Raw genomic sequence first — 144,179 nt, 5'->3', positions numbered from 1 at the left:
ATTTAGGTTGTTTCTATGTCCTGGCTATTGTGAATAGTGCTTCTGTGAACATAGGGGTGCATATATTTTTTTAAAATAATTTTTATTTATTTAATTAGTTATTTTTTGGCTGTGTTGGGTCTTTGTTGCTGTGTGGGCTTTTCTCTAGTTGTGGAGGCTACTCTCTAGTTGTGGTGCTTGGGCTTCTCATTGCCATGGCTTCTCTTGATGCAGAGCATGGGCTCTAGGGCTTGTGGGCTCAGTAGTTACAGTTCCCAGGCTCTAGAGCACAGGCTCAATTGTGGCCCTTGGGCTTAGTTGCTCTGCAGAATGTGGAATCTTCCCGGATCAGGGATCAAACCCATGTCTCCTGCATTGGCAGGTGGATTCTTCACCACTGAGGCACCAGAGAATCCCCATATATGTTTCTGAATTAGAGTTTTATCTGGGATATATGCCCAGGAGTGAGATTGCTGGATCATATTGCAACTCGATTCTTAGTTTTTTAAGGAACTGCCATACTGTTTCCACAATGGCTGTACCAATTTACATTCCCACCAACAGTGTGAGAGGAGGTCCCTTTTTGTCCACATTAAGGGCTGTAGTTTTAATAACTTTGCAAAGTTATGGAACCCCCAGTCACAGTAAAAAAAAAAAAAAAAACAACTGATTTTCATCAAATACTGATTCTGTTTTGATTGCAAATATCTTCACAAATAAGACAACCTTAAATGTTCTGTAACGTGGTGTGACACCGTTATTCTGGTGCTTACCAGGAAGTGGAGTCGACTCTTCAAATTGTGCTTTATTCACTGGAAATAAAGACTTCTTTTTGCATCCTGTGAGGAGCTGTGACATGATGACAAGACACCCTAGCGCTGGCCAAAACCACAAAGCTCCATATTTTTGGATCTGTGTGGATATTTTAAAAGTAAACCCCAGCCTTAACAGCCTTCCCTCCTTGGGACCCAGCTCCTGGGTCCTCTGTGCCCTCCAGGTCCCCTTACTGTCCAGTCCTCAGGTCCTTTGCTCTAGTTCCACTTTGGTGTCTTTTTTGTCCCTGAGACCCAGCATTGTGGGGGGGAACGGGTGCTTGCAGAGGTATGTTTCCTGACACCCCTTTAAACATTCTGTGTCCCCAGCCCGTATTTCCCTTTGGCTGCAAATAAGACTATTGTTGAATGCTCCTGAAACCAGAAAGATAAGTATTGTTTATATAAAAAAACAAGGCAGCGGGCAGCACAGGGATTGGTTGGCACCTCAGTAATGTCATGGAGGACTGGCCCCTTCTGCCGTCCTTGGGGTGCAGTGTGCTTCATGGACACAAGTATCGGCTTCTTATTATAACATCCAAGAAAGAAGGAAGGGAGTCAAAAAAGCTCTCTCTCTCTCCCCCTTCATCTCTCTTTCTTATAGAAGCCCCCCACCTCCGTGTTTCTCCATGTACCTCACTGTCCATCTTGGGCCAGGTGTCCCACCTTAGTTTAAATGACGTCAAGGAGAAGAGCAGATGAGCAAGGCTCTTAGACCAGTGGACAGAGCTCACCATTGACCAGACCACATGGTTCTGTGCATAAGAAAAGGGAACTAGTTATCTGGGAGGAAGGTCATCTCCCATCAGCTGTGAGTCACTTTTTTTCTTGCCTTTTCCTTGCGGGTAGACCATACTTCCCGAGGGGGGCAAAGGTCCTGCCTTCTGTGTCTTTGTTGTCCTGTCTTTGAGTGGCTTGTCCAAAGGGAGGCTAAATAGATATTTTGAAAATCATAAGTTCTGGGGCTTCCCTGCTGGCTCAGTGGTAAAGAATCCGTCTGCAAATGCAGGAGATTCGAGTTCGATTTCTGGTCCAGGAAGATCCCAAATACCATGGAGCAGCTAAGTCCATGCAATATGACTGCTGAGCCTATGCTCTAGAGCCCAGGAGCCACTCCTACTGAAGCCACTACTACTTTGCCCTAGAGCCTGTGCTCTACAACCAGAAAAGCCACCGCAATGAGGAGTCCACACACTGCAACTAGAGAAAAGCCCGAGCAGCAACAAGGACCCAGCACAGCCAAAAATAAATAAGTAAATAGATAAATGAAATGATTAAAACTATATGTGTTCTGATATCATACTCAGCAGTAGAAAGACACAATTATTGATAGATGGAATGACGGATGGATGTCACAGAGGATCTTATGTTGAGCGAAAGAAGCCAGACACTAAAGAGTGCATCCTGCATGGCTCCCCTCACACGTAGATCTAGAACAAGCGAAAGTACTTTTAGGGGGAAAAACTCAGAACAGTGGTGACCTCGCAGAAGCGTGAGGATTTCCCGGGAAGGGATACAAGGAAGTTTTCTGGGAGAAGGCAGTGTTCTGTTTTGTGACGCAGGTGTGCTTCCCAGGCGGCTTAGTGATGAAAAATCTGCCTGAAGGAGATGCAAGAGATGTGGGTTCGACCCCTGGATCGGGAAGATCCCCTGGAGGAGGAAATGGCAGCCCACTCCAGTGTTCTTGCCTGGAAAGTTCCATGGACAGAAGAGCCTGGTGGGCTACAGTCCATACTGTTGCAAAGAGTCAGACACGACTGAGGACGCACACATACCTGAATTACAAGCTGTGTGCATTTCGACGGACATACATTTCGCAATAGCCTTTGAGGTGGGCGTGGGGGGAAGCGCGTGGGTGAAACTAGAATGAAAGGATGTTGCTGGATGATGGGAACCTTCGTCATTTGTTTTTTATGTGTTGAGTTTTTCAAAATTAAAAAAAAAAATAAGTATTTTCTCCTATTTCTTTCATTCCACTCGGGTCTTTAGTGTGAATTCCTCTCACTGAGGCCCTTCTCTGCGCACATCTGGGTCACTAGGCAGAGGATGGGGTGTGGACTCTGCCTCCAACACACCCTGAACCTTTGCAACTTGCAGCCTGTGGACACCTTGAAGCTGAGATGGTGACTCCTCTGTGTGTCCAGCCCAACGCACAGAGCCCTGCCAGAGGGGGCGCTCAAAAAATAAATATTTGAATAAATGAATAAGTTAACAGGAGAGTTAAGCCAATCTGGCTGTCAGCCTCTTAAATGCCCTGGAGAGACTGAGACTGAAAGCACTGGAAACTGGCCCCAGAGAGCTGAGCGGCACATCAAAGGAATCATTTCAACAATCCCAGACTCTTGTATCTTCCCATAGAAAAGAGGTAAATTCCTTACCTTGAGATGTCTGGTTTTCTTTAGTTAGCAGGAATCTTTTGATGTTCTGACTATTTGCTCTCTGTTGCGAAAACTCTCATCTGTCCTGAGCAGTCCCTCAGAGCTACCCAAGACGCTGTGTCCTGGGCTTAAGTCTTCAGTTTTATCCACTGAATAAAACACCATTCTCAATTTTTAGGTTGTGCATCTTTTTTCTCAGCTGACATTTCCCTTTTTTTTTTTTTTTAACTTTTTTATTGAAGTGTAGTTGATTTACAACGTGTGAATTTCTGATGTACAGCTGAGTGACTCAGTTATACATATATATATTCTTTTTAAATTATTTCATTATTTTATTTACTTATTTATATTTTGGCTATCCTGGGTCTTCATTGCTGTGCAGGCTTTCTCTAGTTGCAGCGAGCTGGAGCCACTCTCCGGTTGTGGTGCTTGGGCTTCTCATTGAGGTGGCTTCTCTTGTTTCAGAGCACAAGCTCTAGGATGCTTGAGCTCAGTAGTCGGGGTGTGTGGGCTCTAGAATGCAGGCTCAGTAGTTGTGGTGAATGGGCTTATTTGCTCCGCAGCATGTGGGATCTTCTCCGGACCAGGGATTGAGTCTGTGTTGCCTGCACTGGCAGACAGATTCTTTACCACTGGACCACCGATACTTCAATGGGAAGCTTGGGAAATATGTCTAATCCTTCCTCACTCTTCACGATCTCTGCTTTCTGCTGGATGAGAAGGGCCTGTCGGACCACCTGGATGGTGGGAAAGAGGAGATCAGAGGAAGCCATGAACGGAAGCTTGGCTGTTCCATCCTAAGTTTATTTCCTAACTCATCCCAGCCCCACAGCTGAGCTACTAGACAGCAGTGTTGGCTGGACGCTCCATCCTCTCTTCACTGGAAGTATTTCCTGCTGAAATAACAGCTGTCTGGGCCTCCCACGGAGAAGGACAAGACCGCCAGCCTGAAAGCGGCCTGAACGTTGATTCAGTTCCAGCATCCAAGGGTTCTTCTGACTCTGCTGTTTTCTCTTTTTAAATCCTGTAAAGCTAAGGCAGGATCAAATCTTACTGTAATAGGAAAAAATGAAAACAACCCACCACAACCCAGCCCTTGGGCCTGTGGTTTCAGTAATTAGCTCAATGTGTTAATGAGAGTCTTCAGGGAGAACGGCATTAATTAATGGGTGAATCTCACTGTAATAAATGTATAGGCAATTTTCTAAATGCAGATGGCAGAGTCCGTCCTGATGGTCTACCTAGAGCCACTCAATACGGTAAGTGTCGGAGGAAAGTGGTCCATTTGTGAAATGCTTCATGATCCTGATTAGGAGTGAAATCATGCTGGTGTTCGCTCTCCTCTGTATTATTCATCTCTCTGGGCTGAGGACCCGTCCTGCCCCCACCTCCATCACGTCCTAAGGCTTTTTATTGCTCCCCTTGTCCTGAATGGGGAGACTCCTCTCTCCTTCCTGGGGGGCTGAGCTGGACCTCCCCGCTTTGTAGGCTTTCTTTCTTGGTTTCTCACCCCCAAGCTGGCTGGGGGTCTTTATCTCTTCTTTCTGTGAATACCATAAATGGCTAGGATGTGGTCCAGATGGGGATCAAGACAGCATTTTAGAAAAGGTGCCTTCCAGGATATGTGACACTCCAAAGCCACCATTTCTTTAAGAAAACATTTGCTAGTAGTTGGTTACAGACACTTAAAAGAGACCAGTAAGGGGACTTTCCTGGTGGCGAGTGGATAGGAATCCACATGCCAGTGCAGGGGACACGGGTTCGACCCCTGGTCCGAGAAGATTCCACATGCCGTGGAGCAGCTAAGCCCGTGTGTGCCACAGCCATTGAACCTGTGCTCGAGAGTCTGGAGCTGTAAGAACTGAGCCCGTGCTCCCCAACAAGAGAAGACACTGCACTGAGAAGGCCACACACTGCAGTGAACAGTAGCCCCAACTCGCCCCAACGAGAGAAAGCCGATGGGCAGCAATGAAGACCCATCGCAGCCAAAAATAAATAAATACATAAATTAATTTAAAAAATTTAAAACACCAGTAAGGACAGGGCACTAAGAAATGAATTCCTCTCTCCTTTTCACTAACCCCCTGGGTCACGTTTGCCTTCTGGCTTCACAGATGGACCTGGGCTCGGATTTAAGAGTGTGTTTCCAGGCCTTCCTTTGGAACTGGCTGTCTCCTCAGGCTTCTCTTGGGCACACCACTGGGACGTCACAGCCACATTCCAATTCAACTGCTGTGGATCAATAAACTTGAAAAACGACAAGAAGTCAGAATTCATCGCCACCATTATCTAGACGATAAATCTGTTTAACAAATCTCTATGCGCGAGATTCAAATTAACTGGAAAACCTAGTTAAATAGAAATGGCTTGGCTTGTGACTCGGTATTTTAAGAATCAAAATGGGAAACTGCTGGATGGTCACTGTCGTTGCTTAGGACAAAGACCGCCTGTTTGCCCCTGGACCAACTCCTTCTTCACTGGGCATTTCCCACACTCACTGCAGACGCTGAGTCACCATCCTGTGCTCGGTGAACCCGGGAGGATGTTCAGGAGATGATGGAGTGATGGTGGTGGAGGATGGAGGATGTTCTGAGGCTCTTGCACCTGCCCGTCTCTGTCTGTCGCCCCCTGGAGAGGAGTTGAAGCAGCATATTCCAGGGACACCTGTTTGTACATGAGGTGGGATTCCCACTCCCCCCACCCACAATGAGGAATAAACTAAGTCAATCAGACCTTGTCTTCTGATAAAAGGATTCTGAATCCAGCACAAAAATCCAGGACAGTCACAGAATCTGTATGGTCCTGGAATCAACAGTTTGTTTTTTTTTTAACTTTTTATTTCGTATTGTGGTATAGCTGATGAACAATGTTGTGATAGTGTCAGAAGAACAACAGAGGAACTCAGCTGTGCATATCCATGTCTCCATTCTCCTGCAGACTCCTCCTCCCATCCGGCCTGCCACAGAACTCAGAGCAGAGTTGCATGTGCTATGCAGTAGGTCCTGGTTGGTTATCAATGAATTTTTTTTTAAGCACCGAAATAGAATTTGGGATTATGGAGTGCTCACAGCCCAGATGAGAAGAGGTTGCCTGAAGGGGTTGGGATACTTGGTTCAAGCCAACTGGACAGAGTGGAAGGAGGCCCAGACCCAGCTCCCAGCCTCCAGAGGAGCACACAGGCCTCCTTGACCCAAGAGGGGGCTGAGGCTCCTTGCTTACTGTTTTCTTGCCAGCCCTGAGGTGTGCACCCTTCTGGGGCCTGGCCACTGATGCACTAGCCTCGCGGTGCTGGACCTGGCCCAAGCCTCGTCTTTGGAGTCAACAGGTTGCTAAATTTAGACACGAGCAGCAGATTTAGCAAAGTGAAGAAACCAGCAAGGCCAAGCCAGGCCCTCAGCGACCTAAGCAGATGTAGTTCATGTGTCTGCCACAGCCACCCACCCAGTGCCTGGATCCTCGGGAGGCCGGGAGGCAGTGATCCACGTAGCAGTTCCTGTGGGCTCAGAAGAAAGATGCAAGTCTGACTCCCTCCTGTGCCGGTGGTTACTGGCATCCAAACGCAGGAAAAACCTAAGAAAACCCTTGCTGAGAGTTTGAAGAGACACTGTGTGCAGGACAAGGAGACAATCACCCCTCCTCCCTCCCCGCTCCCTGGACCCTCCAACCAGAACCAGGTGTGCCCCATCTCCTCTGCTATGAGAGAGCAAGGACCACGGACACTCAGCCTCCAGGCTGTGTCACACATGCTTGGTGATGTGTTCTAAAAAGTCCCGTGACCTGCGTGAGCATGGAGAAGGAAATCATTGCCAGTCCACTCCTGGACCACGTTCAAGTACCACAGAAACAGCGTGGACCTGTGCTGGGAGCCCAGCTGGAGAGCTTCATCTTTTACCATAATTCTTTCATTTATTCAACGAATCTGTAACCGTCCACTTTCTTATCCCCCCAGGTACCAGTGCTGGAGATAAGACGGTGGGGAACGTGGATGCTCTTCCTGACCTCACGGAGCACATGGTCCAGTGGCGGAGAGCAGGTAAAACGATTAAGTCACAAGGTCCCCTTTGCTTGTCCAATGAATACACCCAGTGATGTGTTACAGGGGCTTTTGGGTGCTAAGGGGACAGGTCCATCTTGCTGAGGCCAGGACCAGGAATCCAGCCAGGCTGCAGGCTCTAGATGGCAGAGGGATCAAGGGTAATTTACGGAGTCAGACTGCCTAGGTTAGTCTCATCCCTGTCCCTCACCAGCTGTGTGACCCCTGGCAAGTCTACCGTGCACATCTGAGCCTGTGTCCTCCGTGTAGAAGTGGGCCCAGCGCCTGGCCTCTGATGGGGCCATGTCTGTGCTGGTATCCAGTGCCATCTGGGTGTCTGGCACACAGGAAGTATTAACTGTTGGCTTGCCAAGAGATCTTGGCCTGGAGTTTACTTTACTGAGGGCAGTTCAGTTTATTCGCTTAACAGTAACAACAATCTTCGCAGCTTGGGGGCCTGGGAGGTGATCAGGGAATATGATTGCAGAGTTCAGGCTGGAAGGGCAGGCAGGTCAATGGCTGCAGCATAGAGAGGGGTGGCCCTGGACCTCAGGGCTGCCCAGAGACTCTATTCGGTGATTCCTGAGGCTGCAGACTGGGGGTACCTGGGGCAGCAAGAGAGAGGAGTGCTGGAAGCTTCTGTGATTATGAAATCAGAGAGCTTTCCTGACTTTTCCATCTTGTTCACCTTTAGGCAGAAAAACTGAACCAGAGCCGGGCTCAATCCTGTGTCTGAGCCTGGCTTCTCAGAGGAAGACAGGGCAGGATGTTTTCCTCTCATTTTCACAGGAAGCATGAGGAGTGAGGACGCCTGTCCCGAGCATGTCCTGAGGAGAGTTTAAGTTCCTAGTTTAAGTTCTAAAACTGCAATCTGAGCCCATTAAAGAGAGCCTGGGCTGCTGACTCGCACGGGAAAACAGTGCATTAGCCTATTTCCTTCCCGTAAAGACCTGTGAAAGCCAGTGTGATTTTTGCAGAATGAGGTTATTGCAGCCAGTAATCGGCTCGGGCAGCAGCAGCAGGCCTGAAATCAAGCAGATGGGGTCAAGGCAGGGCTATGTGCCAGAAAGGAGGAGCGGAGAATGAGGCTGTCTGCCTGGTGTGGGATGTGAGCAAATTTATCTGCATAGTCACAGTCACCCGAGGGTGTCGGGATCAGCCCCATTTTACAGATGGGGAAGCTGAGGCTCAACCCTCTTGGATTCTGGTCCGTGGCATTGGGAGTGGAGCGGCCTGAGGGAGGAAAAGCCTCTTTCCAAATGAGATGGCCCAGGCTCAAATCCCACCTCCGTAACCACTGGCCAGGTGATCCGGGGTTGCATGTTCTTGATTTGTGGGAACCTCAGTTTCCTCAGGGGCAGAAGGGAAGAGAGAATGGAGGTTGACAGTGGAGACTGGGGTGTGAGTTTGAACGGGGTGCAGAGACACATGTCCCAAGTAACGTGGTTGGCTGGGCACGCTGCCCCTCTGCTTGGGGTCCTCTTTGCGTCTTCTTAGCCGTTCTGTTGTTGCGTGAACATCTCACATGATCCGAGTTCTTTAGAGACCTGGCATATGTATTGGTATCTCATGCGTTAGAATCCCGAACGCCTGCACCCTCGTCTCAGATGGAAGAGGGGAAAGATGGTGAGTCTGGCCAATGGGCAGTTATTGAGTGATATCCACAGAGCAGCCCACCCCCTCCCTCCCTCCCTCCTGGGTCATCACAGAGCACCGAGATAAGCTCCCTGTATTGTATAGCAGCTTCCTACGAGCTGTCTATCTATATGATAGTGTATACGTGTCAGTGCTACTCTCCCAGTTCGTCCCACCCTCTCCTTCTCCCGCTGTGTTCACGAGTCTGTTCTCTATGTCTGTGCCTCTATCCCTGCCCTGCAAATAGGTTCATCATACCATTTTTCTAGATTCCATATATGTGTTACTATACAATCTTCGTTTTCCTTTTTCTGATTTACTTCACTCTGAGTGACAGACTCTATGTCCATCCACATCTCTACAGATGACCCAATTTCATTCCTTTTTATGGCTGAGTAATATTTCATTGTATATATGTACCACAACTTCTTTATCCATTCATCAGTTGATGGACATTTAGGTTGCTTCCATGTCCTGGCTATTGAAAATAGTGCCGCTGAGAACATTGGGGTACATTTGTCTTTTTGAATTATGGTTTTCTTAGGGCATATGACCAGTAGTGGGATTACTGGGCCATATGATAGTTCTACGTTTATTTTTTTTTTAGGACCGTCCAATCTGTTCTCCATAGTGGCTATATCAATTTGCATTCCCACCAACAGTGCAAGAGGGTTTTCTTTTCTCCACCTCCTCTCCAGCACTTATTGTTTGCAGATTTTTTAATGATGACCACTCTGACCAGTGTGAGGTGATACTTTTTGTAGTTTTGATTTGCATTTCTCTAATAATGAGGGACATTTTGCATCTTTTCATGTGTTTGTTGGCCATCTGTATGTCTTCTTTGGAGAAATGTCTATTTAGGTCTTAAACCCAATTTTGGATTGGATTGCTTGTTTTTTTTTAATATTGATCTGCATTAGCTGCTAGTGCGTTTTTGAGATTAATCCTTTGTCAGTTCAACAAGGTATTCTCAGCTCCTCTGAGTGGCATTCCTCTGGGCCCAAGGAAGCAACCGCAGAAGGCTTAGCAGGCCGACAAGCCTGGGAACGGGGTATGGGGGTGCACTCCCACGCCGTCCAGTTGGTGGTTGCCCCACTCATTCGAGGGTGTTCTCTGCAGAGCTTTTCACCCATGTGGTTCACTGTCCTGTCTGGAGCTCCTTGAAATGAAGACCATCCATGCTGGCATGGTCCTCTCATTGTTGTCTCTGGTCTGTTTACTCCTGACTCTCTTTAGGGAGGAAAATGCTGGAAACCACATCGTAATGGGCCAATTAGTCCTAGTGCTGTGTGGTGTTGACTGTTTAGTTACCACCATATTGTGTACAGAACTAATTGTGGTGAAAGCAAATGAATGGTCAGGAAACAAACAGGCTACTAGAAAATAATTACTTGGAGTGTTTCTCTTTAGTACCTGTGCAGGGAATTCATTATAGTCAACAGCCTCTAAGCTGCTCGAAATAGTGGTATTTGTCATTTTCATAGAAACTTGATAATGACATTAATTTATCTTAATGGCCTGTTCTATTGTTATAAATAGTAAAATTAGCTCAAATTGTCTTGCTTCTGCTGGTTTTGGATGGCTGCGGAGGGCCCCACAGCCGCCGACGAGTAGATAATTTGGTGTACTTGACAGATTTCCAATAATTTGTTATGTGGAACATGAGTAATGCTAGTACCATTAATGTTCATTTTCCTCTAAATTCATTACTGCCCTTTTTCCTTTTATCTTTTTTAATGTCTGGGCCATTTTTCTGTATTTCAAGTGGAGCCACAGAGCCTATTCGTATTCAGCCAGCTATTAACATTCTGCACATAGCGAGCATCCCATAGAAAACAACTCTTTATGAAATGATGAGCCCGGTCGCTCTTTATGACAGAAAAACAGGCAGAAATGGGGTGCTTGCTGGTATCAGGGCCTGGGTGTAATTAAGTCAAATGTAATTTTAAAGAAATTTAAATGTTTTCATTTTATGGCAAAGGTAAAATATACTCAAGGGAGAATCTAAGAAGGTGTAAATGCATTAACCACACTTATACCTCCCTTCCACATCACTCTTGTCTCAACTTCCCCGGGGCATTTATCAAAGGTGAGCAGGCAGTGTTTCCTAACAAATTCCATTGTAATTAACCCCTAAGAAATAGGATGACTCATTTCATTTCTGTAAGCAGATATGTTGACATAGTATCTGAAACAAATGTGAAAGCTCTTTATCATCAGGAAAACTCCTACAATTTGGTTTGTTCGCTCTTGTTCCAGATCTTTGTCTGTATTTCTCCCATTAACTGGGAGAGATCAGAAAATAAGTTGCTTCTGTCCCTCAGCGTTTTCTAAGTATGCATCCTCTTCTTTTGTGTCATCATGTGAAGGCTCTCAAATAATAGTCTGATTAGAGCTTTTTATCATTTTAATAATTATATGTTATGGTTCAGTTCAGTTCAGTCACTCAGTTGTGTCCAACTCTTTATGACCCCATGGACTGCAACACACCAGGCCTCCCTGTCCATCACCACCTCCTGGAGCTTGTTCAAACTCATGTCCATCGAGTCGGTGATGCCATCCAACCATCTCATCCTCTGTTGTCCCCTTCTCCTCCTGCCTTCAATCTTTCCCAGCATCAGGGTCTTTTCCAGTGAGTCAGTTCTTTACATCAGGTGGCCAAAGTTTTGGAGTTTCAGCTTCAGCATCAGTCCTTCCAACAAATATTTAGGACTGATTTCCTTGAGGATTGACTGGCTGAATCTTCTTGCTGTCCAAGGGACTCTCAAGAGTCTTATCCAACACCATAGATCACAAGCATCAATTCTTTGGCACTCAGCTTTCTTTATGGTCCAACCCTCAAATCCATACATGACCGCTGGAAAAACCATAGCTTTGACTAGTTGGACCTTAGCATGAAAAAAAAAAGTGTGCACTGTTTACTCTGGACAAGAGAAAGGCCACTGCAATTCCAAGTGGGTTTCTTTTTACAACCTGGGCAAGATACGTGCTAATTCCTAGCCTGAGTGCCTTGACCCACCCCAGGTTGAAACGCCCATGTGGGTACAGTGAGAACATCAGCATGTTTGGTGAGAAACAGGCTTTGTATTAAAGCTGCATCTTTTTTTTTAAAAAAAGGAACCTGACCAAAAAGAAAGATTGACTTTCTCAGGATGCTTTGTTCTCAAGACAAGGGGAATGCTCTTTGTTGTGTCTGTGCAGAGCTCACCCCAGGCTTGCACGGTTCTACGGGGGATGCCGAGGAAAGAAGATACACTGAGTTTTTAAAATGAGACGAAGGACACATCTGTCAAACCCACATCCCCAAAATGATGACTTTCTTGCTGAAATAGCAAATCAACATTTAAAGAACCTTTCCTGTTCATGGGACAAGATGATTTCTCTTCTCCACGGATACAAACAGATTTTAAAATCGGCTTATTCAATAAAATCACCCAGATGCACTCCTGAGTGTATGTAGGCCCAGGCCCTGGAGAGGAATGACAGATAATGTACTAATAATGTGATGTATCGGGGGTGGGGGGGGCGATTCATAAAATATTTATCCTAAAGCAGAAAATGTGTCTGTCTGCCTTGTTCATTTATCAAATAATAGTTTAGGGGAATTAGGTACCAGCTGAATCCCTTAGTCAGTGTGGTTGGTCTCACCCAGAGTCCATTAGACCAGGTTATGTATCTGCTGGGGACGAGGCATCCTGTCAGCAGTGGTGCATAATGGATCATGAAAGATAAATGGGATTAGGCAATTGAATAATTAGAGGAGCGCCCACCAGTGCGGTTCTAAGTAAAGGGCCGCAGGGATTTCCATTAGAAACCTCCATTTCACTGGTTAGAAATCCATCTGGGAAAATTTGGCCAGTGCTGAAAGTTGGAGCCCACTGCAGAACTAAGGGAAAAGAATCTTCCCCAGGGAGCATCCTGGTACCCAAATGCCAAAGTAGGGGTGATTTAGGAGATAAGATGCTGGCAGGCCTTGAGCCTTGCCCCCTTCCTCCACCTGAGTAAGTCTCCCAAGCACCTGATTTGATGGAATTAAGCATTTCCCTGGAGAAGGGGAGGTCTGATCCACTCCTCGGTCCTCAGCCTTGGAGCCCTCGGCTACGCCTTAGGGAAGGGCTGTGCTGTGAAGGCTGTAGCCTGGGATTGTGCAGTAGACAACCTATACAACTGTATTCTGTCACCCTCCAAGGGCGAGACCTCCAACACTGAGCATGGTGCCTGGCACATAGAGTCTGCTCAAAATATCTAATGTGTGGGCTTCCCTGGTGGTCCAGTGGTTAAGAATCCACCTGCTGGTGCCAGGGACACAGGTTCCATCCCTAGTCTGTAAAGATCCTACATGCCATGGGGCAACTTAGCTATGCATTGCAACTACTGAAGCCCGTGCGCCTAGAGCCCATGCTGTGCTTAGTCGCTCAGTCCTGTTGGACCCTCTGTGACCCCCAGGGACTGTAGCCTGCCAGGCTGGCTCTGTCCCTAGGGATGCTCCAGGCAAGAATACTGGAGTGGGTTGCCAGACCCTTCTCCAGGGAATCTTCCCAACCCAGGGATTGAACTCAGGTCTCCCACATTGCAGGTGGATTCTTTACTATCTGAGCCAGCAGAGAGCCTGTACTCCACCACCAGAGAGGCCATCGTGATGAGAAGCCCTCACACTTCAACTGTAGGGTAGCCCCAGCTCACTGCAACTAGAGAAAGCCTGCACACAGCTACAAACACCCAGCCCAACCAAAAGTAAAAACAAACAAATATTTTAAAATATATATCTCATGAAACAGCAGATGATTATGACCTTTGCTGAATCCACTGAGACACAAGAGAAGACAAACTGCAAACAAAGATGGCCCCAGGCTTGACAGACAAATGGGTGAACGTCACTCAGTCGTGTCTGACTCCTTGAGACCCCATGGACTATACAGTTCATGGAATTCTCCAGGCTGAAATACTGGAGTGGGTAGCCTTTCCCTTCTCCAGGGGATCTTCCCAACCCAGGGGTTGAACCCAGGTCTCCCGCATTGCAGGCGGATTCTTTACCAGCTGAGCCACAGGGGAAGCCCTAGAATACTGAAGTGGGTAGCCTATCCCTTCTCCAGTGGATCTTTCCAACCCAGGAATCGAACCAGGGTCTCCTGCATTGCAGGCAGATTCTTTACCAACTGTGCTATCAAGGAAGATCAGAAGCTTTTCTGCAGATGCAGGCTGAGAAGAGAATAAAGTCTTGGGGCTTTTTTAAAAAGAAATGCAGAATGTGTTTCCTCACTCAGGATTTATGGAACAGCTACAATGTGCTGGGATACCAGACGAAACGCAGGCTCCCATCTAAGGAGCATTGTGTCCACTGGGAGGACGCCATGCCAGGAGAGAGGACTGTCCCCCATGCAGGGAGCCTGGGCAGGAGCCCTGCTGGTCTGGAGGACCCCAGGCATACAAGCCCACCTGTGTGCTGTGATGCCCACACAAACATTCCAACGTCTTTTTAGTCCAACGGGGTCGAGCTCTATTCCAAAAGCCACTGCTGGAAGGAGAGAAGGTGTTTATTAAAGCTGCCACTACATACAGAGGGAAAGGCAAACTCCCCTGGCCCAGCGTGGCCTCTGCTTGGTTGGGGGGCCTGGGCCAAGGCGCAGACCTTAGTCTTTAAGCCCAGTCTCCCCAGCATCTGGGGAGTTGACCTCAGTCAGCCTTCAGGTTCCTGGGATCTAGTGAAGGGCAGGGGCCCGCATGTGCAGTGAACGTGGACTTTGAGCAGACATGCTCTGCTTTGCCCATCCCCTGGACACTCACCCCGACCCTGCAGCTCTCATTCGTCAAACACACACATCTTATTGTCCACCACACGTGTTTGAATTTGGTCACGCTGGTTCTGTTTTATATTATAGAGGATGAGACTTAAGAAGGTGCAGCAATTTGCTGTCATCTGACAGCTAGTAAGTAATGATACGAGTGGGACTGGAACTCAGATCTGCCCAGCACAGGGGCCTTTGGGCCTCGGGATTTGTTTGGCCTGCATGGAGGGGAATTCCTGTGCGACTGGGGACGTGCTGGCCACATGCATATGACAGTCTCTGCGTGCCACGCTCTGCCCGGTGGGGACATTCCCAGGCACAGGTGTTCCCAGGAGATGCCGCTGGAGATGTTCTCAGTGTGTGCGACCCACCTCCTGGACCCTTTTCATCCTGCAACCCAAACCCTGCAACTCCCCATTCCATTCCCCCCAGACCCTGGCACCTGCCATTCTTTCTGCCTCTATGAACTTGACTACTCTAGGGACCTCATGTGAGCAGGCTCACACAATATTTGTCCTTATGTGTCTGGCTTACTTCACTGAGCATCATGTCCTCAGGGTTCATCCACTGTGTAGCCTGTGTCCAAATTTCCTTCCTTTTTTTCTTAAGGCTGAGTAATATTCCATTGTGTTCACACCACAGTTTGCTAATCCATTCATCTGTTGATGGACACTTGGGTAGCTTCTACCTCTTGATTACTGTGAACAATGCTGCTACACACACACACACACACACACACACACACACTGTGAACAATGCTGCTACACACACACACACACACACACACACTGTGAACAATGCTGCTACACACACACACACACACACACACACACTGTGAACAATGCTGCTACACACACACACGCTTTCTCAGATTCTTTTCCCTTAAAGGTTAGTACAAAATAACCTTGTTTATCTATTTTATATATAGTCATGTGTATGTGTTAATTCCATCCTCTTAATTTATCCCTTCCTCCACCCTTCCCCTTTGGCAATCATGAGCTTGTTTTCCATGTCTTGGTTTTAGCAGGGCTTTCAAAGCTTAACTGTTTGAACAACTGGGTTGAAGTTCTGTCCTCACTGTGGGGTGAGTGGAGGAGCAATGTGGGGTCAAGAGCCTGGGTATGGACTGATGCTGTGGGGGTGAATCCCACCTCTGCTGCCAGAGCTGCTATGTGACTTTGGGCAAAAGTTCATACACCCTCTTGGTGACTCAGTTTCTTCATCCATAAAATGGGAAAGCAGTAGAACATGCCTCTTGAAGTTGTTAATAGGATTAAATAAGTTATTGCACTTTTAGAATAACCCCTGACAATAAGTACATTAATACTTACTAAATATTAGCTATTATTTTCACTCCGTTTCTGCAATGAATTTTATTAAAAATTGCTTCCTCCTCCTTTGTTTTCTTTTTCCAGCTGATCCTAGTAGTTCAGGGCATGTATCTGGAATCTATGCTTTATTTGGTTGGTTATTTTTTCTGATCTTAAGCCAATGTCACTGTCCTATTGATTATCATTTGGTTATATATTTTATAATTATCTGGGAAGTGAGTTCTCCTGATTCTGCTTTTATTTTCCTTCCCCAATGGAATGTTCTTAGCTACTTAATTTTCCAGTTGGATTCTTAGTAAAATTCCTGTGAAATTTTTAAATTAGTTTTTGAACTGTATACTTTTAAATTAATTTTAATGCAATGTAAAGGTTACTCTCCATTTACAGTTATTACAAAGTATTGGCTACTCCCCATTGTGTGTAATACATCCTTGAGCCTATCTTACACCCAGGAGTTTGAACTTTATCTATAACTAATTGTTTTTTTAAATCTTTACTGTGTTGTATCTTCGTAGCTTGAAATAGAACCCAACACCCAACTTTTTAAAACTTTCTTTATTTCTCTTGCAAGAATGTTGTATTTTTCTTTCAACAGATCTTGAAATTGCCACAGTATGTTAATTTCTAAGCATATTCTTTTTTTTTCTTTGGCCGTACCACACAGCAGGTGGGATCTTAGTTCCCCAACCAGGGATTGAACCTGTGCCCCCTGTGTTGGAAGCAGAGTCTTAACCCCTGGACCACCAGGAAAATCCCCTTCCAAGCATATTCTTAAAGGTTCTGTGAAGGGGATCGCCTCATTCACTGTGTTTTCTGTTTATCTCTTGTATATTAGAAAGCCGCTGATTGTCGTGGATTTCTGTCAATGTGTCAATTCTGGGAACCTGAATTGCTTCCAGTAGTTTTCTGTTTGGTGGTGGAGACAGCAAATTACAGTGTGTAGAACATGGGCTTTGGAGCAAACTAGTCAGACTGTACATATATCTCTTCTTGTGACCTCTGTGAGACAGTTAGGGCAAATAGCATCTTCCCTGAGTGATGGGGGCAGTAATAGCTAGGAGGACTTGTGCTGGAACTATGGAACTTCTTTCTTTCTTAAAAAACATGTAAGCTACTGGGTAGACACCGAAAAGAATCAAAAGTAGCGTCTCAAAGAGCTTTTTGTACCTGGTGTCCATAGCAGCATTTTCCATGGTAACCAAGAGGTAGAAGAACTCAAGTGTCCCTGGATAACGGATAAACAAGATGTGGTCTGTCCATATAGTGGAATATTGTTCAGCTTTAAAAAGGAAGGAAATTCTGACACATGCAAGAACATGGATGAACTCCGAGGACATTGTGCTCAGTGAAACAAGCCAGTCATAAAAGATGGATGCTGTATAACTCCACATACACGAGGCACCTAGAGTCATCAGATTCATAGAGACAGAAAGTAATAGAGACAGAAAGTAGAGTTGTGACTGCCAGGGGCTGGAGGAGTGGGGATATGGAGTTGTGTTTAATGGGGACAGAGTTTCACTTCTGCAAGATGAAAAGCATTCTGGAGATAGATGGTGGTGATGATGGTTGCCCAACAACATGACTGTACTTAAGGCCACTGAACTGTACGCTTAAAAATGGTCAAAACGGGGAATTTCGTTATGTGTATTTTATCAAAATTAGAAAATAATTCTTCAACATTGTAAATCAACTATACTCCGATAAAAATTTTTTTTTAAGTAATTCTTTTAAAAATATCATAGGGCTTCTCTGGTGGCTCAGTGGTAAAGAATCCACCTGCCAGTACAGGAGACACGGGTTCGGTCCCTGGTCCGGGAAGATCCCACATGCTTCAGAGCAACTAAGCTCGTGCACCAAGCTACTGGGCCTGTATTCTAGAGCCCATGTTCTGCAACAAGAGAAACCACTGCAATGAGAAGCCTGTGCACCACAACTAGAGAGGAGCCCCCACTCGCTTCAACTAAAAAAAAAGCCTGCACGGCAACGAAGACCTAACAGTCAAAAATGAATAAGTAAAATTTTTAAATAAGTAAATAATTTTTAAAAATATCATAGAAGCTGGAATTCATTCTGGAAACACATCCTTAGCAGATGGGAGTTAGTGCAATGAAACACACACTGTGCCTTAAAAGAATGTAGAGCTCAAGTCCTCAAACAAACATGCAGTTGTGCAGTTTCCTGTCTGCTGGTATGTCAGAAAAGGAATCATGTTTGCCCCTTCCTTAGGTTAGCAGGCTGAATCTAAAACTTTACGTAGGCGTAAAGAATCAAGAATAGACAAAGAATTCTCGAAGAAGGAAAAAACAGGGACTTTCAGATCAAATATAAAGTCTCATTATATAGCTATGACCATAGGGAAAGAACGACATCACCGCCCCCCCCACCATGTGACACCATGCCCAGAGGTAACTTCTGATGAAGAAAGACTTAAACATGAGAGGCAAAACTTAAATAAATGCATGAGGCAGTGTAACCTAGGCATACGGAAGAATCCCTTCAAAAGTCCCCCAAAGTACTAATTATAAATGAAAAGATTATAAATGCAACAACATTAAAATTAAGATCTCCATGCATCAAAAGACCACATAAAGGAACTTTATATGAAATTCACAGTGTCATCCTGGCTTGGCTCTTGAAATGGCAAAAGGACATTGCTGGGGAGAGTGGTGAAGTCTGAGTGAAGTCAGGAGGACTTTGGGAGAGGGAGTGGGGAGGAAGAGGGAGGAGGGAGGAGACAGACCCTACCAGCAAGCGACCCCACGTCCTCCCAGAGCTGGGGCGGCCACTTGCAGGAAGGGGATCCCGTTTGGGAAACTCCTGAAGCCAGATGAGAGCCTGGAGCCCCAGGCATAGCAACCAAGGGGGCTGGAGTGCCAGGTACAGGAACACCGCCTCTGTCACCATGTCTGCCGCAGAGCAGGGTGGTGGACAAGGGTCTGCTGAAACAGTGGGAAAGGAGATTCCAAAGTTTCCAGCACAGCATCCGTGCCCCAGAGGGGATTCTTAACCAAATACCTCTGGCAACACCGGGCCACAATCTTCCCTGTGACTTTATTCTGCTCGGAAGGACTCAAAGCGGGCTCCACAGCTAACAATGGATTAATGGGAGTGATAAATAAACAATGCTAAATCATGTCAGTTGTGTCTGACTCTTTGCGACTCCATGAACTGTAGTCCACCAGGCTCCCCTGTCCATGGGATTCTCCAGGCAAGAATACTGGAGTAGGTAGCCATTTTCTCCTCCAGGGGATCTTCCCAACCTGAGGATCAAACCCACGTCCCTCACATCTCCTGCACTCGCAAGCAAGTTCTTGACTACTAGTGCCACATGGGAAGCCCATGTATATGTGTGTGTGTGTTTGCCACAATTTCTTTACCCATGCATCCATTAATGGAGACATAATTGGTTGCACCAATTTACATTCCCACCAACAGTTCACAAGGGTTCCCTTTTCTCCATATCTTCACCAACACTGATTTCTTGTTTTTTGAGATATTAGCCTTCTGACAGATGTGAGGTAAGATCTAATTGCAATTAGGATTTGCATTTCCCAATGATTAGTGGTCTTGGGCATATTTTCATGTACCTCTTGGCTAAGAGACTCTCAAAAGTCTTCTCCAACACCACAGTTCAAAAGCATCAATTCTTCACCTCTCAGCTTTCTTTTATGGTCCATCTCTCACATCCATACATGACTACTGGAAAAACCATAGCTTTGACTAGACGGACTTTTGTCGGCAAAGTGATGTCTCTGCTTTTTAATATACTGTCTAGGTTGGTCATAACTTTTCTTCCAAGGAGCAAGTGTCTTTTAATTTCATGGCTGCAGTCACCATCTGCAGTGATTCTGGAGCCCCCCAAAATAAAGTCTGAACTTGAGCCTCTTCATTTTCAGAGGAGGTCCATCTATTTGCAGGGCTCCATGCCACGTGCTCAGTGACTTACCCTCCTTGTCTGGCAGACCCAGGCGTGGTTACTCATCTGTTAAATAGTTCAATTTTTATTTTGAAGGAACACTGAGTGTACATGAGAAAGGTTTGCATAGCATGAATTATTTTCCCATTGGAGACTCAGCAACTCACTCAAATGGCTTCCCAACCCGCATTGTACTGAAGTATCCTGTTTGTTCCATTAAACTATTCACGGGGAGTCAACTGGGGAGCTGCTGTTATTAATTTCAATGGAAAGCTAAAAGGCGGTTCATTTTCTGTAATTGCAGGCCCACGGCCTAAAGAGCCAGCAGAAGCTTTTAATCTGAGGCATTTTCCGAGGAGGATGATCAGAATTACATGGAACGTCTTTTGAAGGTACATAATTATGAAAACCTCAATCACATTGCCATTCAAAGAGCCCCAGCTATAGATGCGGGGAACTCGCATGCCGGGAACAAGACAAATTGTGGTCCTAGAGACTCAGGACGGAGACGCACCCACGGGGAAGGTCGGCTGTGTTTGCACACCTTGCTGTCTCTTGCACTGTGAGGATGCGCGCTCTCGGTACCGCTTCGGAGGAGGATGGAGCGCGGCGGTCCCGTCTGGAAGATCTCCGCCGCCGAGGCGCGCGCACGCGGTCCCTCCACTGCCTCCCGGTCCCCGCGACGCCGGAGTCGCAGGCGCTCGGGGCCGGGCTGCCCTCCGTTGGCTGCCATGCCAGGAGCACAGACCTCTCCCCGCCCCAAAGGAGGAAGGACTCTAAGATCGCAGGGGGGCGCTCCGCTGCAGCCACCTCGCCGCCTCCACTCCTGTGGGGAGGAGGAACCACGTGCAGGAGAGACGTCCGCGCTCATTCGGAACTGAAATTCGATTTACACACACCACACACACACGCGCGCGCGCACGCGGGCGCGCACACACACACCTGCCACAGGAGCGGCCCAGCAAGGGGGCCGCAGACATGGGGTGTGCCCCTAACTCCCGCCGCAGGCTTGCCAGCCCCGCTCCCCAGTTCAGCCTTCCCTTCCTGCGTCCTGAGGCGGGTGATGCCTAGGCCTTGGGCGGTGCAAAGGCTAGCAAGTCATGAAGGGTCACTGAACCAGCTGCGATCCAGGGTGGAGGGAGGCAGAGGAACCAACAGGAGAAAACGCGCAGGGTCGGCAGAGAGCAGGTCTCCCAGGAGAGCAGGGGTCAAGCCCCACGGCAGCTGCAGACCAGCAGGTGATGGGTCCGCAGCCTTAACTTAAGTTAGGCTAAGTAAAAGTGAAAAAAAAAGTGAAGGCGTGAGTTGCTCGGTTGTGTCCAACTCTTTGTGACCCGGTGGACTGTAACCCACCAGGCTCCTCTGTCCATGGAATTCTCCAGGCAAGAATACTGGAGTGGGTTGCCGCACCCTCCTCCAAGGGATCTTCCCCACCCAGGGATTGAACCCGCATCTCTCACTGTCTCTTGCATTGGCAGGCGGGTTCTTTACCATCTGAGCCACTAGGGAAGCCCTGCTGACTCCTCAGGTCACTGAATAAAGTCCAGATTCCTTAGCCTGGTGGCTCAGACCATAAAGAATCTGCCTGCCATGCGAAAGACCTGGGTTGGATCCCTGGGTCGGGAAGATCCCCTGGAGGAGGGCATGGCAGCCCACTCCAATATTCTTGCCTGGAGAATTTCATGGACGGAAGAGCCTGTTGGGTTACAGCCTATGGGGTCACAAAGAGTCAGACACGACTAAGACTAACACTGAGGAGCCAGCAGCAGCTTTCGAGCTGGGGAGCGATTGATCAGGTCCGGCCTGGGCTTGGGTGTCACCACAGCAGGACCCACGGAAGGGGCAGTTTCCCCACCATGGAGCTGGGGAAATACGAGGCAAACACACCCATGGTGCTCAGTGGAAAATGTGTTTCAGGTGGAGATGGCTATATTTCTGCAGTTCTCCAGGTCTTGTACTGAATTTCAGTGTCAGGTTCTTCACTTGTGCAGTCTCGGAGTTCTGAAGTACACTCGAGGCTTTCCAAGACATGGAAGGTCAGCGCCAAGAGCAGGGGTTGAGAAGAGGCCTCCAAGGACATTCTGTTTAGAAATTCAAATGAGACATTTTGACAGCAAAGAGCTCCGATACGCAGGATGGGCTGAACTCTTTAGGTTGGACACCATAACCAAGAAAGCCAATCTTTTTCAGAATCAAGGACAAGAGGCAGTTACAACATAGATTTAGCATAGTTTGCAACCTTGCAGCTCTCCTTCTCAGCAGAGCTTTAACTCCTGGCTTCTCCGAGCTCCAGCAGAAGAGGATCATCTTTTCTTCTGAACTGTTCTGTATTTTTCCATTTGCCAGTTTAGGGCAAATAAGCCATTGGACCTCAGTTTTCTTCAGCTGTGAAATGGGAATAATCTATACTGAACAGATCCCATAAGGTGACTCTGAGAATCAAATGGAAAATGTGTGATGCATGCAGAAAGTATGAAAGTGAAGCTGTCATGTATTTGGAAAATTATTAGACAGATGTGTGGGCTTCATTGGTGTCTTGCACTTGAACGTGTAGAGAGACAAAAACCAGTGAATTTGCCTAGAAATGATGTCCGAATGCGTAAGCGAAAATAGACACACCATACTCCTGTGTTTCCTGTGCAGACTCACAGTTCCAGTTTCAAATGGCAAGGGTCCGGCCAATGACAGCTGTTTTTAAATTTTTTCTCACTTTCAAACTTTTCTGTTGGTTGGTTTGTTGCTGTTAAAATGTCAAACATCCTTTACTCCCTTCTGTTCCCTTATTTCCACACGTTGTTCCTTGTTTGCTGGATGGTTTGAAAGCAGATCCTAGATGTCATGTCATTTTGTCCACAGATACCTGTATGTCCGCCAAATGTCTTGCCAGTGCAGCTTGCATCTTCCTTGGGGGGCTCCTTCCCCTCCCTCGCCCTCAGCCCTGGGTCTTCCCAGCCTCAGCCCGCTGTGGAGAGTGTTCTCATAAAAGTCACCGAGGATGTGACCCAGAGATGGTGTCAGAGTCTCATCCTCCACTTCCCACCCTGGTGAGTGGAGGCGGGTGAGCCAGGCCCTGTCGGGTGTGGCAACCAACCCCCACTCCTGCAGGAGCTCACAGCCCCCGGGGGCGCCGCCTGAGGGACCAAGGGGGCCAGAGAGACAAGCAGGAACATTGAGGGGCAGATGGGGCTGCAGGCGAGGGGTCAGCACTGGACAAGCTGTGCTGCAAGGCTGGCATTGCAGCTGTGCTGGAAGGATCCGCAGAGCTTGAGGGGCTGGGCTGGGGCGTCCATGGAGGGGTCAGTGTGAGCAGAGCCCAGCCGTGGGAGAGCTTGGTGACACGTAGGGAAGGGGATGCAGGTCTGCGATTCCAGGCTCGTGAGCGAGCCTGCCGATCAGTGCATCGTGTTTAGGAAACAGGAGCTATTTGGGGGAGTAGACGAAAGCTTGAGTTCAGAGGAATCTCTACAGTAGAGAACTCACTTGAAGCACAATTCCTGCTCATCCTGTCGATGTCGGCAGGTCAGGGCAGCGTCACCTCCCTGCACCACCCATCACTGCTCTACATGCACCATCTCTAGAGTGGGCAGCCATCTAGCAAGGTGAGTGGTGTTCTCCTTTGACACACGAGAAGCTGAGGTCAGAGGTTAAGAGAACTGCCCCCTCTTCTCGGGGAGGCCGTGGCCGCAGCAGATCTAGGGCTTTGGCTCCATCCCCTGTGAGGAGTAGGTAGCCTCGCCCTAGGTTAGTGTTGTGTGTGGACCGGCCTCTGTCGGTGCTCCTGCTGCAGAGCCTGAGCCTGTGTGTGTGTGTGTGTGTGCTGGGGGGGGGGTTGGTCCACGAGCGTGCCCCGAGCTGGAGCCCACTATGTTGGCACTGTTGTCCTGGAGTGAGGTCACCTGTGAATGGGATGGAAGCTTCCAGTAGTCGGTGCACAGTCAACACACAAAACACCCAACCTGCAACAGCAACCCTGTGTGTCTCCTTAGAGAGACCTCCCCTGACCCCCTCTCCCACCCAGTTCATTTCCGTCTCATGTTCTCCAGGTACCTGGCTTAACCGCCTTCATAGCATTTATCACCATCTAAAATTACTTTATCCCTTCATTTGATTGTTTATTATTCCCCTCTGTAGAGTATAAGCCCAGGAGGTAGCTTTGTGTTGGCAACTGGTAGATTCTGAGCATAGTACCTGGCATACCATAGATGCTCAATAAATATTTGCTGGGTGAAAAGAGGAATCAGTATTTTGGGTATTGTATATTGTGATATACATTTAGATATTAAAAGTATATTGTGATATTCATTTAGATATTAAAAGTAACAAATGAAGAGACTCAACCCCCACATAGACCCAAATTTCCACACTCTACCTGGGAAGAGGGATAGGGACAAACTCTACTAAAAAAGCCACTTACACTTAGAAATGAAGAAGTAAGGTCCCTGTCATGGGAACATTCAAGCAGGTGTTAGACAACCATTTTATAGATGTGCTTCCCATACCAGAAACAATTTTAAGGTTCTATGATTTGGGGATCATCTATCCCGACTTTAGTATGTAGGGGATAGACTTTAGTATGTAGGGTGTGGGGACTTGATAGACACAAGGACATAATATTCTTTGAAATGACTTTATGGATGACAGTGGACCATGGGTCAGTTCAGTTCAGTCACTCAGTTGTGTCCAACTCCTTGCAACCCCACGGACTATAGCACACCAGGCTTCCCTGTCCATCACCAACTCCTGGAGCTTGTTCAGACTCATCTCCATTGAGTCAGTGATGGCATTCAACCATCTCATCCTCTGTCATCCCCTCCTCCTCCCGCCTTCAATCTTTCCCAGCATCAGGGTCTTTTCCACTGAGTCAGTTCTTCACATCAGGTGGCCAAAGTATTGGAGTTTCAGCTTCAGCATTGGTCCTTCCAATGAATATTCAGGACTGATTTCCTTTAGGATGGTCTGGCTGGATCTCCTTGCAGTCCAAGGGACTCTCAAGAGTCTTCTCCAACACCACAGTTCCAAAGCATCAATTCTTTGGCACTCAGATTTCTTTATATTCTTTCCATCATACTCTTTAGAATGACTTTATGGATGTGAGTGAAACTGTGGGCAGCCACTAGTAAGGTCCATTTCACCTGTAACCTGACTTCACACATTAAGGTCATTTTAATAGCTGAAAAAGAAAGACTTGCATGTCTTCATGGTGGCCTATAGTCGAAAAATATTTGCCTGAGTTGTTTTCTAGGACCTTATAGTCAGCTTGTCTAGTTGAAGCTGAGCCTATTCAAACTGGATAGGAGGACAGGGCATGAGGAGTGTCTGCTGGGGAAAACACCCTCAGCTGCGGCCAGGTGCCTCCAGTTTTGATCTTGAGGCCTGGAGCCTCCTTCAGCTCAGTCGCTCAGTTGAGTCCAACTCTTTGCTACCCCATGGACTGCAGCACACCAGGCCTCCCTGTCCATCACCAACTCCCAGAGTTTACTCAAACTCATGTCTATTGAGTCGGTGATGCCATCCAACCATCTCATCCTCTGTCGTCCCCTTCTCTTCCCGCCTTCAATCGTTCCCAGCATCAGGGTCTTTTCAAATGAGTCGGTTCGTCACATCAGGTGCCAAAGTATTGAAGTTTCAGCTTCAACATCAGTCCTTCCAATGAATATTCAGGACTGATTTCCTTTAGGATGGACTGGTTGGATCTCCTTGCAGTCCAAGGGACTCTCTAGAGTCTTCTCCAACACCACAGTTCAAAAGCATCAATTCTTTGGCACTCAGCTTTCTTTATAGTCCAACTCTCACATCCACACATGACTACTGGAAAAACCATAGCCTTGACTAGATGGACCTTTGTTGGCAAAGTAATGTCTCTGCTTTTTAATATGCTGTCTAGGTTGGTCGTAACTTTCCTTCCAAGGAGCAAGTGTCTTTCAATTTCATGGCTGCAATCACCATCTGCAGTGATTTTGGAGCCCCCAAAATAAAGTCAGTCACTGTTTCCACTGTTTCCGCATCTATTTGCCATGAAGTGATGGGACCAGATGCCATGATCTTAGTTTTCTGAATGTTGAGCTTTAAGCCAACTTTTTCACTCTCCTCTTTCACTTTCATCAAGAGGCTCTAGTTCTTCGCATTCTGCCATAAGGGTGGTGTTATCTGCATATCTGAAGTTACTGATATTTCTTCTGGCAATCTTGATTCCAGCTTGTGCTTCATCCAGCCCAGCATTTCTCATGATGTACTCTGCATGTAAGTTAAATAAGCAGGGTGACAGCCTTGACGTACTCCTTTTCCTATTTGGAACCAGTTTGTTGTTCCATGTCCAGTTCTAACTGTTGCTTCCTCACCTGCATACAGATTTCTCAAGAGGCAGGTCAGGTGGTCTGGTATTCCCATCTCTTGAAGAATTTTCCACAGTTTGTTGTGATCCACACGGTCAAAGGCTTTGGCATAGTCAATAAAGCAGAAATAGATGTTTTTCTGGAATTCTCTAGCTTTTTCAATGATCCAGCGGATGTTGGCAATTTGATCTCTGGTTCCTGTGACTTTTCTAAATCCAGCTTGAACATCTGGAAGTTCACAGATCCCGTACTGTTGAAGCCTGGCCTGGAGAATTTTGAGCATTACTTTGCTAGCGTGTGAGATGACTGCAATTGTGCAGTAGTTTGAACATTCTTTGGCATTGCCTTTCTTTGGGATTGGAATAAAAACTGACCTTTTCCAGTCCTGTGGCCCCTGCTGAGTTTTCCAAATTTGCTGGCATATTGAGTGCAGCACTTTCACAGCATCATCTTTTAGGATTTGAAATAGCTCAACTGGAATTCCATCACCTCCACTAGCTTTGTTCGTAGTGACGTTTCCTAAGGCCTACTTGACTTTGCATTCTAGAATGTCTGGCTCTTGGTGAGTGATCACACCATCATGATTATCTGGGTCATGAAGATCTTTTTTGTATAGTTCTTCTGTGTATTCTTGCCACCTCTTGTTAATATCTTTTGCTTCTGTTAGGTCCATACTATTTCTGTCCTTTATTGTGCCCATCTTTGTATGAAATGTTCCCTTGGTATCTCTAATTTTCTTGAAGAGATCCGTAGTCTTTCCCGTTCTGTTGTTTTCCTTTATTTCTTTGCACTGATCACTGAAGAATGCTTTCTTATCTCTCCTTGCTATTCTTTTGAACTATGCATTCAAATGGGTATATCTTTCCTTTTCTCCTTTGCTTTTTGCTTCCCTTCTTTTCACAGCTATTTGTAAGGCCTCCTCAGACAACCATCTTGCTTTTTTGCATTTCTTTTTCTTGGGGATGGTCTTGATCCCTGTCTCCTGTACAATGTCATGAACATCTGTCCATAGTTCATCAGGCACTCTGTCTATCAGATCTAATCCCTTGAATCTATTTCTCACATCCACTGTATAATCGTAAGGGGTTTGATTTAGGTCATACCTGAATGGTCTAGTGGTTTTTCCTACTTTCTTTAATTTAAGTCTGAATTTGGCAATAAGGAGTTCATGATCTGAGCCACAGTCAGCTCCCGGTCTTGTTTTTGCTGACTCTATAGAGCTTCTCCATCTTTGGCTGCAAAGAATATAATCAATCTGATTTCTGTATTGACCATCTGGTGATGTCCGCGTGTAGAGTCTTCTCTTGTGTTGTCGGAAGAGGGTGTTTGCTATGACCAGTGTGTTCTCTTGGCAAAACTCTATTAGCCTTTGCTCTGCTTCATTCTGTACTCCAAGGCCAAATTTGCCTGTTACTCCAGGTGTTTCGTAACTTCCTACTTTTGCATTCCAGTCCCCTAATGAAAAGGACATCTTGTTTGGGTGCTAATTTTAGAAGGTTTTGTAGGTCATCATAGAACCATTCAACTTCAGCTTCTTCAGCATTACTGGTCGGGGCATAGACTTGAATTACTGTGATATTGAATTGTTTGGCTTAGAAATGAACAGAGATCATTCTGTTGTTTTTGAGATTGCATGGAAGATTGCATTTCGGACTCTTTAGGCCTGTGCAGAACCTCAAACCTCAACTGCCAATCACCTTTCCCCATGCCCCCCGCCCCCCCGCCCGTGCGCCTGCCTCTCCATCCCTCTCTGTGTGAATACCTCGCCCCTCGCCTTCGGTGGAGCAGGTCTGAGGCTTGGTCTGCCATTTTCTTGCTTCGCATACCTTGCGGATAAACCCCCCTTTGCTGCACACCCCGGCATCCCTGTGTTGTGGCTCCCCACATGGCAGGCAACCGGACCTGATTTATTCCTGTAACAAGGTGATACAGGAACTCTTTTTCCCTGAGAATATTTATAAATTATGCAGGCCAACTTTGCTGTTGGCTGGGTCCACAGACTGGGTCCTGGGAGCAGGAGGCCAGGGAGGGTGTGGATCTGCACAAACGGCCCCGGGAGAGGCAGGGGCCAGTGACTCCACACCTCCCATGACCTTGGACACTCTCAGGCTGGTTCTGAGTCCTGGGTGACAGAGGACTGTTTCATAGAATCTAAGCAAAGTGGAGAAAAACTTTTTTTTTTAACAACTGCCTGCGCCCTTGGAGCCTCCACGTTGGGTAGTCGTTGCTTCTCTTTCATCAGAGTCTAAGTAGTAGCATTTGCTCGGCCTTTCTATGACTGGTGATCAGTCTGTGGGCAGTGCCAGGAGGGGTGGTTGCTGGTTCACCCCTAAACCTGAAGCTCTTGGGGAAACAGGTGAGAACTGATGGAAGTTGGTAAATAGGTCAGCTTCATGACTTGCAGGTGAAGGAGGGAATAGAGCTGGGGGATTGGGGGTGGTGGTGTGCGTGCAGCACCCTCCGGGTGGGAAGTGTGCCCCGGCCCACGGGCAGGGGTGGCAGGGTCCCCAAAGGCTGCTGGTCTACTCCTGCGCTGGAGAAGTTTCTGCGTCTCTTACTTAGCTCTGTACAGACAGACCCTGGGCCCTGAGCATCTGTACCTTACTTCCAGAGAGGTTCCACGTTGCCATAGAAACTAATTGGTAGCTTAGTTAAATGGCACAGATTTACACTGCAAAATAGCAAAGAGCTTTCTAATAAGGACTCTGAGGAGCTGAAACCTTCTCCTCAGGCAAACAGACTGACAGGAAAAGCTCCCTTTCTGAATTCCCAGCCTGTGACAAGGCTGCAGGTCACCAAGCCGGTAGAGTCTCTAGGGCTTCATGTATCACCAAGTGCTGACAAACATGAGAGTCTGGGTTATGAAAGAGGAAGTCAGGTGTTCTAAAGCAGTGATCCAGAACCATCTATGTCTCATGCATACATAGGTGCTAGATAAATTCTTGTTTAAAAAAACTACGTGGAAAAGAAACCCTTCAATCGCTTGAAGGTGCTTTGGTATTTAAGGCAATTTAACCAGTGTATGTCTGCATGCAGCTTCAACACCCCGCCCTCCACTTACTTGACACCTTGACTTCACTTGGCACTTTAAGAATAGTTACCTTACTTCAGCTCTAAGCTTTAATACTGCAAACTGGTTAAATCTGAATGAATGGAGTTTCACTCTACATGGTAGAGTTTACTGCACCACTAGAGTTTCAGGCAGGATAAATGGGATGATGTGGCCTTAGAAGCTATCCAGCGTGGCTAACTTCAGATTTCATTTTAACTATCCATTTGAGAGGGCTTCCCTGGTGGTTCAGTGGTAAAGAATACACCTGCCAGTGCAGGAGATGCCGGTTCAACCCCTGGGTTGGGAAGATCCCCTGGAGAAAGGAATGGCAACCCACTCCAGTATTCTTGCCTGGAGAACCCCATGGACAGAGGAGACTGGGAGGGCTACAGTCCATGGGGTCACAAAGAGCCAGACGCGACTGAGCACGCATGTACACATCCATTTGAGAAATCGTAAAGCCGCAGGCCACTTTAATACACAGGAGAATGGAAATCAGGAAGTTGCAGCAATAGAATCTGGAGGCACCGTGGTCTTGTAGGGCTCCATGGTCTGAAAACCAACCCTCCAGACCTGCCTCCCAACTCTTCCTATGGGAGCTGTCTCTGGGCTTAACACAAGCTGTCCTTGCTCTGGACAAGCTGCTGACATTGATCTCTGCACCTGCCCCCTCCCCTGCATCCCCTGCAAATGAAAAACTGCTTTAGTGACTTCAGACAGCTTGGAAGCTGGCAATGTGGTGACCACAGCACTGCACCCACACTTCTCTGAAACCTCCTGACATCTGGGCCGTAGCACCAGCTCCCAGATTGTCTAGGTCAGCAGTCCCCAACCTTTTTGGCATCAAGGACCAATTTTGTAGACGACAGTTTTTTTTTTCCTTTTGGCTGTCCCGAGTCTTCATTGCTGTGGGTGGCCTTTCCCTAGTTGCCGCAAGAGGGGGCTACTCTTCTCACTTCGGTGGCTTCTCTTGTAGAGCACGGGCTCTAGGCCCACAGGCTTTGCTTCTCTGGGGCATGTGGAATCTTCCTGGACCAGGGATGAAACCCGTGTCCCCTGCATTGGCAGGCAGATTTCTATCCACTGTGCCACCAGGGAAGTCCCATGGAGGACAATCTTTCCATAGACTAGGGTGGGGAGGTGGTTTGGGGATGATTCAAACATTTATTGTGCAATTTATTTCTATTGTTATTACATCGGCTCCACTTCAGATCATCAGGCATTAGATGCTGGACGTTGGGGACCTCTGGGCTAGGTCAGTATGTTGCCTTTAATCCCCTTCTGGCCTGTTTCCTACATTTGTTGTTCTTTTTTTTTTTTTTTTTTAAGGTATAATTGTCCTACAACTTTAGCGTCAGGTGTACAAGATTTGATATTTGTATACATTGCAGAATGACCACAGTAAGTCTTGTTAATGTCGTCACCATGCATGGTTAGAACATTGTTTCCCTGTGATGAGAACTTTTAAGATCTACTTGCTCAGCAACTCTCAAGTAGAGAAACAGTATTAACTATAGTCGCCATGCTGCACTTTCCATCCTCATGACTTATTTTTAAATATTTTTTAAAATTTTATTTTGGAGTATAGTCGGGTCTTCCCAGGTGGTGCTAGTGGTAAAGAACCCACCTGCCAATGCAGGAGACATAAGAGATGTGGGTTTGATCCCTGGGTCAGGAAGATCCCTTGAAGGAGGGCATGGCAACCCACTCCAGTATTCTTGCCTAGAGAATCCCATGGACAGAGGAGCCTGGCGGGCTACAGTCCATGGGATCACAGAGAGTTGGACATGACTGAAGCAACTTAGGTTGCTTTATGGTATTGTTTCTGCTCTATCAACACAGTGAATCAGCTATATGTATACAAATATCCCCTCCCTCTGGAGCCTCCCTCCCCCGCCCCCCAACTTATTTTATAACTCCAAGTTTATACCGTTTGATCCCTTTCACCTGTTTCTCCCACACCTGCACCCCAACTCGGGCAAACTGTTTTAAGGTTCCACATATGAGATGGTTTGGTATTTGTTTTCTGACTTATCTCAGTTAGCAAGATGCTCCTGAGGGTTCATCCATGCTGTCCCATATGGGAAGATCTATTTATTATGGCTGAACCATATTTCACTGTTTACATACACTGTCTTCATCCACTGATGGACAGGTAGGTTGTTTCCAGGTCTTGGCTTTTGTGAATAGTGTGGTGGTGAAGATGAGGGTGTCAATAACTTTTCTCCACATGTTCCTTGTGGGACATGATGATAATAAGAACTAGTAATGGTAGAACTACTACTAACGGTGCCAGTGTCAGCTTTTCTGTATTTCACGTAGTTAGAATCTAAATCTAAACAAATCTTGCCCATTCAGAACAATCATAATGACTAATTGGAGAAGACAAGGAGGGACCACAACAGTGGTTACCATGTTAGACTTCAGGGGTGACTGGAGTTGACAGTGCAGGGGGCACAGAGCTTTGGGGTGGAGAGGGAGGGTTGGAGGGAAGAGCACTTTACTGTGAGAAGCCGGACACACTTGAGCCAGGTGGTCAAGGGCAGCAGCAGTGGTCATAAATCCTGTTGAGAACAGGCACCTTTGACAGGACATGGGGACATGGTGCTCTTACTCCCCCGAACCATAACCCGTCTAATCACGAGGAACAGTAGACAACACTGATGGAGGGTGGTCTACAATGTCCTTGACCATCCTCCTCCACAGTTTCAAGATCCTTCTAAACAAGGGAAGTCGAGAGTGGCCTCACAGCCAAGGAAAGCCTAAGGAGACTTGACACCTGGTGGTTCGTGGGACCCTGAAGCAGAAAAGCCCAGGAGGTCCACATTCTCCCTCTAGCATAACTTGGGTTCTTCAGAAGGTACAGAATCTGGTATTTAATGTCTAGTTTTAAAAATTGCTTGAAACAGTGGTAATCAAACACCTGCCTGACAAGTTTTCCAGTGCACATCCATGACCGTTAAAAGTTTTGTTGTTGTTCAGTCGCTCAGTTGTGTCCGACTGTTTGTGACCCCGTGGACTGAGGGACACCAGGCTTCCCTGTCCTTCACCATCTCCCGGAGTTTGCTCAAACTCACGTCCATTGAGTCGGTGATGCCATCCAACCAACTCATCCTCAGTCGACCCTTTCTCCTCCTGCCCTCAATCTGTCCCAGCATCAGGGTCTTTTCCAATAAGTCGGCTAGTAAAATCTTTTAGAAGAAAGGCACTCACCCTGAGAGGTTGATAATGATTTCTCAAGTTGATGTCACTTGAGCCAGGCCAGCCACAGTGACACAGGAAAGCAGGGTGTGGGTGGTGGGTTAGCAGTGAGGCAGAGAAGGCAGGGGCTAGGTGCTGGGGGGCCTGTCATGTGGTGCTGTCATTCTGACAACACAGAACCACTGGTCTTGTGAACAGGGTGAGGACATGGTCGGTGATGACTGGGGTTGGGGTTTAAAGTTATGCTGATGGGGGGGGGGAGTCTGGATTGAAAGAGTGGAAGCAGGCAAGTGCTTGGGAAAACACATTTCAGGTTTGGAATTTAGGGGCCCTGTAGCAGTAGGATGCTTGGTCTACAGACTATGGGAGTTACAGGGCATCAGCGTGTTCAGAATGGCAAGGTGGCGATCAAAGATGGTGCTTAGAACTATGCCTGGAAGTAGGTAATCAGAGCCATAATAAATACCAACACAAAGGCCTGCTGAGATTCATCACATGGAGGATCATTCTCTTGAAAGTGGGGAGTGGAGGTGAGAGCAGGCAGAAGCTATGCCTCCAAATATGGGACCATGTGAACGGGCAAAGAAGGGACAGCATTACAGGGACACAGGAAGGAAGATGACCAGCATGTGTGAGGGTGGGACCTGAGGCACCTGCTGGAGTGACAGGGGTGAGTGTGGCTGCAGAGCTGTCGAAATCCTGACTGAGGTTGGACCAGAGGCCTCAGTTTGAGCTTAATTTACTAGGAAATTGGGAACCAACTTTCAACTAAAAATAACCTTTTTTTTTTTTTTTTAATGCAGGGAGTACCCAAAGCTCTACAAGGATGGAAACCCCAGTGAGGACCGCCTGGGAGGTGCTGTGAGAGGAAGGGGTGAGGAAACCAGTGTTGCATCCAACAGAAATGCAAGGTGAGCCACCCTGGAGATTTAGTTTTCTAGTAACCACATTCAAAGAGTAAAAAGTTGGTGAGGTTAATAACTTTATATAATGCAATACATCCAGAGTATTAGCACTTCCGCACGTGGCATCTGCCACATTTCTGGTGCTCAGTGGCTGCCATCCAGAGGTCTGGCACAGGCTGACAACCCAACAGTCAGTAGGGAGCAAGTGGGCTCTGCCTTCGGCAGTGATGATTAGAAGACGGGTGTGTGATCCCGAGGCGTCAAGCTTGGGATGCTGTAGTGTAACACAATGCCACGAACAAAAATAAGGACCACACATGAGTCTGAACCTCTGGCAAGAAAAGACAGTGTTGCTCTTGTGGAAAGGGTGATTTTTATTTCCATCCTAAATGATTATCACATTATTATTTAAACACATTTGAAAAATCCTGAAGTAGTGTAAACTGAAGGCACAGAACAAATCAACACATTTAACTGAAGCTTGAGATAGAAGAATTCGAGTATTTTTTTTCAGTAACAATAAATTATGAACAAGTTTCCATCACCAAACATCATTCTGACCGAAAGCTCTAGTCTTTTGTAATAAAACCAAATTAGCATAAGCTGATTTCAAGATTTCCACGGTAAAAATAATATTGGAAAAAAGTCACCTTTCAAAATATTCATCTGACCTCTGGATCCCCTGTAGGCCTTTCATTTATAACAAAGTGGTGGTCAGGATGTTTGCTGATGGACTGCCACTCCCCAAGGATGACACATTCTTACAAAATGTTTTAAAAAATAGCAAAGTGGGCTACAAAATTCTGATTGGGGAGCAGGGGGAAAAAATAAACTTGTTCCATGTCAATTAGAGTAACAAAGCAGAGTAACAAGTAACAATACCAGACTGCTTCAGAAGCCAGTCACCATAGAACAGTAACAACCGCAAGGGGCATTCCACTCAATCTTGGTTAACTATTGACCTTAGAGTGTCCTAACAGTCATTGTTGCCATTTCTTATTTAGTAAAGAGATATGTTTTAAAAAAACAATTAAAAAACTAACTGGAATAATCTGTGACACTCTACAGAAATGATGCAATGGCTAGGTTTTAAAGTAACATGGTCATGCTTCATAATATACTGTAGTGTTCTGAAATACATTCTCTGATCATTAACACCGTTTATTACAGAGGGCACTTGTAAATTAGCTCAGATTCTGAACTAGGTTTATAAATGAAACTTTTCAAGTATGCATAATATCCATAAGGTAGAGACTTTCCTCTTATTCACTTCATGTGTTCTTCCAGTGGACAACTGTGATGATTAAAGGATAAACAAAATGGGCTGGTAGTTTTCAAAAACATGTCAAAAAACATGAGACAGTCTAGTGACCAAGGACTGATTGAAAAGTTTTTTTAAAATCTGGAGTAGGTGGTTTCAGACATTAATATCTTTCAGACTTTTTCCTGAAACAACTAAGTATATAATATAAGTAAAGCAATAATAGGGGAAAATAAGGGCTTCTAAAACACTCAAGAGAATAAAATAAAAAAGGCCTATCTTCTACTTAGCTGTGGTATATGAGTGTACATTTAATAGCAATATGCCTTTATTTTTATCATCTAATTGCATAAATCACAAAAACATTCCCAGCCAAGTTTGCTGATAGAAGTATAATACAAACTCTAGAAAATGATTTTTTAGCAAAAACTGCTTCAAAATTTTCCTACATAACAAAACATTCCTTTGGAAATGAATCTTTTAGACTGTCAAGTAAATGCAGCTTTTACTGTCTCTAGCACTAAACTATAATTACCTCCCAAATTCTTTTTTCACTGGATAATATTATCTTTTATTCTATAGTATTCTAATAATGGTACATTATTTTTTAAAAATGCCTTTAGTGGTCTCAGATTTATGTCTTCATCTATGAGTACTGAGATGAAAGTAGATACAAAATAAGCCAGAAAAATCACCTTTTAAACAGTATGGTTTGAAATGTTGGCACGGATAAAAATGGGGAGAGGCTTCTCCACACTGAGCAGGCAGCCACTCATGGCACTGTCACCCCAGTGACAGCCCACTCGGCCTGTCTGGGGCACATGGAACTCGTTTTATGACTCAGTTACTGAAAACAGAGCTACTGGAAGCTGCCTGATGCAGCCGGCTGGCTCACAGTTTGGGCAGACTTCATTCTTTATTACAGCTCACATTCTGACAACTGAGAACCTGGATTCTGAAAATGTGACCCCACGAGGGTTAGGGGAAGACGGGTTCTGAGCTGAGAGAAATGTGGCAAACTGGGGGCAAGGGGGCATTTAAATATTAGTAACAAAAGGACAAGCCTAGTGGATTTGGCCCTGCGTGTCCCAGCTGTGTCAGCAGGCCCTAACAGAAACTTGACAAAACCAAAGGGGTTTTTTTCCAAGACCTAAAAAAAAGGAAGCTGTTCGACTTGACACCAAATTCAAAATCTACACCAGGCTGCCAGGCCAACAGATGACGGTCAGTGTGACTTTGTTTCTCTGCTCCTTCAGCATGGGGACCAGCGCCGAGTGGCTCATGCCCACGGTCGACAGGCCGTTGACAGCCACGATCATGTCTCCACATCTGGACAGACAGAAACAGTCACTGTTTTCATGGTATCAGAAATGTCCTGAGATTTGTTTAGCACACTTACCCATTAACTGTTGATGATCAGGCTATATGGCTTTCTTTGAGAAAAATCTGGGTGATTTTTCAAGCCTATGTTGGCTTTCCCTTGTCAACCAGGGACACCCTTGTGCCAGCCTCTCCTGTAACTGGTGGATGATTTCAAGGACAAGCAGAGTAATTTTCACAGAAGCTTAAGCAATGTATAGTTAAGAGAATAAATCTGCTGCCTCCTTTAAAAATACCACATAATACATTTGGAGGGGGCTGCTATTTTCATTGTTGATTTTTACAGCCCATTCAATTTGAGGCTTCAGTTACTATGAGACCCACACCTCTTTCAGCCAAGGATGCTCACTGTCCTTCAGCTGAATTATCACAAATGGATGGTGAATCTGAAGACCTTTCTATCCTTTATAATTTTTAGTCTTTATTTTGAATAGGAATATGCTACTTTCTTGTGATCTAGTTCAACTTCTTTCAGGAAGTGGAAGTTAATTAGTTTATAATTTATACGACACCCAGACTGGTTGAACACTTGGCTAGGAGAATGGTTATTTCACCCCCGCCTCCCCCTCTTTTCTCCTGAAATGATTTTCCATCTCCAGCAGGTGACAGTGGGGTCTGGAGCACACCGGTCCAGATGGATTTTCCTCGATATTCTCAAGCTGCCGCTCTGTGTTTGCAAACTGTAAACTCCCCGACTTGTGCAGCACCCTGACTAGGATGTCAGCATCCACTTTTTAAGAACTGTTTCTTGCATCCAAAACTAGGTCCTAAGAACTTACAGTCACCCGTCTCTTCTGTCTGTATAATCTCTTGATGGAATGCCTCTTTCTTCTCATAGTGCCTGAGCTCTGAGAAAGGTGGCACAGAGGCTGAGAGGGTACTTTTTGTCCAGAGGTGACAATAGCAGGGACTGAATGGCCAAGACTCCTTGATTAATTGCTGGACATTAATTGCTGTCAAATTGCTGTCAACGACTTCCAGCTATTTGACAATGGGCAGCTTTTTTAACCTGAATCCTCAGTATCTTGCTTATAAAATAGGAACACCAGCAGCACTTACCTCACAGGCTGCTAAGAAGGTTCAGTAACCCATAGCCAGCACCTAGCACCACACCGGCATGCACACCATCCATCAATACTGATGAAACCTTTACTACGAATGCAAGCTACGCTGGCTGCCAGGGGTCTAACACGAAATGCAACAAAATCCCTCCCACGTGGACTTGCATGAATTGAGCATTAGGTTGACATAAGTGCTGCAGAGAAAAAGTCACCTAATGACAGGACTGGACTCAGGTGCTCAGGGCAAGCTTCAGGTCACGATGTGTCCACATGACTCTGAGTTACTGTTAATCTAACAACAGGCACTGACCTGTGGTACCAAGATGCTTCAGTCTAGATCAGGCCTGGCAGATCTGTCTCTCTAAAGGGCCAGATGGTAGGTTGCCATCCTGGGCTCTGCGAGTCACTGGTCTCGGGACTGGCCACTTGGCTCTACCATCACATCTCAGAAGCAGCCCGGGGAGATATGTAAACGAGGGAGCGTGGATAAAACTTTATTTACAAGGATGGACAACAGTATGGACTTAGGAGCTGACCTTGGTCTAGACCGTGTCCATCACAGTAAATGCAAACCACATCATTAAACACAACAAGACTCACTTTAATCTTCCGTCGTAATAAGCAGGGGTCCCCAGGACGATGGTTTTGATGAAGAAAGGCTGATTGGTGTGGTTCTCTTCGTATCCGCCAACGATACTAAAGCCCCAGCTTCCCAAGTAGCTTCTTCGTAAGACTATGTCATGGCAGCTGTGAAGGGTACTGTCAATGTAGAGACCAAGAAAAATTAGTGTGAGTGCTTTTTATAGCCTGTTTATCTTTGTTGTAACTCCACACCATGGTCTGTGCATCCATTAGGGATGGGGAGCAAGCAACGTACAACACGCTAGAACAGAGCTGCTCATGTGCTCTGGTTTCTTAGCTCAATGAGAAGCATTTAACAGAACACTGACAGAAGTTACTTAGCAGAAAGGAATGTTTGTGGTGTTACTACGTCTCTGGTCATTAATGTGTTAAAAAGGCTTCCAGTAGAGAGGAGTCCTATGCGTTGGCCTGATGTTTTAGGACAGTACACGTTATTTTCATTATTGTGAATCTTCTGCAGAAGATAAAACAATGCAAATAAGCAGGTGTGTGTACACGCCAACAACCACAGTGGAAGGGCCCCCACCCCCACCCCACCAGGGAAAGCAGGGCTGTTGCCCCAAATGACAGCCCTTCTGACCCACAGTTGTTGAATATTGGTTTGCATACAGTAGAGACCTCTGAGAGTCCAGTGGCTGTTGGTGGGAACAGTGGCTGTTTAGTGACAGGCATTCTTTTGATCTATACTAAACTAGGTTTTAGTATCCTGTGTTTATTCTTTTATATTGGAGTATAGTTGATTTAGCTTCCCTGGTGTCTCGGCAGTAAAGAATCTGCCTGCCAGTCCAGGAGACATGAGTTCAATTGCTGGGCTGGGAAAATCCCCCAGAGGAGGAAATGGCAATCCACTCCAGTATGCTTGCTTGGAGAATCCCATAGGCAAAGGAGCCTGGCAGGCTACAGTCCATGGGATCGCAAAGAGACAGACACAACTTAGTGACCAAACAACAACACAGTTGATTTATAACATTGTTTTAGGTATACAGCTAAGAGATTCAGTTATATATATATCCATTCTGTTTCAGGCTGTTTTCCCATGTAGGTTATTATAGAATATTGAGTACAGTTCCCTGTGCTATACAGTAGATCTTTGATTATCTGTTTTGTATAGAGTGATGTGTATATGTTCATCCCAAACTCCTAATTTATCCCTTGCTTTTTTTCCCCTTTGGTAACTGTAAGTTTATTTTTGAATGTCTGTGGGTCTATTTCTGTCTTGTAAATAAGCTCATTTGTATCCTTTTCTTCTTATATTCCACATATAAGTGACATTATGTAATATATTTCTTAGTCTGACTTCACTATGATAATCTCTAGGTCTATCCATGTTGCAGCAAATGGCATTTTGTTCTTTTTGTATGGCTGAGTACTATTCCATTGTACTGTGTACCACATCTTCATTATCCATTCCTCTGTCAGTAGACATTTAAGTTGCTTCCATGTCTTGGCTATCGTGAGAAGTGCTGTTGTCAACACAGGAATGCGTGTATATTTCTGAATTATAGCTTTGTTTGCATATGTCCCCCCAGTGGGATTGCTGGATCACATGGTAGCTGTTTTTAATTTCTTGAGGAACCTCCATGCTGTTCTCCATAGGGGTTGCACCAGTTTATATTCCCACCAACAGTGTAGGAACTTCCCTTCTCTCCACACACTCTCCGGCATTTATTAGTAGACTGTTTGGTGCTGGTCATTCTGACTGTGAGGTGGTACCTCACTGTATCTTTATTTGCATTTTTCTAATAATTAGTGATGTTGAACATATTCTCATGTACCTGTTGGCCACCTGTATTTCTTCTTTGGAGAAATGTCTATTTAGATCTTCTGCCCATTTTTTTATTGGGCTGTTTTTTGTTGCTGTTGTTTCAGTGTATAAGCTGCTTATATCAATATATTTTGGAAATTAAACCTTTGTTGGTCACATGTTCGCAAATATTTTCTCCCATTCTGTAGGTTGTCTTTTTGTTTATGGCTTCCTTCGCTATGCAAAAGTTTGTAAATTTGTTTGTTTGTAAGAAAACATTGGTATGATTTATGTCAAAGCATGTTTTGCTTATGTTCTCTTCTGAGTCTTATGGTGTCCTGTTTTAAGTCTTCAAGCCATTTTGAGTTTGTTTTGTGTATGGTGAGTGGATGTGTTCTAACTTCACTGATTTATATGCAGCTGTCCAACTTTCCCAACAATACTTGCTGAAGAGACTTTTCCTCATTGTATATTCTTGCCTCCTTTTGGAGGTTAATTGACTGTAGGTGTGTAGGTTTATTTCTGGGCTCTATTCTGTTCCATTGATCCATGTCTGTTTTTGTACCACTACCAGGTTGTTTTGAGTACTGTAGCTTTGTAGTATTGTCTGATGTCTGAAGGATTACGCCTCCTGCTTTGTTACTTTTCTTCAGGATTGCTTTAGCAATTCTAGTATTTTATGGTTCTATATGAATTTTAGTATTTGTTCTAATCCTATGAAAAATGTCATGGGTAATTTGATAGGGATAGCATTAAATCTGTAGATTGCTTTGGGTAGTATGGCCACTTAAACACATTATTGACCAGAGACGTATTAATATGTCTTTCGTCTCACAAAAGTATATTGACCACAGACATTTCAATATTCTCTTACATAACAAATTGCTAGCCACAGGTGGTAGTGGTGGTAGTGGTGTTCAGTTGCCCAGCTGTTTCCGACTCTTTGAGACCCCATGGACTGCAGCAAACCAGGCCTCCCTGACCCTCACCATCTCCTGAAGTTTGCCCAAGTTCATGTCCATTGTATCGGTGATGCCATCCAGCCATCTCATCCTCTAACGCCCTCTTTTCCTTCTACCCTCAGTCTTTCCCAGCATCAAGGACTTTTCCTGGAATTCCCTTGCTTTTTCTGTGATCCCATGAATTTGTCTGGTTTTGGTATCAGGGTGATGGTGACTTCATAGAACGTCTTTGGGAGTGTTCCTTCCTCTTCAGTGTTTTGGAAGAGTTTGAGAAGGTTTGGCTTAAATTCTTCTTTGTATATTTGGTGTGAAGCCATCTGGTCCTGGACTTTTGTTTGTGGGGAGTGGATGGGAGGAGAGTTTGAGGGAGAATAGATGCATGCATATGTATGGCTGAGTAACTCTGCTCTGCACCTGAAGCTATCACAACATTCTTAATCGGCTATACACCAGTATAAAGTAAAAAGTCTAAGATAGTAAAATTACAGATTCTATTTCACTTCTAGTAATCTAAAATTATCTATTTCTTCTTGATTCAATTTTGGTGGGCTGTATGTGTCTAGAAACTTATCTGTTTCTTCTAGATTGTCAAATTTGTTGGCATTTAATTGTTCATAGTATTCTCATGGTTTTTTTGTATTTCTGTGGCATTGGTTGTTATGTCTCCTTTTACATTTCTTATTTTGCTTATTTGGGTTCTCTCTCTCTTTTCTTCCTGGTGAGCCAGGCCAGAGATTCATCAATCTTGCTTATCCTTTCAAAGAACCAGTTCTTGGTGTTGATTTTTTCCTATTTTTTTTAAATCTCTATTTTATTTCCTCTCTGATCTTTTATTTCCTCCTTCTGCTAACTTTAGGTTTTGTTTGTTCTTTTTCTAATCCCTTCAAGGTTAGGTTAGGTTGTTTATTTCAGATTTTTCTTGTTTTTTTGAGGAAGGTCTATATTGCTTTGAACTTCCCGATAATTTTGCTGCATTCCCACAGATTTTGTATGACTGTGCTTTCACTATCATTTGTCAAGGTATTTTTTAAAATTTCCTCTTTGATTTTCTTGTTGACCCATTGATTTTTTAGTAGCATGTTGTTTAGTGTCCATGTAATTGATTTTTTTAATTTTTCTGTGGTTAATTTCTAGTTTTGTGCCATTGTGATCAGAAAAGATGCTTGATATAATGTCTATACTCTTACATTTCTTGAGGCTTATTTTGTGCCCTTGTATGTGCTTAATTCCTAGAGAATGTGCCATGTGCATATGAAAAGAAAGTGGATTGTGGGTTTTTTAAAAATGTAATATCCTGAAAATATAAATTAAGCCTAATTGTTTTGTTGTATCATTTAGGATCTCTGTTGCCTTACTGATTTTCTGTCTAGAAGATCCGTCCATTGATGTTACTAGGGTGTCAGAGTCTTCTACTATTATTGTATACCCATCAGTTTCTCCCTTTATGTCTGCTGGTATTTGTTTTCTGTATTTGGGTGCTCCTATATTAGATGCATATATGTTGATGAGTATAAAATCCTGTTCTTGTATTGATCCTTTTATCATTATATAGTGTCCGTCTTTATCTTTCTTTATAGCCTTTAAAGTCTATTTTGTCTGAGTACTACAGCCCCCACTTTCTTGTGATTTGGTTGCATGAAATGTTTTTCCATCCCCTCACTTTTAATCTCTGTATCCTTTGCCCTAAAGTGGGTCTCTTATAGGCAGCATATTATAGGCTCTTGTTTTTTTTTTATCCAGCTGCCACTCTGTTTTTTGACTAGAACATTTAGTCCACTGACATTGAAGGTAATTTACTAAGATATGTATTTTGTTGTTGTTACATTGCTCACTCATGTCCAACTCTTTGCTACGCCATGGACTGCAACACACCAGGTTTCCTGTCCTTCACTGTCTCCCGGAGTTTGCTCAAACTCATGTCCATTGAATCAGTGATGCTATCTAACCATCTTATCGTTTGTTGCCCCCTTCTCCTCCTGCCTTCAATCTTTCCCAGCATCAGGGCCTTTTCCAATGAGTTGGCTCTCATTGGAAATTTTACAGTTTGTTGTTATCCACATAAAGGCTTTGGCATAGTCAATGAAGCAGATGCTTTTCTGGAATTCCCTTGCTTTTTCTATAATCCAACAAACAATGGCAGTTTGATTTCTAGTTCCTCTGCCTTTTCTAAATCCAGCTTGTACATCTGGGAGTTCTCAGTTCACATACTGTTGAAGCCTAGCTTGAAGGATTTTAAGCATTACTTTGCTAGCATGTGAAATGAGTACAATTGTGTGGTAGTTTGAACATTCTTTGGCATTGCCCTTCTTTGGGACTGGAATGAAAATTGACCTTTTCCAGTCCTGTGGTCACTGCTGAGTTTTCCAAATTTGTTGGCATATTGAATATAGCACTTTAACAGCATCATCTTTCAGGATTTGAAATAGCTCAGATAGAATTCCATCACCTCCACTAGCTTTGTTCTTAATAATGCTTACTAAGGCCCACTTGATTTCATACTCCAGGATGTCTGGTTCTAGGTGAGTGATCACACCATCATGGTTATCTGGGTCATTATGACCTTTTTTGTACAGTTCTTCTATGTATTCTTGCCACCTCTTCTTAGTATTTTCTGCTTCTGTTAGGTCCATAACGTTTCTGTCCTTTATTGTGCCCATCTTTGGGCAAAATATTCCCTTGATAGTTCCTGAAGAGATCTCTAGTCTTTCCCATTCTATTGTTTTTCTCTATTTCTTTGCAAAGTTCACTTAAGAAGACTTTCTTATCTCTTGTTATTCTCTGGAACTAGGCATTCAGATGAGTATATCTTTCCTTTTCTCTTTTGCCTTTCGCTTCTCTTCTTTTCTCAGCTATCTGTAAGGCCTCCTCAAACAACCATTTTACCTTTTTGCATTTCTTTTTCTTGGGAATGGTTTTGATCACTGCCACCTGTACAATGTTATGAACCTCTGTCCATAGTTCTTCTGGCACTCTATCAGATCTAATCCCTTGAATCTATTTGTCACTTCCACCATATAATCATAAGGGATTTGATTTAGGTCATCTCTGAATGGCCTAGTGGTTTTCCCTACTTTCTTCAATTTAAACCTGAATTTGTCAATAAGGAATTTATGATCTGAGCCACAGTAAGCTCCTTGTCTTGTTTTTGCTGACTCTATAGAGCTTCTCCATCTTTGGCTGCAAAGAATATAATCAATCTGATTTCGGTATTGACTATCTGGTGATGTCCATGTGTAGAGTCATCTCTTATGTAGATGGAAGAGGGTGTTTGCTATGACCAGTGCATTCTCTTGGCAAAACTCTGTTAGCCTTTGCCCTGCTTCATTTTTTACTCCAAGGCCAAACTTGCCTGTTACTCCAGGCATCCCTTGACTTCCCACTTTTGCATTCCAATCTCCTATGATGAAAAGGAGATCATGTTTTTTTTTGGTGTTAGTTCTAGAAGGTCATCATGGAACCGTCCAAGTTCAAGTTCAGCTTTTTTGACATTAGTGGTTGGGGCATAGACTGGGATTACTGTGATATTGGGTGGTTTGTCTTGGAAACGAGCAGAGATCATTCTGTCATTTTTGAGACTGAACCTAAGTACTGCATTTTGGACTCTTTTGTTGACTATGATGGCTACTCCATTTCTTCTAAGGGATTCTTGTCCACAGTAGTAGACATAATATTTATTGTAGTATATATGTATTTACTGTCATTTTAAACTTTGTTTTCCCATTGATTTTATATTTCTTCTTTGTCCCTTGTTTTTTCTTTTTGTTTTTCCTTTTGTGGTTTGATTTTCTTTTGTGTTATACTTAAGTTCTCTTCTTTCTGGTTTCTGTGACTCTATTTTATATTTTTGATTTGTGGTTATCTTGTTTTTCAAGTATGTTACCCACTTCCTATATTTATTTGCCTTAGACTGGTAGTCATATAGGCTCAAACACATTTTAGAGAGAAAAAAATCTACATTTAATTACTCTCCTCCCCCACATTTTATATGATTTTGATGACCTCTTTTACATCTTCATGTTCATTCTTTTGTTGTTCAGTGTGGTTGTCATCACTTTCGTGGAAATATTTTTTATTTTTTTTTAACATATTATCGACTGGGGAGGGGTTCTTTGCAGAAATTTAACACCTATGCCAGCAATTTGTTATGTAAGTGAATATTGAAACACCTGCATTTGAGTAAACTCAAATCATATCAGCAACTTTTTTTTGCACTTAATGTATTTATCTGAAACTTTGTACATGTCTTACTGTAAAGCATTCTAGTATTTCATTAGAGCATGGCAGGCAGTGTGGCAGGTTCCTCTGTTCAGAGGATCACAACATCTATTACAAAAACACAGTGTTTCACTGTGCTCTCCCCTGGAAGAGCAGATGCTACACTTTCTGGTGGCATTTTTTTTTTTTTAGTCCTATGGGTGGTATTTCCTCTAGAATATGTTCTTTTATCTTCCATGATAGTAAACACAGTGGATCTTTGAGGGGGGTTCTTTGAGAAACACAAAATTACGTGATGCATCAGTTTTGAAAGGATCCACCTGCCAATTCAGGAGACGTAAGAGGAGTGGGTTTGATCCTTGGGTCAGGAAGATCCCCTGGAGAAGCAAATGGCAACCCACCCACTCCAGTAAAGTTGCCTGGAAAATTCCATGGACAGAGGAGCCTTGCAGGCTACAGTCCAGGGGGCCACAGAAAGTTGGACACAACTGAGCACATTAATTGTATTACTCTCTAAAAACATATGTCTCTGGTCAATGATATGTTAATCTGTGTACTGGCTTAAATAAGTGATTTATTTTCTACTTATAATTTTCTCTTTCCTGTAGATTGTTACTTTTTTTTTTTTTTCCTATTTAGAGAAGACCTTTCAATCTTTCCTTTCGGATATGTTTTCAGTTCAGTTCAGTCACTCAGTCATGTCCAGCTCTTTGCAACCCCATGGACTGCAGCATGCCAGGCTTCCCTGTCCATCACCAACTCCTGGAGCTTGCTCAAACTCATGTCCATCGAGTCGGTGATGCCATCCAACCATCTCATCCTCTGTCGTCCCCTTCTCCGATCCTGCTTTCCATCTTTCCCAGCATCAGGGTCTTTTCCAGTGAGTCAGTTCTTTGCATCAGGTGGCCAAAGTACTGGAGTTTTGGATATGTTTAGCACTGCCATCTTCTTTAGTTTTTGCTTGTATGAGAAATTCTTTCTCTCCCTCTGTTCTAAAATATAATCTTCCTGGGGAGAGCATCCTCTTTTCAGGACTTTTGAATTTATCTCGCCACTCCCTTGCCTGCTGCTATTTCTGCAAAGTCAGTTGATAGCCTTGTGGGGGTTACTTTGTAATCAACTTTTTCTCTTGCTGCCTTTAGGATCCTCTCTTTAACTTTTGTCATTTGTATTATACTATGTCTTGGTGTAGGTCTGTTTGGGTTTAGATTGTTTGCGACCCTCTCTGATCCCTGAACCTGAGTATCTGTTTCCTTATTTAGGTTTGGGATATTTTCAGCCATAATTTCTTCAAATACATTTTGATCTCATTTTCTTTCTTCTCCTACCTGAGTCCCTATTATGAGTAGACTGGCACACTTTATATTACCCCATGGCACTCTTATATTGCTTTCATTTTTCTTTTTTCCACTTGGCTCTCTGCTGTCCTGATTGGGTGATTTCCATTATTCTTTCTTCCAGGTCATTTATTCTTTCTTCTGCATTATTCATTCTGCTATTCATATTCACTGTCTTCAGCTCAGCTTTTGTTTCTGCAAATGAGCTTTCTTATTTTTCTTGGTTTTTCTTTATATTTCTAGTTCATTTTTACAGTACTCTGCATTTCTGTCCATAGCCTTTCTTAATTCCTTCAATATTTTCATTATCTCCTTTTTAAAACTGGTGTCTATTAGACTGAAGAGGTCTTTGTTCTTTCAGGGGAATTCTCTTGGCCTTTTAACGGGAAATGTTCCTCTGCTTTACTTTACTTCTATTTCTCTCACTCTGAGTTTAGGAGAAATTATGGTCTTGGGGAGCTATTTATATGAGGGGGCATCCCTGTGTCACTTGTGAGGGTTTAATATATTTGGTGCGAGGGCTGTCTTTAGCATGGATGCCTGCTGCCTCTCCTCAGTGTGTGCTGGTCGTGTCCCCTTGATGAGGGTGTGCAGATCCAGTGGCTGACCTGCTCCTGGAGTTTCTGGTGGCAGTGGTGGTTTGGGCACATCCCCAGAGCACACGGTGGGCGTGGAGGCAGCTCGAGGCCACTCCTGGAGTCCCAGGGAGGTAGCGATGGTGGTTTGTGACTGTTTCTGGCATTTGGGCAGGTGGTGGCAGCAGTGGCTCACAGGATGGTGTCTTGAGACCACTCCTGGAGTCCAAGAGGGAGATGGCAGCAGGTGGGACCCTCCTGGTGTCTGGGTGGGTGGCAGTTGTGGCTCATGGCGGTTCATGGATCCTGTGCAGGCTGTGTCCTGCCCTCTGCAAGTGTGCATATGGGGAAAACAGTGGGTCCTGCCCCTTGCCTTGCACATCCCCAGACTGGCACCTGGTCTCAAGGGTGGCCAGCCATCCTCCGTGTACACCCACTGCAGTTGCAGCAGATGCCCACCCCTCCCCAGCTGTTTCTGCACAGCCAACCCCAGTCCTCTCCCAAGTCTCATTTCTGAAGCCCAAGGTTCTCTTGCCCTTTCAGCTGTCTGAGGTCATCTGCCAGCATCCAGCAGGCACTCTGTGAGACTCACTCTATGTGCAGATGCATTTTTGATGTGTTTGTGGGAGAAGGTGAGCTTCAGGTCTTTCTACTCCACCATCTTGACCACTTCTCTGTTTTTCTTTCTCAGGATTGCTCTGGCTATTCGAGGCATTTGTGCTTCCATATGAATTTTAAAACTTTTTGTTCTAGTTCTGTGCAAAATGCCACTGGTAATTTGATAGACATTGCATTGAATCTGTTGATTACCTTGTACTATATTGTGTATTTCTCACCTAAAATCTTTGTTACTGTTCCTGGCACATCAGAAAATGCTCTGAACACAGGAAGAAGTGCTGACCCCAAAACTAGCCAGGGATAACAGAAAAGGAGAGCTACAAGTAGCAGGGGGGTTTCTCCAGGACTTCACTGGTCCTGTCCTGTCCAGAGGCAGAGGTGGGGGGGACCTGTGCAGAACTGCTCAGCATGAGGGGGCAACTTCACACAAAGACTTTTGGGATGAGTGTTTATAATCAGTTAGGTCCCTTCTCAGGGGCAACACCTCACAACTTAGATGGCATGTCTGTAGGAATTGAAAAGCAAGCATTTATAGCTGTGTTGACTTTTTAATGGGGGAAAAGATCACTTTTGGTGCTTGGAATAAACCTATGAAGCAGTTAATCATCTTTGTTGTAAAAAAACTCTCTCTCCACAAGAGCCCTATAGGTCCCTGTAACAGTAATTCTATTACAACTTTAGGCCTTCTTTTTTTTCCCCTTCTTATTCTTTTAACCAAGAGGACAAGTCAGCAAATTAAATTAACAAACTAAATTCAATAATGTTCTTGCTTTTTTACTGTTATTCTTTATGTGAAAATACTTTATAAACAGTACAGCACCATATAAATGCTAATTATTAGTAATTTGTTCCAAATGAAGCCAGATGGCTCGGAAACTGGTACATTCTTACTGCTTATTTTAAAGAATTGATCATTTTCACACTGGGTTAAAAGAATGTTCTGTCAAAGTTCAGTTTCAGTATTCTTCCTATAGTAAGAACCTAAACTGAGCTGAAAACGAAGATGATAGTGTAATGGGCATCCTCCCTACCTCAGTACCAAACCACACAGCCATGGTCTGGAGGTCCCAAACGTCTCATGACCAAACACTAACCAGCTGCAGAATGTCCTGGCTGGTCAGCTGGTCAAAAGCTGTGACCTCTTTCTAACAGGGGTTAAGAGCACGTACTCATGAACATCAGTGATTTGGCCTACAGAATCTCTATGTCCAATAAAAACTCAGTTTTACATTCCTTTTAAGGAAGAGTTAAAAGGATTAAGAAAGGGCTTTTAGAACAGCTCTGGGACAGGAAGACACTTTGACCTGGTTTTCCCAGTGGAGAATACACCTGAGTCCCCGCATGTGTCAGAGTAAAGGCAAAGGACAGTCTTCTGAGCAGAGAATGAACGCCCACTCTCACAGTGGCCCAAGCGGGGGCCTCTAGTAGCACGTGTCAGCACCTCCCAGCAGGTGTCAGAGTGAAGACTGTCCTTTACCAGGAGACTGAACGCCCACTCTCACGGCGCCCCACGTGGGAGCCTCTAGTAGGGGTCATTTTTATAAGCAGATGTAAATCTCTTCAGCTTAGTTCTTATTGTTAAATTTACCTTTTTGACTATCATAACCTAAGAAAAACTGGGGGCTTCCCAGGTGGCTCAGTGGTAAAGAATCTGCCTACCAATGCAAGAGACCTGGGTTTGTTCCCAGCGTCGGGAAGTTCCCCTGGAGAAGGAAATAGTAACCTACTCCATTATTCTTGCCTGGGAAATCCCATGGACAGAGGAGCCTGGTCTATAGCCCATGGGGTCACAAAGAGTCGGACATGACTTAGCGACTGAGCATGAGCATGAAGAAAAGCTGACCTGATTTGAAGTTGTTGCTGCTGCTGCTGCTAAGTCGCTTCAGTCGTGTCCGATTCTGTGCAACCCCATAGACGGCAGCCCACCAGGCTCCTCCATCTCTGGGATTCTCCAGGCAAGAATACTGGAGTGGGTTGTTACTTTTATCTAACTAAAGCCTTTTTCCTTCCTCATTTAACTTGCTGTGTTATACCCTGATAAAGGCTGTAATGACAATTTTCCATAAAACAACAGAAAAGCCTCAGCACCTGGGCAGCCCGAGCCACATGACCCATGACGGGGACCAGCTGGCATCGTACTCGTTCTCGCTGACGGCGCTGAGTGGCTCGTCTGGGCCCTGGGCAGCCTCCTCCACCACCTGCACCTCCAGCGCTTTCAGGGCCACTGTGGGGGACGTGGCACTGGCCTTCAGCATAGCCACAGCCTCACTGTGGCTTAAATTGGTCAAATCAATGCCATTGATGTTCAATAAGATGTCACCTGTTCAAATGAAGAAACAAGGAAAATGAGTTACCAAGTGGTTACTGCCCTATGAATCCTGTTATCTGTAAACTAATCAACAAAGGTTAGGTCCAAAAACTCCAATGAGATGAGAGGCCATTTTTCTCTTTGTAATTCTAGAATACTGAGGAAAAATCCAGGTCACAGCGACCACTCCCAAACAATTCAAAAAATTTTAAAAAATGTAGTAATATACAGGAAAAGTTGTGGCTGTGGGATTCAGTTTGGTTCACATTGTCAGTGCTGGTGTAGCAGCGGACAGGCCCTGGACACTGTCATTTCTCTATCTACAGTTCCTTCCAGTTAAGAAAATGATTTGATCTTTTGCCCTTAAAAATGGATTTTTAATACATTCTAGTTTATATTTATACAGTTTTATACAATCTAGACAGCTCTACATAGCTCACGCAGTGCAAACTTATCAGAGTATGTAGAGAGGGTATCCTTGGGCCAACACAAATGAAATTCATGATTCGAACATGTCCTGCTTGAGGAAGAAAAACAGTGTCTGTTGCTATGCTGAGTAATATAATAAAAAAGAGCAATGCAGCTTATATAAAAGATTAGGAAGGAAAGGATTAGTTTTATAAGAAGCACGAACATTTGTACTAAGAAAGTCCACAGAAATCCTCTCCCAATTCATCATTTTTCAGATTATTAAAGCAAAACATTCTTTGTAGAAAATGTAAAATATATATTTAAACAAATAAAATTACCTCAAATTCCACAACGGAATGAATAACTTTAAAAAAACAGCCTTAAACAGATATAATTCATATACCATTCAATTAAAGTCTATAATTTTATGGTTTTATAGTCAGAGATGTACAACCATCACATCATTTTTAGAACATTTTTATCACCACCTCCAAAACCCTGTACCATTAGTCTTAAACAACTACTAATCTATTTTCTGTCTCTATAGATAGATATATAGACATATAGATGTAATTTGGATATTTCATATATATGGAATCATGTAGTCTTTTGTGACTAGCTTCTTTTACTTAGCAGTTTCCAAGATTCATTTCTACTGTACAATAGAATGTGGGAATACATCATTCTTTTTTATGGCAAATTAATATTCCATTGTATGGATGAATCACATTCTCTTCATCCATTCACCAGAAAATGGACATTTGGGATGTTTTTACTTTTTGGCTATTATGGAAAGTACTGCTATAAACCTACATGTACAAGTTTTTTGTGAACATATGTTTTTATTTCTCTAGGAATGGAATTGCTAGGTCATATGATAACTGTTTAACTTTTTAAAGAACTGCTAAACTGTTTTACAAAACAATCGTACCATTCTATATTCTTGCTGGCAAATTATAAGTCAGTTTCTTTACATCTTTGCCAATGTTTGTTATTGTCTTTTTAAACTATATTCATCCTAGTGATGAATTTGCATTTCCCTAATAACTAGTGTCACTGAGCATCTTTTCAAGTGATTATTGGCCATTTATGTATCTTCTTGGGAGTAATGACTATTCAGATCCTTTACCCATTTTAATATTAGTTTATCTCTTATTATTGAGTTATAAGGGTTCTATAAGTATCTAGATACAAGCCCTTCATCAGATACATGATTTACAGATATTTTCTCCTATTCTGTGGGTTGTTTTTTCACTTAAATGATGTATCCTTTGCAGCACAAAAATCTGTGATTTTGATAAAGTCCAGTTTACTGTTTTAGATTTTTAGTTGATTTACAATGTCATGTTGGTTTCAGGTGTACAGCAGTGATTCAGTTATATATATATATATATATATATATATATATATATAAATACATAGATCTTGAGCATCTTTTCACATGCCTTTTGGCCATGTAATGTCTCCTTTGGAGAAATATCTCTTTAGATCGTCTGCCTGTTTTTTGATTGTTTTGTTGTTTTGTTTTTGATATCTGAGCTGTTTGTATATTTCAGAGATTAACCCCTTGTTGGCTGCATTGTTTGCAAATATTTCCTCCCATTCTGTAGGTAGTCTTTCTGTTTCGTTTATGGTTTCCTTTGCTGTGCAAATCTTTTAAGTTTAATTAGATCTCAACTGTTTATTTTTATTACCATTACTGTAGGAGACAGATCCAGGCATTGCTTCAGTTTTCATCAGTGTTCTGCCTATGTTTTCCTCTAGGAGTTTTATAGTATCCAGTCTTACATTTAGTCTTTAACTCATTTTGAATTTCTATGTATGGTGTTAGAGAATGTTCTCATTTCATTCTTTTACATGTAGCTGTCCAGTTTTCCAAGCACCATTTACTGATGAGACTGTCTTTTCTCCAGTGTATATTTTTCCCTCCCTTGTAACTGACTATAGATATGTAATTAATTGATGATAGCATTTATTTCTGAGCTGTCCTGTTTCACTGATCTATATTTCTCTTCTGTGCCAGTGTCATACTGTTCTCATTACTGTACCTTTGTAGTATAGTCTGAGGTCAGGAAGCCTGATTCCTCCAGCTCTGCTTTTCTTTCTCAAGATTGCTTTAGCTAGTCCAGATATTTTGTGTTTCCAAATTTTTACAGTTTTTTGTTCTAGTTCTGTGAAAAATGCCATTGGTAATCTGATAGGAATTGCACTGAATCTGTAGACTGCCTTGGGTAGTGTATTTATTTTGACAATATTGATTCTTCCAATCAAAGAACATGGTATCCATCTCTCCATCTGTCTCATCTTTGATTTCTGTCACCAGCATCTTATACCTTTTAGAGTACAGGTTTTTTGCCTCCTTGAACAGTGAAACTGTTATTCACTCAGTCGTGTCCAACTCTTCGTGATCCCATGGACTGTAGTCTGCCAGTCTTCTCTGTCCATGGGATTTCCCAAGCAAGAATACTGGAGTGGGTTGCCATTTCCTTCTCCAGGGGATCTTCCCAACCCAGGGATTGAACCCTGGCCTCCTGCATTGCAGGAAGATTCTTTACTGTCTGAGCCACCAGGGAAAATCCTTAGGTAGGTTTATTCTTCGGTATTTTATTCTTTTTGATGTGATGGTAAATGGGATTGTTCCCTTCTCTTTTTTTGTCTTTGATTGTTAGTGTATAGAATTGCAAGAGATTTCTATGTACTAATTTTTTATTCTGCTACTTAACTGAATTCACTGAAAACTACTCCAGTAGTTTTCTGGTACATGTTTAGGACTTTCTAAATATTAATATGTCATCTGCAAAGAGTGACGGTTTTACTTCTTTTCCAATTTAGAGTCTTCTCTCAGACTGTTGTAGCTTGGACTTTCAAAACTATATTCAATAAAAATGGTAAGAGTGGACAACCATGTCGTGTTCCTAATTTTAGACAGAATGCTTTCAGCTTTTCACCACTGAATCTGTTAGCTGTGGGTCTGTCACATATGGTCTTTATTGAGGTAGGTTCCCTCTATGCTCATTTTCTGGAAAGTTTTTTTATCATAGATGGATGTTGAATTTTGTCAAAAGCTTGTTCTACATTTACTGAGATGATCATATGGTTTTTATCCTTCAATTTGTTCACGTGTATCACCCTGATTTGTGGATATTGAAAAATCCTTGTACCCCTGGGATAAATCTCACTTGATCATGGTATATGATCCTTCAAATGTATTGCTGGGTTCAGTTTGCTAGTATTTTGCTGCGGACTTTTGAGTCTATGTTCATTAGTGAAATTGGCCTGTAATTTTCTTTTTTTTGTGGTATTTTTGTCTGGTTTTGGTATCAGGGTGACAGTGGCTACATAGAATGAGTTTGGGAGTATTTCTTCCTCTGCAATTTTTTGTAATAATTTCTGAAGAACAGGTGCTAACTCTTGTCTAAATGTTTGACAGAATTCTCCTATGAAGTCACTTGGTAATAGACTTTTATTTATTGGGAGTTTTTTTTTTTATGACATTCAATTTCAGTACCTATAATCGGTCTGTTCGTATTTTCTATATCATCCTGGTTCAGTCTTAGGAAATTGTACTTCTCTTAAGAATTTGTCCATTTCTCCTAGGTTGTCCATCTTATTGGCATATAGTTGCTAGTGTAGTCTCTACAGTCCTTTGTATTTGTATATATGTGGTGTTGGTTGTTAACTTCTTTCTCATTTCTAATTTTACTGATTTAGGCCCTCTCCATTTTTTCCTGATGAGCCTGGCAAAAAGTTTATCAATTTTGTTCATATTTTCAAAGAACAAGCTTTTAGTTTCATTCATCTTTTCTATTGTTTTTGTTTTTACTGCTTGTGTTTTTAGTGTCATATCTAAGATAACCATTGATTAATCTATTGCCTAATCAAAGCCATGAGGATTTACACTTGGTTTTCTTCTAAGTTTTAGCTCTTATATTTAGGTCTTGGATCAGTTAATTTTTATATATGGTGTAAGGTAGGGCTCCAACTTCACTTTTGGAAAATAGCTTCTAAGACTCACTTTTCCATATGAAATAAACCAAATATATTGAGAATGCTATTTTTACAACTACCACCCCCCATACAAATTATATAGTATTGACTGTTGTTTAGTTGCTAAGTCATGTTGAAATCTTGTGACCCCCATGGACTATAGGCTCCTTCTGTCTATGGGATTTCCCAGGCAAGAATACTGGAGTGGGCTGCCATTTCCTTCTCTAGTAGTATTGATGGGGGTTGTGAAATTGTGAATGAATTAATCCCTAAAACCACTACCTTTTTATTAAGTTTATCTTCTGCTCCACCTCTTCTGTGAGCTTCCTCCCACTCAGACACTTTAATAGTCAGCAAGTGTATTTCTGCTGGCAGTTAGTAAAATCAAGAGAGATGATCTTTCCAAGTATTTAGTCTGCCATAATGCTAGGAACATTAATCTCTTAGAGGATCTTTTCCAACATAAAGTAACCCAACAGTCTGAGTAACTGTTAGAAAGTAACAGAACCATTATTAAGCTCCAGCTATTTCCCTTTATATTAGGAATTTTTCTAACCTTGTAGAGGCTTTATGCTTCCATATGTAAAGCAGCGGTCCCCAACCTTTCTAGCACCAGGGACCAGTTTCATGCAAGACAGTTTTTCTGCTGGGGTTGGGGACGGGGGATGGTCTGGGATGATTCAAGCACATTACATTTATTGTGCACTTTATTTCTATTATTACATCAGTTCCATCTCAGATCATCAGGCATTAGATCCCGGAGGCCAGGGATTCTTGATGCAAGGCATATTTTAAGAAGCTATGCTTAATAGAAAACTTTGTTAGATATTCTTCATTTGTAAGAATGCGAGCTGAATTTGAGAGATGTGGTGAAACTGTCCAAGCCCCTAGCTTACCTCTCTTGATTCTGCCATCACGCGCAAGACAGCCATGAGGTGGCACACTGGTCACAAAGATGGGCAGTTCCCCACTCTTACTTCCTCGGCCCCCAGCTACTGTCATCCCAAGGGACTCGTGTGGTTCTTTCTTTACAGTAATGTGTTTTTCTTGGCATGTAACACACTGGGCAAGATCCTAAATGTGAGAGGAAAAACTTATTGGATAATGAATAATATATATAGGCAAAGTAAAGACAGATGAAGTAAAAACTTAAGTGGCGATTATAAAGGCATTTTTTAAAAATCACTGTAGAATTGAAAGTAATACACAGTTCCTCAGGCACAGGAACCGTGTGGATCACAATGGCAAACTCTGGACTACTGTCTCGTCACATGACTGTACATGGGACTGAAACACTCAGAGCTGCTGATGCAGGCAAGTCCAAGTAAAACAAGCTAGCTCATCATTTATATATAGTTACCATGAGCTCCTAGGTCAGATCAATCTACAAAAGTAAATAATGCACTTGAATTCTAAGATCCTGAAGAGAAGCCAATTAATTTTACTTTCATTTTTCTGTTATATTCTTTGAGAGAAAAGTTGACAGTAGTATTAAAGAGTGGATTTTACTAACTGCCAAAAACAAAAAAGCTACATACTTATCTTCTGATTCTGACTAACAAAGGTTATCAGCGCACTCAGTCATGAAGCAGATGCAAATCTACCTTCAAACCTTTTATGAAAAGCTAAAAGGATATAAAATAATTGAATTTTTGAAGTTAATGACAGGGAAATAAACTCCCAACGAACTATATTCTCAAGGAAAAGCTATTTTTATTGACATCTGTTACTGTTACTTATTACTGAGATACTCTTGATAACCAGTTTTCTTTTGAAAATAGAATTCAATAAAATCAAGGTATATATATGTAATAGGAATATTAAAACAATATTGAAGGCTTACTATGTGCAAAGCTCATGGCTTTATATGTATTATTTTTTAAGTTTACTTGTTTTTGGCTGTGCTGGGTCTTCATTGCTACACAGGCTTTTCTTTAGTTGTGGCAAGTGGGGGCTACTCTTCATTGAGGTGCAGGAGTTTCTCATTGTGGTGGCTTCTCTTGTTGCAGAGCACAGGCCCTAGAACACAGGCTCAACAGTTGTGGTGCATGGGCTTAGTGGCACATGGGATCTTCTCGGATCAGGGATCAAACCCGTGTCTCCTGCATTAGCAGGCGGATTCTTTACCACTGAGCCACCAGGGAAGCACTATATACATTATTTAATTTAATCTTCACTGTGGTCTTCAAAGTAAGTAGTACTATTGGAGCCCCCCTTTTATGGATGAGGAAACAGCTCAGCTCTGGTAACTTGTCCCAAATCATACAGCTCTTTAAGTCCCTGCACAGGGATTTGAGCAGATGCAAATATACGAACATGTGTACATAATATGACGCACTCCGTATACATGTTTGTGTGCACCCACACCACACCACTACTATCCCACAGGCAAAGCTAACGTCAGAAGGTTTCCAACATTTATCAACTATGAGAATATGCAGGTAAGAATTAACATTATTAACAATATCAACAATAGAAATATGAGTTTATGGTTACAGAATTGTAGCATTCCTTTAATGACATGAATTGAAAGCACTGACATGTACCTATCTGTTAACCTGCTCCTGAAACTGCAGGCCCATCTCCCTTTCTCTGATCCTAGAACACATATAACTCTTGAAATTTTATTTAAGGGAGCTACTTGCAAGAACTGCCTAGCACTCCCAGAAAATGTTATTATCTAGTAGAAAACTTCGAAATGTCTTAAGGCGGTGGCCTGTTTAAAGGTATGAAATCTTAGTATCCTTCAAATATGGACAAAACCCACTTTATTAAGACAACTCATGTAAATTCAGTAGTCTTGAGTATATTTACAAGCAATTTTGGCTCTCAGGTATTTAATCAATTAAAGATGGTTGTTTTATTTGTCTAGAGGGCTCAGATATACAATTTCTCCTTGGGAATGGAACCAAACCAAACTTTAAAGATTATACTCAGTATACTTCAACTAAAGTACTAAATCATACATATGTTTATCTAAGCAGCTACTTAGAGGCCTAGTAGCAGGCTCACGTATGCAGTGGTTTTTACAATGATTATAATCATCTGAACAGGGTTTTTTGGGTGAATTTGTGTTTGTTTTCCCTAGGAGACCGTTTTTCCAAATCAGGATTTTATATAACAAATGCAGTGTTTTAGGAGTAAATAGCTAACACTTAAAAGTATATTTCATGTGGTTGTTCTAACCAATCAGATTTACAGAGTACACAGTAATGCTAAACTTATTCTATTTAAAATGTTGTCATATAAGTTCAGTTCAGTTGCTCAGTCGTGTCTGACTCTTTGCAACCCCATGGACCACAGCAGGCCAGGCCTCCCTGTCCATCACCAGCTCCCGGAGTTTACTCAAACTCTTGTCCATTGAGTCGGTGATGCCATCCAACCATCTCATCCTCTGTTGTCCCCTTCTCCTCCCGCCTTAAATTTTTCTCAGCATCAGGGTCTTTTCAAATGCGTCAGTCAGTTGTCATATAAAATTAAAGACAACAAGAGTTAGCAGGAGAGTTAAGAGAAAAAAATACTTGCCCCAAATAAAATAAGTAGAGTTTTCTATATGAATGTTGGAATGACCAAGTAGTTTTTTAAAAGTGTCTTAAAATTATGTACAGACACTCATATCTCAAATTACTGTAAAATTCAATGATGTAAAATTCAAAAATAGATTCAGTAATCTATTTTTGCCTTATGACTCTTTAGGAATATATATTATATGCATGAAGCAAGGATGAGCCATATGAAACAACTATTTGAAATTCCTATTCAAAACAGTAAGTCCTTTTTCATGGTCATCATCATGAAGGCAAAATTACAGGTTTCCTTCATATACTTCAATTTCAATTCAGAAATGAGAACGAGTCTGTGGATACAATTTCTTACAAGTATTAACTAAACCAGAAACCAGTGACAAGTCTGTACTTAAGCTAGGAAACCAGATACACCTGACAGGCCAAAAATACTTCTGCTGTTAAGGGTTGCTTTTCTCAGGATCCCTGTGACATTCTGAAGGTAAGCATTCTCTCAAATACTCTCCTTACACTAAGAAGTCATTTGAGCACACAGGGAACTTCCTGTGGTTTTAAGCAGACCAACAGATGTTTTTGTTTAGTAAAGAAATTTAATTTTACTTAAGAGATTGACTGTGGAAGCTCATTTAGCAAGAAGGAACTACAAACTCTCTTTAAATTTCTGCAACTTAAGTGAGACAGTATCAAAATTCTCAGCACAAGTAAAAGACCTTGGTATATGTTACAAAACCAGTGAAATACTGAAGAAGTAGGGATAGAACATACAGGAATTTTAAAAGATTTAGGGTAGTCTTCCTATTCTAGAAGATAAAAACGTATGCTATACATGTAGCTGTAGAAATTTATGAGTTATGTGTTTAATATTCTCATGTCTAATTCTGTTTTAGGCAAGCTACCTACAATTGCTAAGTACAGGCTGTCAATCATTGTCTTCATTATGCCTTTTCAATTATGTAAACTTTACATTTAAATGAGCAAGTTAAGTCCCACTTTCAAACAGAACTAAACAAACCAAAGATTTTTCTGGACAATTACTTCTCATTAATCACCTGGCAGGAGGCCTTCTCCACCAAGAAACTGACTGAGAGACTGAGACAGGCACTCTCCAAGGTGGCAGGATGCACACACTGCACAAACACTTCTGTGCACCTTCTCCAGGAGTGAACAGCCCTCATTAAAGTCTCACCAGCTTGTAATGACTTATCCTTGGAGGGTGGATGAATTCAGAACCATGAGCAGGCGCCTCACCTTATGCGAGCTGGGTCTGTTGTAAGGCAGTGTCTGTGCGTGGTGCTGGCTGCTGCTCTGAGTTCCTGCCTCTCGGACGGTGCTTCCAGGCTGGGGTTTCCCTGGTCTGGCAATTGTTAAACTCACCCTCTCCCCGCTGGCCTGGAGGAAATACAGACACAGCCGCCAGTGATTACCGATGTTTCTCATTTTGCAGAGCACAGGTACTTCCCATCACTGCGCCAGCGCCTTGCCTGGGGTGGCTACAAGTGCCTGGTGGTAGGAGGAAGGGAGCTGGTCTTGTGAGCTTGTGGTTCAAGTGTCTGCCGCTGAAATATACCCACAGCTCTTGGACAGACCCTCCCCAGACCCACCTCCCCAACAACCGAGGCAGAGCAGTCCACCTCCCCAAGGAGGTGTTCTTCCTCCCCAGGACTTCTTGAAGGGTAACTTTCTTTTAAAATGAAAACAAAACATGCAAGTCTGTCAACAGGAGATGCCTGAGTCGATCAGCTGGTGAAGATCAGGACATGGTTCTACACTTATTTTCATGGTTAAGATGTTCACAACATACTGCAGACACAAAGCTGCAAATTCAGAACTTACAAGGTAAGTGCATGTGTAGGTGTTGTATAAATGCGTGTCTATCTGTGGACATATACACTCAGGAGTTTGTAAGGATGTTCTCCAAACAATGTTGACATCGCTTGCAGTGTTTAGTGCAAATTCAATTTTAACATATTTTCAATATTTTATCTTTGGTATTTTATTTCCATTTTAGACACAGAATCTATGTTATTTTTACAACCTTCAATAAGATTATTGAAAGTGAAAGTTGCTCAGTCGTGTCTGACTCTTTGTGACCACACGAACTGTAGCCTGCCAGGCTCCTCTGTCCATGGAATTCTCCAGGCCAGAATACTGGAGTGGGTAGCCGTTCCTTCTCCAGGGGATTTTGCCAACCCAGGGATCAAACCCATCCATTTTTCTCAAAAAGAAATTTAAATTGAGCAACTTGAGTTTTCTATGCTTTGGGGAAAAAAAATCACAGCACAAAATATGATGCAACTATTTAACTATTTGAATTATAAAAATCAAAATAAATGTATTACTGATGAAAATTTTTAAGTGTGTTTTCTACCTGTGTAACTATATTTTCCACATTTGGGTTAGAAGTTTAGAACACTGCCTGAGACACAGTCAATATATATTGCTCTCTTCCTGGCTATCTTACTGAACTGACTTCTCACTTCAAAAAGCCCATCCAACTCACTCATTTCCTTTAACAAATCCCCAAACTGGGTTCACTTTCTTCCCCATTTCCCCCCACAAGATGAACTGTTCTCAGCGGTGCAGCAGCTGACTCGACTCACAGGTAAAGGCCCTGGTGCCCTGAGTGCTGCCTCTGATGTGAGGGAATGTCAAGGCATTCCATTTCTTTAAGCTTGAAGTCTACGAAATAAGACCAATGCCTGAACCTCCTCTCAGTGCAGTATGGCTGTGAGCGTGTTTCCTGAGGGCTACATTTAACCAAAAAGTGAACAAAAAGGGAGTAGGTTAAAGGGGGGAGTGAAATCTGGGTTTTCTTAGTCTTAAAACCTCATTGTTATTTGATTCTATGTACATATACATATTTCATGACTATCAATCCACCTTAATTTCAGATATTCAGTTAACGGATGCTTGGTTTCCACTGCAATATGTGTTGTGCCTGCTTAAAAAAATCCATTTTGCTTTACCTTCCTGTAAGGCTGTGGGACCCTCCCCCCCACTCCCCCTTAGATGCCATGGCATCCTAGAACCTAAAGATCTTCTCTGGTTTTTAACTCATCTGTTTTGATGCTGTTACTGAAAACACATTTCTTTTCTCTAATAATGACAACCTACTTCCAGAGAATATTATGTGTTTGAAATGCTCTGGATTCCTTTTATTTTTTTTAAAAAAAGGCACTATAGAGATACTCTAAATAGTAAGTTACCTTCCCCTATTTTTATGGACTGAGAAGTGAAGGGGAGTGGAGAGACCAGGTGAGTCGCACCCTCAGTGACCACAGCCCCTGGGGTCTTGCTGCACCCATATGTCCACACGTGAAGTGTGGACACCACCACCGGCCACGTGACACCAAAGGGCCTTTAGAAACAGCCCACCTGGAAGGTCACGGGGATGCAGATCAGCTGGGAAGAGGCAGGACTAGCATGGATTAGACAGTGTGGAAGAATTTAGGTGGCCCGGCTGGATGGTGCGGTGACATCACACCACCCCAGACCGATCGCTGGTACCTGCTGGTGAGAATGCGCACTGAGCGCCAAGGGGAGACTGGGCACACGCAGTGGGCGCAGGTGGGGCTCACCTGGATGATCTGGGCGGCCAGCTCAGGAGTCCCGTGCTTCAGGTCGTGGCCGTTGATGGCCAGCACCCGGTCGTTGCTGCTCAGCCGGCCATCCTGGGCCGCCAGCCCCCCTTCCAACAGGTCAAGGATGAAGACGCCCGGCTCGTCGGTTCTGCGCACAAGTTTGATGCCTAGCTGCTCAGCAGAGTCCCGCTTGTGTAGCACCACCGGGAAGACCTCCTCCCGGGGCGAGCCGCCCTCTGGGTGGCTGTGCGCGCGGCTGCCAAAGCGCCTCTCGCGAAGCACGGTGAGCTGCAGCGTGCTGCAGGGCTGCGACAGCACGGCCCGGGCATAGTTGTGCGACACGCTGCTGATGTTGTAGTTGTTGACCTGGAAAGAAAGCATTAGGACGACTCTTATTTTCCCAAGTTGTGGAAATGTTTAACATTTCTAAAGGAGACCAACCTCGTGAAAAACATATACAGTCATTATTTACAAAGAACGCTTTACAAAGACATTCTAAAAGACAGACTTCCTAAAATTAACTTAAAATGAAGAGCAGTAAGTAGAGATTGATAGTTCAGATCACAGCCTTTAATGATAGCTGGATAACCTGTGGTGGATTTCACAGCTTGTGTGAGTGTCTCATGTGTAAAATGTGTTTACCATTATCCACTCCACCAAGTCAGGATGAGCCTAACTAGTCAACATCGGGTATGGCAAGGGGTGATGAAAGACTAGCTCTAGTGGAACAGAAACGGAAGGTTTACTGGCTTACAAGTTTGCTTGATCAAATGAAATCCACTTAAGTTAAGAGAAGATAAACTTAAGGAAACTGGCGCATTCTAAATATACCTTATTTCAGATGAGTGACTTTTACTTTAAAGCAGATAATCATAATTTCACTCTAATTCTTTGACTTACAAGTGTAACGTATCTAACAAATATAAGCATAATTTAGTACTCACAGAACACTTATTAAACTTTGTAACTTTGAAATAAGTACAATGACTGATCTTTGGACATGTAACATCACTAAGAAAATACACCCAGCTCCAGCTGTTTACCCAGTGAGAGGAGGAGATTAACACAGCTCTTGTATTTTTCACAGTGAGAGCTGCTCCCGACCCAAAGCGACAGCGAGGGGGACAAGGCTCTGAACAACAGTGACAGGCTCTGGCTGAGGTAGGTGTGATCACCTGAACTCCTTACATTTTTTTCATGTTAATTAATCTATGTGAAGCAAGGCCTCCCTACTTCCTATTAATCTAGGGTTGATAGTTCTGAACACTATTACCGTGAAATTTTGTTGATTTTGGCCCGCTGACATCTTTAAAACTTCAACCAAATTCATAGCTATCGTACACAAACTTGCTATTCTCCCAAGTCTGAGACTTCTGTGCATTTGGTAACCACCCAAGCCCTCAATAAGAACACTGTGTAACACGGGATCAAGTCCATAATTAAAGCAGTGTCTAAAAAGATGAGTTGGCCATGGATCCATGAATCAAAAACCATCCTTTCTGGCTATTCAGCTAAGAGCCACCTAGCTCTAGGCTCACATTTGTCCTTCTTGCTTTCAGATATCACATGACTCTGGTCAAAACCCAGTCGTAGCCATGCGAAAGCATATAGCCTCTTAACTAGTCTTGAGCAGTAGGTGTGGAATATCCCACAAGGGAAAAAGGTTTTCCCTCATGAATGTGTGGTTGCTGGAAAAATGCAGAGAAAGAAGAGACCAAACAAATTATTATTTCTAGGCTTTGTAAAAGCAGCACCTTAAGAGTAAACTGTACCATTTTGGTTAAATGTGCTTTGTACCAGTGCAATCAACATGTGGGGCTTCCCTGGTGGCTCAGACAGTAAATACTCTGCCTGCAGTGCAAGAGACCCAGGTTCGATCCCTGGGTCGGGAAGATCCCCTGGAGAAGGTCATGGCAACCCACTCCAGTATTCTTTCTGGAGAACCCCATGGGCAGAGGAGCCAGGCGGGCTACAGTCCATGGAATCACAAAGAGTCAGACATGACTGAGCGACTCACACTTTCACTTCACTTTCAATCAACACATGGCTGTAGTTATTTTCCTTCAAAACTGAACATGCCTCAATCATTGATGATAGCTCCAATTGAGAATGCTCATTCTTAATAATGCTCTAAAAGTTGTATTATCTTTAATTGTGACACTGATGTAATTTATACCAGTGGTATTTTTTTTCTCCCAACTGCTCAAAAGCCTGCATCACAAAAGGCCCTGAAGGTATATGGGTCTCCTTGTCAAAGAGCCTATTTAGCAGAAGAAGGTGTGTGTTTAATGTGGGAAAACCAAAGCCACACCTGTTACTGCAAATACTTTGCTAAAATAAAAGCACAGGCTTGGAGCTCTTTGTTCTATAAATATACCATCTTCACAACTCTTGGGTATTTTCAAATTGGGCTCCCTGTATTATTTATGTAGCTCATATAAAGATGGAGAGAACCAGATAGTAACAAATTCCAAGCAGTCTTCTTTCCCAGTATTCACTTCTGAGTGACCATAAATACTCCACATGTGGGTGAGGGGTGTGGCTTTACTTACTGACTCCAGCACACCAGTCAAGAGGCCAAGCTGAAGTCAGGGCCCACAGTAGCAGAGATCCTTTTGAATTCATTAATCAGGTTATGTGTTCATACTTTTGTTACCAATTTGAATCATTAAACTGGATTTCAGATGACTATTACTACAGTTATTAGTATTATGCCTCCATAAACAACAGTGCCTTGGAATTTCTACAGTGTAAATGTATAGCTTTGAGTTAATTTTCAAAAAATATAGTCAATAATTTCAGATAACTGTAATGTTGAGTTATAAGGATTCAGTTATATTAACACAATTCTCTAAAACAGAGTAAAAGGTCCACTGCCCAACTATATTAGCAAACAAAGCCTAAAAAACTATTTAACCTCCGTTGTAGTCAAACAAATGCAAATGAAAACAAAGTATTTATTTTTACCTTTAAAATTTAGAAAAAGAATACCTAATGCTAGTATATCACTGTTGGCAAAAAAGAAAATACAAAAACCCATGTATACTTATTAACAGAATGGCTGGCAGTTGGAGAAAATGGGACAAAGAAAAGACACTATATGAGCTGCAGAAAAGGGCAGCTGGGTTCTTTTCTTTCCCTGAACTGGCCACGTGTCAGGATGTGGGGGCAGCCCGTGGACCCAGCCTCGGGACTGGGAGTACAGGTAAGGTGCCCACAGGCTTTGCCAGCCTCGTACAGCTAGAGACTAATGTCATAAGGTGAGAGCAATCACAGCTGTGCAGTGAAGAGTGAGCTTACTGGTAAACACCGCACAGTCAACAAGCTGAGTTTACATAAGCAGGACTGGTGACACTTCCTGTACCCTGTTTCTTCTTAGTATTTCTAAACAAAACCCTGCTGGAAAGTTCCATCTGTGTCAGCTGTGCTAAGGACAGAGAGGAAGGCTTTGGGGCCCAAGTGTTACAGTGGGGATAACACACCTGAGGGGCAGCATACACGGTAGGGGTGGGGAAATTCCTTGAGGCTCCAGGTTTACTTTATTAAAGGAGGTGGTTATGCCTGGCAGGATGTTAGAGCCACATCCACTCCATCAGGGTGGCTGCGGTCACACAGAAAAGACAAGTCTACTTACACAGTGCACTGTCCTGACGTGCCAAGTGATGAATGGAGCAGTGAAGGTGGTCAGTGGCTCACATAAGGAGAGGGGAGAAGGGCTAAGCAGAACTGGAAGGACGAAGGTGGACAAGCCGGCACAGTGGGCCAGGCTGGAACTTCACCCCACACAGAAGCCTCACCTCCCTCTCCCCTCAGCCCCAAGGCTAAGAAAACACCACCTGTCCTGAGCCAGCACTTGGGAAAGGGGAGAAATTCCAAACAAATTCTGACACACTTTGCATATAAAAACAGCAAAACTCACCTACATACAACACAGGTCCCACTGTACCACAATGTTCTAATCTCATGAGTTAAGAATGAGAAAGCGCCAAGTTGACAGAGGAATTAAAATGAGTACCTGAAGAATCTGGTCCCCAGCAAGGAGGCGTCCGTCTTTGGCGATCACCCCATCGCGGTAGACTTCCTGGATGACAATGTTAATCAGTGGCGTTTCGTTGCCACCCACAATGCTAATTCCTAGCCGAATAAAAGGATTAGACCGGTGGATTTCGATGGTGGTGATTTCACCTTCTGGTAAGCTAAGTGGTTGTGGTGTGGCTGCCGAGTTAAAAGTGAGAGAAAAATAGATGGAAAGAGAAACAACATTTTATATCTTGATTATCTTCAGGCAAAGAAGTCATATTACATTAGCAGCTATGCAATACCACTGGATAAGAAAACAGAATGACAAACAATATCTGTGTGTTAAGATTATTTAAACATTTCTTCTCCTAAAGGTGATCAGTAAATTATTGCAACCAGCTACTACGTATCAGATCATGAGGGGTGACACAGAGATCTGAAAGTTGTATTAAGAGAACATCACCTCATCCTAACTGATGAGACGGTCTGGAGGGTGGTATGTGTGAAAGTCACTCAGTTGTGTCCGACTCTTTGCGACCCCATGGACTGTATAGTCCATGGAATTCTCCAGGCCAGAATACTGGAGTGGGTAGCCTTTCCCTTCTCCAGGGAATCTTCCCAACCCAGGTCTCCCACATTGCAGGAGGATTCTTTACCAGGTGAGCCACAAGGGAAGTCCAAGAATATTGAAGTGGGCAGCCCATCCCCAGGAGAAGGCAATGGCACCCCACTCCAGTACTCTTGCCTGGAAAATCCCATGAATGGAGGAGCCTGTTAAGCTACAGTCCATGGGGTCGCACAGAGTCGGACACGACTGAAGCGACTTAGCAGCAGCAGCAGCAGCAGCCTATCCCCTCTCCAGCAGCTCTTCCCAACCCAGAAATTGAACAGGGGTGTCCTGCATTGCAGGCAGATTCTTTACCAACTGAGCTATGAGGGGAGCCCCTGGAGGGTGGAACAAGTGTCAACAATGCACAGCAGTATAAAGAAAAGACAGTTCTGGTATGTGGTCACCACAGGGGTTACACAGGCCCTGAGAAAGGGAGGGTCTTAAAAAGGGGTTATGGCTATCGAGGGCAAAATCTGAATTTGTAGGAACTTCTTCAAGAAAAGTATATTTAAAAATAAATACCCAGGGCCAACCACCAAGCTGTGCCCAGCAGCCATGACTGTAGCTTTCCTAGCAGGTGGGAGTCGTGGGGGCCACCAGAGCATCACAGCAGTCAGAGGAGTGGCCTCGGTGTCAGAGACACACCCAGGCCTTCTCTGGCTGCACATGCTGACGGATCAGTTTCTCCAGACTCTCCCCAGTACAACCTCCTCATGGCACCAACACAGGTTTTGGGTCAGTTAGCGGATGGAGAGGGTCTGGCACGGAGCCTGACACATGAGGCACTTAATTGGGGTCATTATTTTCGTTGCTCTTGATATTGTTGTTTTCTTAGTCAAGAAGTGACAAGCAAACATTTGAACACAAACTCAATAAGAAGCATTTTAACGACCAGTGAATCTTGGACTGAATACAAGAGGGAGTGGAAAGGTTCCCTTCCTCGGGCAAAGTTCCGCGTTCTGCTTCTAAGCTGTAAACTGTTAGAACTGTACCCCTAAAAGGGTGACTTCTGTGGTATGAGAACTATATCTCAAAGTTAATTGTTTAAAGAGGAAAACACCACATGTGGGAGGGCAGTGGGGAGAGGTGGGAAGGAAGGAAGGAACGCCTGACTTGAGACGAGGTGGAAAACAGAGGCGGGGGCAGCACGTACTGTCCGCAGCCGGGCTCTCCTCGAAGGCGGGGTTGTCCAGGCCGGGCTCCTCCATCCAGGAGGGAAGGGTCGCCGACGTCAGGGTCCGCCCTGAGCAGTCTGTTTCGGGTGATAAAGCAGCTGGAAGGTCTATGACAGTGGTTCCATTTTCATTCTCGATCTCCATCTGAGTCTTACTAGTTTTCCGTTTCTCTAGGGCAGCTCTCCGATGAGAAGCTCCAGGGCATCTAGAAAGACAACACCGGGTGGTTTCCAGACGATGTGAAAGGGAAAGAAAAGGTGACTAATAGTTTGTACAACAACTAAACAACAGCAAAGGCTTTTATGCAAAAAGCACATAGAAGTACCCGCAAGCAGTACATAATTCTGTTCTTAATTTCCACAGAAACTAAGTTCTTACCACTCCATGCAGCAAATTTAAAACAAGGTATCTGCATAAACAAGGGTTTGGTATAATATCTCAAAGAACACTTCAATAAGAAGCTGTGTTCAGGAATATATTAGTACCAGAAATACATACACAGTATACAGCAGTACAGTAGTCTCTGCCCTGTGAGGGTTGTCCTGAGGCTCCAGTTACATCCCCCTTTTTACAGGGTAGATGCCTGAACCACAGTAGTGGGAATGAGCATCTTTCTCCACATGCCGGCGGCGCCCTGCCTCAGACCCTGAGCACTGCTGGCCTCTCTGCTCTTGAAGCCAACACTGCACCTCACCCGCTAGGAGCAGAGATCCACGTGAAGCTTCACCAGCTGCAGGAAGCTCAGCCAAGGCTCAGAGTATCTACTTTATGACAAACATGGAAGCAGGTAAAAACAAACCTTCTCGTTTGTAAAAGCAGAGCTGCAACAGGGGAATTACAGATACACTATGAAACTTAAAGAATGTATTTCTAAGTTCTGGGGAAACTTCCATCAGTCAGTTCAGTTCAGTCGCACAGTCGTGTCCGACTCTTTGAGACCCCATGAACCGCAGCACACCAGGCCTCTCTGTCCATCACCAACTCCCGGAGTCCACCCAAACCCATGTCCATCGAGTCAATGATGCCATCCAGCCATCTCATCCTCTGTCGTCTCCTTCTCCTCCTGCCCTCAATCTTTCCCAGCATCAGGGTCTATTCCAATGAGTAAGCTCTCTGCATGAGGTGGCCAAAGTATTGGAGTTTCAGCTTCAACATCAGTCCTTCCATTGAACACCCAGGACTGATCTCCTTTCAGTCCAAGGGACTCTCAAGAGTCTTCTCCAACACCACAGTTCAAAAGCATCAATTCTTCAGCGCTCAGCTTTCTTTATAGTTCAACTCTCACATCCATACATGACCACTGGAAAAACCATAGCCTTGACTATACGGACCTTTGTTGACAAAGTAATGTCTCTGCTTTTCAATATGCTGTCTAGGTTGGTCATAACTTTCCTTCCAAGGAGTAAGCATCTTTTAATTTCATGGCTGCAATCACCATTTGCAGTGATTTTGGAGCCCCCCAAAATAAAGTCAGCCACTGTTTCCACTGTTTCCCCATCTAACTGCCATGAAGTGATGGGACCAGATGCCATGATCTTAGTTTTCTGAACGTTGAGCTTTAAGCCAACTTTTTCACTTTCCTCTTTCACTTTCATCAAGAGGCTCTTTAGTTCTTCTTCACTTTCTGCCATAAGGGTGGTGTCATCTGCATATCTGAGGTTATTGCTATTTCTCCCGGCAATCTTGATTCCAGCTTGTACTTCCTCCAGCCCAGCGTTTCTCATAATGTACTCTGCATATAAGTTAAATAAGCAGAGTGACAATATACAGCCTTGACGTACTTCTTTTCCTATTTGGAACCAGTCTGTTGTTCCATGTCCAGTTCTAACTGTTGCTTCCTGACCTGCATACAGGTTTCTTAAGAGACAGGTCAGGTGGTCTGGTATGCCCATCTCTTTCAGAATTTTCCATAGTTTGTTGTGATATACACAGTCAAAGGCTTTGGCATAGTCAATAAAGCAGAAATAGATGTTTTTCTGGAACTCTCTTGCTTTTTCGATGATCCAGCGGATGTTGGCAATTTGATCTCTGGTTCCTCTGCCTTTTCTAAAACCAGCTTCAACATCTGGAAGCTCATGGTTCACGTACTGCTGAAGCCTGGCTTGGAGAATTTTAAGCATTACTTTACTAGCGTGTGAGATGAGTGCAATTGTGCGGTAGTTTGAGCATTTTTTGGCATTGCCTTTCTTTGGGATTGGAACGAAAACTGACCTTTTCCAGTCCTGTGGCCATTGCTGAGTTTTCCAGATTTGCTGGCATAGGGGAAACTTCCATAAAAAAGTCAAAACAAGCCAGGTAACAGTTCTTATTTCTTGGTACTTATGGGGAAACTTCCATAAGTACCAAGAAATAAGAACTGTTACCTGGCTTGTTTTGACTTATTTAGGCAAACAAAGGAGGCAGAAACATGCTTGTTTAAACATTTAAAGAAAGTCTTATACACACGTTGGAAATGCTGCAAGGTGCCAGATCTTTTCCACCCGATGCCTCGACTAGACACGAGGATAAATAATGAATGCCGTCTGAGGAGTGAGCAGGAGAAGGAGTCGGGCATCTGTGAAGGAGAGAGCCAGCCACACACCCCCAGACCCTGACACGACTTCACAGACCCCACCAACTCTCCTGCTGGGGGAAGCAGTTTAGAAAAGGCGGGGCAGGGTAGACGACAGTCTTGTGTTCAGGACTGCAGCCCTTCATTCGATGACAGCATTCTTAAAAAAATCTAAAATTTCAAACAAATTAAGTATAGAATTAAATTCAATTAAAGTACAGAATTCAATTAAAATTAGAAGCTATTCTTTAAGGGTATGAGTAATAAAATTTCCCACATGAACTGAAGATTTATTTTAGGTCCTGGATTTCAAGGTCTTGAGAGGGTCATTATGAAGTCTCTCTATTCAGCACTCTCTCCTGACTCGCTTTCCCTTCACCTCGCTAAGAAGGGGGACAATGGATGTTCCCCGCTGCACTGTGGGGCAGTGCTCCACGGAGTGTTTCTGCAAGGGCCTGGCGAACATTTTTGAAAATTATATCACTGAAAAGATGACCTCTGTCAAGTAGAAGTAATTAGAATTTAATTAGTAATTTAATTAGAAATTCATTTTTTAAATATTTTACTCTATAAAAAATTGACACAAAAAACTGAATCATAAAAATACTTATAACTAAGATAGGTAAAGATTTATTTCTCAAAATATATATCATACACAAATATCTACACAGACTAGAAAAAAGGACTAGGAACAGGAATTGAAGAGGAAATACAAACAATATGAACACCTGGGAATTAGCCTAACAAATGACTAAAAAATCCTACAAACTAAATAATCATAAAAGCTAAGAAATAGTTATTAGACATGGAAAAACAAGTTTAAAAAGCAAAACTTAAAGTTGCTAGAGAGATGAAGAAATGGGTATATATATAAGTTCCCAGTAGGAGAGCAAATTGGTAACAGGAATTAAAGACATTAAAAATTATGCCATACAAAAATACAAAAGAATAAGCCTGCCTAGCATCAGAGGAAGGTTAGAGAGGGAACCTTTGGGAACACCCATGTTTAAATACGATGGACCAGCTGAGTCGATGGAGATAGAACAACCACACAAGAGCGTCAACAAAGAAAAAGCAGCCAACTGTGTCAATGCCATGAAGAGGCAAATAAGATAAGGGCCATAGTGTTGGTTTGATCTGGAAATGAGAAGGTCCTGGTGACCTTAGAGAGAACACTTTTAGTGACGAGGGCAGAAGCCCAGACCAAACACATGCAGCTCTGTTAACAAAATACATGCATTCCACAAAATCTGCACAAAGCTTAGGGGAAAAGAGGGCTGGGGCAGACCATCCAAAACCAGGGTGTCTGGGGATGGGGATGGTTGCTAGTGGGTACAGGGCTTCTTTCTGGGGTGTTGACACATTCCAAAAATTAGACTGTGATGATGGTTACATAGTTCTGTGAATATACTAAAAACCACTGAATTGTACACTTCAAAAATAGCTGAAGTTTATGGTAGATGAAAAATATCTCAATACAACTAATTTTTAAACAAAAATTAGGGAGCGAATAGACCAGAGCAAAGCTCTGACACAGGTGGCCAGAGTCAGTGTCCCTCCCGTCTGTAAACATTTGGACCTGAAAGAGAAAGGAAGACACACCAGCACGTGTTGGGTGTCTAAGCTGTGCCTGCTGCTGTGTAGACGTATGGACAGTATTTCACTGAATCCTCACAACCGCTCTATTATCCCCATTTTACAAATGGGAAACTTGAACTAACTAAGCCAGTACTACAGAGCTATTAAATTACAGAGTCAAAACCCAAACAAACTCAGATCTGACTTCAAATATGCCTGCTCTTTATATTGGATCATACTAAGTTCATTCTTAGAGAGTCCCATCTCTGCGCCTTAAGAAAACATAAACTGCATTCCTTTCACAAACTTGTACCTAGAAACACAGTCATAGAACGTTAGAGTGAGAAAGGCCTTGGTAACACAAAACTCACAAGGAACAACAAAATCTCTGCTTTGTAAATGGTGCATCTAACAGTAACAACACAAACTGCAACTGGCACCAGGGGGTAGGTAACTGAGTGTACTAGGAGGCTAGCGTGGACGCTATTGCACATGATTAAAAACAGCAGAAAACAAGTACACACTGATCCAAGTTACATGCCCTGAACAAGACCGAGGTAGGTATGCGGGTGGAAGCGGAACCCTGAGACAGTGGGCGGCCCTCACCAAGGACGCTGGACGCAGTGTGACTGGCCGCAGGCCGAGCACCTGTCACTCCCCAGGGAGGGCCCTCTACATGCAGGTGTGGCTTTAAAATTTTCCTAAATAAATCCCAAAGGCTCTTGCAGCAGCCAGAGCCAAACTGAGGGACTTCTTTCCTACTGAAGGTTGTAATTTCACTCCCCTATTCTGGCTCTCCTTATGGAGGAAAATCACATATGAACTAGCTTGATTTATGGCATAGTGGCACCATTCCCTGATATACGATGACTCACATTAGGAGATGCAGAGTGTAGCAGAACATACTGTATTATTAGTAGCAGTGTTAGTGGGGGGTGGGGTGGGGTGGTGGCAGCAGCAGGAACAGTAGACATAAGATAAAATAGCTCATGATTAAGTGCCAGCACAATGCCAGGAACTTAATGAAGCTCAATGAATATGAGCATCTTAGAACCAAGAAAAATGATAAAAATAGTTACGGATTATAGCATGCAAAAATCAGTTTAAACGGCATTAGTAAAAATGTTAGATTAGGTGCATCTGAAAAACCTCTCCTCCATAAAGCCATGCGAACACTGGGAAAAATTGTCAGTACCAACTATTACTGAACTCTGGAAATAAGCCAGGGTTCTGTAGCAATCTGGAATGCATTTAAGAAAAATGACTGAGTCTCAGCAGAAGGTACATATGAGCTAAATTTTTGTGTACCAGTGAAATCAAGTCCATACTAATCTGAACTAGACTGTTGAAGTTAATATGTTAATTGTAACCCCCTAGGCAACCACTAAGAAAATAATTCAAAAAACAGGTATGAACAGAAACGACAAAGGAATTAAAATAGCATTCTTGGAAATATCTATTTAACAAGAACAGGGGAAGAAGTAGATAAACCTTTAGAGAAACCGAGAAGAAATGATATATATAAACAAATAACAAAATAAAAAAGACATAAATTCTACCTTGTCAGTAATTACATCAAATATAAATGAATTAAACACTCCAATCAAAAACCAGTTAATTGGCAGGATGGATTAAAAAGACAAACAGGATCCAACTATATACTGTCTACAAGAGACACACTTCAAAGATACAAACAGGTTTAAATCAGAAGGAGAGAAAAAAATGTACAAGCAAACAACATAAAGAGTTGAATGGGTATACTAACTTCAGACAACAGAGACTTTAAGACAAAAATACTTTCTAGTGACAAAGAACATTCTACAATAATGAAAAGGGTTTGATTTATCACAAAACTATAACAATTATAAACATAAACACAACAGTGGGCCCTCAAAGTATTTACGTGAAGTTCAAAATGACAGAATTAGAGGAAAAAAATAATAGTCTTTAAAAAAAAAAGAAAAAAAAAACTCTAAGACTTCTCTCTCCCACTTTCAATAATGAATAGAATAATTAGACATAAGGAAAAGAAAAGAGACTTTTAACAATATTATACATCAATTAGACCTAAGATAAATCTATAGAACACTCCACCCATCAACAGGAGAACACACCTTGTGTACAAATGGAATATTTTCCAAGACAGACTGTGTGCTAGGCCACTAAAAAAAAGAAAAAAGAAAAGCCTCGATAAAATTTAAAGTATTAAACCATACACATGTTCTCCAAATTCAAATTGGATCAAAGACCCAAATGTAAGAGCTAAAAGTGTAAAAGTCTTAGAAGAAAACATAGGTGCAAAACTTCATTACCTGGGATTAGGCAGTGGTTTTTTAGCTATGACACCAAAAGCACAAGCAAAGAAAGAAAAAATAAAATGGACTTCATAAAAATTAAACTTGTTTGTCCTTCAAAGGGCACAGGAAAATTAAAAGACAACTGACAGAATAAGAGAAAATACTTGCAAATCACATATTTAATAAGGGTCAGAATATATAGAGACTGCTTATAACTTACAAAAAGACAATCCACTTTTAAAATGGACTAGTGACGTTAAGCATTTATTCATTAGCTTATGGGCCATTTAAATATCTTCTCTGGAGAAATATCTACCTAAATCCTTTGACCATTTAAAACTGTATTGAGTTTTTGTTCAGTTGTAAGAACTCTTTACATATTCTCGATACTAGACCCTTACTGGATATGTGATTTACAAATACATATCTGTTTTTTACATTATGCAGGACGAAAAAATGCTGGTGAGCATGTGCCAGACACAAACTTCTCTCCAAGTTACAAAGTGAATTTAAAAGAGCAATCTTCTTGCAGCCTACCCTGACCCTTAAAGGCTCAAAACCATGTTAACTTAACTAGAGAAGCTCTCAGCATAGAAAGACTTCTTTGAAGTTTTTCTCTGTATTGTACATTCTTGTAGAATACTGTTAAACTCAAGTTCTAAGAGGAAAAGAAAAAACGGTTCTGAATTTTGCCATAAACTATGACACAAATGCTCAATTTAATTAAAAAAAAATTATCACTTAAAATTACCATAAGCTTTAAATGTTAAATTGCTGAGGATAAGGCAGGATGGGGTTGAGAGGGGAAGAGGAATCCTCATAGTTGATGTTGCTTGGCAGAACTTCATAAAGCAATTACTAAAATGTTACATGTGTCGTACCATATATGGAATATTTCTTGAGGGCTTTAGTTCTCCCTTCAAAGATGAGCACTTTTCCATGTCTTTTAAAATTCTTCATTGTTTTCCTAATATATAATCAGTTAATAACTAGTAATTTTATTTAAAAACACAGCCATCTTTCATAAATGTTTTACTCTTAGCCCTAGGACAAAATGTCAGTTGTTCTCAAACTGAAGCAGATTTCTTAAGAGTAGAATTTTGTTCAAATAGGGAAGGTAATTTTGCACTCAAAACTACCAGATTTAACAAACTATTTCTACTAATAAAGTTATCATAATTCTGTGTCTCATTACATCACCCTTACTGATAGTTTGTGCTGGTTTTACATGACTGCACATTTTTTGTTCTCTCCCCACAAAGGGAAGTTTATGCCTCAAATCTGGGCAGTCTTATGACTGACAGCATAAGGGATGCTATGTGACTTGAAGGCTAGACCATACAAAGCCATGCAGCTTCTTGGTATTTACTGGAACCCATATAAGAACTTAAAGTAGCCGGAGGCCACTGTGCTGGAGAGGCACCTGGAGGCTCTCCTATGGACAAGTTCTGCCTGAGCCCATGCCTCCTGTGACCTCCATCAATGTGCCAGACACGTGAATGAAGCTGCTGTCCTAGATGTAAACACTCCAGTTCCAATGGCTGCAGTCCTGGGCTTTCAGTTCTCAGCTGTGGCCCAGAGTGGACAGAGCAGAGACAAGCCAGCCCTGCTGTGCCCTGAGTCCCTGAATCACTGAATCCATGAGTGGAATATGTTTCCATGTGCTCACTGTTTTATGTGGTTATATTTGCAGTGGTTGGTTTCTCACCAATACTGACATTTAACATTTGTGAGGTCAGTCAGGGTCTTCCCTGGTGGCTCAGTGGTAAACAATCTGCCTGCCAATGCAAGAGATACTGGTTTGATCCCTGGGTCGGGAAGATCTCTGGAGAAGGAAATGACAACCCACTTCAGTATTCTTGCTTGGGAAATCCCATAGACAAGAGGAGCTTGGTGGACATGGGGTTGCAAGAGTCAGATATGACTTAGCAACCAAACAACAACAAATAGATAACCAGAACACAGTTAACAATTGAACTGAACAAACGTTAGTTCTAATTTTGATAATCAGTAGTCACTCTTAGCTCTTTACATCAAGCAAGTCACCTCACCTTTTCAAATCATTCACCTTTTTCAGTGCTATCTTTCAAAACACAGGACTTACACACTTTGGAAATGATTAAATTAGTAGCTCAAATATTAATAAACACACTTGGAAAATGGAACTTTCAATTGGACATAACTGCTTAGCTTTTATCAACCTGTAAGTGAAGGGATAGTTTGCAGTTCCCAAGTTTTTACATCATCAACATAACAGTTTGATAGAAAAAAATTCATGATACTTCAACTACATATTAAATTCTTGTATGCATTTTAAGTAAACATTCCTACAATAATTGTGTAATTTTTATCTCACTGCTATCAAAATAATTAACTGAACTGAGACTCTGTTCAGTTCCCCTCATGTCCCAAAAGTGATGTTCCTAAGAGCTAGAAAAGAAACATTTCCTAAAAAGAATACTTCTACTGCGAGAAAAAGGAAAAGCCTTAAATCTTCAACCTCAGCCACAACTAGGCCTGAACCAGACAGTAGACTCAAAAGTCTGGGGTCAGTTTCCAGGAAGTCTCTGTTATTGTGTTCAGATTCTATGCCTGCTGGTGATCACAGATAAACAAAAACCTAACACCACATGCATTTTCAAAAGTGTAACATCTATCCCACTCTTAGCTCAGTGGAGCTTAAGTTTAAGCAATTCCTTTGTAAATCTTATTCTTTCTCATAAATGTAAATTATTTCTAATGAGTACACTCATTGTATAACACTGATATTTAGGACCAGAATGAACACATATTCACGTGTATATGAAACGTTTACTACCACACAGCAGACAATGGGATTCACCCTGCGTAAGGCCAGCATGGTATGGCAGAACAGTAAGCAGAACACTGAAGTTTAAGTCTAACCATGCCTTTACCTATCTCCAAATCTTTGTGACTCAGTTTCCTGATTTGTAAAGTGAGGGGATGAGCTTAGATTCAACTCTATGATTTCAAGTGTGAGTATAATGACAAGCTGTTCTATACCAGACTTATACTATATTATTTCTAAATCCAGTAACTTACACTAAGCCTTGTTATTCACAATTACTGCAGATTTACACTGCATGAGTGGTTTAACTATGAAATTTAGACATCAATACATTTATTTTGGTCATTTTATGTGATTCTACCTAAGAAGAGGTAAGTTTTAACCCTTCCCAAAGTGTATAAACAATTTTAAAGAACAACTCTTTTATTAAGGTCAAATGATAAAAACTCACTCAACAATCAGCTGAACAGATTACTTCACCCTTTAAAAAGCTTTTGTTAGTAGAACAAAAACCCCTACTAAAATGCTTCCAACCTCTAGTTCTTGTTCAGTCTAGTTCCTGAACACAGAATTTTCTAAGATTTTAAAGAATGAAATCATGGATACAGGCAGACTTCATTTCATTGCACGTCCTTTACTGTGCTTCAAAGATACTCCATGTTTTACAAATTGTGGCAGTCCTGTGTGTCATCCGATGATGGCTATTTCTTTCCTAGCAGTAAAGGATTTTCAATCAAAGTGGGTACATTTTTACCTAATGCTGTTGAACCCTTCCTAGAGCACAGCAGAGTGTAAACATAACTGTCATAAGCACTCGGAAACCAAAGAGTTTCTGTGACCTGCTGTGTTATGCTCCCTGATGTTCGCCTTATAGTGGTGTTCCGGAACCCAACCCACAACGTCTCTGAAGTGTGCCTATGCCCATTTCCATGTTGTAGCAATGTTGTCATTTTTAACAGCTGCATAGTATCCTGATGCACTGATGTACCACTGTTAAGGAATTAGCTTGACCTCAATTTACTGAACTCTGCACAAGGTTGTGATGAACATCTTTATATGCAACGTTCCCTCCTTTTGGATTATGTCCTTAGGATGAAAAGCTAGATAAGACGACACTGACAGTTCTAGTTTTGAAACAAACTGTGAAACTGCCTTGCATATCCTGCTACCCATGTGAACATAACAGCTTCATATTATACCACCAAAAACACTGATGGGGGACTTCCCTGGTGGTCCAGTGGCTAAGACTCTGAGCTCCCAATGCAGGGGGCCTGGGTTTGACCCCTGATCAGGAAACTAGATCTCATATGCTTCAACTAAGAGTTGCAATGGATACAACATGGCCACAACTAAGGTCCCACACAGCCAAATAAATAATATTATAAAAAAATATACTGATAGGTATAAAATGGTACTTTGTGTGTAGGTTTTATATTCATGTTTCTGATTTCTGTCTGCTTGAGTAGCCTTTCCACAAAGCCTGGAGCCACGTTCTCCCTTTCTCTTGCTCACCTGTTCTTAAGATGGCCTTCCAGGTCACAGCGCTGCATCACGTCATGGCACACTGAAGAAAATGGACATGAAACCAACAATTTGTCCAAGAGTTTATGAACTAGAATGCTAGACTTCTTACACGACTTAAAGTGGAGTCTCTTCCGGTCCAGCGGACAGAAATCCTTCTCCTGGAGGAAGTTTCTGAGGCACTTGCAGCAGAAGGTATGTCCGCAGGGGGTGTCCAGTGGCTGCAGCAGAGGCTGAAGGCAGATATGGCAGACCAGGTCGTCATCTACTTCATCCTGGTAATTGTACAGATGGTTTTCCCGCGTCCAGTGCTGCTGGCCACATTCGAAACACAAAGGGTTGAAGGAGGAGGACGAGGTCTGTTCCACAGACCCCATCTCATCACTTGTGGTTCCCATTGTGAATCAACTGCAGCAGTTTCTGTATCTTCATATGCTGGACTTCCACTAAAGGTTTGGTTTCCTTTACAAGTCAGTGATGCTGTCCTTTAAAACCCAGGCCTGGTTTTCTAGACTAGATAAAGCAAAATAACCAAAAAAGTAATTAATATCAATCAACATATGTTAAAAGGATCAACATAATATTAGCAGTTAACATTTTAATAAAAATTTTACTAAAAAAATTTTTAGTAAAATATTAAAATTTAGGTCATGTAATAAATTAGCCATAAAAACATTAAAAAAATGAAATTAACTAATTTGCTTGTTGGCTAAGAAGAATAACTTACCATGCCAAATTATTGATAAGAGAAGAATTCAGGCTTAAAAGCAGAGAAGTCATATTTATATATGGTGTAATACAGGAATCACATGTTCTACTGACTGACATCACTCAAGACTTCACTGTTTAATAGTAGTTTTAATGCCAATTAATCTGTATAGTATGCTAACAGTGCAAACTGAGGTATATTACATGTAACATGTTTGCATTTGCTATCCCGGTCATGGCTCCCTGCTTCTGATGGATTTTTACACATTTACAGTGCCATCCCAAAGATGGTGTCTTTGGAAGGATAAGTCAGTATCTGTGGAAAAAATGACCTTTGCTCTAAACTGTTTAGGAAAAAATGGATTTCAAAGTACATATGTATGATTAGAATATTCTCTAATACAGATTTTGTCTGTATTGGTAGACATGGCATATATAAATGACATCTTGGCAAACTCCATAAACTTCAATACTATTATATGCCATTAGGAGAAAAAAAACCTGCTATAATTCAATTACACAGATAAGGCATGTTATAAATGTCAATCTCAGCTCATATTATTCTACACACCCACTGGTTCTGGCTTACTCAGCGCAGGGGTGTGTGTGTGTGTGTACATGTATGTGTCTCCTCTGAGACTGCAGCCCACTCCAGTGCAGGGCCAGCAGGGAAGGTTCCTTACCTCTTGCTACTGCAGGACCAGGGCTTAAAAGTTCACCTCCAAAGGCAGCAGCTATGTTACTGCTGCTGCTAAGTCGCTTCAGTCGTGTCCGACTCTGTGCGACCCCATAGACGGCAGCCCACCAGGCTCCGCCGTCCCTGGGATTCTCCAGGCAAGAATACTGGAGTGGGTTGCCATTTCCTTCTCCAGTGCATGAAAGGGAAAAGTGAAAGTGAAGTCGCTCAGTCGTGTCCGACTCTTAGCGACCCCATGGACTGTAGCCTACCAGGCTCCTCCGTCCATGGGATTTTCCAGGCAAGAGTACTGGAGTGGGGTGCCATTGCCTTCTCCAGCTATGTTACTACTCTGAATATTTACAGACCTTGGCAGGTGCCAAACACTGAACAGGGAGAGAGGGGATGTAGGAGAGGATAGTTAAGAAAGCCCAGTGTGAAAACTAAAGGCACTAAAACTTCTAAGAAAGGGGTGCACAGGACGCTGTGGGAACACAGAGAGAGTGGAGGAGAACTGGCATCTAACTCAGTTTGGCTTTGCGGCTGTTGGGTGGTGGCAGGAATCAGCAGCCAGGGGAGAAAACGGACAAGGGCAGCTCGGCTAAGTCACACTTGAGCTGGCAGGGCAATTTGGGCACGTGAGCAGGTGAAATGGCGAAGGCAAGAAAGGAACTCAGGGTGGGGCGGTCCTGAAACCTAGGGTCCGGTACCAGATGAGAAAGAGCAGACAGCATCTTAATGCTGCTGGCATTTGTCTCTGTGATAATTCTCCCCTGATCATCCATATATATGTATATATTAATATATATATGCTATTGTATTTCTTTGTGGAATATTTATCAGAAAAACAATATTAACATTTTAAGAGATTTAACAAGAACTGCCATGAACTATGAGGGGGTGGAACAAGATTCAGTTGGCATAGCTGACTCAGATCAACTGTGTTTTCAAAAGCAATTTAATAAAATTATAATAGTAGCCTGTGATCTTAAACAATCAGGACAGCATTAAGACAGCAAACACTTCTCATGTTCTGTAACTCATGGGCCTTAGTCTGCACACCATAATTTTGTCAGTACGAGCTATGTGAGATTGTGGAGAGAAACAAAATTTATCTCAGGCAAACAGACTACTTCAACGCAGGCATTTTAACACAGGATGTCCACAGACTCTTGTTTCCTACTCAATTAACAAGAAAATTCATATATCCCTTGCTCTTCTTGGTTCGTGATAGCATTCACGCTAATTTTTTCTCAAGAAAATACACTGCAATTCTGACCTCCCACATAATGACTAAGGACGCATTTCTCTTAAGACACTTATATTTTGGTTATTTGCTAAATCTCTAAATAACTTCTAGTTCTTTATTTTTATTTTATCACAAAACCTTTTCATGAGGAAAAATAACACGCTCCCATTTAAAATTCCAAATAACAATTGCATCATCACAGCCAGCCCCGAAATGCCTCCATGGTACCATGACATGAATGTTAATTGAAAATTTATCACGGGTAAATCACTAACGTGCTCATATAAATATGGATTACAGAGTGTCAAGACCATAGACCCGAGAAAGTTAAGAGTACATATAACCTGAAGCCAGTCTGCAAGGGGTTCAAACCCTTGTTCAGTCACTTACCAGCCCTGTGGCCTGACTAGATTTCTCTGTGGCTGTTTCCTGCTCACAAGTAGAATGAGGTTAGTGACGGTGCCGATCTCAGAGGGGTGATACTCAGAACAAACAGGCACATAATAGGTGCTGTAGAGATATGAGCTCTTACACTATTATTAAAGATAAAGGAATAAACGTTCAGACAGATTTTATGATTTGCTCAAAGCCACACAAATTACAATTACTTAGTGGGAGAGACAGAAAATAAATCCAGTTCCTTCTTGTTTCAAAATAACCCAATAGTAATTGGCTACCACCAGTGGCTCAGTGGTAAAGAATCTGCCTGCAATGCAGGAGACATGGGTTCAATCCCTGGGTGGGAAGATTCCCTGGAAGAGGAAATGGCAACCCACTCCAGTCTTCTTGCCTGGAGAATCCCATGGACAGAGAAGGCTGGTGGGCTACAGTCCATAGCATCGCAAACAGAGACACAACTTAGCGATTGAACAACGTTAAGTAATTACATGAAAGAGGAAAGGTATCTAATGAAAGGCTTAGTGTATGAATTTTGTGAAGACCAGGGAACCTGAGCCTGCTTTCCCAACCCCCAGCCCAACTCCTCTCCTTGCAGCCCAGGACTTAATTCTACTTTGGGAGCAAGTTCATGATAATGGCTCTCATGGCATTTCACACTGCCATCCCTCACTAACTGTGAGCGCCTCACGACCTGGGCCTCCCACAAGGATGAAGCTCCGTAAATGTGAAGTGACCAAGTGAGTAATAAAATGTTTGCTCACTCCTGCTGGTTAGGTCGGAGAAAGCAATGGCACCCCACTCCAGTACTCTTGCCTGGAAAATCCCATGGACGGAGGAGCCTGGTAGGCTACAGTCCATGGAGTCGCTAAGAGTCGGACACGACTGAGCGACTTCACTTTCACTTTTCTCATTCATGCACTGGAGAAGGAAATGGCAATCCACTCCAGTATTCTTGCCTGGAGAATCTCAGGGATGGTGGAGCCTGGTGGGCTGCCGTTTATGGGGTCGCACAGAGTCGGACACGACTGAAGCGACTTAGCAGCAGCAGCAGCAGCAGCTGGTTAGGTAGCTATAAATACACTTATACACACAGGAGGATACGCCCATGTTTAATTTTGATTTCAGATATTCTATGAGCAGAATTTAAAATATTAAAATACAAGTTAAATACTAGTTTTAAATACTCTCCAAAATATAAAGACAAAATGTTGCAAAATGTGTATCTTCACAAGCTACATTATTTGTATCTAGTATTCCAGGAACACAGTAAACAGATCAGTCAGTTCAGTTCAGCCGCTCAGTCTCAGTCGTGTCTGACTCTTGGTGACCCCATGAACCACAGCACGCCAGGCCTCCCTGTCCATCACTAACTCTCCGAGTTCACCCAAACTCATGTCCATTGAGTCCGTGATGCCATCCAACCATCTCATCCTATGTCATCCCCTTCTCCTCCTGCCCTCAATCTTTCCCAGCATCAGGGTCTTTTCCAATGAGTCACTCTCCGCATCAGGTGGCCAAAGTATTGGAGTTTCAGCTTCAACATCAGTCCTTCCAATGAACACCCAGGACTGATCTCCTTTAGGATGGACTGGTTGGATCTCCTTGCAGTCCAAGGGACTCTCAAGAGTCTTCTCCAACACCGCAGTTCAAAAGCATCAATTCTTCTGTGCTCAGCTTTCTTTATAGTCCAACCTTCACATCCATACATGACTACTGGAAAAACCATAGCCTTGACTAGACAGACCTTTGTTGGCAAAGTAACATCTCTGCTTTTTAATCTGCTGTCTAGGTTGGTCATAACTTTCCTTCCAAGGAGTAAGCGTCTTTTAATTTCATGGCTGCAATCACCATCTGCATTGATTTTGGAGCCCTCCAAAATAAAGTCAGCCACTGTTTCCACTGTTTCCCCATCTATCTGCCATGAAGTGATGGGACCGGATGCCATGATCTTAGTTTTCTGAACGTTGAGCTTTAAGCCAACTTTTTCACTTTCCTCTTTCACTTTCATCAAGAGGCTCTTTAGTTCTTCTTCACTTTCTGCCATAACGGTGGTGTCATTTGCATATCTGAGGTTATTGATATTTCTCCTGGCAATCTTGATTTCAGCTTATGCTTCTTCCAGCCCAGTGTTTCTCGTGATGTACTCTGCATATAAGTTAAATAAGTAGGGTGACAATATACAGGCTTGATGTACTCCTTTTCCTATTTGGAACCAGTCTGTTGTTCCATGCCCAGTTCTGTTGCTTCCTGACCTGCATACAGGTTTCTCAAGAGGCAGGTCAGGTGGTCTGGTATGCCCATCTCTTATCAGAATTTTCCACAGTTTATTGTGATCCATACAGTCAAAGGCTTTGGCATACTCAATAAAGCAGAAATAGATGTTTTTCTGGAATTCTCTTGTTTTTTCAACGATCCAGCGGATGTTGGCAATTTGATCCATGAACAGTATGAAAAGGCAAAAAGATAGGACACTGAAAGATGAACTCCCCAGGTTGGTAGGTGCCCAATATGCTACTGGAGATCAGTGGAGAAATAACTCCAGAAAGAATGAAGGGATGGAGCCAAAGCAAAAACAACACCCAGCTGTGGATGTGACTGGTGATAGAAGCAAGGTCCGATGCTGTAAAGAGCAATATTGCATAGGAACCTGGAATGTTAGGTCAATTGCTACTGCTAAGTCGCATCAGTCATGTCTGACTCTGTACGACCCCATAGACGGAACCCCACCAGGCTACCCCGTCCCTAGGATTCTCTAGCCAAGAACACTGGAGTGGGCTGCCATTTCCTTCTCCAGCGCACAAAAGTGAAAAGTGAAAGTGAAGTCAATGAATCAAGGCAAATTGGAACTGGTCAAACAAGAGATGGCAAGAGTGAACATTGACATTCTAGGAATCAGCAAACTAAAATGGACTGGAATGGGTGAATTTAACTCAGATGACCATTATATCTACTACTGTGTGCAGGAATCCCTTAGAAGAAATGGAGTAGCCATCATAGTCAACAAGAGAGTCCGAAATGCAGTACATGGATACAATCTCAAAAACGACAGAATGATCTCTGTTCATTTCCAAGGCAAACTATTCAATATCATGGTAATCCAAGTCTATGCCCCAACCAGTAATGCTGAAGAAGCTAAAGTTGAATGGATCTATGAAGACCTACAAGACCTTTTAGAACTAACACCCAAAAAAGATGTCCCTTTCATTATAGGGGACTGGAATGCAAAAGTAGGAAGTCAAGAAACACCTGGAGTAACAGGCAAATTTGGCTGTGGAGTACAGAATGAAGCAGGGCAAAAGCTAATAGAGTTTTGCCAAGAGAACACACTGGTCACAGCAAACACCCTCTTCCAACAACACAAGAGAAGACTCTACACATGGACATCACCAGAGCCAACACCAAAATCAGATTGATTATATTCTTTGCAGTAAACAGATGGATGCTATTAAACTGGCTGAGAATATTACAACACATTTAAATAGCAGTGGAGAGGGAGTTATAAGACTATTTACCACCTAACTCCAGTCACTACTAACATGCTTGCTCTTCCTGGTTTATGAGATAAGACTATCCTGGTACATCTTAGAAACTCAGATGGAGGACAGTTTTCAGTTAATCTGCACACTCCCAAACTATGTTATTCAGATAATTTCTCTTACTGTTACTTTTCATTCAGACTGAAAGGGTCCTCATTGGCCCTAACCTGGCAGATCTAGCCCAGTATAAAAGATGATAAGCTAAGGGTTAGCAACAAAGTATGGTTGGGGTGGGTGGCGGTGGGGGGATGGGACAGGACACAACACATCACTGGTTCCTCTGACACATCTGGGAAAACCTCTCCTCTCTCTTTAAGTCTTAGCTCTGCCTCTACCTCCTATCAGATCTCTTCAGGCTCCTTCCTGCTCTCAGGACCACCGCCTTCCCTCCTGTTACTGCTGCTCTGTACACATGCCTTCCTCTTAGCAGTTACTACCTTTGCATGCTTGTTTATCTGTCTTTGGGCTTCCCTGGTGACTCAGATGGTAAAGAATCTGCCTTCAATGCAGGAGACCAGAGTCAGGAAGATCCCCTGGAGGAGGAAATGACAACCCACTCCAGTATGCTTGCCTGGAAAATCCCATGGACAGAGGAGCCTGGCAGGCTACAGTCCATGGGGTCGCCAACAGTCAGACACGACTGAGTGACTAACACTTGCACACTTTTAGCTGTCTTCTCACCTCTTGGAAGGTAAAGACAGTATCTGCTTTCTCTCTTGTATTTCCATGTGTTCACACATACTATGCAATAAAAAAACTGAGACTGAGCCTGAAGTACAGTCCTGAAACGTATTATATAACTATGTAAATATATGAGAAAATCTTGTACATTAACCTGTGGTACTGCAAGTACTCAACACACTGGACTCTGCACTATGACCATAAACACACTAGGAATAAGGTATTACTTCCTTTAATCTCAAAAGTCTGAGGAAAAATTGCCTCTTTTTTTTGGCTTGATGATATCAATACCATAAAATTTTCTTGTACTGTATATGTTACATATCAGCTTTCACAGCTACCTTTGTAGAAAGCAGCAGTTGTCAACCTTTTACACCTAAGGATCCCTTTATCCACCCTGGACAAGTCTGGCTATTTAAAAAAAAAAAAACTAACTAAAACTACCATGCGATCCAGCAACTGCACTCCTGGGCATTTATCTCAAAGAAATGAAAACTTATGTTTGCACAAAAACGGGTTCAGCCTTATCTGTAATACACCCAATTCAGAAACAACCCAGGTGTTCTTCAACAGGAGACACGCCACATGACACGGCTCAGCAGTAAAGAAGAATGAACTACTGACGTGCACACCAGTCCGGATGTTCCTTAGAGAATTATGCTGAGTGAGGAAGCTGATCTGAAAAGGTTGCATACTGTATTACTCCATGTGTATAACATTCTTGAAATGACAATGCAACTAAGTTAATTAAAATGTTTATGTTTATTCATCTGTAAATGAATAAAGCCCATTTTTACACATTAACATTTTTATGAAAAATAACTTTTTTCAAAATTAACACAGTGAGGGGAGGCCCTGTTTATGCAGCATGTATTTTGCAGATCTGGAGTCTTGGGCCTGTTTCTTTCAATCTGCTGTGAGCTCACCTGTGAGGTTTTCTCTGGAAACTCTACTGGACCCTCATGAGAGAGAGTGAGAGTGAAAAGGGAAGGAAACATCTTAGTGTTCCTGGGAAAACAGTTTTGACCTTGTGGACCCACTGAACACAGGGCGTCCTGGGTCACATGCAGACACATGGCACAGAGCACTGAGGGGTTCTGACACCTTCTTCCACAAGAGGAGGTCCCAGTCGGCAACCAACACAACTTTTTAAAAAGACAAAAACCGAAAAAGGCAAGATGTGGAGGTGAGCACATGCTGGAGAAGTCTGCCTGTCCTAGAATGGGGCTCTCTCCCCAGAACCTTCTACCCTAAAGATGTGTGTCTGGATATCTCTCTGTACGTACGGAGTACTTAGCATATTCTATGAGACCCTTACAGAAAGTCTACTCTCCAATTAATTAAAATTTATTTCCTACTGCAAGACATGAGGAAAAACCTAAATACCAGTTTCCAACAATTCCACATCTATAATTTATAATTCTGTCATTGTCTACGTAAAAGTGTGATTCAGCACACTCAGCGATATGCCTTTTTCCTCTTTATGAAGTAGAAATGTCTGAAAAACCATCTAAAAAGCATCTAAAATTCTTAAGATGCTACTTGTAGTTAGATATACCCTATTTAGTAAGCTAGAAAATTAATAAGCTAAGAAAAAAATGCTGGAGGCTATGAAACTTAGGCTCTGAATTCCATGCCAGCTGGGTAATTAGGTCACTACACAATTCATTTTCATTCACCACATGTTTATGCAGAGTCTACTAGATGCTGGTATTACAGAGATATTCTGGTATCTTGGCTTCTTGTCTGTGTACTAACAGCTATGCTTAAAGAGTAACTGACCATACACATACACACATGCATGGAGTTTAAATCTAGCTCCATCATTCTCACGATTTTATATCTTTTTATACACAATAAAATACTTACTGATATGTTGTATTTATCTTCTGGTCCTGACAACTGTTATTGTTCTTTGATAACTTTAATAGTCTCCTAAGTATTTTATAAAAAGGAGGTTACATTGTGGCTGCCAAAGACTTTGCAAATTTTAAATGTCCTTCTGCCTTTAATTCTTCTCATTTTGAACCACTAAGCTACAATGAAAACTTTTTTTTCTAATGCAAAAACCAAACCGATTACCTACACAACTCCTGTAGGCTCAGAGTTATACTTCTAAAAATTATACTAAATGGTGTTACCTTAGAGTAATTTTAAAACAGAATTGATATAAAACTATTTCAAAAAGGAAACACACCATATGGAACACTAAACATTTCCATAAAGACACACTCCCCCAGCACGTGATGGCTTCGCAGCAGAGATCAGCACAGCACCAGCTGACTAGGATGGTCACCTAACATCTCAAAGACGTCACAAATTCAGGAGAGTCGCACACTACAGAAATGACGCAGTGGGGGTGTATGAGGGGAAGCAGTCTGCATAGGTTTAGCTTTATTGCATGTGATGTTTACCAGCTGGATATAGTTTTATACTTGTTTATTACAACATTCAAAATCACTGTGGATGGTGACTACAGTCACCAAATTAAAAGACGCTTGCTCCTAGGATACGACAAACCTAGACAGTGTGTTAAAAAGGAGAGACATCACTTTGCTGATAAAGATCCATAAAGTCAAAGCTGTGGTTTTTCTAGTAATCACGTCTTGATATTAGAGTTAGACCATAAAGAAGGCTGAGCATTGAAGAATTGATGCTTTAAAACTGTGGTGTTGGAGAAGACTCTTGAGAGTCCCTTGGACTGCAAGGAGATCCAACCAGTCAATCTGAAAGGAAATCAACCCTGAATATTCATTGAAAGGACTGATTCTGAAGCTTGAGCTTCAATACTTTGGCCACCTGATGCGAAAAGCTGACTCACTGGAAAAGACCCTGATGCTGGGAAAGACTGAGGGCAGAAGAGAAGGGGACGACAGAGGATGAAATGATTAGATAGCATCACTGACTCAATGGACATGAATTTGAGCAAAGTCCAGGAGGTAGTGAAGGACAGGAAGCCTGGTGTGCTGCAGTCCATGGGGTTGCAAAGAGTCAGACATGACTGAGCGACTGAACAACAATATGACATCAAAGGCAAATGTTCTGATTTTAATAAATTAAATGATTGATTTTCTTCTAAAGGGTGAAAACTTTCAAACATTTATCTTCCTGCACACTAAGTTTAGACAACATTTGTTTTCAAGTGATTGATAAAATTCTTATTTTCCAGGTCTTTTCAATCTCTAATTTCTGTAAGTGGGGATCAGAATTCCTCCACTAACTCCATGATCCAAGGAAGCCAAGGGCATCAAAAAGAGCACTGCTGCAGGTTCGAAATCCACTCCACTCGCCAGTTACTAGCAACGCGACACCATAACGTGGCACAGCAATGAGTTTATAAACCTCAACCTCTTCATGTTAGAAATAGTATCTTGCTTACAGCACAGGATTACTATGAGGCTAAAAATGTTACACTGCCAGAAAACCCTCTCACAGACCACAAGGCATTGTAACACAAACTTCTGAGTAGATTAAGGCCTGTAAGGGACAACGCAGATAAGAGTGGACAGCTGGCTGCCGGGTGGTCCGGGCTCCTTCCACTAGACTGGTCACAGGAGGAAAGCATCTGATGTTCGGCTCTGAGACCAGCAACCAGGCTGTCCCGCTCAGCCCTCCTCCTCTCTAGGCTTCCCTTCTCTCTTGCTACAGACCAGTGGGCCACACCAGACAGACTCTAAGTTACCTACAGGTCCCTCATTCCATGATTCTAGAGCACACATCTGTTCCCAAAGAACAAACATTTTTCTTTACTATTATCCAGCGCTGTAATTACTATAAAGATGATCTAAATCCAAAGCTCATCAGGAGAGGTTTTTTTGAGTTGCTTTTTTGTTTTCTTATTTTGTTTGATTTTTACAGTACCAGACACTTATCTCCTGACCTGAAAGTTTCTCTTTTTGCAGACAAGTCTATGTACAAGAGAGGAGGGCTAGATACAGAGCTGAACATCTCCCTATGTTTATTATGGTGCTACAAAGTCCAATGCTATAGTGCTGTAAGACAAAAATAACTTCTTCCTGGCTCCCAGAAAAATGCCATTTAGGAGATGCTGCTTCTAAGTCGCTTCAGTCGTGTCCGACTCTGTGCGACCCCATAGACGGCAGCCCACCAGGCTCCCCTGTCCCTGGGATTCTCCAGGCAAGAATACCGGAGTGGGCTGCCATTTCCTTTTCCCGATGCAGGTACATCTATCTGAAGGACTAATATGGTTAGCTTGTCTTTTTTTTTTTTTTTTTAAGACAAGCGTAGGTAATTGTCAGTAGTCTAAACAGATGGTTTTAGATGGCAGATTTTGCTCCAGAGTTAATCTTCTATTTTCCCATTAAAGAAACATCCGAAGCTGCAGAAAAAGGACAAACTCTTCAGCCTTACTTCCTTCAATAAATGCAAAGAAATCAGTAGGACACTTACTCCTCTGTTATCAAGCCCACACAATAAAATAAATGAAGTGGAATTAAATCACAATCAGGATAGGTTTTATTATGATGGTGGTATTAATAATAATTAAGATTCCCAGGCTTCATTATCTTAACTGTAAGCAAGATATAAGAAATTTAAATGCTCCAGCTTTCTAAGCTCATTTAGGGACACTGATAATTAAAAGATACTATTTAAGATGCTCAGTTTGTCCCAATTATAATTTAATACATAAAAGAATGATCAGCTCAAGAATGACTCTGGACCAGACTCAAAGGACCATCACTGAGTGGCCGGATCTGGTACTTTCTCAGGACCAGGTGACATGCCACGGTGTCGGGCACAGGGACCACAGCCTTGCTGGCCTTGGTGTGTATCCAGAATGACTCTCGGGTGTTCCCAGAGGTCCTTCTAAATGATTAAAATGAGTTCTTTGAGTTTAAACACAGTTCTAATACTGAGAAAAATCAAAAGGGATATCTTCATGTGATGAGACTCGTGGTCCAGGCTCAGCTGTGTCACAGATAAAAGCACCCTCCAAAGTACGACTGCCTACGTCACATGACGGGAAATGTCTGTACTATAAAGCCAGAAACTGTTAAGGGGCTGTGCTGTGTTAGGATGATCAACAATGCACCCTAAATTACATTAGTTTCCCAAGTTTCAGAAACAGAGTCAAACAAAATCCCAGGTTTTACACGTTATGTAGTTATTATCTGCCTTTCTGACATTTCCACTAGGAAACTTTAACAAACAAAATATTCAAAAGCAAACTAGTTATTCATCTCCATCTCCCTAATCTTCAATCCCAACCTCCTTTGCAATCTCCCATCCTCCCTCCTTTCCATCCCTCCATCCATCTGTCTGTCTGTCCAGGAGTTACTAAGAATCTTCTATGAGCCAGGCACTGTTCTAGGGCCAGGCATTCAGCCCTGAACAAAAACAAAAATCCCTTCCCTTGTGAAGTTTACATTCTGGGTGGGGGCTGGGGAGAAGACAGACAACACACATACAAAATGAATAAAATACCGGGAGAAGGAGGGCTTTTTAAACAGGGTGATCAGGGAAAAACTCACTATGAAGGTGACACCTGAGTTAATGCCACAAGGATGTAACTAGAAAGCCAAGAAGTTAATATCTGGTACAGAATGTTTATTATAGACATAAACATTCTATACCAGATATTAACCATGTGGCTTGTTAATAGCAAGGATAAAGGCCCCGAGCTGACAAGGTACCTGGTATGTCCAGGCAACTGTCAGGAGGCCCATGTGGATGAGAGACACAAGCAGAGAGAAGAAAACGCAGCAGACCCTAACAGAGGCTCACTTTCCCTTTTCCTTTGGGTTAGAATCCTCATAGGATCGCTCTGGCTGCTATGCTGAGAACAATCTGAAAGGACCAGAGGCAGAAGCAAGCAGGAACCTACTAAAGTACTCTAAGCAAGAGATGACAGTGGACTGAACCAGGGTGCACATAGTAAAGAGTGGGAAGTGACCCAATTCTGGATCTGCTTTGAAGGCAGATTGTTATGATTTGCTGATGAATAAAATGTGTGTGTGGGCTGCCGGCGGCAGAAGTCAAGGATGATGCCAAGGCTTTTGGTCTGAACTGGAAAGACAGAATTAATACATCTGAGATGGGAAAGTCTGTAAGAGAGTAGGTTTAATGGGTATGGCCAAATTCAAACAGGTTCTATTGGAAATCCCTGTTAGACCTCTAAGTAGACACACAGGGTAGGCAGTTAAGTATACAAGTCCAGTTCAAGCGAGAGGACTGGGCTGGTGATACAAATTTAGGAAGCATCAGTGTGTAGATGGTACAGAAAGCCATTCAACTGGGAAAGATCACCAAAGAGGAGTGGATGAGTGTAAGTAGAAGAGAAGGGGTCTGAGGACTGGGCCATGGGGCATGTTTGGTATGGTGAGGCCTGGGAGAGAAGAAGGAACCAAACTGAGCAGGAGTGGTCAGTGCAGAAGATCGGGAGAGCGTGGTGCCAACCAAATGTATAAAGTATTTCAAGGAGGACGGAAAGATTAGCTGTGTCAGATGCGAGAGGCAAGTAAAATAAGATTAGGACTGAGAATTAATCAAGCGTGGGATTTAGCAACACAGCACTGAATGTGACCTCGACAGGGGTTTGGTGGAGCGAGCATTTCCCAGAAATGCTTTCTGGGAAAGAGTTCACAAGATATCATGGAAGAGAGGGATGAGAGCACTGCTAATCCTTTTGAGAAACTGTGCAATATGGGAAGAGAAATTCTGTATTCTGGGAGGACCTGAGACTCTACTGGGGATCACCTCAACAGTTAACAAAGATGTGCAAATTCATTATTTGCATCTACACATCCCTAGTTACTTTCTTCTTGGGTCACACTTCTCCCTCTGCTGCCTAAAGGCTAATTTCTCCTTCACTTGGGCTCAATATTCCATTCTTTTTGGCAACCTCTGTCACTTGTTTCATCTTTCTTCAACCTCCTCTAATTTTTTCCCTTCCACATAAAAGAGATCTGTAGTCTTTCCCGTTCTGTTGTTTTCCTTTATTTCTTTGCACTGAACACTGAAGAAGGCTTTCTTATCTCTCCTTGCTATTCTTTTGAACTCTGTATTCAAATGGGTATCTCTTTCCTTTTCTCCTTTGCTTTTTGCTTCCCTTCTTTTCACAGCTATTTGTAAGGCCTCCTCAGACAGCCATTTTGCTTTTTTGCATTTCTTTTTCTTGGGGATGGTCTTGATTCCTGTCTCCTGTAGAATGTCACGAACCTCCATCCATAGTTCATCAGGTACTCTATCAGATCTAGTCCCTTAGATCTATTTCTCAGTTCCACTGTATAGTCACAAGGGATTTGATTTAGGTCATACCTGAATGGTCTAGCAGTTTTCTCCACTTTCTTCAATTTCAGTCTGAATTTGGCAATAAGGAGTTCATTATCGGAGCCACAGTCTGCTCCCGGTCTTGTTTTTGCTGACTGTATAGAGCTTCCCCATCTCTGGCTGCAAAGAATGAGGGGTCACAGAGTTGGACACAACTGAGTGAATGAGCACACATGCACATATAAGAAGATGAGACGAAGATTTGCCTCTATATTCTTCATTTGCATAGTTTATTTAAAAACATGATTACACTCAATTCAACTGGAATGCAGTATGAAAACAGATTTTTCTCTCCCAATAGATAAGTAACTGTCCTAATTCTAGTATATCTAACTCACGCTTATGTTCAAAAGCCATATCATTACTTCTCCCTAACCGATCCTATTACTGTGGTTGTTAACAGCCCTTCTAGACTCCTAGTATCCTGTAACTGGGGCCAGGGAATCCGGGGTCTCTCTCACCTGCTGCCTCATCCCCTCCCTCTCCACCCCCTCCCGGCCCCCACTGGTCACCAGGTTCCTATCGATTCCACCTCCAGAATGTGTTACCGCAGCCTCCTCTCCCCTGGTCCCCACCACTGCTCTGTTATCCACTTCACTGGCTCCCTGAGCCATCACTCAAGGTTTTGCAGGCTTCTTCCTCTCCCCTCATCCTTTACGACACTGGCATCCAAGCACCAGTGATATTACTGTCCCTGCTGAGTACTCTTTTGGAGCCCCAACTGCTTCTACAAAATGAAAGCTGAAGTCTCAACCTGGTGCCTACGCCCTCTGGATCTGGCTCCTGTAGTTTCATCCCCTGACACAATTCCACATGTTCTGTGCAGGGCTGAACCAAATGACCCTTGCCCTCAGCATGCTGTTCTCTGCCTGGATGTCCTTGCCTTCCTTGCTGGTCTGCAGAACTACATGCATTTAAGGGCCAGCTCAAGAGATCCTTGGCTATGAAGCTCTTCCTGATCCACCAGAACGTAATTACGCACCCTGTCCCTTACGTCAGTGTGTCATTATTACAGTCACCACGTTCTTCCTCACTGCTGGGGTGAGCAAGCACTTGCTTCCATGGGTCTTCCCTACAGACCAAGTGTACCTTTAAAGACAGCAATCAGACATGTATATACTGCTGTATTTAAAACACATAACCAAGGACCTACTGCACAGCACAGGGAACTCTGCCCAGTATCCTCTAATAACCTAAATGGGATAAGAATTAGAAAAAGAATAGATACATGTATAGATATAACTGAATCACTATGCTGTACACCCCAAACTAACACAACATTGTTAAACAACTACACTCCAATATAACATAAAAATTAAAAAAAAAAAAAGCAACAATCAAGCCTCATCTCTACAACCCTGGCATCATTTGGAGCACTCCTGACAGACACAGTATGTGGTTAATCTCAAGAAACGCAGAGGGGATGAATGAACAAATTTCCTCAAATGTTTCCTGCCCCACCAAATCCTGATTCTTCTCTAGCATTTTTATTCCCACTGTGTCTGTCCTAATTCAGGTTCCTATGACTTCTTGACTATCTCCTGCCTACCTGCCCTTTCACCTCTCCATCACAAAAGGTGATCTCTTACACAATTATGATTCTATCATTCCCCTCCAGAAAAAAAATCTGATTCTAGGAGAGAGATCAGGGCTTTCCTCATAGCTCAGATGGTAAAGAATCTGCCTGCAATGCAAGAGACCCTGGTTCGATTCCTGGATGGGGAAGATCCTCTGGAGAAGGGATAGGCTACCCACTCCAGTATTCTTGGGCTTCCCTGGTGGGCTCAGCTGGTCAAGAATCTGCCTGCGATGTGGGAGACCTGGATTTGATCCCTGGGTTGGGAAGATCCCCTGGAGAAGGGAATGGCTACCCACGCCAGTACTCTGGCCTGGAGAATTCCATGGACTATACTGTCCATGGGGTCGCAAAGAGTCGGACACGACTGAGTGACTTTCAGGAGAGCAATCAGGCATCTTAACAGGACCTGTCTGTCTCTGTTACCCCACATGTGTGCTCCAGCTGGATGCTGCTGCAAACCATCCCCTGATCACATGCCTCACCCCATCATGCTCCCAGCAACTGGGGAGCTGGGAGCTCCTCTCTGACAGGATGGGTTCTTCCTGCTGTGGTTCCTTCCAGTCTCCCTCAATCCCCTCCTCTCTGACTGTGGCCCTCTCCACATCCCACACCATATCCCCCTCACCAATTTCTCAAGGCCTCTTTTGTCTTATATACATATTTCCTTATCTTCTGAAATGGAAAAGAGTAGACATAACTTTTTATCTAACAATTCATTACCATAAACGGTGCTATAAATAAGTCAATTTTAGTTTTTCATTTTTCTGCCACACCCCTCAATGTTTGTCCTCACACATATACACCCCCCAAACTCGCCATTTGTTGCTGCTAATCTGCTCTAGGCTAGGCATTAAGATATCCCAACCCATCAGGAACCATGCATTAAAAAGGAGCCAGTGGTGAGGTCTGGGAAAGGAACAGAGTTGGTGGCTTCAGTGCCGCAAACTGGACACACACCTCTATCTATGGCTCTGCTCAGTCTCTGCCCTCACTCTGTCCACGTCCTAAGTGGGTCACTCACAGACCAAGATGCCAACTTTCAAATTTACTGTGAGACATGAAAGTGCCAAACCAAGAGGCTGAACAAATCACGTTCTCACTTGTTGGTGAGCCCCTTAATCTGAATTATATCTATAACCATTTGATGGTCTTTGCCACTGCAGAGTCACCATTCATTGCTTCAACCTACTTTTATAGTATCTTACACTTTAGAAAGTTTACCTATGAGATTTACCATTTCGGATACAACATAAGGCGAGAGATTACAGGAAAAGGAAACTCGCTTCAAATCATACTGCAGAAAAGGGTTATAGAAAATGTTCCTATACAACATCTATTTTAAAATACAAGATGCAGATTCTTGTTAGGTTTCTCAAAGGCAGTTTCCGAACTTGTCCTTAAGTATTGTACTTTGTTGTCCTGATAAGGGCCTCCAACTTTTAAGAAGTGATAATAATTATCATCAAATATTTCAGTGGTTTATCACTAATATTGAGACATTTAAACGAGGACAACCTAAGAAACAAGAGATTCCACAATTCTTGACTGTTCTTAAATCTTAGCTCTAAATAAAACAAAATCTAATGGTCTTGTTGAAAGAACACTTCTTGAAATTTTAGAATTAAATTGTACATATAAAATAACTATCTAACATAGTCACTTACCACTCCTCCAAAATTTATATATTGTTGCTTCTTTCTTCAAATATCTCTATTTAGAGAACTGAGTTAGGATTTTTTTTTTTTTACTTTACAATATCTGTTGCTTAGTAGTCCAATATGAGAAACTGTTCTGTTTCTAGAAACAATCTGACTGAATGTGGATTAATTTACAAATGATTACACAGACACACACACATACACTTTAACACTTTCAGGGAAAAAAAACTAATTTAGGCTAGCTACTAAAACGTGAATTAAGCAGAACATTTTCCTGTAATTACTGGAACCTTATATCATTTCCCCTATGTACTAAATATATACAGAATTTATTATAACACTTCAAAATGCATCTTCACTCTTAAGAATGCCTATAGTCTTGACCAGCAGGAAACCTAGTTTACAGAAAACAAAAAATATCCATATTTCCTAGGTCTTCACTTAAGAAATACAGAAGTTCAAAAATTGTACTTTCCTTAAAAAAAAAAATCAAGCAATGGATTCACCTAAACACTTACTTCATACTACAAACCATCTCATATTCAGATCATTTCCTATTATTAAGCATGTCCTAACATGGTATAAATAGCTCAATACCATATGCTTATTGCTCTCCTAGATGCTGACTGTGTCCTTTCAGCTGTATTTTGTAGTGGCTGGAGAAGTGCAAGAATACCCATGAGAAAGCACTGTGTGGTGGATGTATACAGTGGATGTGGTTGGGTCGATGTGGGGGAGTACAGTGCACCATATGTAAAATAGTATTTAATTATATAACAGCTCGTAGTTAGGCTGTGTACTATTTTTAAAGTAGATGAAATGCTATTAACTACTCAAATGTAAATAGAAAATACTAGCTGTAGTGTGCTTAATAATTGAAAAGGGCAATAGATGAGTCAGTCTTTACACAATATAATTCACAAGTGCTCAGACTATAAATATCAAATTTCAAAGCTAGAGGAGAAAATAAAAAGGTATAGCAATGATATTACTGAGTAGTGAATTACTGATTTTGTAGAACATTTTCCCTCAAATACTATCATCTTCTATTAGCTACTCAGGCAATTGCCCCCCTTTTAAGGGGGTGGTGGTGGTTTAGTCGCTAAGTCATGTCCAACTCTTGTGACCCCATGGACTGGGAACCTACCAGGCTCCTTTGTCCATGGGATTCTCCAGGCAAGAATACTGGAGTGGGTTGCATTTCCTTCTCCAGGGGATCCTCCTGATCCAGGAATCAAACCTGGGTCTCCTGCATTGCAAGCAGATTCTTTAACGAAAGCTAGAATAGGGAATGATTACGTTTATCACTTAAAAATATTTACTTAAAGATTTTAAAGCCATCTGTTATACCCATTTACATCAGTTAACTATGAATCATTGGCCAACTGGTCAAATAAAAAAAAATGAACCATGTTAGACTTTAATATATCCTTTCTACAATTTAAAACTCAACATGTAGAACTTTAAAAGCAGTACTGACTGAGATGTACATCACAGGTGACTGACTTTCTTATATTTACCTATGTGTATTTTCAAAGTTTTCTAAGATGGCCATGTGTGTAACTTCTACAATAAAAATTGTTTGTTTATTTAAGAAGCAATGCATACTCTCCAATTTAATGAAAAAAAAATGTGTGAAACTGGTCAGTGAGGAAGGGAAAGAAAGAAAGAGCGCCTGCACAGGGACGGGGGCAGACAGGTGCCCCTGGCTTCCCAGCAAGCGTGCAGCGTCCTGCAAGCCGACAGCAGGAGTACGACGTGGCTGGGGCAGACGGGTGTTCACAGTCTCTTCGGAATGGTTCTTTCCTTCAAATGCCAAACAGAAAATGTCTGCATTTAAACTTTCTCCAAAGCGGTAGATTTCAGTAACACATCACATGAGGTGTTTGTTACAAGAGGACGGGTTAGACCACAAAGACGATCTCAGAGGAAGGAAATCACAGAAAATGGCCCTTTCCGACTCCAGGAAGCTCTCTATTCCCATAAGTACTTTGTCCAGGAGTCCATGCACTCGGAGGACACCACCCAAGTAGCTGGGCATGTGACTGTGACCAAAAGCCACCCCTCCCCACTTCCCCAGGAGAAGTAACTGTGGAGGTCCAGAATTAGGCCAAACGCCCCAGACTGCTGTGACAAGAGCTCATTCAGTTGTATCTAACCTTTTTACATAAAAAGGATTCACCAGGTTTGTGGAATTCTATCTGTGAAAACATCTCTACTGAGAACTAAGGGTCTGATTTTGACCCTCTCCATGCCAATGAAAAGCATAATAGTCAAGAGAACATCTTTGATCAACTCAAAATGGTCGAGCCCAGTTATTCTATACCCTTAAGATCTTATCCTCCAAACACTAACTTTTGAGCCTCTTTACATCTCAGATGTAACTGCAACCACTTACTGTTACTATTCTTAAACCATTCCAGTCCACCCAGCACTAACCCCAATCACCAACAGCCCAATGACATAATTAATTCACACCCTCACCACAATTTCCACATTTCCAATAATGTTGCCTAACTACTTCTATTCATATTCATTGGAAGGAATGATATTCATTGGAAGGACTGATGCTGAAGCTCCAATACTTTGGCCACCTGATGGAAAGAGCTGACTCACTGGAAAAGACCCTGATGCTGGGAAAGAGTGAGGGCAGGAGGAGAAGGGAGTAGCAGAAGATAAGATGGTTAGATAGTATAACCGACTCAGTAGACATGACTTTGAGCAAACTCTGGGAGATAATGAAGGACAGGGAAGTCTGGTGTTCTGCGGTTCACAAGGTTGCAAGAGTCAGACATGCCCTAGCGACTGAACAACTTCTATTAAAAATATATATTATGTAAAGTATTAAAAGTATATATTACATTACCAATAATAACTTTTGTTGAGCATAAGAAAACCAGGTTTTCAAAGGTAAAGATGTTAAAATGGTAGATGTCTATTTTATTTCAAGTTAAATAATTCTACCCATACACAGAAACAAGAAGGAAATTTCTGGCTTCTGAGAAATGTATTAGTCCATTTTGTGGCCACTGATGTTATACTTCAGTCAATTAAACTGCACCTAACAAATATTTACTGAGTGCCCACTCTGTGCTAGGCTGGGTACTTGGTGAATAAAATTGAGTATCAATCTGTGATTCTATTAATCAAACAGATTTTTAAGTCTCTATTTTCAACATATTGTGTGTTTTACAGTAGTTTTCAAGAAAACTAACAGAATTGATCAAAATTGGAAATAAAAAAAGAAAAGCTTCAGATTTATTTGTGGTTCTTGCCAAATAAATTGTTTTCCATGTACACCCTTTTCATTTTAATTCATTTCCCTGGAGTATGGAAAGTAGATAGACACTCAAGTTAAAATGGCTATAAAAAGAAAACCTTTGGTTTACAGAACAATCTTAGAGCAAAGGTCAAATAGTCATTAAATAAAAATATATTTTCAATTACATACTATTTATTTATTTTTACTTATAAATTGTGAGGATGCCTCTTAATCTACATGATTGAAGTTCTAGCACACGGAATTAAAGATTCGTTATCATTACACAACTCTCTACTTTTAACAAAGCTCGATCAACTCTATTTCTAAAAAACAAACTCTAAAGGAAAAGACAGAAGGAAAGGATCCTCTGAAGGTACATGAGACATACACGTGATTCTGTCTCATATATTTTGTTTTCTTAACCATTTTTTTCCTTTTCTACATCCTTTCCTTCCTCCATTTCAATATTACCTTTTCCACCCTTACCTATTTCCTTTTGAAACAAAACCTCTTTAAGGAAATAAATCTCTATTAAGTGATGTAGAACAGTCAAAGGAAAAGTGTATTTGCGCAGCATTTTAGGATGTGGAAATAAAAGAAAAGAGGGGCAAGAGGGTAAAAGAAGGGGTTCACAAACCAAAACCATCACAGACGTATCCAAGAAAAAAGACCTGTAAGTGAACTTTTCTATGTCCCATCAAAATATACGTATGTTCCCTATAATTCAGGTGAGTTTCTTAGTCATAAATCTAAGAATTTCCTACTATCTCCCCAATTTACAAGTCTATTTACTATTTTAGTCTGTGAATTATACTCTGTTGAAAATAAAAGGTCTTTCAAGATTTTAAAAAAAAAAAAAATGTCCATCCTCAGCAGGATTGTGGTCTGAGCTTCAGCCTTCTGCTTTGAACAACCAAGGCTCTGGGCTGGACAATCCATTAAGCTTCTTTCAGCTCAAACACCCTGGGAAGCACAGTGAGGGGTGTGGAGCGGGGGACTGTTCAGAGGAGAGGAGTCATAGCATTGTTTACAACCAAAAGGCAAACACTACGCTCTACACCTAGGGACCATATACCTGAGTGAAATGTCAATCAATGCCCGATAACCTCAAAGAAAACACAGTGTAGTCAGAAAAAGACTGGGAAGCAGGCAACTAAAGTGAGAATGAGTGAAAGGAACTAGAACATGTGATGGGACAGAATTATCAGGATTTCTGCTGTTAGACAAAAGGGATATGACTCATGTCATAAAGAAACACACAGTCTAAATTAAACAGGGATTAACTCATGAGGGCAATTTTGACATCTAGAAGGAATGAGTTTCAGAAGATAATTGTAAGAGCTAATATTTAATTACCCTCTATCAGGCATGGCATTAACTAAACTTGGGAATTAACAGATTCAATCCTCATGATAACCCTGAGTTTGATATCATCAGCATCCCCATTTCTCAGATGAGGAAACTGAAAATAAGAAACATTAAGTTGCCCAAGAGCCCAAAGCTAGTAACTGATGCAACCACGATTCTAATCAGGCACTCTGACTCCAGAGCTATAATTTTAAAAGTACATACTGTACTTAAGTACAAAGTAAACATGTAGAGGTGGCACACACTCTCAGGTATATACACACACATACATATGTTCATGGGTTTCCCTGGTAGCTCAGTGGTAGAAGAATCTGCCTGCAATGCAGGAGATGCAGGTTTGATCCCTGGGTCAGTAAGATCCCCTGGAGGAGGAAATGGCAACCACTCCAGTATTCTTCACTGGAAAATTCTACGGACAGAGGAGCCTGGTGGGCTATAGTACCATGGGGTCAAAAGAGATGGACAGAACTGAGCAACTGAGCACACACGCATGCACATATAGTCATACAAATAAATGGATGACAGACCCATAGGAAAATAATTTATCTTCTGTTGTTCGCATCTGGGAGGCTAGTTTCCAGAAGAAAACACATGTTGCTATTTATAGAAGGGCCAGAATGCTGGATGGACCTGATTTCTTAATCTCACAGAAATTTTCCACAGTTTTATATTTTAATTTTTACTGTAATAAAATAAAACTTTCAAAATCGACATTTCTTTTTACAACCACAAAATTAAAATACCTTTGTGCTTCTGCATTCACATATCAAAATCAATCTGAATAAATATAACCATAGAGCATTTCCATTTTTGAGCTGTTCATCAATCTTTCTAAACACTTTCTGGAAAACATTCACTTACATTTGCAGTGGAGCACAAAGCTCTGAATGTCTTCTTAAATAAAAGGGTGGCCAATCAGACCTCTGTATAGGTAGGTTCTGCATCTGCAGATTCACTGAAACCAACCAACATCAGGTGGGAAATATCCAAGAAAACAAATTCCAGAAAGTCCCCAAAAGGAAAACCTGAATTTACTGCAAACCAGCATTTACTTATACAGCTTTTTCATTGTATTTATAACTATTCATATACCATTATACATCGCATTAGGTATTACAAGTAGTCTGGAAACGATGTGAGGTATATGAGAGGAAGTGTATAGTATTATATGCAAATACTATGCCATTTTATATCAGGGACTTGAGAACCCCTAGATTTTGGTGACCTTGGGGGTCCTAGAACCACTCCTCATGGGTACATAGAGAGTACTGTGTTAAGGGTTTTAACTATGTTTAGAGCTTTCTTCCTGTGCCTTTATGGTACAAAGGAGCCCTTTATGCTTCCTCATTGCAACGACACTGCCATCCAAGGCCATCTACTACTCCTGTGTATATTACTGTCTCAAGATCTATAGTCCCACCTTTTTTTTTGCCAATAGCTCTGGGTTACATAATTTGAGATATAACTATCTCTATTCCCTACTAGCATCCTCAGTGCAATCTAACCTTAAGACCCCCGGTAAGAGAAGTTCACTTATTTTACAGACAATATAATTCTGTTCTAACAATGTAAATGTCAACTAAAACACTTATTTACAAAGCATTCATTAAGAAAGAAAACAAAAAAAAAAGAAAACAAGTGACAAACAATACAAATGAAAGCAAACAACAAAGCCATCTAGTCAGAACAATCCTTGTGTTTTAGCAACTCTTTGCTCTCTGGCAAACTATTTTAATAAAGAGCTTCAAAAGAATACCAGGAAAAAAAGTGAATAGTTGACAACTTTCCTCAAATTTTTATACTCAGGATCGTAAACTCGAGAAACACAGATCTAGATATTTAAGTTTCTGGGTGTTGGTTAACAATGGCAGCAAACATCACCCAGAGACTATTACAGCAGACCAATCTTTTGCTTGCTGTTTCCATGGAAACGGACTGAAAGCAAAGAACACAACAGTAAAACATAATGCATTTTTTTTTAATTCACCTTGTTAACCCCTTTTACTTTACTAAACATGGCACATAACAGGTAAAGAAACTGAGTGCCAGAAAATTCACAATTCATTCAACCCATATTTGTCAATCATGCTTCCTGCCAGGCACCGGGTGACTGGAGCACTCACAGCGCCTGCCCTCACAGAGCTTCTCCAGTGCAGACACTAAGCAGCCAGGGACACAGATGTGTAAGAGCCAGGAAGAGTACATAATACGTTATTAGGAAAGCATGACAAGGAGGCTCAAAGTACCTGAATGTCAAGGAAACAGAAAGAAAGCTCATCAGAAGGTGTGAGGAAAGCTGGGGAGTCTGCGGGGACACGAGTAATTCACAAAGCACCATGGACAATGTTACCAATTCGGGTCTTTATCCTATAAACAGAAAGCAGCAACTGAAGGGTTATTTATGGAGACTGACACGATGAGATCTGCATTCCGGATATACTAAAGGACGGGGGAGTTTGGTTAAAAAGCCAGCAGAGTAGTCCAAGGGAGAAAAAGCCAGTTTGAACTCACACGGTGCGGGTGTGAAGGGGTCTGAGAGACTTAGGTTAGATGGATGAATTAGATATTGGGGGGAGGGGGTAGCTGAGGGTGAGAGAAGAAGACGTCTGGGTCACTCTCGGGCTTTTAAAACAGAGAGCAGGCAGTGCCATTCCCTAGGGTCTGATGGAGGAGAGGTCATGACATAGTGTGACGTGACTGTGAGAGACGGCCATCCAAACGGGGACCCAGGTCCAGTGGACAGGTGAGAGTACAGGTCTGCACGAGGGATGTACACTGGGGAGTTTTTAGTATACGGAGGCACTGAGGCCATGGAAAGTAGGTACGAGGTCACTAAGGACAGAGGGTAGTGTGAGAACAGGGAAAGGACCAGTAAACCTCAATACTTACTAACGTCACCTTCTGACTTGTGTTTTGTAACAAACATCCACTGTGGACTGTTACGTATATCTCAAGAGCAACATAAAATAATATAATTGATCTTGAGCTTATTCAACCTGTTCATCTAAATTATTTGGTAGAGAAACAGGATCAGGAAGATCATCAGGAAGACAAGGACCAGAGACGCCTAAATCATACTACACTTACAGGACTGAGAAAACAAATAGGAGTCACAGGACTGAGAAAACAAATAGGAGTCACAAAACAAAACTATGTAGGGGGAGGTGTCGTCCTTCAAAGTCTGATAAAACAAAATACATACCTAGTTGTCTCAGAGATAGCATAACATGTTCAGAATCAAACCCAAGATCATTTCCACCAAAACTCAGTCTCCCTCTAGTGAATAAGCTCCCCAACACCGGTTATATGGTCATGGAGTGTGTCTGCCGCTCAGTTGTGTCTGATTCTTTGAGACCCCATGGACTGTAGCCCGCCAGGTTCTTCTGAACATGGGATTCTCCAGGCAGGGATACTGAAGTGGGTAGCTATTCCCTTCTCCAGGGGCTCTTCCTGACCCACGGATAGAACCCACGTCTCCTGCATTGCAGGCAGACTCTCTACCCTCTGAGACACCAGAGAATCCAGATAGTTAGAGGTTGTCTGTGATGCAGCCTTCCTCATCTCCCACAACTGGTCCACTATAAAGTCCTACTAATTTCACTCTGCAGAATTTTGTTCTGACTTAACTCTCTTTTATTTCTTACAATCCTCACTGATTTCACTTCTTCAATCCACAAATTTTCTCACTTCCTTTAAAGTGTCATGCACTATATACTATACATAGTGTCATGTGTATCCATATAGTATACGAAGATAAAAAGTGTATCCAATAGATTAAGAAGGGCCGTCCCTCAGAGCACTGACCACCTTACCAGCAGGTAACCATTACATAATGACACGGAGTCATAGAAGTCTAGCTGTGAACTCACTCAGGCAGGAAAGAAGCCCTAAAGCAAGGGCTGTACACGCTGGGAGTGCACATGGGTGGGCGTCTCTGTGAGGGGTGCTTCAGGCTCCCAGTAGGGTGACAGCCAGAGCTGTCATTCAAACGATAGTTACTGCAATGATTCATATTTGCAGTTCTACAGTTCTGCCCAATAACATTTCACAACCAAAAGGAAGGCCGTATACAGTGAAAATATTAAAGCCTTCTAGGGTGATAGTCTTAAATCACTAAAACAATTTCCTTTTTTCTCCTCCACATCTAACATCGTATTCTAATTGAATTCAAGGAAAAGACTGCTTTTCCCCCTCTAATTTTAGAATAAAATCAATGCACTCAACACTTCTCAAACTGGAAGGTACCCTAAGAGTGCCCACTACAAATGTTAATGCTGTGAAGATACAACCTATAGAATTGATGAACCCTATAAGATGCACCAAGACGTTTCAAATCAGCAAGGAGATTTGCTAAACAAGTAGTTTTTAATTCATCATAATTTTTACCGAATAGTCTCTAATAACCAAGTTTTTTAGCAAAATATAAAATGTACCGAACAGCTACTCTTCCACAGCTGTAGAAACCAGCAAATGCTCCATTTTTTCTTACGTCGTCATAAAGATAATTAAATTTTTATTATGTTCAGCATACCCTTTAAAAAGGAATAAGCAACAGGGCATGATTTATAGTTTAAAAAAAAGTTCAAATAATCTTTTTTTCTTCTAGAATCATAATCAGCAGAGAAAACCTCTGCATGGTAATGTTAACATGTTTCTCAAGAGAAACAATTTTTCTTAGGGTAATATAATTCAGATGAGACAAACAAACAAACGACTAAGTTAAATTTCAAAAAGATTAGCCACTTAACAAATTTTGAGCTAATTTAAATCAAGGTACAGGACAGTATGTGTTTAAAAATGTCTGTATAGGTACACACATAAGTTTATAAGCATAAAGCATAGCTAGAGAGAAAAAATTAGTGATAGTCAACTTTGGAGGAGCTAGGTGGTTGGGAAAAAAGAAGTGCAAGTCTCACTTTCATTAAGTATCTATTTGTACAGACTGACTTTTATGTGTGTGGGGGCATGCCATGGCAGGAGCATGTACAAAAGGAGATAAAGTCAGAGGTAGGGCTGCCAAGGCGGCTCAGCGGTAAAGAATCCTCCTGCAATGCAGGAGACAAGGGTTGGATCCCTGGGTCGGGAAGATCCCCTAGAGAAGGAAACGGGAACCCACTCCAGAATTCTTGCCTGGGAAATCCCATGGACGCAAAGAGTCTGACATGACTGAGTGACTAAACAACAACAATAAATTCTAGCAGCCACACTTGGTTCTTATATTCATGAACTTAAAAAGCTAAGTGAACAAACAAGATGTCCACATCAAAAATAAAAACAATTTTATGAAGCAATAAAAATGAAGCAGTATTCCCAAGATAATGCCTTTTCTCCACTGCTTCATCTGTTTCGAAAATGAGTAAGTAAAACACAAGCCTAATGTTAAAGTACTGTATTTATCTACAAAGTGACTTTATATCCTAAGAAAGGGAGAAATGCAGTGACTGCTGCATAGTAAGAATCTTTTTCAGGATCCACATCATAGTTTATACCTATTCTAGTCAAGCTCTTTGAAATGTCCAGGGTTGTAACACTTTTTTAAGAATCAACATACAGCTGTAATAACACCAGGAGATACAGACGACTTTGTGTTTCTTGTATTTACTTGCATTAGTGCTGCTCAGGGGAAATCTGCTATTGCATTCTTTGTTTCTAAAAATGCTCTGCAACGTCAACTGATGAGTCATGGGTCACACTGAAAACTATTCTGTACCAAAAAAAGCAGGGCATGAACATCTTACACATCAACTGTAAAGACAGTCTCACCAGCTGACATAAAAAGTGACATAGACAATGGATTTTCAAAATGATGTGAGAAACTTTAAAATAAAACCGCAAGGATTGATAAAATCATTTTCCCTTGGTCCCTTTCCTAATAACTGGCAGGGATCTGTTTTTCTTAATTCAGAACCTACAAACAGTAAGTGCTGTTGAGAGACTGACAGGTACAAACTCAACAAAGCCTCAGCTCCACGCAGAACCAGATTATCTGAGACACAGTTTTCCAGATGCCCTGCTTCTCCTCTTCCTTCCTTCCCACTTCCTTTTTATAGTCATTTGACCAGGTAAAAAACCTCCAGGAGAGGGTACAAAAGGGCAAGAAACAGATGGGACTGTTGGTGTCCTTTGGGACAAGAAGTTAGCAAGAAGTTTCCCTGGTGAAGAAGACAACTAATAGCTGAAATATTAATAGCTGAACCTGAAGACCAGCTGTAGCTTTTAGCCACCAGTCTAACAGATCGCTGAGATCTGACCACACTGTCTGATTTTCTTCCCAGCATTTGTCACTACACTTCTCATTAATCTGCCTGCCCCCCTGCATGTAAACTCTGTAAGAACAAGGATCCCACTTTGTCTTGTTCACTGAGTTGTCTTAGCACCTAGAACAGTGCCTGGCGTGTAATAGACATTCAATAAATAATCAGCAGGAGAAAAGATACCTCAGCTGTCTCCGGACCAACAGTCACAAAAATCCTGAAATTTGCTTGAGACTACTCTCTACCTTTGTTGCTATTTAGTCGCTCAGTTGTGTCCAACTCTTTGCAACCCTATGGACTGTAGTCCACCAGGCTCCTCTGTCCATGGGATTTCCCAGGCAAGAATACTGGACTGGGCTGCCATGCCCTCCTCCAGGGGATCTTCCGGACCCAGGATTGAATCTGCATCTCCTGCATTGGCAGATGGGTTCTTCACCACTGAGCCACCAGGGTAGCTCCCACTCTTTATCTACAATTTATAACTGTAATTATTAACTTTCACCTTGCCATAATACTCTCTATGCTTATGTTTACCATTTAAATACCATATTTGCATCAAAATATAGTAACTGTAATAAAACTGTAATCTGATTTATCTCAATTTCTGATTTTTTTCAATTCTTTTAAGAAAATAGAAAGACATTCTTTAAGATGGTGATGTTACTACTTTAATATTGAATTACAAATATTATCAAGAACATCAAGCTTTATCTCCCAGATAGATTATCTTTCCTTAAATCCTAGTATGCTGTGAGAGTAATCTGTTTTCTATTAACAGAGCAATTTTGTTTTCGAGAGGCTCAAGTAACCAAGAATAATTCTTTATGGACACATAAAGAACTCTGTACTACGAATAAGCATTTTCAGAACTACCTAATGGTCTATTTTGCTTTCTTCCAGGATCAGGTTTGATTTACTGCCTCTGAATCCAAACTATAAAGAAGGAAAATTAAGTCACATTGTCACAGACTAAAATCACATTGAGCAACTTTATAACATGTAAACCTTTTATAAGAAAAAAGTTAATACACATTAGGTATTAGCTGAGATTTTATTATCCTTCTGTATCCTACAGAATGGTTTCCTTAAAAAAAATGTTTAGTCCTCTGTGTAAATAGCTGCCATATATTAAAACTCACTATCCAGATTTTCAGAGTAAGTCCTGAAAGTTTTCTTAACGTTATTATATACCTTCAAAGGGCTTCCCCGGTGGCTCAGTAGTAAAAAACCTGCCTGCCAATGCAGGAGACACAAAAACCACAGATTCAATCCCTGGGTTGGGAAGATCCCCTGGAGTAGGAAGTGACAACCCACTACAGTACTCTTGCCTGGGAAATTCCATGGACAGATGAGCCTGGTGGTCTACAGTCCACAGGGCCACAAAAGAGTCAGACACAGATTATTAAACAACAACAAAACCTTCAAAAGTGGACAAATCATTCAAAGATGCTGACTAATATACTCCATATACCTGGAAAAAGAACAGGTCAGAGACCCAGGAAAACTATATCTATTTTTAACAAACTCTGAAATTAGTCTATTAAAGTATCAATTAATGTATCTCATCTATAATGAAAGCACAGGGCCTAAAATTAGAGAAATTAATGAGATTAATAAATATTTCACATGAGATCTAATTGTGATGGATACTTCTGAAATTTTACTAAAGGGCCCCCCGACAGAAAGGTCTTAAAAGGCAGACTACTGACCTTACATGTTTAGTAGGAGAGACACAGAAAGCAACCATATGTAGTCTGATACCTGGCTCCTTCCCAATCACCTTATTTTTTAGCTTCAGCTAGCCCTAGACTACTGACTGTTTCCATACTGGTGTCTCACAAGTATAAGATACAAAAAGGAAAGAAAAATTCCAGTTGAAAATCCACTAAACTTTGCAGCAGGCCCTTGGCATCTGTGGTCCCCTAACCTCAGGCGGGGTAGTACTGTAGCACTATTTATTGAGAAGAAAAATCCACAAATAAGTGGGTCCACACAGCTCAAACCCCTGCTGTTCAAGGGCCACCTGTAGTAAGTACCATTTGAGAACTGTGTCCTTCATCAATGTCATCCATTTCCTCTTCCCACTAAAACTATTCCACGTATTTCAGACCTTTTGCTTTTACATACGGTCTCAGAAATATGTTCAAAATATTTTGTCTGGACCCTTACTTACACCATATCCAAAATTTGATTCATCTGGATTTAAAAAACTATGAAACTCCTAAAACAAAATATAGGGAGAATGTTCCATGACATCAGATTTGGTACAGATTTCTTGAATAGGACACCAAAAGCACAGGAAACAAAAGCAAAATTGACAAATAGGATTATATCAAACTTTAAAACAAAGGACACACCAATGAAGTGAAAAGGCATTTGCAAATACATAACTGATAAAGTGTTAATATCCAAACACATAAAGAATGCCTACAAATCAACAACAAAAATAACACAATTTAAAATTGGGCCAAAGACTTAAACAGATATTTCCCCAAAGATGATCTACAAGTGGTCAACAAGCATAATGAGAAGATGCTCAACATCACTAATCAGAGAAATGCAAATGAAAACCACAATGAGATAGCTCTACATACCTTTTAAGATAGTTACTACTGAAAAAATCAGGATAAAAGATGAAGTGGAAACCTTGAGTACTGTTGTTGAGATTTTAAAACTGTATAGCAGCTATGGAAAACTACTTTTAAAAAAACTAAAAGTAAACTAGCACATGATCCAGCTAATCCACATCTAGGACTGAAAGAACTGGGATTCAAAAGAACTGAAAGCAGGGTCTCAAAGAGAGACCTGCACATTCATGTTCACTGCAGCACTGATCACAACAGCCAAGAGACAGAAGCAACCCAAAAGTCCATCAACAGAGGAAGGGTATAGACATACAGGGGAGTATTCAGCCTTCTAAAGGAAGAAAACCCTATCACATATTACATCACGGATGAATCGTGAGGTCATTATACTATATGAAACGAAAGAAGCCAGTTTCAAAAAGACAAATACTACATGGTTCTAATTACATGAGGTATTTAAAGTAATCAAATCCATATAAATGGAAAATAGAATGATGGTTACCAGGGACAAAGGGGAGGTGGGAACGGGGAGCTGTCATTATGGATCCAGAGTTTCAGTTCTGCAAAATGAGAATGTTCTGGAAACATGCTGTACAACAATGTGAACACACCTCACACTCCTGACCTATGCACTTAAAGTGGTCAAGATGGTCAATTTTATGCGACATGGCTTTTTACAACAATAAAAACTGAAGCAGTATAAAATACTTTTGTTAGATTATTACTATCTTGATAAGATTCCTTTTACTTTATACACTGAAAATTTAGTATCTGCACTGAGATTAGTTTAGTCACTCACTCATGTCCGACTCTTTGCAACCCCATGGACTGCAGCACGCCAGGTTTCCCTATCCATCACCAACTCCTGAAGCTTGCTCAAACTCATGTCCATCGAGTCACTAATGCCATCCAACCATCTCATCCTCTGTCATCCCCTTCTCTTCCTGCCTTCAATCTTTCCCAGCATCAGGGTCTTTTTCAGTGAGTCAGTTCTTGCATCAGGTGGCCAAAGTACTGGAGTTTCAGCTTCAGCATCAGTGAATGATGCTGAATATTCCAGTGAATATTCAGGACTTATTTCCTTTAGGATGGATTGGTTGGATCTCCTTGCATGTCAAGGGACCCTCAAGAGTCTTCAACACCACAATTCAAAAGCATCAATTCTTCAGTGCTCAGCTTTTCTTTATAATCCAACACTCACATCCATACATGACTACTGGAAAAACCATAGCTTTGACTAGACGGACCTTTGTCGGCAAAGTAACATCTCTGCTTTCTAATATGCTGTCTAGGTTGGTCATAGCTTTTCTTCCAAGGAGCAAGCGTCTTTTAATTTCATGGCTGCAGTCATCATTTGCAGTGATTTTGGAGCCCCCAAAAATAGTCTCTCACTGTTTCCATTGTTTCCCCATCTACTTGCCATGAAGTGATGGGACCGAATGTCATGATCTTAGTTTTGTGAATGTTGAGCTTTAAGCCAACTTTTTCACTCTCCTCTTTCACTTTCGTCAAGAGGCTCTTTAGTTCCCTCTTCATTTTCTGCCCTAAGGGTGTGTCATCTGCGTATCTGAGGTTATTGATATTTCTCCCAGCAATCCTGATTCCAGCTTGTGCTTCATCCAGCCCAGCATTTCACATAATATACTCAGCATAGAAGTTAAATTAGCAGGGTGACAATATAAATCTTGACGTACTCCTTTCCCGATTTGGAACTGTCTCTGTCTGTTGTTCCATGTCCAGTTCTAACTGTTGCTTCTTGACAACAGTTGAGAAATCTGTATACAGATTTTTCAGGAGGCAGGTAAGGTGGTCTAGTATTCCCATCTCTTGAATTTTCCATAGCGTGTTGTGATCCACCAGTCAAAGGCTTTGGCATAGTCAATAAAACAGAAGTAGATGTTTTTCTGGAACTCTCTTGCTTTTTTGATGATCCAACAGATGTTGACAATTTTATCTCTGGTTCCTCGGCCTTTTCTAAATACAGCTTGAACATCTGGAAGTTCATGGTTCACATACTGTTGAAGCCTGGCTTGGAGAACTTTGAGCATTCCTTTGCTAGTGTGTGAGATGAGTGCAATTGTGTAGTAGTTTGAACATTCTTTGGCAATTACCCTTCTTTGGGATTGGAATGAAAACTGACCTTTTCCAGTCTGGAGGCCACTGCTGAGTTTTCTAAATTTGCTGGCATATTGAGTGCAACATTGTAACAACATCATCTTCTAGGATTTGAAATAGCTCAACTGGAATTCCATCACCTCCACTAGCTTTGTTCATAGTGATGCCTCCTAAGGCCCACTTGACTTCACATTTCAGGATGTCTGGCTCTAGGTGAGTGATCACACCATTGTGGTTATCTGGGTCATGCAGATCTTTTTTGTATAGTTCTTCTGTGTATTCTTGCCACCTCTTCTTAATACCTTTTGCTTCTTAGGTCCATACCATTTCTGTCCTTTATTGTGCCCATCTTTGCATGAAATGTTCCCTTCGTATCACTCATTTTCTTGAAGAGATAGGCTATACATGTAAAATATAGTTGAGCCTTAAACAACACAAGTTTGAACTACATGGGTCCACTTACACACAGCTTGTTTTCAACAGTAAATACTACAGTACTACACAGTCTGCACTTGAAATCATCAGATACAGAGCACTGTGGACAGGGAGGGCTGACCATAAGTTGTACATGGACTTTCAACTGCCTGGGAGGATCAGTGCCCTTCATCCCCAAGTTGTTCAAGGGACAATCAACTGTATAACCATATTTCAAATACATAATATGAAAAAGTCAAATCTTATTAAAAATATATATCAATATAATTATATCGACATGTTAACACATTACGCATTTTAAATATTAAATTGTAAAATATTTCGTTACTCTTTAGGAACAATAACTAGAGGGGATGTGAGGTCAATGGTGCTTTGTTTTACAAGTTTGGAACTGAAGTATATTTGTAGGTGAAAAAGCCATTAGGGAGAGAGAGACTCACTACAGAAGGGGTTAACTGATGAAGCTCTCCTAAAAGAGACTCTGAAGGATGGGATCACGGGCACATGGAAAAATGAGCCTTTAACACAACTGAGACTTATCCAGACAAGCTGGGAAAGGGAGGGACAGAAATCTGCTAAATCAAACCAGGTCCTCATGAACTGACCAGATTATCTGCAGGCTACAAAAGTGAGGGTTTGATAAAAGGTTTCTGAATGAGGACGGTCTAGAATCATTCTCAAGAAAGGAAGAACAAGAGCCTGATTAGGGCCAACAGGGCCCACATGACCCGGCCCTACCTACCTCCCAGGCCCTATCTCCCATCACACTTTTCCAACTCTCTGCTACCCACCTCCTCACTCTCCTGCAAAGTGCCACCCCCCTCTGCTGCTTCCTCTGAGAAGGCTTTACCTGTAATATCTACGCAACCAGATATCAGTTCAAAGACAACTTCCTGGGGGTGGTTCCAGGGACGGCCAGCTCCCCAGAGGGTTAGTTTCCCTTGTTATACCCCTGGCAACACCCCATGCCACAGCAACCCAACCGAAGGTGAACCACACCTGCCATGTTAAATGTTCTAGCAGCCAAGTGAATGAACTAGTTTGAATATTTTATTTGACCCAATATATCCAGGATATCATTTCAACCTGTAATCAATACAAAAACTTACTGAGCTATTTTACCATTTTTGGTACCAAGTCCTCAAAATCGTGAAGGGTGCAGTGACAGCACATCTCGATTCAGATCAGGAACGTTTCAGGAGCTGCACATGCAGGTGACTGCCGTGCTGGACAGCACAGCTCTCTGTCTCATCAAAGCACTTACCGTATTTGTGACTATAATGTATGCTGCTATTTGCTGAATGTCCATCTCCTCTAGAATGTAAGCTCTGTGAGATACTCTGGCCTGCTGAACACTGAGCGCAGTGTCCTAGCACTCAGTAGGTGCCAAATAAAGGGAACTGCCTGAGGGGAGGGGCTGTTTGAGAGGTGATTCCCTGCGCCTCGCTTTCTAACAGGGTTGCCAAAATAACTCAGGGAGAAGCAAAGTTAATGAAGCAGGCACAGAACAAAAGCAAGTTCAAACGAAGCTAAAGTGCCAGGGAGGCATATTCCAGGTGCTTAAATATAGATCCCACAGATGTTAGTACAACAGGATGGGAGGTGGGATAAACAGGATGGCAGGCAAACTGTCCCTGCCCAAAGGGTACCGAAGAGTTACTGTGGGTGTGATACAGCTGGAAGGACAGGCTCAGAGGCTGCGGTCAGAGGACAAGATACAGAAACGTAAGGTCTAATGTGGAGAACTGGGGGAATGTCCAAGGACAGTGGAAGTGAAGGTCAAGGAGAAGAGGAGACAAGGTATTTGAAGTCAGAGGTATTCATCACCATGCTTTGAGCTGATGTGGGGTGGCCACAGAGGGTGGAGGCTTGAAGTGGGATCTCAGTTCCCTGAACAGGAATCAAACCCAGACTGGCAGTGACAGCGCCAAATCGTCACCACTAGACCACCAGGGACTAGTGGCCAGAAGCAGGGTCTTGGCTCTTGCCTTCTTTGTAAAAGGAATTTTAGCAAAGAGAACAAAAACAGAGAAACTGGTAAAGTGTTTATTAGAAAAATACATGCAGGTGAGCTCAGAGAAAGAGTCAGGTGCTTTTGGGGTGGCTTGTTGTTTAGTCACATCAGAGTCCTTTCCAATGAGTTGGCTCTTCACTTTGGCCACCTGATGCGAAGAGCTGACTCATTAGAAAAGACCCTGATGCTGGGAAAGACTGAAGGCAAGAGGATGAGATGGTTGGATGGCATCACCAACTCAACAGACATGAGTTTGAGCAAACTCTGGGAGATGGTGAAGGACAGGGAAGCCTGGCGTGCTGCAGTCCATGGTTGCAAAGAGTAGAACATGACTCAGTAACCGAACAACAAGTCATGTCCAACTCTTTTGTGATCCCATGGATTATATCCCACCAAGCTCCTCTATTCATGGGATTTCCCAGGCAAGATTTCCCACTAGAGTGGGTAGCCATTCCCTTCTCCAGGGGATCTTCCCGACTCAGGGATTGAACCTGCACCTCCTGCATTGCAGGCAGATCCTTTACCACTGAGACACCTGGGAAGCCCTGGTTGCTATATGGATGCAGTTTTCTGGGTCTTTGTTTCCCTCCAGCCAATTACCTTGCTTTAACCCCACACTTGGTCTGACTCATGGCCCTCCCCTGTGTGTCTGTGTATCTTTTAGCCAAGATGGATTCCAGTGTGAAGGTCTCTGGGAGGTTGACAGGATATATTATGAGCTAGTGTCCCCTCCCTTGAGGACCCTTTCTGTGCATGTGTAGTCTGGGAGAGTGCCTTCACCCCAAGAATGAGGAATGTGCGACCTCCTTACCTAGGCAGGGCTCAGCCCTTCACTGCTCCTGCCACCACTGTTATCTTAGTGTCCACAGGAGACTAAATCCAGCTGCTTATCCTGTTCCTGTTATTATCTTTGTCTCAAAGCATAAACAGGAGGCTAGTTGTAAATGTCTAACCCAGGGTCCATCTATCTCCTGCCTCAGAATGATTAACTCTGACTTAAAGTCTTTTAAGATTTTAAGCTTTCGAAGGGCAGAAAATGTTTTGTGTCCCACACAGCCCAGTGTTGATCCTATCATGTATGCTGCTTGTTGAATACAGTTAAATTGGAAATCTATGAACATTAAAATCATGTGGAAGAAAAGTGGAAATGGTTAGAATAAAACAATGAAATAAGACATAAGGACTTCAACTTATTTGTTCAATAATTAGATAGTTCAATTGAACAGGATTAAGAACTCTGATAAAGGATTAATTTTTAATTTTGGTGGCCAAAATCCCAATCTGAGGGGTAAAGGGGGCACAGGGTACAAATATATACCAGCCTTACTTTACTTTTATCAGTAAAACAAAGTGGTAACCAACAGAATCTTTGGGAGCTTTATTAAAGCCAAGTAGACACCTGTTTATAATTCAGTTGGTAAAGAAACTGCCTGCAATGCAGGAGACCCAGGTTCGATCCCTGGGTCGGAAAGATCCCCTAGAGAAGAAAATGGCAAACCACTCCAGTATTCTTGCCTGGAGAATCCCATGGACAGAGGAGCCTGGCAGGCTACAGTCCATGGGGTTGCAAGAGTCAGACACTACTTAGCTACTAAACCACCACCACCAGACACCTGTTTTACATAAGATGCAGGTCCTCATAGTTTGTTTATAAACATTTTTTACAATGCCCCCTATTATATACTTTAGGGAAATTTGCTATTTAAAACAACTCTAAGATTACTCTTTCAATAGAGGAAACAAAACCTAATTTGTTTACATAAAAGTGGCATGCTTTTTAAGTGGACACATGATCGTTTGTGCTTATATATATAGATAAGCACGTAAATACACAAAGTTTTAGCTGCCTATCACCTATTTTCTGTACTTGTTTCTAATTCTCATTCCGCCTTCCCAGTCCAATTTTGAGAAACAAAATTCTCCCACATAATTACTCCGATGAGGGACCCTGATTATCAGAAAGAATAGTAGGAGACATCGAGGGTGGTGAAATTAAGGTGTAAACTGTGCTTGGCCTTCTTTATCCACAACACTTCTGCTCCTTTTCTCATCTCTTATCTGGTCTGGAGTTTTACTAATAACAGGACAAAATGACGATACACGTGTCATCAGTTTAGCTCTGAACAAGGCAATACCCCTACAGAAACCTGTTCTTCCCAACTACACCCCACAACCATCACAGTGAAAGGGGAGAAAAAGGGAATCATGCAAATAAATTACAGCAGCTGGCACTAAAATCACTGAATCATAATGGTCATAAATTCTGTTATAGTTCCAGTATCTTCTATAAGAACACAGAGTACTTTAAGCTGCTTGGCTGGCTCAAATGCCTCTTTTGTTTTCCCTCTGACCAATGACTGTTCCAAAGATTTCAGTAAGTCTGTGGGCCAAGACAGATCAAAGTCAATAGATCCAATTCATTTATTCATGCATACATTAGTATCTTTGGTTCTGGGACTTGGGGACTCTACTGCAGTGAACAAATCAGGATCCCTGCTCTTATGAAGCGTGCATTCTGAGAACAGAGCCTACATATCTACCTCTTTAAAAACAGACTGACTGGATGCTTCTATCACCGTCACCATAATGTACATCACCAACATTTGCTTCTTAAAAAATTCCTCTTAACAACTTCTCAGTGAATACACAAAACAGCCATTTCTTCTAACTCGACTGACCAAAAAACTTATGTAACCACAGATTTTTCCAGTTTTGTACCTTCTGAGGAAGAGAAAGTACAGAACGGGATTGAGTTTGTCAATCTCCCAGGCCCCTTAACAGGATCATTTTAGGCCTGACTAAATCTTCTACAACTGTACCTGTACACGCAAGATATACACAAATATGTATTTAAAATATGCTTATATACATCTATTTTTAGAACCAACATTACTTCCTAAGTAAACCTGTTAGATGAGACCTTTGATTCTTCTAGAAACCTTGGATTTTGATATAGGAAGGTAGGCCTAAAGTGAAATTTAGCCCCAGGAAAAATTAGATGGCTCTGCATAAAAAAACTAAAAAGTACCGGGATTTTGAGGGGAGCAATCAAAAAGGAGAAGAGGAGGCAGGGGAGGAGGGCAAAGGGCCCATCAGGTTAAGGAGCCTTGAGTTCCCTTGTGATGGTGACCAAAACGCATTTTAAGGCTAGAGATGCCCAGCATGTGACAGCAACACTCCTGGCACTGCAATAATGTAAACTTCCCCACTCCCACCTACCCCCTGCAAATCTCCCATAAAGCTGACCATATCCACAAAGGCTTTATGTGAGCTCTTGATCTTTTTATCTTCCATTCTTTCCTAGCTCCTGCCTGACACATCTATTCAACAACGGAATCACAGACTCAACCACCCATGTGCACCTCAATGGGTTGGTCCCAAACTATATTCCTTTCCCCACCCCTACCACGGACTGCTCCTAACTGTTCCTTCTCGTAACTTCCAGCATTCCACTAGCTCTTTAATGTCATAACCACTTCAGGAACAACCAGTATTTATTGAGCACTTGTACTGTGCTAGTTACTCTGCCAAGGGTATTAATGCATAATTTCATTTGATCCTCAAACCCCACTAGACAGGTATACTTCATTTTCTAAATGTTAGGAAACCAAAGTTCAGTGAGGACAGTAGTGCTCAGAGTAAGTGATGGAATTCAACCCCGTTCTGACTCCACAGCCAGCTTAACCAGTATACTCCAATGCCCCCAAGTCAAAAACCCTCCGAACCATCCCTCTCTCATTAATCATTCATAGTCACCTATCTGGTCGATCAATTATACTTCCTGGATGCCACATCATCTCTACTTCCACTGCCCTCACAGAGAACAAAAAACAGCATCTACCAAGTCCTTCCTATGTGCCAAGCACTATTCTAAGTAACATACATGTTTTTCAAGCTTTATCCCCCAAATCCTATGAAGTGAAGACCCTAAAGAAGAAAGAGGTTATGTAATGAGTAACAGAGCCAGATCCAAACCCAGACAATGTGAATTGAGAAGTGCTGAGCACTTAAACCCTCCAGGATTTAAGAGGCCCTGCGCCGTCTCCCTACCTCCCATCTGGACCCCCACCAACCTTCAGCCTGACGCAGACATCCTTCTGGAAGGCAAATGTTATCATGACATTCTCCTGCTTAAACTTGGCAGCTCCATATCGCTGACTGGATCAAGTCCAAATTTCTTAATTTGGCATACAAAACCCTTTATGTTCCTGTTCAACTCAATTCAATAAATATTTGAGCGCCCACTGTAAGCAAGGCCAAGTGCTAAGTGCTCCGAAATGAATAACACATCCGAGGCCCTGACCACGACTCCAACCGCAGACACCATGTTCTTCATCCAAAGTAACCAGATGTGGCTCTCATAAACGCCCTACACCCTAGTCCCTTTGCAGAGAATGAAAATCCCCCAGCCATCTGAAGAGTAAGTGCAGGTGTGAGGCCTTCCCCAACAAACTCCAGGCAGAAATTCTGCCTCTTTTAAGGTCCCTCAACACCCGCTCAAATCGCTTTCAGGTGGCTGGTCGAAGAGAGGCATATATCGGCTTCCAAACAGCACTGTGAGCCAGTTCAGGGCAAGAGCTGACCCTCGCCAAGCATGTTCGGTTTGCGGAAGACACTCATTTGCTGAATGAATAAATAATGGAAAAAGTATAACCTGATGAGAAAAGGAGAGGAACAAGATACAGAATTAGGAATGCTAACACACAAGTGGGCCACATTAAAAGCAGCAGCAGTTATTTTACCTGGGTTACAAACCGGCCTACATTTTTACTCCTATGGGAAAACTCACGTGCAGGACTTGGACAAGCTAAAAGGGCACAACTTTTGTTATTCGTGGCACCAGAAAGCCCGGACAGGCCAAAAGGGATACAAGATCAAAGTCCATTGTCTAAAGGGGTGAGGAGATAGGAATCAAATCTATCCAAGTAAATAATATTGATCTACTGGGATGAACTCATCAGGGCTACGTCACAGTATGGTGCAAGGAAGAGAGAAAAAGAAAAAAAAAAAAATCAAAGTCAAAATCTGCCCTGAGACCAATTTAGAAATTAGTATGACTGTGGCCAGAATGCGAAATTTTAAAAGCAAAGACAGTTGCAATAAATCAAAGCTCACAACCTCCTGAATAGCCACTGCTTTTCGCTCAACTTCATTTCTGTAATTTAAAAAGCAACCATCTACCAGAGTTAAGCCCAGGCATGAGCGTACTGTAGCTCCTGGCATATACTAAACGTCCTGATTCATAACCGTAAATGCACACAGACACCTCCGAAGAAACGCTACATCTAAGCCGCAAGTCCTTCGTCCAGATCTGGGCATGAGGTTCTGAAAAGCGAGTTGAGGTCCTTCCTGAACGGTGCTTTGTGTGCGGCTGCTTCCAAGTCATGGGCCGTGTTTTCAAATTACCCACCTCGAGGGTGTCACGTCTCTCTCCCACCCTCTCCAGCTTCCAGGGAAAGGTGAGAATTCGCGGGCAACAGGCTGGGACGGAGCGTACGACCTGGCCCCGCTCCTTTCAAACGGGGACAAGACCGGGTAAGGCAGCCGGTGGCTCTCTCACCCACGGCCACAGACACTCAGGGGACGAAAATCTCACCCCACCTCTCCCCTCCCTAAAACCAGAGCAAACGACGCAAAAAGCTCAGCCACCCGGCGGCCGGGACCCCCCAGACTGTCAGAGCCGAGGCCGCCCGCCCCCGGCCGGCGCCCGGCAGCCCCGCGCCCTCCTCCCCGGACCCCGTGTCCCCGCAGCCCGGCCCAGCCAGGAGAGCGCGAAGGACGCCGCGGCCGCCCGCCTCCGCCGCCTCCCGGGCGCCGCGACGCCCCACACCCCACACGCCGCCAGCACCTGAGGCGCGGCCGGACCGCGAGCGGGCGCCGAGCGCGGCGGGCAGGGCAAAGTTACTAACCGGGTGAGCCCGGCTCCCGCGCCTCAACCGAGCGTCGGCTCCGCTTCCACGTCCCCGCTGAGGGAGCACGGGGGCCAGCCGGCCTCCACTCCGCCGGGACCTGCAGCCGCCGCCGCCGCGGATTTCCTGGCAAGGAGCAAACTCTAGTCAAGACTTTGCTCCTCAACCGCCCCTGCTGCCTTCCCGCGGGCGAACGCCAGGGCCAAGCCACGCAAGCCGACACGCACCCCGGCCAATTGGCAGCGGCACAGGGCGGGGCGGGGCGGGCCAGAGGGCGGCTCCGCCTATCCGAGAGCGCGGGGGGCGGGCCGGGCCCGGGCCGTCACTCCGGGTTAGAGTGAGCCCGCTCCGCCCCCCCGCCGCGAGCCCTCCCTCCCCACCCCCCAACCCCAGCCGTCCCCTCCGCTGTCCGCCTTGAAGCCCCCGGAGCTGGGCCAGTGCCGCCTCTGCGCTCGCTGCCGACCGCGCGAGGACAGGGGAACAGCTGGGGGAGGCGGGGAACATCTAGGGGGTCGGGGGTGGGGTAAGGAGAACAGGTGGCGCCGGAAAGCTGGACTGTGGGCGTGTCGGGCGAGAGGACAGCGGGGGTCGGGGCGGGGTGGGGGGGAAGGGACGGGAGCAGGCGAGGGTAAGGGGGGACAAGAAGGGAGAAGGGGGGGTTTTGGTAAAGAACACCTGAGGGGTCGGGGCGCGGAGAGCGAGTCTGGGTGGTGAAAGGCTCGGCAGCCCCCGAGGCGGGGGCACGAGCACCTGGGAACGAAGGTGAGAGGGAGGTTCCGCCGGTGAGGAGGTTGAAGAGGCCAAAAGAGTGAAGAGGAAAGGACGTGTCCAAAGCGAGGCAGGACGTACTCCAGGGAGAGAAAAAGATCCCAGGAAGGAAAGGATGGGGATGCGAGATGGGGACGGTTTACATCCAAACTCGCTCATCCTCACCCCCGCTCCCGACCCTCGCCCCCTCCGGCAAAAATAAACAAACGCTTGTCCTTTGACTCAGTTGAGCTGTGAAACCATTCAAGATCGCGGATGAGACAAATATCGTCTTACACGCGCATCTTGTTCTGTTGTGAAATTCATCAAAATGTATCGATCAACTATAGCTGTCCGTTGTCCCCGGAAAGGCCTCCCGGGGCGGGCGGGATCCAGCCTGGGATTAACCCCGTCCCCCACGGGGCCAAGATCTTCCCCGGTGGCTCAGATGGTAAAGAATCCGCCTGCAATGCAGGAGACCTGAGTTCGATCCCTGGGTCGGGAAGATTCCCCGGAGAAGGGTATGGCAATACTCCACTCCAGTATTCTTGCCTGGAGAACCCCATGGATAGAGGAGCCTGGCGGGCTACAGTTCGTGGGGCGCAAAGAGACGGACATGACTGAAGCGACTGACACTGCTACACTGCCAGGGGACCAGCAGCAAGTCGGAAAGAGGCTTGATCCTGGCCCCAGGGGAAAAAGGGGATCTGGGGGCATCAGGTAAGGCCCCGCCCCTTCTGCCATCACCTGGGGGGGAGGTGCCAAGGGCCGAGCTCTGGCGCCCACAAGCAGGCCTTGGCCTCGGGGCGGGGCAGGAGCCCGGCTCCACCTGTCTGCCACCGCCGGCTCGGCGGGCGGGCTCACTCAGGAGCTCAGGTGAGCGGCTCAGGCTCGGCCACCGCCCTCCTCGCGCCGGGGGCGGGGCCGGGGCTGGGAAAGGGGCGGAGCCTCCACGCCCCGCCCAGCGGCCGGGCCCTGCCGCGCCGCTGCGGCTCCTCCCCCCTCCTTCCGTCCGCACTCCTTCCGTCGGTCCTTCCTTCCTGCTTGCCTGCCTGCCTGCCGTACCCGCACGCTTCGAGGCATGGGGCAGAGCCTCCGGCCCGCCCGCGCCACCTGAGGATCCCGGAAGCCGCCTGCGCAATGGAAGAGGACCAGGAGCTGGAGAGGTAACGGCCGAGGGGGTGTGGGGGCGGAAGGAGCGGGCCGCGCCCGGCCCCGGGAGCCGGCGGCCGGCCGGGGCCTCCGCCTCCGCGGCCCGGCCTGGCAGCGAGGGCCTGACCGGGAGGAAGGGCGAGGAGGGGGCGCGGTGGGCGCGCCAGGGCGGGGAACGGGGTCCCGGATTGGGAAGGGGTTGGAAGGAAGCTGGATTGCTTGAGTGGAGACACGCTCAGTACACTAGGTACCAAGGAGGGAAGACGGGTTGTGAGAGCGGAGTTCAGTCCCCAACGGCCCATCCCCGTTAGGAACAGCCAGAGTCAGTAAAAGATAACGTGCACCCGGCCACCGTTCCCCAAGTGATGGGCTTGGCCTGTGGGCCAGGCCCAGGCCACTCCTCTGGGCCGAGCGCTAATTGGTCGTCTCTGTGCACCGAGTGCTCTTTTTTCACGTGCTTGGAGACTCTTCTCAGACAGTTTCCGTACCTCCTGTAAATGGAAACCATAGTTGGAAAACTGCATGTTGATGAACTTTAGTTTCTATTTTTATCATCTGCGTTTTCCCCCACGCCTTTCAACTCCCTTTTCATCCTTTAGCCGGACCCCCCCCCGATTCTAATCCTGTCCCTTTTCCTGTGACTCTACCAAAAGAATATTTTAGCAAACTTTTTGTTGAAGGACACTCCCCCTTGGTCGCCATGTGGACGGCCAAATGGAGTAGGGAGAGACTGGAGGCAGTAAATTATTTAGTGGTAGAATAGGTGGAGGCAGAAGATAATAATAAGGGCTAATGCTAATAGTTCTGTGTAATTGGAGTGCATTAGAGCAGTAACCTGTTGCAATTGTGATAGATTAAAAAAAAAAAAGCTAGTATCAAAACCGTACTCAGTATGATCTCATTTTTATAAAAACTATGTGTGTAGAAAAATGTCTGGAGTGAAGACCTCAATGGCTGAAGGCGAGAGGAAGACAGCCCTGGAGATGGTCCAGGCGGCTGGGACAGATAGACACTGTGTGACATTTGTGTTGCACGAGGAGGACCATACCCTAGGAAATTCTCTCCGGTACATGATCATGAAGAACCCAGAAGTGGAATTCTGTGGTTACACTACAACCCATCCTTCAGAGAGCAAAATTAACTTGCGCATACAGACCCGAGGTGCCCTCCCCGCGGTCGAGCCCTTTCAGAGAGGCCTGACTGAGCTCATGAACGTCTGCCAGCATGTGCTTGACAAGTTCGAAGCCAGCATAAAGGAATATAAAGATAAAAAGGCCAGCAGAAACGAAGCCACATTCTAGTCCTTCACCCACCATACAGGGAGAACTGACCTCTAGGATATTCTGTATGTGCTCTTGGCAAAACCTAGAAGTAAAAGATTGTGGTGACAGCACGATGTGACCTGCAGAAGGGCCTGCTTCTAGCTTAAAACTCATCTTAGCTGTTGAAGTCCCTGTGAGAAACTGTATTCTTCTAATAAATTCCCTCTTCTACTTAAACTGATTTGAGTGGTTTCTGTTCCTTTGTTCTGGAGGTGGACTGTTAGGATTTTGTTTTTTTTTTTCCATTTAATTGAACCAAGGTTGAAAGTGAGGAAACAGATAACCAGGCACCTAAAGAAAGACCTTGATTGAGGAAATTAAAAGGGATGTGCCTGCACTCTTGTGACTAGGGGAGAGGGAAAGATGCCATAGAGCAGTGGTCCCAACCTTTTGGGTACCAGGGACCAATTTTGTGGAAGACAAATTTTTCCACAGACCGGGGGTGGGAAGGATGGTCTCAGGATGATTCGAGAGCATTGCATTTATTGTACACTTTATTTCTAATCTAATGCTGCTGCTGATCTGATAGGAGATACCTGCCTGAGGTGGGGAGGTTCAAGACCCCATGCCATAGAGCATGACTCCACATAGGCTGTGGATGGTTTAAAAAAGAAAGGTGGGAGTGAGGGGAAGACTTGGCCTCTTCCTAGATATTTTTTAGTAATTTATGAGAATTGCATCCTTTGCTATGATTGGCAGATTTCTGAAGGGTTAAGCAGATTGAGAATTCTGAGAATTCTGGTTTCACATGAGAGAAGTTAGGTGGTCTCGGGTTTCATCTTTATGGTAGTATTTAGAGGACAGATTCCAGTTCAGTGCTGTAATTTTAGGACCCTAATATAGAAGGAGACAACTGGGATGACCAGATAACATTTTCAATCCTTGGGTGGGTATCTCAGTACAGCCCAAGGTTCCATGAAAAGAAACAGTATTTGAGAGAAAGTAAAGGCAGGAGGAAAACTGAATGTGCGGAAAATGATTTTTGGGGAAACCTAAAATACTGGTGAATCACACTTAAGAGCTGCCCTACTTACCTCTTCAATCTTGTGTCTTATACCTGTCCTACCCCAGTTTGACTGATAATTCACCCTACATATCTGTCAACCTGAGAACCTGAGCGCCCCCAACCCCCAGCCCCACCCTAGTACTCTGAGAGGGGAATCTGCTTTAGGTGTGGAAGTCAAAGAGGATCTCCCAGAGATCACGGGAAGAGAAGGAGCTGGCCCTGCAAAAAAGAAAAGCATTCTGGGGGAGTGGCACTTGCAGAAGCCCTGAAGCAGAACACCAGTGGTCTGAGGAATCAAAGGCCTTGAAAGGAGATCTGCATGTCTAGAGCAGGGCAAGCAGGGAGGACAAAGGCCTGTGATAGGCTCCAGGGGAAGAGCTCTGGGGCAGGGACTTTGGAAAGTACCAGGGGAAGGCATCTGGATATCTGATGACAGTGTGGCGGAATGGACTGTGGAGAGGCCAGGGTAGAAGCAGAGGAACTGTAAGCTGGAAGGGCCATAAGCTAGTGATGGAGATAAGAGTGGATTTGAGATACGTTTGAGAGCCAAATGGTACAGAATTGGTAGACCTCAGGAAGTGGGTGTAGAAGATGAGGAAAGAGAAGAATGATTTCCACCTAGATTTGGAGCTAAATTTACTGAAATGGGAAGCCTAGAGGGGAAAATTCATTGGGAGGTGGAGCGATGGAAAACTTGGGTTGCGGGGAAGGGATTGGTTGGGAGATGGAGAATCAGAAGTTCCATGTTGAATGAGGTAGTCAGTAGATACGAGTTGAAGGCCATCAAAGAGATTAAAAACTGGAGTGATAAAGAAGAGAGTCCAAGCCAAGCCTTGGGCAAGCTCAGTATTTAAAGGTTGATAGAAGAGCAAGCAGTGAGGTGATGAGGAAGCCTGTAGAAAGTCAAGTTGTGAAAGAGCTTTTCAAAGAGGAGAGTGATGAATGAGTCACATGAGGACAGAAAAAATGTCAGCTGAAATTAACAGGGAAGTCACTGGGCAGCTGGCAGCATTAGTTTAGTGCCTACAAAGGCTAAATATTAACCCTGGTACAGAAGAATGGCTTCGTTTGGGTTTTCCAATAAAGAAAATACACTGTAGGATGTTAGAGGCTAAATTTAAGTAGGAGCAGGAGTGGGTGGGGAAAGATCAAAAGTTCTGGGGCAAGGACAGGGAACATTCTCCTAGGGTGACAGACAGTAAGAGACAGTTAACAGCCAACGTCAGCGTAAGAAACTCAGCACTTGAAGATGCAGGGAAGTCCTAAAGGGATCAGTGGGAAATGATCAAACACTCATTTGCCTCTTCTAAAGTTCTGCCTATGAATAGTTCAGTGGGGACCGAAACAGGGTAACTTAAATGAAGTTTAATACCTGAGTCAAGACCTGTCAGGACATGAAGGCCAAATTTAATTAGTGGACACAGCAGTGCAAAATGGTGACAGTAGACTGAAGTAATTAGTAACAGTACCCGTGGATGATGCACTCACTGGTGGCCACCTGCCACATCTCGTGGCCTCTTTGCTCCTAAAAGGGCTCATCATCACTCATGATTTGGCATGGAGTCTTGAATCTGTTTGTTGTTTAGTCGCCTCAGTCATGTCCAACTCTGCGACCCCATGGACTGTAGCCCACCAGGTTCCTCTGTCCATGGGATTTCCCAGGCAAGAATACTGGAGAGGATTTCCTCCTCCAGGGGATCTTCCTGACCCAGGGATCGAACCCTTGTCTTCTGTATTGGCAGGGAGATTCTTTTACTACTGAGCCACCAGGGAAAGTGAAGTGAAAGTGAAAGTTGCTCAGTTGTGTCTGACTCTTTGCGACCCTATGGACACAGTCCATGGAATTCTCCAGGCCAGAATACTAGAGTGGGTAGCCTTTTCCTTCTCCAGGGGATCTTCCCAACCCAGGGATCGAACCCAGGTCTCCTGCATTGCAGGCGGATTCTTTACCAGCTGAGCCACCAGGCAAGCCCAGCCTTAAATACAGGTTCTTAAAAAACACCTTCACAAGGCAGGTGTGTGAAAGCAAAAAACAGGGCAGGGCAGGCAGGATAACCAAGAGTCCTGGAGACCAGAGAAGATTCTATGCAAAAAAGTTTGTCAGAACCTAAGGGAAGGCAGAATTGGTCTATGAGAAAGTGAGGGAGATTGATATGAATCATATATTTACTTAAATAAACTGAAAAAACTTACTCAGTATTTTTGATTTACTAACAGCAGTAATATCAATGGTTCAAGCTCAGAAATTCTGTTCAGCTATAAAATATCTATGCCTTTTAAAGAGGCAATTATTAAATAAAATGATTATATGCTAAAGGCTTTTTTAATATATAACAACCTGAGTACTTGCCTAGCACTTCCCATTTTCAAAGCACTTTACAAACTATTTATAAATTTCATACAGTTGCAACATCTAAGTGTTCTAATTGGTCATTATAATGCATAGGAGGTGTCTACCTAGAAAGTGGTCCAATCAGTGTCATTCTGAACCAGTGTCTCACATTTTTAGAAATAATGAAAGCATACCAAGTTCTGTGGCCACCATTCCCCACCCTTCGTTTTGTTTCCCTTGCAATGGCACCCCACTCCAGTCCTCTTGCCTGGGAAACCCCATGGACGGAGGAGCCTGGTAGGCTGCAGCCCATGGGGTCGCGAAGAGTCAGACATGACTGAGCGACTTCACTTTCACTTTTCATTTTCATGCACTGGAGAAGGAAATGGCAACCCACTCCAGTACTCTTGCCTGGAGAATCCCAGGGACGGAGGAGCCTGGTGGGCTGCCGTCTATGGGGTTGCACAGAGTCGGACACGACTGAAGCGACTTAGCAGCAGCAGCAGCAAACATGTTGTTAAGACTATAGATAGTCTCCAGATCACTAGACAAAAGTTGTCTTCTGATAAGCAAAATTTAGAACCAGAGACAACGTTTGTACTAGCCCTCAAACTGGGCTTCTAGGAAATTTGCCCAAATCCACCGGTCTGCTTTCAAGTACTTATGACCCCAGATCCAGCCCTTCTGTACTCAGATTCTTAATGCTGGTTTTTCTGTTGCCATTTGAAAGTGTATAACCCAGGTGGTGCTAGTGGTAAAGAACCCGCCTGCCAATGCAGGAGACATAAGAGATGCGGGTTCAATCCCTGGGTCAGGAAAATTTCCCTGAAAGAGGGCATAGCAACCCACTCCAGTATTCTTGCCTGGAGAATCCCATGGGCAAAAGAGCCTGGTGAGTCCATGGGGTTGCAGAGTCGGACAGGACTGAACAAGTAAACAACAACAGCAAATATGTACCTAGTAGTGGTATCAGTCCTGAGAAATGGTGGAGATAAGAGAATATGAGTCTGTCCTCACAAGAGCCATACACGTGAAAAAGGTAGCCAACTGCATTTACAATGAAGTGCCTTAATGTGCAGTGTAGGGCATTACCTGCTGAACACAGAATGGAACTGGTGAGGGACACTTTTGTAGCAGAGATCGTTCCATGTGCACCGACTCTGCCAGCCACTGCCCTGGGCCCTGGAGAAATTAAACCACACAGGCAGTATGCCTTCCAATAACTCATGGAGCACTGAAGCAGGAAACCTGTGAAAGAGTTAGTGCTCCAAGATAAACGGTTTCCTTTTTCCCAGTGTAAAGAAGCCATTACAGATTCTCAAGCTAGGGAATGCCCATGCAGGATGGATGAGTGGGAGGAAATGGTGGGAAGACAGCGTGGGTCAGGGGGCATTTGTACCAGTCCAGGTGTAGTGTAAGGAGGGTACCATTATAGGCGTGGAGGTAAAAGTATGGATACCAGAAAGCTGCTGGAAAAAAAAAACGTGGAGCCAGAATCCTCCAGGGGAGCAGGTGAGAGAGGCTGTGCACAGCATTTTGCTACCAGTCCCTCCCAACCAAAACCAGCACGGCGGGATTCATGAGCTCCTCTCCCCACCTGTCCCTGCTGACAAGAGTCCACCCTTAACCTCCTTCCCTGCCTGTCAGAACTGCCTTTAACAAGGTTGAGACTCCAGGGCTACAGATGTGGACAGTGAGGGTGGGGAGAGGAAGTCGGGCAGTGAGCTGACCAGCCCTTACTGCCCTCTGCCCATACCACGTGGCTCTCCTCAAAGGGAGCATCACCATTCATTCATTCGTTTGTTTGGCAAAATGAGCACAGTTTAGACGCAGACATGGTTTAGGTACCAGATGGACAGCAGGGAACAAGCTGCCGCACATGTGGTCTGTTTTCTGATGGCAGAAGTAGAAAATAAAGAACTAGTGCATCCATAAATATATAATGTAATTAAGGTAGTGATGTAAATGGGAAGCAAAGGAATCATGGGCTTGGAGGAGAAGGCACTGAGAGTCTGAGTATCTAAGAAAGGCTTTTCTGAGAGGGTGACCTGAGCAGAGAAAAGGAGAGACCAAGGAAAAATGAGAATACACTCAGAATTTCCTGGACGATAAACTTAAGTTATTCAGCCAAAAAAAAAGCAAAATGATGAACCTTTTCAAAGGAATAAACTTTCAGCACTGGATGTGTGTGTCGTTCTTATTAGTACCCAAATTCATATCATTTATCTTTAATCTGTATATTAAGTACTAATAATGATAGTAAAGAATTTTGAGAACTGTGTGGGGCAGTAGGATATGGTAGAAGTTTGGGATCCGCTGATAGGTGTATGTGTATTAGGAGAGTTGACCTTAATTTCGGTTTTGTCATTTTTGAGAGAAGCACATCTTTCTTAGAAGCAGAAGTGGACGTGCTTGGAATCCTGCACCCCTTTTCAGGCTAAGTAACTGTGAGTTAAGAGCTCACACTGTTGGAATCACACTGCCTGAGTCTTGGTCTTCATGCTAGGCTTTTTAGCAGTGTTACCCCAGACAAGCTGTTTGACCTCTCTGTGCCTGAGTTTCTTCACCTGTAAGATTGGGATAACAATATTTACCATACAGGGATATTATAAATGTTAATTTAGATAATAGAGTCAAAGTGCTTAGGATAGTATCTGGCCCATATAGCATGCTTTCAATTAATGTTAGCTGTTAATATTATTGTAATACCAGTTGTGTCAGACAAACTGGTTTCGTTCATATTTCTTCTGGGTGAAAGCCTGAAAACAAAAACCTCAGTGCCCTCTGTTATTTTTGTTTGTTTCCTCTGGCCCAATATAACACTATAATATAAATTTGTGGGCCCCTGTGTGGAAGATTATTATTAGTCTGCTAAAGCCATTGCTTTTTAAAAAAAGATAGTTTAAATAAAATAGCACTCCTAATATAATTGAATATAGGTAAAAATTGAAGATAAGTGGATTGTTTCTTCTTTTCATGATGAAATTAAGATTCTAATGGAACATGCGCAGTCTTAAGCTGTAAGACAGAGGTTACACAGGAAGGAAAAGTTCCATAGCAGATGGATTCCTGGTTTGGTGCCAGGTATGTGAATACTGATGGGGAATCAGGGTTCAAGCTACGCCAGCCAAGCATCGAATTGCAAAAATTTAATAGATTGGTATTTTATCTGCCAGTGCTCCATAGATTCTATGTGTGCTATGTAAGACTCTTAATAAATGTCAAAAAGAAAAGCTACCACCCACATGCCCTTCTCAGCTTACATGCTAACTTGGGTCAGACGTCAGAGCAAGTGCAGATAAAGCCCAGAGCAGTTCTGTCCAAAGGGCTCCTGGAGAAGATGAAGCTGCCCGGAGCGTCTGGTCAGACAGGGGCTGGACCAGCTGGCTTTTAACAACAGTTTATGGTTTGGAGGTTTGGGTTTTTGTTTCTTTTTCTTTTTAAGGGTGAAAGAGGCTTTCTTCCTAGGGGCCTCTTTGGACAGGACTGTGTAGAGGTGAAGTGTAAGGACTCTGAAGGCAGGGCCTGGTTGGCATCTCTGCTTCACCACTTCCTAACTTGCAAACGTGTGGGAGAGCAGCCTAGCCTTTCGAAGCCTCAGTCCTCTCATCTGTAAAATGGAGCTGGTAACAATACCTACCTTACAGGGTTATGGTGAAGTGTAAATGCCCTGAAGCACTCAGCACAGTTCCTCGTAGGCTTAAGTACTCAATCATTAGCCCTTACTGTTACCGTTGTCATGTTGGCCACGTTGAAGACAGTCAGTAGTGGCTAGAACAGCAGCCTTCTAGAACTGGACATGTCTCTATCCATGGGGTCCCTGCCTGTTTCTTCTCGCCACATGGCCAGCTGGGACCACAGGCCACGCTGGCCTTCACATTTCTTTCAGATTTGCCTGGAGTGTTCCATCTCGGGGCCTTGGTGCTTGCTCTTGACTTCCCCAGCCCCTCTTCCCCAGGTCTTCACCTGGCTGTGTCTTTCCAGAGTACTTGCTTAGGCATCCTTGACCACTGTGTCAGTTACCCATTGCTGTGTAACAAACTGTCCTAAAATTCAGCAACTGAGGAATCTAATTGGAGCTAAGGTAGAAGAATCTGACTCAGGACTTCTTGAAAGGCTGCAATCAAGGCATCATCTGGGCTGCAGCTTCTCAAGGCCTGAACGGGGGTGATTAATTTCCAAGCTCGCTCACGTGGGACAGCCTTGCTCCAGGGCAGCTGGCTTCCCCCAGAGCAAGAGATCTGGGAAAGAGAGAGAATGCATGATGGAAGCTCAGTCTTCATACCCCATCTCAGCAGCGACAGCCCACCACGTCCGCCCTGTTCTGTCTGAGTGAAGTGGGTCCAGCTCCCACTAGGGGGAGGGGATTGTACATGGGCAGGGATACCAGGAGGTGGAGATCCCCAGGACCATCTCAGAGGCCACCAACCCACAGCTGCCTTCTCCAGGATAACACATGTGCCTCCATCCAGACTGCCCTCACCGTCCTGTGACCCGGCTTCATTCCTCCCTGGTCCTCACGTTAACTGATATTGTATTCTGTATCTATCTGTTTATCGTCTAATTCTACTTGAACATTGACTTCCAGAAGGCAAGGGCTCTTTCCCTGTTTGCCTTTGTGTCCCCGGCACTCGAAACCAGGCCAGGCAGGTAGCAGGCTTTCATTCATGCTAGGCCAGTGAACGAATGACTGTGTGTGCACGTGACTTGAGTGTGAGTGTCTGAGCACGACTGCCCCGGCGGGTGGGGGGGGGCTGTGATCGCACTGACATGACCGTGTATGCTCATGAGCCGACACTTGCAAACTCAGGATAGTGACAAGCTCCAAGAAGAAAAAGGAATTCTCGACAAGCAAGGAAGCAGACCCATCCTGTGGCTTCCAAGGGAGGAAGGGCTGAGGCGTGAGCATCACGGAGCAGCTCAGTGAAGGTGACCACGCCTAGTGACCCCACTCTCTGATGTCTTCTCCACGAGAGCCTTCGGTACTGACCTCCCTCACCACCTCTTCCATGGGGCATTTGGTACCTTTCCTCCTGTTGGTATAAAACATTTATCACAAGAATGAATAGAAGATGGGCACCCTGCACTTCTAATTGCGCTGAATCTGAATTTGTGAGGCTGAGATAACTATAAGCTCTGGGATTGCAAACCACCAGTTGATAGTTGATTGTCTTTAGTGTCCTCTGTCCATACGGAGATAAGCACATGCTGGGACGGGCAGGAGGAGTTCATTAGGCAGAAGGTGGTTGTGACGGGAGCAGGTGGAGACGGAGATGCTCCCAGTGGAGCAGCCTGCACAGGAGGAACCAAGAGGCTCTCACACACACACTGACGGGGGCGGAGGAGTGCAGAGAGCTCACCCAAGCGGAGCCAAGTGGGCTCTGTTGTTTTCTCTGGGTCTGGAAAGGAAAGGAAATGGTTCCCACTGAGTGCATCTCACACTGACCCCCTTGGTAAGCACTGACCCCCAAGGCAGCGGTGACTGGTTCTGTGAGTGCCTGCTCTACACTTTACACACCTACTGCATGGCACCAGATTTGGGGATTTCACTGATCAATAATACTTCGAAGAATAAAACCTAATAGGGTGAACTGTTGTAGAGTTGCTTAGTTTTATTTCGCTGCTGATAATCAACTTTGATTTGGTTGGAAATTGTCAGAAACCCCAGTCGTTATGTGGCTTGATAGCACGTAGAGGCCTCCAGGGTGTGTTTTCACCCCCTCTGACAGTTGGTCAGGCAGTTCGGTTCTGACACGGTCTGCTTGGAGATGGTATCAGATCACACTCAGTCCCACAAGGCTCTCCTGCCCAGCCCCGCTTCAGACACCGGTTGCAAATCCAGGTTATTACCCGTGCTTCTGACCTACTGGCTGGAACTTCTCATGACCCTTTCCCTAGGCTCAGTTAATTCATTCGAGTGGCTCACAGATTTCAGAGAAACATTTACTCACTTTTATCGGTTTACTATAAAGGATACAGATGAAGAAGGACATGGGGCAAGGCCTGTGGGAAGGGGTGGGAGTTTCCACGCCCTTCCTGGGCACTCCACCTCTCCTCAAATCTCCATGCGGTCACCAACCAGAAGTTGGAGAACCGGAAGAGAACCAGAAATTCTCCCCACCCTGTCCTTTCGGGGTTACACGGAGGCTTCACTCCACAGGCACGACTGTTAAATCATTGGCCCCTGGTGGCTGAACTTCATCTCTAGCCCCTCTCTCCTGCCCAGAGGTCTGTGGATGGGACTGACAGTTCCCACTCTCTAATTACTAATTGGTTGCCCTGGGTGACCAGCCCCTATCCTTAGGTGGTTCAGTCACAAAGTTGTGTCCTACTCTTTGCAACTCCATGGACTGCAGCATACCAGGTCCCTCTGTCCTCCACTATCTCCTGGAGTTTGCTCAAACTCACGTCCATTGAGTTGGTAATGCTATCCTACTATCCTGTCCTCTGCCACACCATCTCCTCCTGCCCTCAAGAATGGGAGGAAAACCAAACATATACTTCCTCTGGTAAATCAGCATACCATAAGACCAAAACAGAATTAAATGAAGCATTCTGTAATTTGACATCTGTTATGTCATTTTCATCACATTGGCTCCACAGTAAGACAACAGAGTCTTCAGTTTTCTCTTGGATCCTCAAAGGACTTGGTCCACAACTCTTAATGTCTCATCACTATACTTGGTAAATTATATGAGCTCTCAGAATGAATTTTAATTGGAGTGTAGATTTCAAGATAAGAGTCACATATAGAGATGCCTGATCTAAAATTATTTCAGATCCCGGTTTGCTTGCTTTCTGTGTTCTGCATACTTAAGCATAAATCCTGGTGCTTAGAATACTTAACAGAGTTTTTATTCAGAAGTGATTAATATACAGTTGGGGAAATAAGTATCAATTATCATCTCATTCCCTGAAGATGAAGAAAGCGACTATACTCATCTAGTTCAGTGTCCATCAAAGTAAAAGAGTCCGACTTATGTTCTCCATCAGACCTTGTAATCTAAGCCTTCAGAACTTGGTTCTATGATTGTTTACCTGGCTTTTTGTTTGTCAACATGGCAAACACTGTACTTTGTCATGAAATAGATGAGAAAAAAATGGGGATTCTAGGGCCTTATGATTAAAAACTATTCTTCTGCTGGCATATCACTAAACATCCAGGAAATGCAAACTAAAACCACGTGAAATACCACCTCCCACCCATCAGAATGGCTGTTATCAAAAAGACAAGAAATAACAAGTGCTGGTTGAGGATGTGTAGAAAGAGAACCCTCATACATGGCTAGTGGGAATATAAATCGATGCAGCCACCATGGAAAATGGTATGAAGTTTCTTCAAAAAATTAAAAGTAGAACTACCATAAGCCCAGCAATTCCAGTCCTAGGTATTTATCCAAAGAAAACGAAAACATTGATTCAAAAAGATATACGCACCCCTGTTTCATTGCAACATTATTTACAATAGCCAAGATACAGAAGCAACCTAAGTGCCCATTGATAGATGACTGGGTAAAGAAGATGTGTGTGTGTGCATATACACACACAATGGAATATAATTCAGCCATAAAAAAGAATGAAGTCTTGGCATTTCCAACAACATGCATGGATCTAGAAGGTAATATGAAATAAGTCAGAGAAAGACAAATATTGTGTGATTTCACTTATATGCAATCTAAAACAGAACAAATGAACAAACATAACTAAACAGAATTGGAGTCATGGATACAGAACAAAAACAAGTAGTTGCCAGAGAGGAGGGATCCAGGGAAAGGAGAGAAAATAGGTGAAGGTGATCAAGAGGTGTAAACTTCTAGATGAATGAGTCACATTATGAAATGCACAGTATGGAAATACAGTCAGTAATTATGTACTCTCTTTGTCTGGTGACAGATGGACAACTAGGCTTATCATGGTGATCGTTTTGAAATGTTTAAGAATATCAAATCACTGTGTTTATGCCAGGAACTAACATAGTGTTGCAGGTCGATTCTACTTCAAAAACAAACTCAGAAAAAAATGATCAGATTTGTGGTTTCCAGAGGCAGGAGGTGAGGGGAGGAGAATTGGATGAAGGTGGTGAAGGTACAAAATTCTAGTTATAAGATGAATAAGAACTAGGGATGTCAGTACAGCATGACAATGATAATTAACAATGCTATGTTATATATGAAAGTTGCTAAAAGTAAATCCTAAGAGTTCTCATCACAAGGAAAAAATTTTTTTCCATTTTTTTTTTTTTAACATTGCCTCTGTATGAGATGGTGGATGTTCACTGAATTTATGGTCATCATTTCATGATGATGTATGTGAGTCAGGTCAGTACATTGTACATCTTAAATTTATATGGTGCTGCATGTCAATTATATCTTAATAAAACTGGAAGAGAAAAGAACCTATTCTACTGAAAATGTCAGTCTTTAAAAGTGTCAGCCTCCAGGTGTGTCACCACCTGCTGCCCAAACTTGTAGCAGTCAGGGGTTCCCTCTGTTTTCTTGTAATAAATTGGTCCCCATCTGAGGGCAATGTGCTTCAGAGCAAGCCTGGACATGAAGAATCCAGCTAGGCTTATTTCTAGCCAAAAGCAGACACGTAACAGTGACTGTAAAGTAAGAAGACCAGCCAGGTGGAAAAACCAGTTTAAATCTCCTTCAAGGTAGATGGTGTTTTTCCCATTTATAGAAAAAGAAACTGAGGCCTGGAGAAGTTAAGTAACAGTACTGAGTCTGCACAGCTAGTAAGTAGCTATGAATGCAGGGCAGCCCAAGCCCTGAGGTCTAGCTGTCTGTGTCCATGGTGTTGCCTGCGTACCTCCCGCAGGTTCACAGGAAGACAGCGAAGCTCTGCTAGAGTGTATGTTCCAAGAGGTCAGTTTGAGAGACGGCACTGTTGACAAGTAACCCTTGTTTACTTCTAAGTTCAAGCTGAAGCATGTTGGAAATGGGGCTGTTTTCTGTTAACTGTGAAAAGAGTCACTGAGTTAGAGACTATCTGGTCAAGAACCTAGCTTCCTAGATGGCACAATGGTGAAGAACCCACCTGCCAGTGCAGGAGATGGAAGAGACGCGGGTTCGATCCCTGGGTCGGGAAGATCCCCTGGAGGAGGAAATGGCAACTCCCTCCAGAATTCTTGCATGGGAAATCCCATGGTCAGAGGAGCCTGGCGGGCTACGGTCCATGGGGTCGCAGAGTCGGACATGAATGACAGACTGAACGCACAAAAGTTGGTTCATGAAAACATCGTTTTCCTTACTATTAAACTTCATGGGGATCATCTTTAAACACATTAACTTGTAATCAGTGTTATCCCAAAGCAGCACTTAAGTTGAGTCGCTCAGTCGTGTCTGACAAAACAGTACTTGATCATCCTCAAATGTAGAAAACATCTTCATGGATGGGATAAATCAGGGTGTTTGTGAGCTGAAGGCACTCTGGATGTGGAGTCAGAGATGTCCAGGTCAGACCAGGTGTTCCCTGACCCACTGACCCTGGACGAGGCAGCCTCCCTGAGCTTTCCTGGTCTAACGGATACAAAGAGAACAATAGCTTAAAAGGTTCTTCTGGGGGTCAGTGAGATAATATGTTCTGCTATTAATCACTATGCACCTGATAAATCCTATTATATAGTATTTTTGTTTTAGTTAACAGTTTAACAATTGATACTATAGACCCACACTTAAAATTATTCTTAAAACTTTACATTTGTTCAGTTCTTTATAGTTACAAAGTAATTATATAACTATTTGATCCCCATATAAACTCTGGAAGGGAAGTAGAAATATCTTCATCTTATAGATGATGTAACCAAGATGACAAGGTCACAGAGTCAGTGAGGGCAGCAGTGGGATCACCCTCTCTCCACGCATTGTGGCTGCTTCCTCATTTTTTTAAGGTGACCCGTACATGTCCTTGATTCAGACCTAAGAAGAGGGAATTGCTGACTCCCTCTTGTAAGAGCGTTGAGAGATGTGGTAGAGAACGTATCAAGGTAACCCTACTCAGTCTGAACTTTCCAGGTGAGAGGCTCTGCTCTGAAGGGTGAACTGTCCAGAGCATGTCCCCGCGTTGGTCATGTCCTCCGGGAAGTTGTCCAGCGCCTGGCTTTGTACAGAGCAGAGGTAGTTCCCGAATGAACACACTGAACTGTTGGAAAGGCTGAAGAACCAGGACCACAAACTTTCTTTTTGTATACATGGGATAGGACTCTTTCATATTATCTGCTTCTGGTCATGGAGTTCATCGGTCATGGCAGTGTGAGGGCTTTCTGTGCCCACGGGGTCTCTGCCCGTCTCCCTATTGGCCCCTTAAAATCTCACTCAGTGTTATGAGGTGATTTGGGGAGCTCTGTCAAGCAGGCTGGTGATTTTGATATCAGGTACACCGTACACAGGAAATCTCCTCCCACTTCATTAACCACAGGAAGATAGAATTTCCTTTATATTCTTTGCATTGATAAACAATCCCTCAGCTTCTTGTCAAACCAGAATTATGTTCCCTGGAAATCCAGTGGTCAAGAATCCACCTGGGAATGCAGGGGACACAGGTTCGACCTCTGGTCGGGGAACTAAGATTCCACAGGCCCAGGAGCAGCTAAGACCCAACGCAGCCGAATAAGTAAATATTTAAAAACAAAACAAAAAGCCAGAATTGTGCAGCAGGTAAAAGTTAAGATTCTGGAAGTTTTTCTTTACAGACAATAAATGGAAGGAGATAATTGAGGTTAAAATAAAAATGTTTTGTTTTGGCAAATTCAGATACCTAAGTGAACCCTGTCCCTCCCAAGGAACATCAATACAAAGAAAGCCCTTTACACGTCTCATCTCTTATGCCTCTGTGAGCTGGGCTTAGTCTCCTTTCATGGAGAGGAAAGGTGCTCAGGGAAGGTCCTCAACTGGCCCAGAGCACCCGGCGGCTGGTGGGGCTAGCTCCCACTGTACCACACTATCCTCCAACGTAAAACACAGTTTCCACAGTAAAAGCTTTTGATTTGTCATGCTTTGAAGTTATTAATTTAGGTCCTTTTATGTAGGTTTCCATTTTTATATGACTGAGCAATCATAGCAAATTACTTCAAGTAACATTTTCCAGGCTGGGTGAGTTTCAGTCAGAACTACACCTGAATGCATCCAGGACTGCTCCCTGTGAAACCATCGCTGTGTGGGCTCTCCTGGTGGGATTCCTCACACAGCTGTAGACACACTGCACTGCTGGTCCTCGCAATGTTATACGCTAAAGGTAATGACCTTGGACTCATGGTCTATCTTGTCCTAATTTCTCCCCAGAATGACTGAAACATGCCATCTAGGTTCTAGGAAGAAGACAATAATTGTGAATCAAATAATTGTGAATTAACACCCCCCACCCCCCCGCAAAAGAAGGCAATGGCACCCCACTCCAGTACTCTTGCCTGGAAAATCCCATGGACGGAGGAGCCTGGCAGGCTGCAGTCCATGGGGTCGCTAAGAGTCGGACACGACTGAGCGACTTCACTTTCACTTTTCCCTTTCATGCACTGGAGAAGGAAATGGCAGCCCACTCCAGTATTCTTGCCTGGAGAATCCCAGGGACGGCGGAGCCTGATGGGCTGCCGTCTCTGGGGTCGCACAGAGGCGGACACGACTGAAGCGACTTAGCAGTAGCAGCCCCCCGCAAAAAAAAACTATCAGGTAACTATTTAGTTTTAAGCAAGTTGTTAACCTCTAAACCATAATCTCCTTGGCTTTATCCAGTGAGCCATCTAAGTTAAGTAGTACACTGAACTTTAATAAACAGTTTCTTCAACAAAGACACTGCTCCCCAAGTTAGGTCTGTGTGCCTAACCGTTCAATTCCATGAACTGTATTATAGAACTCTAGAGTTTTCCCCCAAAGCACTTGTATGTATATTAACTAAGTTTTGAGGGGGTTTTTTGGGAAAGTGGGCTTTAAAATTGCCTTGTCCTACTTAAATGCATTGTTAGATACATTAGCTCCTGAAAATCAACTTGAAAACTTGACACTAGAGGGTTTACAAGAACGTACTGGTTGTTTTCAATAAATTAATTTGTACTGTAGACCCTCACATTTAGTTACTAGTGTAGAAAATGTCTCTGCGCATGTGTACTGTTCATTTTCAGAAACTCTCCCTGCCAGTTTTGTAGGGTGAAGCACCGTCTCAACGTTCTCCTTGATCCCTGGAGTGTGAAAGACAGGGCGCTTCTGGCACTCAGGAGGTGGCAGGGTGTGGAGGTCCACACGGCAGGGTGGGGGAATGCTCACTGCCCTGGAGTGGGCCGCACCCTCTGTTTCTTCATCTCTTGCCTTGTCCTGAAAGGCCCCAGGCAGCTGTTGAACCTGAGCTGGTGCCTGAAAAACACAGGCTTTCTCTCCCTCCCATTTCATCATGCACTGCAGGACTTCTAAGAATTAGAAGCATCAGCATCAGCATTTCTTCCTGGGTTCCACATTGCTTAATTCTGCTGTAATGAAAACAGTTTTTAAAGAGCAGGCATTGAGTAGAAAAACCTTCTCGTTCTGGAACATTCTCTCTGTCTTCGCCAGTCCTTGACTCTTAGCTCCAAGGATGGTTTATAATTGTTTGATGAATCAGACATCCACAAGGGGTGGACAGCGCGTCTTGGGCAGACTGCTGCAGCCTTGACACCGCTCAAGGAAACAGCTTCCGCGGGCTGACCAGGCTTTCCGCTGCACAGGCCACATTCGGGGCCAAGAGCCAAGGATTCTGAAGCTCCGTCCAGGACGGTCTGCAAGAGCCTTGGTCTCTGGTGTGAAATGAAGTGCTTTTAGGATTAAGAGTGATTTATAGACCACACTTTCAGTGAGGTGGTGTTTCTGGTATGTGGTGTGTTTATCAAAGGACAGGATGCCAAATGTCAACCCTTGTTAAAGCTGTAGAGGCAAACCTTCGAGGCTTTATACTGGAGTATTTTCTTTTGTATCAACTGTTGTGATTTTTTTTCCTTTTTTCATTTGGAACAGCTATTTGGTAAGAGATGACAAAGATTTTTGTCATTGAATAAGAGACCTCAATAATTATTTTGACTTTATGTCCTTTGACCAAGTTTATTTCTCCCAACTAGCCTTTTTGTGGAAGGTGTGTATACTTTTAAGCTTAACTGACCGATTGAACAGGCACATTGTTCCTGGCATGGTGTGATTCATGGGCTTTTCTAGTCAGAATTGACTATTTTCTAAGGTAGTTCTCTGCCATCCCCGTCCCACCTCCACAGAGTTTTTCTAGTAAGAGCTGCTTTTCTTCACAACTCACACATGATTTGTTGTTGTTTAGTCGCTCAGTCGTGTCCCACTCTTTTTCGACCCCATGGTCTATAGCCCACCTAGCTCCTCTGTCCTTGCAATTTCCCAGGCAAGAGAACTAGAGTGGGTTACCATTCCCTTCTCCAGAGGATCTTCCTGATCCAGGGATCGAACCCCAGTCTCCTGCATTGGCAGGCGGATTCTTTACTGCAGAGCCACTGGGGAAACCCCATACACAGCTTACCATGGCACATTTAACTAAGTCTTATAATTGGAGCTGAAAATGAGTCGCTGTATTTTCTGTGTGTGTATTTTCACTGTATTTTCTTAATCAGGACTTAAGAATAGATATTTGTAGAAATGCTGCTTTGACAATGAGGTGATTCCTATGGTAGGATGTTTTGCGAACTGAGAAATAAGGTTTCCCTCTAAAAAAATAAACTATTAGGAATTGGTCCCCATGTCACCTGAAGAAGTCATCTCGCAGTAATAACACCCGACCCTCAGAGATCACCTCGGACAGGGAGGTGTGAACGTTTAAGAAGGTCCAGGTCTAGGTGAAGGGCTGGGAGCTCGTCCTCACGGCAACAGTGCTTGTTGTGAGCACAGATGAGCACAGAACACATGCGGCCACCCCTCTCCTTGCTTCTTCTCGCTCAGCTGAGCTGCATGAGGCTGGGGTCTCGCCTTTCCACACCTCAGCTAGCGTTGGAGTCAGCTAAGAGTCAGCTGCCTGGGTTCACATCCCAGCATCAGTTTCTCCATTTTTTCTTATTTTCCCCTTATCACTGAAATAGTAGTCTCTTAGAGGAGTCGTGAGGGTGAAGTGTAAGATACATGGTCCACTGTCAATTTTCATCATATTCCTGGGGTGCATGTTAAGAGCTTATTTAGTATGTTGATATTCAAAGGAGAGTCTCCTTGAACCTGCACAGCCTCAAGTATCACAGACACATGCTAGTCCCCTGCCGGGGCAGCTCCCAGCCCAGGAAACACCCTCCTTGTGTTCCAGTGTGTGTCCTCGAGTGAAGAAACAGTGGCGTCTGTGGCGATGGGGGGCTGTGCCCTGTTGACCTCAGAGCGGATACTGCCTCAGAGGCCAGGAAGGATTTGAGCCACAAGTGATCCAAAGAGAAAAGACGCGTGAACGTGTCAAGACCTTCTTATCAGCATGAATGCAGTAGGTTTTGCCATAAGGAAATATCGTTTCCCAGTCGAGCCAAGTTTCCATTTGCTCGCTTGTCTCAGAATTTCAGGTCAGTGTTCTGGAGGTCCTCATGACTTGACTTTGTTCAGTATGAGGAATAGTTATACTTGGAGACTGACTAGCATTTGTAATGTTAAATCAGATTATTCAAGCATTTGTCTGAGTCCATAACACTTTCTTTCACAATTTCTCAAGAAAGCGTGTACAGATGTCTTTTTTGAGCAATTACTTGATATTTAGCTTCTCTGGTATTACTTCTTTTAAAATCTTATTTCCTTGTGTTCATTATTTAACTTCTGTTGTTTCCTTGTAGTTGGCTTGAATATCTCGCTACCCTTTGCCTATACTGACACAGTTAACGTTCAGTCAAGTTATGTGAGTAAAAAGGAACACAGACCCAGATAAAACTCAAAACCAATTCGTTTCACTTTGGACTTTAAGACAATTTTGCACCAGATTTGCATCCCCACTTGGGTTTTATTTAAGCCGCTATTATGATCAGTTTACATTCCATAAGCATGTACCAGCTGGCTAATGGAACAAACAGGCAGTCCTGAGGAAGCCGCACTTGGATGGAAATTGGCCATGGATGATACATACATGGATCATCGAAAATTGACTGCAATTTGTTCCTGTGCCCAGAAAACTGTCTGCTTAATGACCTGGCTTCCTTGGACTTCTTATCTCCATTGCACTGTCTGTTCTAATACAATGAATTTGTTTTACAAAGAAACCTTTAGGATGTGTAAAGGATCTAATATAAAAATTATGGCACTTAAATTTGTGTCTGAAATTTCATTGTTCAAGTCCTCCTTGTACTTAGTTCTTCTATATTCTCCCAACTATTTGCTTTTCCTATATTTTAATTGCAGTTTACAACTCCTGCTTCACAATCTCATTAAAAACTATCTTGTTTCATGATGCCGATGCTTCATGATCTTTGATCATTTAAGTATCTGGCCTCTATGATAATATGCAGTAGGAACTGACTTTGTTATTTCCTTACCCAGGAATTCATTAGTCAATGAATTGTGTTCCAGGGAAAACAGCAGAGGCTACAGGAGTGAGGAAAAATGTTTGACTTTTTTTTTTCCTCCTTGAATTTGAAGGTGATGTTGTTATTTCAGGGACAAACACAGAACAGGTGGAAGGTGTCGTTTTCCTGTTTGGAAGGAAAGCCCTGCAGCAGGAGCGTGTGAGGAGTCAGGGGTGGGAGGCGATTGCAGGTCAGCATTCCCAGAACCAAGTCTGAGCCCCCCAGGCCCCTCCTCCCCCTCTCCAGCTCTCTGAATGAGTGTGAAGCAGTGGCAGCTCTGTTAGATCCCTTTTCTTCTTTTCCATTTATTTTGTGCCTTTTAATGATAAAGAGAAAACGGCTTCTCCAGGTCTTGCCATGCCAGTGTTTGTGGAGGAGACAGGAAGTACAAGAAGAAGATGGAGACAGGCAGCCTTACACACGCTGATCCTTTTGTTCTGTTCCTCCTCCTTCTGCTCTCCATGTCCCCACTACCTCCCTCCTCGCCTGAAAACTGGTATTGATAACTACATAGTCATGTTCAGATAGGGCTGCTGCTGCTGCTAAGTCACTTCAGTCATGTCCAACTCTGCGACCCCATAGACGGCAGCCCACCAGGCTCCCCCGTCCCTGGGATTCTCCAGGCAAGAATACTGGAGTGGGTTGCCATTTCCTTCTCCAGTGCATGAAAGGGAAAAGTGAAAGTGAATTCGCTCAGTCGTGTCTGCCTCTTGGTGACCCCATGGACCACAGCCTACCAGGCTCCTCCATCCATGGGATTGTCCAGGCAAGAGTACTGGAGTGGGTTGCCATTGCCTTCTCTGTCAGATAGGGCAGTACTTTGTAAACTGTAGAGCTCGTAGCAACATGAGTTGTTCCATGTTGCAATTACTGGGTCCTCCCCAGTCACAGGCAGCCTGCTGGGCCTGCGTTGCGGCCCACCTGTCACCATCACTCGTGAGCTGGTACATGCCAAGCAGTCCTTGTTATACTCATACCTTCTTTTCTCTTGGACTTTTATCATAAATCAGAAGGTATCCTTAATTGTGGCAGATCAAGTTAACAGCAGCGCTGGAGACAGTTTTAAGAGGAATGACAACTACAGAAGAATCACATCCAACCGTATCCTCTTGAAAGTGCCTGGATAGGCCTTCAGGATTTGGGCAGGGGTCCTAACTGAGTCGGAGAAGGCAATGGCACCCCACTCCAGTACTCTTGCCTGGAAAATCCCATGGACGGAGGAGCCTAGTAGGCTGTAGTCCATGGGGTCACACAGAGTTGGACACGACTGAAGCGACTTAGCAGCAGCAGCAGCAGCCTAACTGAGTATTGTCTCCTGCACATGGACAGCATTTCAACTGTATCACCACACAGAGTGGCTTTCATAGGCACGTCTAGAAAGCCAGGCAGACATTTTAACAGTTTTGTGGGAGAATGCATCCTGGTTCGTTTGTTCATGACTGGGGACCTGTACCAGCAAGTTCTCGCCCTGATGATTTTCAGTGTTTCTGCTATCAGAAGGGAGGACACATGTGGATCCAAGGATGATTGACTTCCTAGTTGTTTTTGTTTGTTGGTTTTTTGAAAACTACCACTCTAATGGATGGGAAGGTTGGGGTGTATTTGGAATATTTTTACCCTTTGATTATTATTATTTTTGGCTTACATTTATAAGGGTGTAGTAGGGATCTCTGTTTTGGAGCCAGACAGGATAAATTTTTCCTGAAATACCCTATGAGGCAAAGCCCTCAGATCACATCAGTAGGATATATTATTATTTTAAGGAGATGGAAGAAGGCTGTGTGGTGACCAGTTGCACTTAGTATTCCCGACACCAGTGGGCTGGGCTGTGACCCCTGGTCTGAGTCCAGGGGTGAGAAGTAGGCAAGTTGGTCAGTGTTTCTGTTTTTCATCAACCCATCAGTGGGCCCTCCCAGGATGGACCAGAAAGCATCCAGCTGCTGAGTTAGCTGAAATGACATTTTCTGAAGATCTCACTATTAATAGGAGTGTATTAAAACATATGTAAGTTATATTAATATAAAAATAGCCAGATATAGCTGCTGAGGACTAAGAGGGGGTCAAACAGTTTGGAAGAATACTGTTAGAAACCTGGAGGTAAATATGGAGAAACAGATGAAAAGCAGTTGAATTTTTTGGTGAGTAGGGAAGGGTGATGCCTTTAATTTTTTCTTCATTGTTTTTCCTCTTTATGGAAAGGGTTTGTTTTTAATTTTTATGTATTTAAAACTATCAACCATTTAAGAACATTTTTAAAATTTGTCCCCCAATTTTGAAGTTTTATGCCTCGAAAGCTGTTCCTTTCCCAGGGTCACATATGTGGGATATATAGATTTTCAGAATATAGTGGGTTGACGACCTCTCAGATTTCTTCCTTTTTTTTTCCCACCAGGAAAGCGATAGAAGAGCTGCTGAAAGAGGCAAAACGTGGGAAAACAAGAGCAGAAACAATGGGACCAATGGGCTGGTGAGTACTTGTGTCATCTTCCTAAAAATTTAAAGATATGTAAATACACATTAAAGAGAAAAGTTTGCGTTAGCACGCAGAGGGAATGTAAAACCATGGGTGTAGAGGAGATCACCCAGAGACAGGTGGTGGAGGAGGGACACTGCTGAGGGCTGCGGCCGTGGAACAGTGGGCAGAGGGGTGTGGACCGAGAGCACCTGTCGTGGTGTCAGCACCCCGGTCCACAAGTCCCGGAGAGATGGGTCGACCCTGCTGTGCCTCAGGCCACCAGAGTGAGAGTAATATTACGTCAGTGTTCATTGTTTAAGAATTTCTGACTTAATTATAGTCCTCAATAAATTAAAATTTACTTGTAAAAATTCTAATTTTAAGTATTTTGGTTTTGTGACAATTCAGCTGTGTAGAACAA

At 43.3% G+C, this 144,179-nt stretch overlaps 3 protein-coding genes across 8 annotated transcripts in view; 2 read left to right on the top strand and 1 right to left on the bottom strand.

Moving 5' to 3' along the window:
• Positions 1-33,716: 33,716 nt before the first annotated feature.
• Positions 33,717-120,924, bottom strand: LNX2 (ligand of numb-protein X 2). 6 transcript variants are annotated; one of them, XM_081549373.1, is made up of 12 exons: positions 120,740-120,924; positions 119,246-119,371; positions 92,055-92,186; positions 77,519-78,040; positions 66,750-66,976; positions 64,982-65,181; positions 60,964-61,332; positions 58,634-58,774; positions 54,758-54,935; positions 49,244-49,475; positions 37,663-37,821; positions 33,717-35,950 (listed from the first exon to the last, which is right to left on the bottom strand). In XM_081549373.1, exons 4-12 carry the CDS (start codon positions 77,923-77,925, stop codon positions 35,815-35,817), a joined length of 2,049 nt encoding a protein of 682 aa, XP_081405499.1. In that variant the 5' UTR covers positions 77,926-78,040; positions 92,055-92,186; positions 119,246-119,371; positions 120,740-120,924; the 3' UTR covers positions 33,717-35,814. The 6 variants fall into 6 exon arrangements, with proteins under 6 accessions (XP_081405499.1, XP_081405498.1, XP_081405497.1 ...); XM_081549372.1 differs by lacking the exon at positions 92,055-92,186; XM_081549371.1 differs by lacking the exon at positions 120,740-120,924 and having other exon boundaries at positions 119,246-119,454.
• LOC145529293 (DNA-directed RNA polymerases I and III subunit RPAC2) lies at positions 120,925-122,643 on the top strand. The gene is made up of 2 exons (XM_081549377.1): positions 120,925-121,158; positions 122,070-122,643. The coding sequence occupies exons 1-2, from the start codon at positions 121,133-121,135 to the stop codon at positions 122,443-122,445; spliced, it is 402 nt and encodes a 133-aa protein (XP_081405503.1). The 5' UTR covers positions 120,925-121,132; the 3' UTR covers positions 122,446-122,643.
• Positions 122,644-143,732: 21,089 nt separating this feature from the next.
• Positions 143,733-144,179, top strand: part of LOC145529294 (protein POLR1D-like) — a 10,336-nt gene continuing 9,889 nt past the window's right edge. Inside the window, exon 1 of the mRNA XM_081549378.1 lies at positions 143,733-143,770. Coding sequence (XP_081405504.1) covers positions 143,754-143,770 — 17 coding nt within the window. The 5' untranslated portion in view covers positions 143,733-143,753. The remainder of the gene's footprint in view (positions 143,771-144,179) is intronic.

This window comes from Giraffa tippelskirchi, chromosome 12 (assembly GCF_054371585.1).
Source record: "Giraffa tippelskirchi isolate mGirTip1 chromosome 12, T2T-mGirTip1v1.2.pri, whole genome shotgun sequence".
Classification (NCBI taxonomy): Eukaryota; Metazoa; Chordata; class Mammalia; order Artiodactyla; family Giraffidae; genus Giraffa; species Giraffa tippelskirchi.
The sequence above is the reverse complement of the archived record's forward strand: the minus strand, read 5'-3'. Positions and strand labels throughout refer to the sequence as shown.

Coding starts and splice junctions, on each gene's coding strand:
- LNX2 (XM_081549373.1), bottom strand. CDS start 77,925: ATGGGAACCACAAGTGATGAGATGGGGTCTGTGGAACAGACCTCGTCC. Junction 66,977..77,518: donor GAAGGCCATCTTAAGAACAG/GTGAGCAAGAGA, acceptor TTGTCTTTCTAG/ATGCCCTGGAGCTTCTCATC. Junction 35,951..37,662: donor TATTACGACGGAAGATTAAA/GTGAGTCTTGTT, acceptor CTGTCTGTCCAG/ATGTGGAGACATGATCGTGG.
- LOC145529293 (XM_081549377.1), top strand. CDS start 121,133: ATGGAAGAGGACCAGGAGCTGGAGAG. Junction 121,159..122,069: donor GAGGACCAGGAGCTGGAGAG/GTAACGGCCGAG, acceptor CTATGTGTGTAG/AAAAATGTCTGGAGTGAAGA.